This window comes from Schistocerca americana, chromosome 2, assembly GCF_021461395.2.
Source record: "Schistocerca americana isolate TAMUIC-IGC-003095 chromosome 2, iqSchAmer2.1, whole genome shotgun sequence".
NCBI classification, from domain to species: domain Eukaryota; kingdom Metazoa; phylum Arthropoda; class Insecta; order Orthoptera; family Acrididae; genus Schistocerca; species Schistocerca americana.
In genome coordinates this window covers 1,004,232,073-1,004,348,673 of record NC_060120.1, presented here as the reverse complement: position 1 = coordinate 1,004,348,673, position 116,601 = coordinate 1,004,232,073, and the positions used below count along the sequence as shown (strand labels likewise).

Genomic DNA, 116,601 nt, shown 5'->3' with positions numbered 1-116,601 from the left:
CTGATCGGTTTGCATGTCTACTCCTCAAAGGTAAAGTAGTTGTTGGTAAGTATAAAGTTGATTAAGGTCACCAGAAAGGATGTCATGGGTGTGTAATCAAAAGGCACTGGTTAAAGTAATGTTCAGCAGCAGACAGATCATATACATGGGGGATGTTGATATAGAGGGAGGTGGCATCAGTGGTGGCAAGAAAGGTGTGTGATGGGAGTGGGATAGGCACAGGTTTCAGATGATCTAGGAAATAGTTGGTGTCTGTAACACAGAATGGCAGTCTTTGCATTATAGGTTGCAAGTGTTGATTAACTAAGGCAGATACATGTCGGTGTGTGCTTTGAACCCAGCACCTATGGGACAGCTGGGCTGATTGGGTTTGTGTGTATTTGGAAGAAGGTAAAAAGTGAGAGTTTGTGGTTTGGGTGGGGTAAGAAGTTGTATGGACTGAGGTATTAGTCCTTGTGAGTGGTCTGATGTTTTAAGGAGGGATTGTAGTTTGGTTTGCATCAAGGCACCTCCAACTTACTGGTCAGGGGGGCAACATGGCCACTGTAGACACAGACAGTGGTCGTGTGTGTGTGTGTGTGTGTGTGTGTGTGTGTGTGTGTGTGTGTGTGTGTGTGTGTGTTTGTAGTATTTCAGAAGGAGGTCTTTTGGCCAAAAGCTTAAATGTATAGCAGTCTCTTCGTGTACCTGCCTGTGACTCAACATCTCTTCTATAAGGTGAGTAGCAGTCTATCCTTTTCTAATATTGTCGTTATTCCATCCTGAACTTTCCATCGTTTTATTGGTTATGAGGATGGTAATAATGTACTGAGTTCTCCCTGGTTCCTGCTTCTCACTTACACACCATCCACTGTAAAATCAGTGATTGTTGATCAGTCCAGTATTTCCTGGAAAGGAGACAGTAGCCATAGGAGATGAGGATTTGAGGTAAGTTTAGAGTATCTGGCATGTGGATCTCAGTAGTTTACCCAAAATACATTTGCAGCAGCTTCTAATCATGTGACAGCAATCAGCATGATTTCTGTGTGTTTACAAAAAGTAGTAAACTCAACTTATGCCCAAGAACAGCACACACTTATGGGCTGCATTTTAGCTGGTGCTATTTATTTCTGAATAATAACAATCATATCATGGATATTAATTTTTGTTATTTATTTGATTGGAAATTTTGATTGTAAGGGTAGACTCATGTCCAAGAAATTACAGTTTTGAAAACTAAAATTAATACAGTAGTAACACTCTTGTATCAAAATATTGCATATCTTATATAATGAAAACACAAAATATTAAAGCAAGCAACATTTACCAAACTCACAACTACATATTAACACATTTATGTGACTGTTCACTTTCCTTATGTTGATAAACACACTGAGTTTGATTAGGTATTTGCTCATTAATGAGTTTCTGACTGAACAAACTGCCTTGGCAGACTAATAGTCAACGCTAGACACAGAAACATACAAAAAGCTGAGAAATGAAAGACTGTTGAACAGTATATTGTATACCAGTATTCTATGAACATTAATTTTAAAGATTGCTACTGTTAGTTGAAAACCTTGAGATCTTTACCTTCGTACAAACACTTAAATATTGGACAGTTGCATCTTTCTCTGAGTGCATACTCATAACTTGCAACATTTCATCTTTATCACTCCATTTCACAAGTATATTCTTCATACCATTTTGATTCAAACTACCTATTCTAAAAATACGTACGGCGTGTATGAGAAATGTATATGCCATAAGAATTAAATTTAAGGAGATACAAACCAGAAATTCGGCGTGTGTGTTCCCTACTTAATTGAATTTTTTTTTTCTTCCCCTTGATGGAGCAAACAGTACGTTTTGGCGGCAAATCAAGATGGAGATCTTATTATCAGCTCCACTTAATTTTACAAAATCACGAGACTCATGACTGACATTGAAAATTAGAAGAAAAGCGGAATGCTTAGTAGACAAAAATTTAAGAAAAAGGAAACGCGGAATGCTTAGTAGACAAAAATTTAAGAAAAAGTTTCAAGTTTCAATGCCACAATGCAATAAAATAGTCTATAAAATTGGGCCCACATATACTTCGTCCACAATATATATTATTCTTAAGGCAATTAATACTTCAATTTCAAACACACAAGACATGAAAGCAAATTACTTCTTCCAATTTACTCTGGAAAGGTGGAAAGCTGACCACGTACGCAAATGAGCTGTAAATGTCTCACCTACAATACCTAGGCCTTCTTGGTTACTTAGAAGGCACATTTAATAACAACATGTGAAAAAAAGTATTGAGAAAGTGATGGTTCCTTGACAGAACACAGATAACCATGAACAAAATTCTTGATGTGATTATTCTTCACATGGATGTCTCATCCTGAAAAATGCATACTCGTCGCTTTTTGGATCAAAATTATGTATCTTCTCGAAGTTGCAAAGCTGTGCTTTTTCTTCGAGTGTATCTGAATATTCTTTCAGGTGGTCCTTTGTCAGTGATAAAAGATACTTCCTGCTCTCAATTATTACTGTCGCATCCTTACTCGCTACAGATAGTATTTCTTTACTCAGCACATGTGTCATATTTTGTGATACAACGATAATGTCAAATAACCCCTTGAATTCGCGTTTTTGCAGACAATCTACTTTCTCTGGACTTGTCAAAAATATCACTGTACCATTTTCAACCGGTATTGTTTCATGCTCTTCCGCAGAAGCATTTGACACGGGTACCTTCGTGACTTTCATATCCTTGTCGTCCTCTGAGACCAATGGAGCACTTGTTATTTCTGTAATAACGACTCCACTGTTCGTTTCTCCTTTCACTGGCACATGGACGTACGGAGACTTATTCTGCAGTTCATGGAAATATTGCATCAGATTTCTTTCAGAGATATCAGTTGCTTTCTTCATATACACGCCGTTAGATTTACGATTCATATCTGTCTGGTCGGTTTCCATTCCAAATGCGTAAAATGGGCCACTGACAACATCGCCAATGTATCCGTGATGTCGGAGTTTTCCTTCCATTCTGATGACATAAGCGGCGAGTGTAGGATTGCTAATAGCGTACTCTGTTTCCAGCCACGTAAAGCCAACGCCATTGGTTCTGAATTGTTTGTATTCCTGGAAATTAATGTATTCACTGCCACGGTCTTTCAGAACCATATAATAGTCCCAATCAAATACCCCTTCTCTTGAGTCGTATCGTGAACCCAACATATTACGCAGCCTTTTATCCCAGAGATCGGTCATATCGAAACTACTATCAAGCGATCTCCAGAATTTGAAAATATCTTCCAAGCGATCGCGGTCTCGATATTTTAAGTGGCTGAAGTCGAATAATGGTAGAACTTTTTTCATATGTTCTTCATCAGTTATCATACGTATTAGATGATTACATTTTTTCGATAGGTATGAGGCCGTGCTTGCTCTGAGGAATGCATTTCCGTATAGCTCCATGAAGATCCTCGTCTTTTCTAAAAGACCCAGTTTCTCAGGAGGTTCAAGAGCCACGGATAGCAGCAACATCTGACGTGCAAGCACTTCAAGATGAAGTTCATAGACAAAAAATCTAACGTGTCTTTTACTATGCGTGTACGACTTTGCTAAGGTTTTTATTACGTGTCTAGCATCACTAGTTCCGATAAGCAAAATATTCAAAGGTGTTCTTTCTGGTAACTCATCTGGAATGAGATTGTCTCCAACACGTTTGGGCTGATTTGTATATAAAACGTGTTGTAAATCAAGAGCTCTTGTCACACCCCAGAACATCCTGGACGAAAGAGAACCTGCAAATAGTAAATATAGCAAGATTTTCTTGCCAAAATAATTTCATGGGAAGGTTTCGACAGAACAGAACAGTTGCTTGGAGTTTTGCTATTGCAATCATTAAAGATGATGTAAAAACTTACTGCGTTATGCCTTTGTTGTACTTAGAAGAAATGCAACCCACTGCGAGCGAAGCATAAGCTTGTTTAAAATTTGGTCTCCTAGACACACCCAGAGATTAAAGATCCAAGAAGCTGTTGACATAATATTGCCTAGATACCGTAGAAAGTTGCAACGAAATTGCTTCCTGTAGGTACTGTCACTGGAGAAAAATTTCACTGGATTATTTTCACGCTAACTGCAAACATTAGTTAGCAGATAACTTTTATTCAAAATAAACTCTGTATTAAACTTTTCTTAATATAGTGGCACGGAAAATAGAAATAAAATTGCCCATTGTAATAGCGAATTTTTCACAGGTTAAACGATTCCGTTTTAGAAATGTATAAGTAGACGTCTGATCCCCGAAACCAGTAGTTTGATTTCACTTGTGAGAAAAGTACTCAAGTTAATTTTAATAATTAATATTTGACATTCACAATGGGTCACCGAGTAGTAAATTCCCCGCAATCTTCAACAATAGTATTGCAAGTCAACGTTACGTCACAACAGTTATGGTTCTACACCACCCAATATACCCATTACGGTCTCATCTATTCTCATTTACAAAACTATGAGTGTAAATCATTTGTCGATTACTGGTAGCCATTTAAAAATGTTAATAGACAGGTAGCTTTCATGCAATACACCACAAAAAATTCGCAAAAAGACTGCAACGCACGGGGTCGGCGTCAAATATGTAAATTTTCCTTGTGCAGTGGTTGCACTGTGACCTACGGAGATTGGAGCAAGTAGGTAGTGCATACATAAACATCAACGAAGTTCAGTCCTGAAGTGCAAAAACCGGTTGTTAACAACGTGGAAATTGTTTTATTCATATAGGGCATACTCCAGTTTTTCCTTTTTTTTAGGGTATTCAAATGACGTAGTTTGACGGAAAATACATGATCAAATACAGATGATAATCATAAACGCCGTTTTCTGAAGAGTAGTTTACAAAACAAAATCGCAGTCGAGATCTGATGTAAAGCGCCGTCTCTGTTTTCACATGCGTGTGTGCTAAAATTAGGATCATTAATAGAGGTGGGCCAAACGGTTATTCTGGAGTAACCGTTATCACAGTTCCAGTTATTCTTTGATAACCGTTATCGTTAACGGTTATTAATAACTGCCAAGTTATTTTTCGCTAGCGAATACCGATAACTCCGACAGTTAAATAACGACATAGTTGGAATCCATCAGTTTAGTTATCAGTATAACTGCGAGTAGTGTGAAATAGCAGGAATGTCATATGAATCGTGTCATAACCTCAGCTTATTAACTCCGGGTACATTTTAGTTGATGTTAGAACGATTATTAGTGTTTCAGATTATATGTTTGTAGGTTATCGGTCGCTGTTAGAAATATTATCTTCGCAGCTGCGACAGAAAGTACGCGGAACTTCGCCAAAGCACTGTTTAAGTAAAATGTTAACAACGTGCGTTTTTAAGTATGAAGTAATATGTAAACTGAGTACTGTAGGTTAAATTCGAAGCTTAATTTCTTGTGCTGCTCACATAATAGAATAAAGTGTACAGCCTTGTAATACAACAAAAAATATACGTAATGTGACAGATTCGTTTACTCCTGTGCTGTAAAAGCTAGTCCTATTGGGGAAAGTGTGAGTACGCTAATCCAAGTTTTATGTCAGATTTGCAAACTGCTCGATTTCTCCAGCGACAGCATGTTTATAACATATGAAGACATGCAGATCGAAAAGGTTGACAGTGTTACATTTCTGGGACTACAACTCGATAATAAATTCAGTTGGGAAGGGCATACCACATTTTTTCATTCTATTATTTCATAAGGGAACATATTCTGTGGTAACTCATCAAACGTAGCAAAAGTTTTTCGCATGTAAAAGCGTGTAATAAAAATCGTTTGTGGTATCAATTCAAGAACATCATGTAGGAACCTGATCAAGGAACTTTGTATTCTAACCACTGCTTCCTAGTATATTTATTCCTTAATGAAATTTGTTACAAGTATTTCCAACCAATAGCTTAATACATAATATCAGTACTAGAAATGGGAACAGCAATCTACATAAAGACCTAAAATTACTTACCTTGGTCCAAAAGGAGTCCAATATTCAGGAACATGCATTTTCAATAAGCTGCCAGCAAGTCAGCAAACATTAAAAACTTGGTTTCAGATAAGGCACGGTTTACAGTGTGTTTGAATGACTATTTGATACATAAGTGTCTGATTCCACCCATCATCAATATGCCGGAAATGTCTATTTTAAGTGTGTCTATGACGTCACTACATACACATGGCAACAAACACGAAGATACATATAAATAATACAATAACATTTCCCACCAATGAGACAGCTGCGGGAAGTTGGGGGTTTTAATAAAAAAAAACACACCATGATCCCAAAACACAAAATGAAGAACAAAAAGAAAAAAAATACAGCATTCTGCTACACCAACAAAAATCTGCAGGAATCGGACACTTCCCTTGAACAATATAGGTCAACTATAGGTGACCATACCAAAACACCACTACCCACAACTAAAAGTACGAAAATTGGAATCAGACATTTCCCTTGACCTACATAGGTCAACCTCAGATGACGATACTAAAACATCAACACACACAATTATGAAAATGGGAATCGGTCATTATCCGGTGACCTATATAGGTCCACCACAGCTACTGATGCCAAAAAACCAACACCTACAACTGCGAAAAATAAAACCACAATCCCAAAAGGCCACAAATCAATCATCCCTACATAAATTAAATCACATTCAATACTTCATAAATACACAAAACATCACAGCTAGAAAAAAAAAAAAATTAATTACCACCAGCAAATTCCGGCACTGCAACCTAGATCGACAGCCCCCCCCCCCCCCCCCCCCCACACACAAAAACCAACTCATAAACACCGTGCCGTAGTGACATTCACACACCACAACACCTTTACGTCGAAGCAGACGGGTGGAATCAGACGCTTCCAGTGACCCCTCCTTCTACTCTGTAGATGAATATCGTAACAGAGACTGATAGACCAGCTTTGGTAAAAATTCTGCTATATTTCAGTTTTGACAGCACTTGGTTGCAACAGTCAAGATCGGGTATTCTGTGTACGATAAATTTATTAAAAGTACGTAACTGTGTTTTATTCTGTCAGTGTACCAATTCTGTAAATATTAGCAGTTACTGTGATATATTCACGTATTTTGACAATCTCCTGACAAATGATGAGGACAATAATTATTATATTCCACTGTATTATGTTATACTTTCTGACATGTTATTTGTCATTCGTGATGGCCAGCGGCTATTTCCGTAGCAGTACGAAAATATTTGTTCGCTCCAGTTACTATCCTCTCTGGAAATATCACCTGGAACTACGACCTTTAACTGGAGTCACCGAGTCAGGAACGTCTAGACACACAGTTATTCCGTTACCAGCTTCCAGGTTATCTGTGGTGGTAGCCCGATAACTACCAGAGAACTAGAACTACGAGCCAATAACGATAACTGCCAGAGGAGAATACCGGCTCTGACAGTTATTTCCATAGTCGCTCGAATTCCTTAGTAACTTTCCTTGGACTACCCGTCCAAGCTAAATTAACACGTAAGGCGGTGGCTTAAGGGAACGACCGTACTTGTTAATGCCTGTACTGCAGCTCCTATCAGCCACGGCTCGGACATTAACTTTATTTAATTGTTTGTGCTAAAAATAACGAAGGCCCACGAAATAGTACACAGTTCTTATCAACAGATGGCGCGCAGTCTCACAGTTATTCCCATGGTCTATAGAACGCCTCCAAATGCGCAGTACGATCTTCGGTCAACAGATGGGGCGAGGCACTGTTGACACTAAACAGTTATTGAAATAACTGCCAGAATCAGAGGAACGGTTATCGCAGTAACCGTTACTTCTCAGTAACCGGTTATTTCTATCAGTTACGTTATTTTTTGCCACCTCTAATCATTAAGAACTTTAGCTTGGCGACGGGACCATTCGGATCATGAGCCAGTAAGATAAAAGATTCATTTGTCTACGTGTGCTGTGATTAGTGTGTAAATGGCAGTATTCCTCTGAATATCCAAGAAAATGCACGTTTATTTACGTATTTGTGGCTGTAGTTCCATGTGCAGGTGTTGGCAACAGACGAACGAAAACACGCTTTGTGTGGGCGATATGGTTCCCGCACTCGCAGAGCTTGTTTGAAATGTTAGTAGAAACTAAGACTGATAACCTTAGTTATCTTGTAGTTTGACCTCTGCCTTTGACTGAATTTCGAAGCATGGAGCCTCACTTACGGTAAGAAAACGGAAAAGATAGAGTTTACTGGATTAAATTATTCATATAACTACATATAGTTGAACTATTGTGTGTAAAATTTTCATTGCTGTCTAACGTAATTATATATAAAATTGTCGAGGAGATCCCAAATCAGTTAGGGAAAACGACGCAGGAGCATGAGTTTTAGTGAGTCCGATAGATACATGTGGTGAATGTTTGTCTGTATGAACTGCAGTGCATCCTGTAGCGAAACTAGCGTCATTTCCTGGTGCACATTGACGTCATAGAAATACGATTTACATTTATATAAACGGCACCTGTAAATCTGGAGAAAAATTGTCCTTCTTGCAGCGACTACTGTCGCTGATCAAAACCTTTTTCTATGTTGGTAAATGTTTGCAGAATACGTACAAACGTTGCAGTATTACATGGTACAGAAATTTTCAGTATTTTGTGGAGATACGTCGCAGCAAAACATTGTTGCATTGTTTTGTTTATTTTGTATTTTACTTTTACGTCATACGTTCCACTGTAGGTGGACGTTGAACAACGCCATCTGTTACACAGAGGGAAGTTTATTTTAACATACCAGTATTCTATCGCTTCCTGTGCATTTGGCAATTTTTCTTTTACCCTTTCTTCCTTCCTTCATATATTATGTTCAGGTAAGTGGAAACGTTCTGCTCATATAATATTATTTATTCTAAACTGTGCATGTGGCAAAACATGAGGCCATGATTAAGACAGCCCTGATTCTATTCATCACAGTTGTTTTTCATTGATTTCATGTTAAATTCTTCATAAATATAGGTAGGTCTAACTTTTGTTCTGGAACAGCAAATGCCATCATTTCTCACAAATGAATCTGTGTGATTGCTCTGCATTTATATACCAGGACAAATATTCAGTCTCCCCATGTGAACAGGATGTCAAACAACAGACAAAAGGGACACAATAACTTCATTTCTCAAGGGATAATTTCTTTGAACTTATGAGAACAGCAGCATCCAATGTGTTTGAAACATGATTTTAAACAGGCTACTTGTACTCTTCTGCTTTGGAAATTGAAATTGGAAGTCTGCCTGTGGGATGCTTAATGCTTTAAAAGATTGAGAAAATTTCAGGTGTTCATAAAAGAAAAATGTCCAAATTGTAGTACGAGAAGAGAGAGGGGGGAAAAAAAGGCTTGAGTGTGATAGTATACCTCTCCCTGAAATTTTGACTGTGTTGAAAGGCTGATCTGTAGCCTATCCCGTTATTCTAGGCTTGGTTGAAAGTGATAATTTGGTTTTGAGTTGATGAAACCAACAGATATGATTGTGAAATAAAGATTGTGGTAACATATCTGTAGTGTAACCTGATGTCTGCGTTCTTGCCATATTTAACACATTTTACCATATTCAAGACACTTTATACTAACAACTAAAACTGCAAGGGCAATTCAGAGAACTTCCATTATGTAAAGGATGAGTCTCAGAGTATATTGGTGCATATTATGTATGTATGTTGTGCAAACTACAAAAAATGCAAGGGGGTCCACTTTGTAACTTTCACCAAAGTAGACACCCGGTAAAGATCTTCTTCCTTGTCCTTTGTCTGTTATCTACATGGGGTTTGCATGTTAAACAGGATTTGATATGTTAGTGGTTTGGGTGGTCAGTTGTCCTTCCAGGCACCACACACCCCCTCCCACCCTGCAACCCCGCCCCACTCTGGTATAAAAATTGTGTACCCCATTGTTTGTGTTCCATCTTTGCCATGCTAAAATGTGTGATGTGAGACATGGGTACCAGTCCATTCTCCACCTAGTTGGATGTGGGAGACTGTCTAAAAACCACATCCATGCTGGCTGGCACATTGGTCCTCGCTGTTCATTCAGGGGATGGTTTTAATGTGGGGCCAGTGCTCATGGTGATGTGTGTAGCTTTTTGGGTAAGCCACAATTGGCAAAGATCTAATGATTATTCTTTGAATGAAAGCTTAGAACAAAGGTATGTTTCTTAGCAGAGCAAAAATGAATCGTGTATGCAGACCATGCTGGTTATGTGCAAAGAGAGGAAAATAAAACTAATATACTGTAAGTCACAGTGCATAAAAGTCCAATTTATTTTCAGTATTTGTCTTGGATCATTTTAAAAACAAGATACAAAATATTTTTTGTAGAATGGTTATGTATCTACAGTCCTAACTGCAGTAACTGACAGATATTAAGTCTAACAACATTATGAGAAGGATAGTTGCTACTCACCATGTAGTGGAGATGCTGAGTCACAGAGAGGTACAACAAAAAGACTGTCACACAAGAAGCTTTCGCCCAACAAGGCCTTTCTCAGAAACAGACCACACACACACACACACACACACACACACACACACACACACACACATGACCACAGTCTCTGATAACTAAAGCCAGACTACAAACAGCAGCGCATGATGGGAGAGGCAACCAGATGGGGGTAAGGAAGAGGCTGGGGCAGGGATGGTGAGCAGTGTGCAGGGATGACGTGGAAAGAGGGTAGAGCAGCTAGGTGCATTTGGGAGATTAGACAGAGGGTGGGGAGAGAGGGAAGGTAGCGGAGAAGGAGAGAAGCTTGTAGATCACCTACAAATAAATCTGCGTTACAGCTATGGGTACCCACATGGGACCATCCTATGCCAACCTATTCATGAGCCACCTAGAGGAATCCTTCCTAAACACCCAGAATCATAAACTTCTCTGCTGGTTTAGATTCACTGATAACATCTTCATGATCTGGATTGAGTGTGAAGACACAATATCCACATTCCTCCAGATCTTCAACACTTTCTCCCCCATTTACATCACCTGGTCTTACACATCCCAACAAGCCACCTTCCTCGATAATGACCTCCACCTCAGAAATGGCTACATCATTACCTCTGTCCATATCAAACCTATCAAACACCAGCGATACCTCCACTTTGACAGCTACCACCCATTCCATACCAAGAAGTCCTTTGCATACAACCCAGCCATCCGTGGCTGTCACATCTGTTCTGAAGAGTGATTCCTCTCAAAATACACTGAGGGTCTCACCGAGGCCTTTACAGACGCCATCCCCCTCAACCTTCTACAAAAGTAAATCTCTTGTGTCTTATCTTTCCAGCCACCCTCCACCTCGGAAAGTCACACAATCCGGCCACACAGGAGCATTCCCCTCGTGGTTCAGTACCACCCAAGACTGTAGCAACTGAATTACACTCTCCACCAGGGTTTCAACTGTCTCTTATCATGCCCTGAAATAAGAAATGTCCTATCCACTATTCTTCCCACCTCCATCCCCCACAATGGTATTCCTCCCATACATCCTCCCACCTCCATCTACTCTAGTCTGGTCACAAACATTATCTGTCCCGTCAAAGGCAGGGCTACCTGTGAAAGCAGTCATGTGATCTACAAGCTAAGCTGCAACCACCGCGTTTCATTCTACATGGGCATGACAACCAACAAGCTGTCTGTCCGCCTGAATGGCAACTGACAAAGTGTAGCCAAAACCAACTGTACCACCCTGTTGCCGAGAACGCCACCCAACATTACATTCTTCATATAAATGACTGCTTCACAACCTGTGCCACCTGGATTCTTCCTACCAACACCAGCGTTTCTACAGTGCGCAGGTGGGAATTCTCCGTGCAATATATAACATACGTTCTCATAACCCTAGTGGCCTAAACGTTTGTTAGTCATAGTCCTTACCCATATAGCCCATTCCCTGTTCCCATTCCAGCACTACACAGTCCTGTATTCCACAATCCATCCAGTCTTTTTACTTACCTCCGTCCTGTTGCCTGCTGTTTGTAGACCGTCTTCAGCTGCCAGAGACTGTGGTCGTGTGTGTGTGTGTGGGGGGGGGGGGTTAGATAAAGGCCTTGTTGGCCTTAAGCATATTGTGTGGCAGTCCTTTTGTTGTGCCTATCTGCAACTCAGCATTTCCGCTATATAGTGAGTAGCAACTATCCTTTTTATAATATTGTTACATTCCATCCTGGATTTACCATTTTAGATATTAATTCTATAAACTTAGTTGAGCTGAAGAACATAATACCTTGGGTTTGAGTTTGACTGCTTTATTGAAGTGTTTCCCAGGAAATAGCCAACTTAATCAAGAAGATTGTTGCTAAGATTTATTTTTGAGTCTTCAGCAAGTTAAGAAACCAAGGAGCTCACAATCTAAAAACGGTTTAACATACTGATTCTCCCAGACAGTTAAATCTGCCTTGGTGTTTACCCTTAAGAAATCTGAACCAAACCCTATCCTACCTCATATCAGAGCTCCCAATTCTGTTCCCATACTCTTCTATGCTTACTTCCTCATAATCATGATCCAGCCTCCAGCCCAGCTACATCTATTCCAAATTCAATATTTTGCTATTACCCATACTCATTTTCAAATATCAAAGCATTCAAAATCTCTTCCAAATTATTCCCTCCTGGCGCAGCTTCTTCTTCTTTTTTTACTTGCTTCATCATTTTTGCCATACTTCTTTCAAGTTATTTACTTTTCTTTTATCTTTTACAAATCACCGTTCTGTAATCAGTATTGTAATAATTTAAAAACCAAGTAAATATTTTCCCTTTTTTAAATTTTAAAACTATTTTTACTAGCATAAATTCGTGTGCCTGAAGAGTGGCATATTAAACCACTGCCAGCTGACTCTGCTTGCAAGTAACAAGTGAATGAAAGATCAATAAAGGAAAAGAAACAACCACACATTTAAAAAAAAATAATGGCAAGCCTGAAATTTAAAAAGTGCCAGTGCCATTCTTTGTGGGGATTTCTGAACTGCTATTAATATATTTTGGAAGAACAATGCTCATGCATATTTTCAATTGCTGTCTACATATCATCCATTTGAGCATTGCAATAGTTTTTTCTTACTTTTGGTATATAATAAAGAGCTTCTTTAGATCATCTACCACCCGTTGACCAGGCTACATGTCTGGTTCACCTTTTTTTCTTTGTAATCATTATACATCTTTCACTGATGACTGTTCACCAAGTGGAAGTAGCTCGCTGGAATTTAATTCATTGACAAAATAAAATTATCCATTGAAGTGGAGATGCTGAGTCGCAGATAGGTACAACAAAAAGACTCTCACAATTAAAGCTTTCGGTCATTAAGGCCTTTGTCAACAGTAGACATACACATGCACCCGCTAGCGTGTGCACGCACGCACGCACACACACACACACACACACACACAAAAATGGTTCAAAGGGCTCTGAGCACTATGGGACGTAACTGCTGAGGTCATCAGTCCCCTAGAACTTAGAACTACTTAAACCTAACTAACCTAGGAACATCACACACATCCATGCCCGAGGCAGGATTCGAACCTGCAACCGCAGCGGTCGCGCGGTTCTAGACTGTATCGCCCAGAACCACTCAGTCACTTCAGCCGGCCCCACACAAACATACACACACGTGTGTGTGTGTGTGTGTGTGTGTGTGTGTGTGTGTGTGTGTGTGTGTGTGTGTGTGTGTACGTGTACATGTACGTGTGTATGGGCGCGCGCATGCGTGCGCGTGTGAATGGGCACACGCGTGCGCATGCGAAAGTGTGTGTCTGGTGTTGACGAAAGCCTTAATGGCAGAAAGCTTTAATTGTGATTCTTTTGGTTCTGCCTATATGCAAATCAGCAGCTCTGTTCTATGGTGTATTCTCCTAATATTGTTACGTTCCATCCTGGATTTTCCACTGTATCCAGTGAAGGCATTCCAGTTGTTTAGCTTCATCACCTGTTTGAAGGTACTGCACTTGTTGATAATGATAAAGAACTAGTTCATATATTGTTTGACACATTTTTAGACGTGGATCACCCATAGGTGTTGAAACTCTTTGCAGATTTTCATAGGCATACAGTTGTTGAGTATTTCATCCATAATTTGTACAGCTGTGTCAGAACAAATGTGTGTCCTGGTAACTGCACCAGTCTTATGAAGTTTGTATTTTTATACCTCACAAGTAATGAGATAACTTCCACTATGCAACCTGTAAATAGATAATACATGACTTGAGGAAAAACGTTACACACCAGCCCACAGTAAGACCATTACACAACCCGAGAGGCATACTGTTAGAAGAGATTAAGGGTTATGAGTTTCCTGCAAACACAGTTCTGCTTCATTTCAAGTAACAGGTGCATCACAGTGTATGAGTGAAATGGCATAGCAACTGGAAATGCACTCCAAAATTGAAGTATGTGGGACAGTGCGATTCTTTCAAGCAAAACATCTAAATAGCATACACATTCACTGTGAAATTCTGGTTGTATGTGGATCAAATGTAATTTCATATTCAGCTGTAATGAAGCGATGCCAACAATTTATCAAGGCCACACAAACATTTGTAATGTTGATTGTGAAGAAAGGCGAACGACATCGTCCACAGATGACAATGTGCAGGCAATCAGAGAAACGATTCATAGCAATCCCAGGTGTCTGTCGCAGACATTGCTCAACAGATGTACGTCTCTATGGGCAGTGTCATTCCGTTGTCCAAGATTGTCTGTAGCATCAAAAGTTGTGTTCACGCTGAGTTCTGTGATCAGTGTCACCTACATGAAAAGGGGCAAGGTTTATGATGTCTCTGGACTTCCTTGAATGTTATTTGTGGGAAGCAATACTTTCTTAAGCTGCATCATTACGGGTGATGAGACATAGGTCCATCATTTCACACCTGACCCAAAAATAGACACATCCTCTCACCTCTGTGGAAGAAATGCAAAGTTTCGCCATCGGGAGTGAAGGTTGTGACTATTGTTTTCTTAGGAGTGTGTGTGCAGGGTTTACATCAAAGTGCACAACCATTATGCAACACTGAAATCTCTGCACACAATCCCCTAAATAACAAGTGGTATGGAAAATTAAGCAAATAGGTTGTTCTCCTACACGAGAAACCATCGCCATACACAATGCGTCCAATGCAGGCTTTGCTTTAAAATTTTCGATGGTGGTTTTTGAAGCATCCATGATACAGTCCAGATATTGCACAACGCACTTTCATCTTTCTGGTACGCTGAAAGAACATCTGGGACAAAAGAGACGTTTCATTAATGAGGATATTTACACAGCGATTCTCAAATGGTTTTGTGACCAAGGAGCAGGTTTCTATCCTCGAGAAATTTAACTATTAAATTGTTTACAGAGAAATGGTGACTCTGTGGAAAAATAGTGTCCTGTATCGGTGTCACATTAAAATGTAGTATGGGATTCAATAAAAGTTACTTGGCCTCCCATATTACTGTGTAACTTAAATTTTGAATTAAAAAACAAACCATATATTTAAAGTATCTGCATGACCACAGTTAGCTGGAAGATGTTGTTTCATTTGATTCAGATATCAGAATTGCGATCACTTGTCATTTGACCTCAACACTTCATCCTCAGCCAGCCGCATCCCTGTTCTGTTGACAATTGGACACAATGTTTATACGAGTCTATTGTTTAAATTTCGATACAGCCACATTCTAAGGGCATGAATGGAGAAGACAGAGTGAGGGACGAAGAGGTATTGAGAAGAGTTGCAGAGAACAGAAACCTCTTAGATACCACAAGAACAAAAAAGAAAAATTGACTGGGCCACATTTTGAGATGGCATTGCTTACTCCAGCAAGGAACTGAAAGGGTGTGTAATGGAAAGACGGGGGAGAAAGAAAGAGATTTCAGCTAAAGGACAGTGTTAGTGAGGAAAGCAATAATTACATGGAGCTAAAAAAGAAAGTGCAAGACAGGTAGAGGTGGCAGAGACCATGCCCAAACTTGCTGCAAGACAGAACAAGTATTGATGATGACATTGTGAGATATAGACATTACATTGCAAAGCAGAGGGAATTCTACAATTCAGAAATGCATAAGCAGTTGACATATTGAAGATACCTTAGAAATATAAAGGGGAAAAAAGACATGCTGTATGTGAATCTTCCTATTGCACCAAATTGTTTTGCCACCCATCGTGGTAACCTTGCAGGGGGTAGTAATTTTGATTTTTAGAGCTCATTTTACAGTTTCATTAACAGAATGAATATGAGCAAGGTATTTCATAATCAGAGTCCATCTTAAAAAAACATTTTTATCAGGTGTGTGACCACGTCACTTAAAACTGCCAATGTTTCATATATTGTAACAGACAGTCGTAAGTGGTCACATGCCCAAAAGAATTTTATTGAAAATACCAGTTTCATTCAGGAAATGTAGACAGCATTGCCAAACATGTGGAATTCTAAAGACAACTGGAAGGATATGTAATGAATTAGGGCTTTGAAATACTATATAAGATTGCCCAGAAATATGTACTTTGCATCAACAGCTAACAAAAGCTGTCATCGAAGGTTTATGTATTGCATTAGTTTGAATGTAAATTACGTTTCCTTTGCACCCTTTACCATTATTACATGAGTATGGAAGAGATCTGTAGATCAGCTATAGATTCGGTCATTTTGTAAGCTCAGTAGCGTCAGCGTGCCTTCATTGTGTCCTGAAGCTACCCAGGTTCTTCTGCCTCTTTCACATATTTCTGCCACTATCACACGTTTGTGTCTCTATCACATTCCTGCATTACTTTAGGCATTCTGAGTCTTCACATAAAAAATAATATGTCAGAACAAGAGAGATTCTGTCGTGTCCCACGTTTTAGTCACTCCATTCTATTGCATGTTATTGCAATAAAGTCTGATGAGATCCCTCGTGGTGTCAATTTGTAGCGAGTTCTCGCTTTGAAATGCACACTCCCCCTTCCGTCTTCTAACCAAATCATCATATTAGTCATTTTTCATTTTAAAAAAAGCTGTTTTGCATGTCAAATTCAATGGGCCAAATTTGCATACCTCGTCAACCTATTCCAAGTGACAAGCACCATTTTAAATGTATAAAGACATACATTGATAAAAGTGTGTTTTCAGAGGAGAGTATTTCACAATGCTTGGGAGTGGAATGATGGTGAGACTTAGTGCATGGCAACAAAAGTTCCTGATGAACATATTGAACAAGTTGTTACAGTATACGGAAAATAAATAAGCATTTGAATGAATAATGCAGGAAAATTAATGGACATGTAAAATGCATGTACAGCTTTTTTCTTTAAAAAATCACTGCATTAGGGGATTTATTAATAGTGATAAATAATAGGTATTGTATTCTTCAACACTTCTTACCAGAGGTCGTGCTTGCACATCCAGAGTTGGAAACCTTGTAAGAGACTTGCTGTCATATATAGAAGGCATCATGGAGATTATGGTAACAGTTCATGAATGTCCTGTCTATGCATATAAGGTGACATAAGAAATTAAACATCATTGCATAAGTGTGTAGAATCTTCTTAGTGTATAGAATGTAGAATCAGCTTGTTAATATGGATTGGGCAACATTAGTGGTAGAGGGTGGTTAGGTTTCTTTCCTGTCACGCACGCACTCCCTCCCTCCCTCCCTTTCTTCCTGGGACAGAATTTGTGTATCCTACCTTTCTGTGTCCCACATGAAAGTCAGAGAACGTTTCCAAATGTTTGTGAATCATGTAACTGAGGGAAGAGGTAGGTACCAGCCCATTATTCACTTAGTCAGATATAATCTGCCTAAAAATCACATCCAGGCTGGCGGGCACACTAGCGCTTGTCATAAATGCACTGGTTGGATTTGATCCAGGGCCGGTGTATGTCCACAAATCCTGGAAGCAGCATGCTGATGCGTGCAGCTGTTCAACTGGGTCCATACGTATATCGAATAATCTAGTAAAACACTGTAAAAAAAAAACTGCCCTCATGCCATACATATTATCCTTTAATACTTTATCAAATTTATTCAAAACTGTAAAAACTGAAAAAAAAAAATAGTTCTTGTGTTCAGGTTAATGTCTAGGCTTTCCTGTAAATGATTCTGGGATCATACCTAGGTATGATACCTTTGGATAGGACATATGCCATTTTATTATCCATCCTCATCCACATAAGCTAGTACACAGTTTATAAAAACTTCAGTGTTGATGATACATTAAGTGCCTAATCTACCTTCTTCTAAGGTATGTGTTAGTCTGTTATTGATACAGTTGTATTCTGGCTTCTCTGTAACTTTTGCTGCATGCTCAAGATTTTGTGTGTGTATGTTGCCTGTGCACATATCTGTAACTGTTGTGCATTTTGTGGTGATCACATGTTTTACTATGTAGCACGTCACTCATAGATTGGTCTTGTGTTCAAAGCTTTTTAGTCACTTCATAGCTAATAACTGTAAGAGAGAGAATGGTTTATTCCATTGGTAACATTGTGTTACAGCAGATACCTGTAAATAGGCAATGTTCGATTTTCAGGGATTGAGTTAAGTAGCACACAAGGTGTGAAAGCTATCATATTTCAACTGTTACAATATGTTGTTGAAAAGGGTGTATTTTTTACTGCTAGTTAGTTCTAACAAGAGAGATTTTTGTAAAATTAACATTAATGGATATTTATTCTTCTTTCATTAGCACTTATTGTGTGAAAGTGTCTTCAGTTTTTTTATTTCAGAACTTATTTGCAAAACTCCTCTGAAATAGTACATTTTATAATTGTTTCAGTTATCAGCAGTCTCCACATCAAAATCATGTTGTCTGACGCCAATCAGTTTAATGCTGTAGTAATCAAGTTGCACTTTTTTGTAGGATACAGTCACTGAATACACACGAAGTCAACAGTTGATAATAATACTTGTTTCTTAACTCCACAGCAAAGGTCTTATCCTGGGGATGGGAAATCCCTTGCTGGACATATCAGCCAAAGTACAAGAATCATTTCTGAAAAAATATGATATGAAACCTAACAATCAAATACTGGCAGAGGAAAAGCACAAACCATTGTATGAAGAGTTAGTGGAAAATTATAAAGTTGAATATACTGTTGGGGGCTCTACACAAAATGCACTCAGAGTTGCACAGGTAAATTGAAAATATAAATGTGAAACACATTTTGTCCCAATATATGTGTGAAATGATTGTAGTGTTAAAATGTTTATCAGTTGCTGTGTTGCCATTTATGAATTGTTGTTGCAATTTTAATGTCTTCCAATAAACTTGTGTAGAAATATTGTTTGTAATATGACTGTTGAGTGGTGTGTGAGTGTGTGTGTGTGTGTGTGTGTGTGTGTGTGTGTGTGTGTGACATATATGTTGAATAATAATAATAAGTCTAATTCAGCCTGTTCCCTTGGTAGTTTCAAATGAGATGTCGTGTATTTGCAAGGTCACATAGTTTTAATCCTTTCAAAGATATATGAGCAGCATTGTGTTATGGATGGGGAAAGGGTTACAAGAGAGAGTTAGTAGCAGACAGAAATACAGCCACAACAGAGCCAACAGAAAAATCAAGAAAAATTTAATAAGATCAGTGGAAACAAGAAAACTGAGTCCTGTAGAATTAAATGATGATTAATTTTATTCTTTTATCTTCTTAACCTTTGACTAAAATTTTCATTTTGTTACCATCTCTCCCTGCTTCTGAAATGGGTAATGTAGTTACTAGATACATTTCAAATGTCTAATCAAAGCAGGAAATCCTGCTGAATGAAATTTTAGTTACACTCCAGCAGCAACATGGAGATGTCACAGCTATTGGAGATCGATCTTTGCCTCCAGCCTTCACAACTGGTGGTGCCGCAGTCTATAAGCTGTCTTCACAAGAAGCACTCTAGGAAGAGGCTATCGCCTCGGAGCTCCTGTTTTGTCACCTAGTTGGACCTCACGACCTCCAGTTGACTATAACCACACACCTACCACATAGAGGACTCACTCTCTTGTGTACTCACATGATGGAATGTTCATTGTACCAGCTACTATCTGTCGTTAACTTTTGCACTGATCTAGGACCGTGTGAGGCTGGCTATCTTCTATTTGTGCAACATCAAACTTATACATTATTGTGTTTCTGCTGTGTCAGTTTAGTAAGTCCAATATACTTGATGAAAAAAATTTCCAACTTTTGCTGCAATTGGTCACTGAAATAACTCAGTGATGACAGATGACAATTTGTTCTGAATTGGGATTCAAACCTGGATTTCCCACTTTACGCAGAGCAGTCGCCTTAACCGCTTTAGCTATCTGAGCACGTCTCCTGCCCAACCTAAATCTCTCTATGCTGCACATTACTGAGTAGTGCCCCATATCCATTATTCTTCACACACAGCTGTACTGTATTCCCTCGAGAGATCAAACATTATTGTGCATCTGCACTGAAAGATAAATATGCCGTCAGATGCTTATTTGGGTATGGTGCTTGTTCTTTCATATGTGTATGACTGAACAACATACCATACCTATACAATGAGGTAACAAAAGTCATGGTATAGCGGTATGCACATATGTGGAGCTTGTTTCCAAAAGGTACCAAATCCAAATGGGCAAATTGTTGAGTTGTTGCTTTGTTGTGCTTCATGACTTTCCCTGTTTTTAGAAGACCAAATTGATGGTGCAGTGTTTATCTTTAGCATACTAGTGTAGAAGGGGATACAAAATCAACTAAGTGCGAAGTCTATGCATTTCACTCATTTATTTGTGTACATAGAATGAACCAGCCAGAATGCAACCTCAATATGAGTTCTATTTTTGGATGTAGGTTGAGTTAGTTGCTTTTTCTAAGGAGATGGAAATTGCCCTGACTGCTGTGAAGTGATTCGAAGCAGCTACAAGTGTGTGTGTGTGTGTGTGTGTGTGTGTGTGTGTGTGTGTGTGTGTGTGTGTGTGTGTGTGTGTGCGTGCGCGCGTGCGTGCGCGCTCGCGCGTCAGGCTCCTGATAGACAGGTACCAGAGATATCAGACTTAAAGTACTATCCTCAGGAATATAGGACAGGTCATCTCTTGTCAACTCAACTGAGAGTCAGGGAGAATTGAAACTTAGCAAGTGCAACACAACTTTACCTGGGAACCAGGTGGGAAATTTTAGGTGTCTGTCATCAACAGTTGAAACGTTTGGTGAAGAGCGGTACGCTGTTGGGAAATAAGAACCACCATGTGCACTCAGTTTTAATAACTGGAGAGGGCCACATTCAACATGTTGTGGAGGCTGTTCTGGCAGCCATTGAGGGTAAAGTGTGCAACCAGTTGCAGACTACACTAGAAAAGACAATGCCTGTCATCTGGGCTCCAGCAGCCATACTTAATAATTTCAGCAACTGCTGAGGGAGGTTGACAAGATTAGCATTGCCCACAGAATTTTATTGAAGTTCATAATATGTAGCTTTGTCTTCAGAACTGAGTCCCCCTGGTTCAGGGTTAGCTGGAAGGCATGAACCAGAGACTTCATAGGTTCTGTGTCAAGCTATAGTCTGCTCAAATTTACCTTAGGATTGACAGCTACAATGGAAGTGGTGGTTTGATGCCCATGCAGAAAGCACAGCAAACATTAGGTCAATCTGACAAAACTTGTAGCCACAGCAACCACCCCCAGCTGACAAACATTCACCCCCAGTACTTCCCACATACACTGTGCTTGAGTTTCAGGCCGCTTGCTGTCCTGTATGATCATTCATTGCATCTTGTGCTTTTGTTTTGTTTTTCAAACAATGGAAAATCCAGTATGGAATGTAACAATACCAGAGAAGGAAAGTTGCTACTCACCATATAGCGGAGATGCTGAGTCGCAATAGGCACAATAAAAAGATTCACACAATCATAGCTTTCAGCCATTAAGGCCTTTGTCAGCAGTAGACACACACACACACACACACACACACACACACACACACACACACACACACATAAATGCAACTTGCACACACGTCTGCAGTCTCAGAGAGCTGAAACTACCAGCTGCTTGAGTGTATGTGTGTGAGTGTGTGTGTGTGTGTGTGTGTGTGTGTGTGTGTGTGTGTGTCTGCTGCTGACAAAGACCTTAATGGCCGAAAGCAATGATTGTGTGAATCTTTTTATTGTGCCTATCGCGACACAGCATCTCCGCTATATGGTGAGTAGCAAATTTCCTTCTCTAGTATTCTTTTGTTTTTCGTGTGTACAGGAATTATTTGATTTGTTGTGACTGTTACTTGTGTGATAATGAACACTGTTAAAGCAGGTTCATCAAAAGTTACGAGAATGAATGAGTACATTGTCATTCTCTTCGCTGGGGTGTACCCATACAAGCTCATTAAACCCCCCAGGGGGTCCACAACTCTTTTGTGGATACGTGCGTAGCGAGCACGGGATCCTAAGCTAATGTGGCCCTCCTTCCTTTCCGGGCTGCATACCTTCCTTTTCCGCATCCTTCCACCCCCATCATCGCCCCCCCCCCCCTCCCCCCCGCAACCTCTGCCTCTTTCCTTCCCTTTCTCCCCCTCTGAGAGTATGTTTTGTGCCTACATCCGGAGACGAACGCTCGAAAATGTAACACATTCTTTGCTTTCTCTGCTTGCAAGTCTTGGTCCTTCCTTTGTCCTTCTCTTTTCCTTACCTCTTCTCTTTACCCTTTTCTCCGCTGTGGCGTTTGAGACCTCTCTTCTTTCCTTTCCCTTTCTTTGTTTTTCCTCGCTGTGTGTGTCTGAAGGCCAACTCACGCATTTCCATGCGTAGCCGGTGACGGGGTAACGCGTAATTCCCCGCCCCGTGTAGACAGGTAGGACACGTACGTACCCCCTGGTAACGGCCGGGCCCAGGGAGGGGTGATTACCCGAGCTGATACCTTCCGAAAGTGCCGATTGGTCCCTCCGTCCATTTTTCAGGAGGTGTGACCTGAGGTGTGAACAATCACCTAAAGCGGGAGTGCCCTCAGAGAGGCCCCCCACAAGGGAGGAGCGCACCATCGGAGATGCCGGTAACCATGGGGGATACTTCCGCAATGGTTTCCTCATCTTCTACTATGTCTGCTCACAAGCATAAGTTCAATGAGTCTCAGCCACAGACAGTTCTTCCATCGTTGCCACAGTTCCTTGTTGTTTCTCGGTCTGACGAAGGTCACGACTTCTCCACAGTCAACCCTTTCATTATTCAGAAAGGTGTCGACACAATTGCAGGTCCTGTAAAGACTTGTTCCAGATTACAAAATGGCACCTTGTTGTTAGAAACAGTCAGTGCCCTCCAGGCACAAAAATTGCTGCATACTTCACTGCTACACACCTTCTCTGTCCGGGTGGAAGCGCACCACACTTTAAATTCCTCACATGGGGTCGTTTATACATGCTCCCTCGACGGATTGTCCAACGAGGAAATTCAACACTACCTCTCTGACCAGGGCATAACCGCTGTTCAATGAGTCTTGAAAAGGGTTGACACGAACATCGTTCCAACCCGTACTGTCTTCTTGACATTTGACAGAGTTCAACTCCCATCGAACATAAAAGCAGGCTATGAGATAATTTCCATTCGCCCTTACATCCCAAACCCTACACATTGCTATCAGTGTCAGTGGTTCAATCATATCAGCCAGTCCTGTTCCAATCCGGCCAAATGTGTTACGTGTGGTAAGGATGCCCATGAGGGTGCTTGTCCATCTCCATCCCCTCGTTGCATCAACTGTATGGGTGACCACGCTGCTTCCTCTAGAGATTTCCCCATTTTTAAAGACAAAAAAACTCTTTTAGGAAATCAGAGTGAAGGAAAAGGTGTCGAACTTTGCTGCTCGAAAATTATTCGCCAGTCGAAAGCCGACTGTGCCTCAGACAGGTAAATACAGCACTGTCCTTGCCTCTCCTCGGCCAACAAAGGAGGTGGCCACGCAGACTTGTGATCTCACCTTTAGTGCCACGGTCGTCAGATCGGCCAGTGCAAAGATCGCCCATTCCACCTCCCCACTTTCGCCTGCTCGCTGTATGGCTCACCCTTCATCGGGTTCTGCTAAATCTCGAGCCCAAAAGTCAGGCACCCGGATTTCCAAAAAAGAGCCTACTCGTGAAGATTTTTTACGTACCCCAACTTCACAACCATCGGTTCCTCCTTCATCTAGATATCCTGTTTCCAAGAAGGCTAATAAGAAACCCAGTTCCTCTCCTTCTCCGCCACGGCGTGTCTCATCTACTGCACCACCTTGCGGTAGCCGCTCTCGGCCATCTTCTGTGTCGCCGAGGCGCACTGCTGGCGGCCGATCAACCGCCCGATCCCTAGTGGCAGGAGCTGCTCCTGAACAACCTATGGATCAGGATCTTCTGCCTTCGGCTGAATGCCGTTCCACGCTGTCGGTCGCAAGCTCTGAGCAGCCATTGAGTTGAGGGCAACCTTGGTCACATTCTTCCATTTTCTGTCGTCCCTATGTCCATTATCCATATGAATATCCGCGGCATTCGAGCCAATCGGGATGAAGTCTCGATCCTCTTACGATCCTACTTGCCGGTCATCTTCTGTCTTCAGGAAACAAAGCTGCGTCCCCACGACCGCTTTGTTTTCCCACATTTTCAGTCAGTCCGATTTGATCTCCCCTCTGTTGAAGGCACTCCACTACATGGAGGACTCATGATTCTTCTCCATGATACTCTCCATTATCACCCAATCCCCTTAAACACTTCCTTCCAAGCTGTCGCTGTCCGTCTTTCCCTTTCTGGATACACCTTCTCTCTTTGTACTGTTTACATTCCATCGTCCACACCAATGGCACGAGCTGATCTCCTTCATCTTCTTGGTCAGCTTCCACCCCCCTATTTGCTGGTTGGGGACTTCAATGCCCACCACCCGCTTTGGGGATCTCCACATCCTTGTCCGTGTGGCTCACTATTGATAGACGTCTTCCTCCAACCGGATCTTGTATGCCTCAACACTGGGGACCCAACATTTTTGTCTGTCTCCATGACATATTTCTCTCATTTGGACCTTTCGGTCGATATTGTTCTGCTAGCTCGGCGCTTCGAATGGTTCGCCCTTGCTGATACACACTAGAGTGACCACTTTCCATGTGTCCTTCGATTGCAGCCACAACTGCCATATATGCGCCCGCGACACTGGAAGTTTGCCCAAGCCGATTGGACACTTTTTTCGATGACCGTCACTTTCCTAGCGTCGACGATGAGGTCACTCATATTACAGACGTTATTCTTACAGCTGCGGAACGTTCAATACAAGGTTTTGCTTTACTCCTGGAGCAGGAGCAGGGTGGTTGTGGTTGGGGCCTCTCTTCATGTTTTCTCAGTCTGAGACCCAGTGACCACTCCCTGGTGGAAAATTCTTTTTTCCAATTTTTAGATTTGGTCTCACCTTTTATGCCATTTACTCTGTGCTTTAACTTCCTTGTTTTATAGTTTGACTCCCCTTACTGGATCCATCCACTTTTAGCAGACCCTCTTTCTTCTGTGAGTAACTTTGGAATCACAGGGCTGATGACTATGCTGTTTGGTCCCATAAACCCCCTCAATTAACCAATCAATTTCAAAATGTGTCAGGGAAAAATTCTATAACTTGTCTGGAAATCAGGGAATTTCACTTGGAAAAACTTGTGGCAACCATGTATACAGATATTAATATTGGTGCCATGAAAGAGTTGAGACTGCTAAAATTGAACAAGATCCCAGGGCTTGATGGAATACTTATCAGATTCTACAGGGAATTTGCATCGGAGTTAACCCCTCTTTTAGCCATAATATACTGCAAATCATTCATACTTTGTGAAGTCGCTAAAAGAAAGCACACATCACACCCTTTAGAAGAACGTCGGAAGTGATCCACAAAACTACTGTCCAACAAAAATGAAATCCGCCTGTTGTAGATTCTTAGAACATCATCTGCACATAAAAAGGTAACTTTAAAAATTTAAAAAAAGGCAAGGATTCTTGAATAGCCAGTCATTTGAATCCAACTCTTTACTTTTTCTCACATCATTGTGAAAGCCATTGGCCAAGTACCCACTACCACACCAGCAGATATTAACAAAAATACAATCATATTGGATAACAAACAAAATTTGTTACTGGATTTATCATTTTTTGTAGGGAGGACACAGCATGCTATTTTACATGAAGTCTTCAACAGATTTGGAAGTAGCTGCAGGTGTGCCCCAGAGAAATGTTTTGGGATCCTTGCTATTTGCATAGTATAAGAATGACCTAAGACTTTTTACAAATGATGTGTTCTGTGTTATAAAGTAGTGCCTGAAAGAATCTGCAGAAATATACAGTCAGTGCTTTTAAGAGGTGCAAAGATCTTGCTTTAAATTTTCAGAAATGTAAAATTGAGCACTTCTCAAAATGCATAAAACTGTTATCCTATCACAGCAGTAGCAGTGAGTCACAATTGGAATAACTCAACTTAAACAAATATCTAAGTGTAACAGTGTGTGGGCATATGAACTGGAATGATCACATTGAATCAGTCATAGGTGAAGCAGGTTCATTGGTAGGGTACAAACTCTCACGCAGATCATCCTAGAACCTTGTTGAAATATGTGCAACCCACACAAAATACTGTAGGTTTGTCGGGAGATACTGATCATATGCAAAGAAATGCAACATGAATAGTCACAGGTTTGTTTTACCTATGGCAGAGCATCACAGAAGTTGCCAAAAAACCTGGACCTGCAAAAACCTGTGTATTTAGTTTGAAGGACCAGTGTGAAGTGTGAAATTGCAATGAATTACAAACATCAGCTGTGTACAGGACATCGATAGAAATCAACGGGGAGAGTTGACTGGAATTCGAACCTGGGATATCCTGCTTACTATGCAGGCACTCTAACCCCTAAGCTACTGAGGTCACAGGAATTAGCTCGGCTGCGTGGGCTTATCCCAAGCCCCTCCCCCCCTCCCCCCCCCCCCCCCCCCCCATCCCCAGGCAGACCCACATTCTAAACTTACTCCAGAAACTATGAAAGTAGTTCTCCCTGCCCATTAATCTCAATGCTCATGGCAAGGCGTATTCCTGCAAGAGTTCAAGCATATGTGTGCATTCGTATAGAAATGATCCTTGGCTTGTGATCTCCGTAATTATATGTGTATGTTGTCTGTTCTTTTGGACATGTCCGAAAGAATTGACACAATGGTGGATCATGACAGCCATGAAGAATGAAATTTCAATGAATTGCAAACATCAGCTGTGCACGGAACATTGATGGAAATCAATGGTAGGAGCACCTGCCTGGTAAGCAGGAGATCCCGGGTTCGAATCCCAGTGTGGCACATTTTCAACTCTCCCCGTTGATTTCTATCATCGTCCCATACACAGCTGATGTTTGTAATTCAATGAGATTTCATTCTTTACAGCTGTCATGATCTACCGTGGTGTCTGTTCTTTTGGACATGTCCGAAAGAACAGAAACCATACATATACCAGTATGAAGTGATGAATCTAGAAATAATTACAACTCTTTAATAATCAACTGCAAAGGGATTGCAAAGATAAGATTAGACAAAGTACTGTGTGCACAGAGACATTTAATCAATCATTCTTGGAAAATATGGAATGGGAAAATACTTTATTTTGCTGTGCACTTCACAGTGGTTCGCAGAGTATTGATGTAGATGTTGATAAATTTGTTGAAAGCAGGAGCACCAGAATGCAGAGCCCCACCGTGAACCATAGAAAAGAATAAGGACTCCACATGAAAACAGATGTTATGTTTTGTTATTGCAGTAGTGTAAACACAGATCATCGTAAATTGATTTCTGTTGTTGACAATAAATGATATAGAGGACATGTGTACTGGGAAGTGACTGCAACATGTCTTTGATTACAATTCTTTTCAATTTTTCATTATTATTTTAAGAAGAGGAGTGTTTCCATTTGGTCTGCAGTATGTTATCTGTACTTACTTTAATATTCTTCGAGCCAAGGTGGAAAGAATAATTTCATGTGCAGGAACAGACATGCAAAAACAAACTGTGAGAAATGCTTGCTTTCAGAATTTGAAGTTCCTGTCTGCACTAGAATGGATGGAAGAATGGAGGAAACATGATTGTTAAAGGATAAAGTAAGAGTACCCCCGGGAAATGCTATAGGGCAGGAAGAGAGGGAAATTGGCAGTTGATTGTGTCAAGTTTTGTTGAAATGTCTGTAGCGTGTCATTTGATAAGCATTAGATTTGGCTTTTCTTTTTCTTTTATTTTGCCGTTACTTTTACATATGTTGCATCATTTATCCCCATCTTAAAAGCACCCTAGGAAAAATTATTATAGAAGTATAACTAACAGTTAACACCTGACCTAATTCATTCTTTTCTTTTCACTTCTAGTGGATTCTTTGTGAACCTAATGTTACAGTTTTCATGGGTTGTGTTGGCAAAGACAAATTCAGCACGATTATGGAAACAAAGGCCCGAGCAGAGGGAGTAGATGTGAAATACCAGTATACAGATAAAGAACCTACAGGTTTGTGCTCATTAATTTAGGTCTAATATACAGCTTTAATTGCTCCTCTCATGTAAATATTTATGCTTTTCTTTTTCTCTCAGCTCTCTACTCATGAATGGACATCCATTTTAAGATTTGCATTAAAAAATGTGCTTTCATCAGCTCTTGCCTACATTTGCAGTTAAACAGTACAGTTGTATCCAAGGAATACAGAACAAATGTCCTTTCCTCTGTTACATTTGTTGTGAAATGTAAAGAAAATTATTTGTGAAAATAAGTGATGGGGGAGTTCCTAGTTCATTGCAGCCATCATATTGAATCCTAGTACATAAAATATCTTCGAACTACAATTGCATATGCCACTGAGCTACTGGTTTTATTCCTCTCGTTGGCAGCACCATACAAGTGAAATACAGATTACTCGTTCTACACCCCATGGTACACTCTCCTCGCACCCTGGCTGATCTTTCCATACCTCACCTAACATAAAAATCTTTTGACTTCTTCACCTTGAGCTAACAGAGCATTTAAATCTCACATTTGACAGCTTACCGTAATAAATCTTCGTATTAAAACATGATATGATCAGCACTTCACTATGTTTTAGGACATATGCCCATCATATTAGTTAGTTATGAACTTATGAAACCAATAAGCAATTGCTTACTTTTTAGCATTATGGTATGTTAAAGTAAAATTGGTTGGAGAAAAACCTATATTAATATCAATAGCTCAGATGGAAAACCAGTCCTAAGCAAAGAAGGAAAAGCAGAAAGGTTGAGAGGAGTATATAGAGAGTCTATACAAGGGAGATGTACTTGAAGACAATATTATGGAAATGCAAGAGGATCTAGATGAAGATGTGAAGGGAGATATAATATTGTGTGAAGAATTTGATAAAGCACTGAAAGACTTAAGCTGAAACAAAGGCCCCGGGAGTAGATAACATTCCATTAGAACTACTGATAGCCTTGGGAGAGCCAGCCATGACAAAACTCTTCCATCTGGTGAGCAAGATCTATGACACAGGAGAACTACCTCCAGATTTTAAAAAGGATATAATAGTTCCAATTTCAAAGAAAGCGGTTGGTGACGGGTGTGAAAATTATAGAATTATGAGTTTAGTAAGTCACAGTTGCAAATTACTAACACAAATCCTTTACAAAACAATGGAAAAACTGGTAGAAGCTGACCCCGAGGAAGATAAGTTTGGATTCTGGAGAAATGTAGAAACATGTGAGGCAATACTGACCCTACGACTTCTCATAGAAGACAGGCTAGGGAAAGGAAGACCTACATTTATAACATTTTTAGATTTGGTGAAACCTTTTGACTATGTTTGACTGGAGTAGTCTCTTTCCAATTCTAAGTATGGCAGGGGTAAAATAAAGGAAGTGAAAAGCTATTTACAATTTACACAGGAACCAGATGGCAGTTATGAGAGTCGAGGGGCGTGAAAGGGAAGCAGTGGTTGAGAAGCGAATGAGCAAGGGTTCTAGCCGATCCTCGATGTTATTCAATCTGCGTATTGAGCAAACATAAATGGAAACAAAGAAAAGTTTCGAGTTGGAATTAAAGTCCAGGGTGGAGAAATAAAAACTTTTAGGTTTGCTAATGATATTGTAATTCTGGCAGAGACAGCAAAGGACTTGGAAGAGCAGTTGAATGGAATGGACCGTGTCTTGAAAGGAAGATATAATATGAACATCAACAAAAGCAAAACAAGGATAATGGAATGTAGTCAAATTAAATCAGGTGATGCTGAAGGAATCAGATTAGGAAATGAGACTCTTAAAGTGGTAAAGGAGTTTTGCTATTTGGGGAGCAAAATAACTGATGATGGTCGAAGTAGAGAGGATATAAAATGTAGACTGGCAATGGCAAGAAAATCATTTCTGAAGAAGAGAAATTTGTTGACAGTGAGTACAGATTTAAGTGTCATGAAGTCCTTTCTGGAAGTATTTGTATGGAGTGTAGCCCTGTATGGATGTGAAACATGGATGATAGATAGTTTAGTCAAGAAGACAGTAGAGGCTCTTGAAATGTGGTGCTACAGAAGAATGCTGAAGATTAGATGGATAGATCGTGTAACTAATGAGGAAGTACTGAATAGAATTGGGGAGAGGAGGAATTTGTGGTACAGCCTGACCAGAAGAGAAATTTGTGGTACAACCTGACCGGAAGAAGGTATTGGTTGGTAGGACACATTCTGAGACATCAAGGAACCATCAGTTTAGTACTGTAGGGAAGTGTGGAAGGTAAAAATCATAGGCGGAGACCAAGAGATGAGTACACGAAGCGGATTGAGAAGGATGTATGTTACAGTAGATACTCAGAGATGAAGAGGCTTGCACAGGATAGAATAGGATGGAGAGCTGCATCAAACCAGTCTTTGGACTGAAGACCACAACAACAAAGTGAAACTGCTTTCCATTTATATGCCAGTTTGCAGGTCACAAAATTGCAAACAGTAACAAGGATTTTGAGTTCAGGAAATGGAAATGAGATGGCTGTAGTGAAAGTTGATGCTGTGTCCTGCAATAACAAGTGTCATTTCAGTAAAGGAAAAGTCAACCCACCCTCAACAGAAATAACATGGGAACGTGTTAAGTAGACGGCGTGAGTGCTGTTATTCAGCCACCATTTCAAAAGAGCAGATAAAATTTGTTTCCGTTATTTGAGAATTTGTAGCCCTGTTAAATTTGTAAATGTTTCTTATAAATGTTATGGCTGCACTAGAATGTTATATATTTCACTGCACATCTGACTCCAATGATTATTTCTGTTTTTGTTTAAGGTACCTGTGCCGTTCTCATTACATCAAATGGTGCTGAACGCTCTTTATGTGCCAATCTGGCTGCTGCAAATTGTTTCACAATTGATCATATCAGACATCCAGAGAACAGGAAACTCATAGATAATGCATTGTACTACTATGTATCGGTGCGTAATGTTTTATCGGATATTTTGCCACCATTATTTTTAAATACCTCTAACGTAATATTGAAGCACATACTTTTATATCAATTCATAATCATAGTGATTTCATCTGCACTCATAGTGCAAGTATTTTTTATGGACTCCATATAATGCTGTTAGTTCTGGTTTTGCCAAATATTTGTTTCTTTTGTCTAGTTATACCTTTCCAGGTCACATTATTAACAGAAGGTGCTTCCAGTACAAAAATATGGGTGGCATAATTTTGTTTATGAACTACTGATTGGTGTAATATGCTTGGTTGGAGCAAAATTTAATTTTTACATGTTTAATATAAGAAGTGCTGCAACTGAGTAAAAATTAAAACTATTTTTCGCCAATGAGGAAGAGTATTTGAAGGGGAAGTGACAACCCTTGACTACAGGATTTACAGGCACAATTATTTTTAGCATTGTTCGTCCTGACAGAACTGAAATGTCTTGTTTTTTTGGCAGTGATTTTTTTCTATTGTGTCAATAAAATTATGTAGCAGAAATTCCATTGTGGGATCTGTAACTAATACCACAATTCGTAATTTTGTTTGACTAGTTGATGGCAACAAATACTAAAGCCCCTTTTACACGATCAATTTTCTTGTGTGAGCTGACTATTTGAGACAAGTGAGTCTACTGCAGTGCCTGTGGCGTTTTATTCCTGTAGTGAGTCTTGTCTCTTTCAAGTGGTCATTTTTCATTTACACATTGATGCCAGAATTGAGTGTGTGGTATGAGCTGTCCGCTGTGCAGTTTGTCATCTGAATAGTGAAAGTGAAGTTATGAGAGATTATCCTTCTCATGAAAAAATCGAAATACTGTAACAAAATGTAGCAACAATCAGAATTGTATGAAGTAGCAAGACTTTTACACAGCCAAGATATAATCATTTGTAGTATATTTTATTTGCAAAGCTCTCACTGAATATTCTTATAGCTTCATGAGAGGTGAATGTTAGGCCAGAAATATAATGAAATTGGAGCTTGACTCATTGTCTTCATGGTATCACAGGGCTGGGGACAACTGGAAATTTTGGGAAAAACCTGGGAATTTTTAATCTGGGAGAAAGCCATGAAAATCCTGGGAATCTTTTAGAACTCTGGGAATTTTTCATTGTTTTAGTCTTGAGTTAAATTTTTGTAATTTTGACTGGTAAAAACTGATACTCTAACAAAGAATACTGCTGTATTCCGCTACTGCAGAATAATACTATGGCAGTAAGATATAAACAAGAGGAAAATACCAGTATGAAACTTAAGATACAAAGAAAATTTGCCATTTACAACAATAAAACATAGTTCGCACACAAGCGTCCACCGACAGCAAAATTTGTCAATCGCTGTAGGACAAAGAGTATACAATACTTCGTAACAACAAACTTCTTTCAATGAGTGTGGTGTCACAACTGCTTAAATTAGGTTTGTTTGAGCAGTTGGCAGTGGTCGCATGCAGAGAGCTGAGCAGGACCTTCTCCTGCTTCTCACTGTTTTGAAATGTGGCTCTTGGGTGTATAAGCTGTAGCTGTAAGCAGCAAGATACTACCCAGAAAAATTGTTCTGGCATACCCAAGCTGCCATATGTGCGGTTGCACAGAGCAGTCGAAGTTGTAGTGGCGAGTAGTCTCCATGTGACCCGCATTTACGTTTTCCGCTTTTGCTGTTCTCTCTTCATTTATGGCTCTCACATTAGATGAAAACAAAACTGATTTGTTTGGCTGGGAGTTATCAAATGAATTAAAATACAGTCTCGTAGTTATGGAAGGCTAAAATATGTTATTAGTTTCAGTTTTCTGATTGTATTTTATTTCCATGTTATTGGCAATCAAGTATTAATCACTTTGCAGAACAATCATGTTATTTTTGTTGGTTTGCTAAATAAAAGTGGCTTTTCTTAATCTTTCCTGCAGAGACAGTAAATTTATTTGAAATGAAGTGTTTCATTGCACACCGTTAGCTAATTTCAACTGCTCACTGCATTTCAAGTGCCGTTTTCATTTCTGCCATATGTGGTATTATGGCATAATAAAGAACCAAGCATGAGATAATACAGTGGTGGTACTCCAAGAACATTGGCTTTCCAAAAAACACGCTGTAAAGCTTTAACAGAATTTTACATATCTGCCTTCCGTGAGACATTGTGTTTTTCGATCACAGGACATGTTTCAACACTTGTATGGTACCTCTTCAAGGCCTGACTTTATTTCTTAATTTATGTTGTTTATGTCTTAAATTTACAGAACATCATTCTTCAGTAAATTGGAGACTGGTAGCACACCATGTTTTATCAATGTAGCTCCCCACAAGGCTTTATATTTACTCCTAGAGTAGATTATAAACTGCCAATTGCAAAGTTTCTTGGCTTCACACATAACCTTGTTAATTTTATACACTTTGAAACAGTCACAAAAGCTTATTATTCTTAGTTCTGGTGTGTAAAAACAACAGTTTTTTATTTTCTCAAGAAATTGGTATTTGTTCTTACTAGCTTTTTGCAGTGCAAAGTATATGTAAACTTGATTGGAAATGCTACATAACAGTATTTCAGAGTAAAAAAAAAAGTATCTGTGATAAAGCCACCTCATAGCAAAATATTAGGGTATGTTAAGGTGTAATGTCTTATTTTTGCCGGCCGGAGTGGCCGAGCGGTTCTAGTCGCTACAGTCTGGAACCGCGTGACTGTTACGGTCGCAGGTTCGAATCCTGCCTCGGGCATGGATGTTGTGTTGTCCTTAGGTTAGTTAGGTTTAAGTAGTTGTGTAAGTTCTAGGGGACTGATGACCTCAGCAGTTATGTCCCGATGTGCTCAGAGCCATTTGAACCATTTGAAATTTGTATAATTTTTAAAAAAATATTGTGCCAAGGACTGCTTTCTAATTTTGCATATCTTGGATAGGATATGATAAAACAATTGTCGTAAGTACAAGAACTCCATATGTCCCATCTGAACAATGTGCCGCACTGCTGCGCATGGTCTTGTGATGCTCCACTGCGCATGAAATCCCAAACAGAAATTGTAGTGATTCGAGAATTTCTGTGTAAATTCTAGAACCACTCAGCCTTCTACCACCTCGAACACATGATATTCTGGATATGAGTGTGGGATGGTAGAATCCTACCTACTGGGCATCACATGTTTCAGTCGCGGGAAGAAAGTAGATGCGACGGACGAAAGGCACCGACAAGTACCTGTCAGGCAATCCATAGATGGATTAGTGAGTGTGTAAGGAAGAACCATGGAGTTTATTTGCAGCTCAGTGCTTATTGTGTCATTGACTATTGTTATTAAAACAAGGACAGTTGAAAAAAACTCTTGACATAGCCTTGCTATAGGCAAGACATTTTTTCTGATTCATGTTCAGAGAAGTTATGGTATCTAAGCTAACTTTCTTTTAACTGTAACCCAATTTGTTTCCGATGTTCGGCGGTATGAGAGACTTACAGGAAGTTACATATTTATGTGGAAAGTGAGAGTTTTATTGTGTATGGAGGTTAAATACATTGTTAATTGACGAAAAGTAAAGTTTGTGTGTCTGCTTATTTCATAAGTAGAAAGAGTCAAAAAATTCCTGTACCTAGCGTTTTTCTACAGAGAAGAAGTCAAGAGGGTTTCAAGCAGCTGGTAGCCAGTGGAGAAGAGTGGCTGCAAGTTCCAAATAAGTCACCTCATAAAGAAGTGGAAGGTGGTTTGGGGGAATAAACTGATCCACACTTACACTTTAAGTCATTAGAACATTAGAAAATGCAGTGAAAGGTGTATGAGCAGAGTAAACGCCAAGCAAGGGCTCCCTGTGTCGTCATAGTTGCGCATGTGCAGTGACACCTTACTTCTGGCACTCTCTGGCAACTGCTCAGACAAACCTATTTGTAACAGGTTGGGGGGAAATGTTGCGAATGGTAGTCTGAGAAGCATTACTTTCAAAGTAAATTTTGTTCTAAGCAAGATGAATTGTGTTACATGTGAGAATGTGTACTGAATTTCTTAAATCACAGATCATTTGACTGTCGTCCAAAACGTAACACTTTATGGGCCAGCCACTTAGAATAGTTTTGGGCCGTAAGACCAGGCATTTACATCATCATTTAAAATTTTACTGGCACATTTGTATTTGATATATCTTAAAGGATAACACACTGTAGCTGAAATATGCCTATTTGTGCTGCTATTCGAGAAGTGCATCATGTGTCATATGCTCTGAATATCTGTTGTCATTTGCTTGCGAGATAATAAGACATGAGCTATGACTGGCTTAAAAAAGCACATCACAATAACGATTCCAGTGATTTGGAAACCAACATGCTGTTCGGTGGAATTCATAGGTATACTTTCATAATAAAAAAATGTGCGGTGTGTATGTTGCTGCAGGTCAAAGATCTTTCCAAAACACATTTTTTTCTTCTGGATTTCATTTCCTAAAGTTCTGGGAAGCTCTACGCTGGTGTATGAAACCTTTACCTTTCCAAAACACATTTTTTTCTTCTGGATTTCATTTACTTAAGTTCTGGGAAGCTCTACGCTGGTGTATGAAACCTTTACCTTTCAAAATATTGTTAAATTTTACAGTTCCGACAGAAAGTGTACTATCACTTACCACAGAGAAAGAGTATGTTCACCCAGGAAAAAATTTATTTATAACTGGGAAATCCATGAAAATCTGGAAATTTTTTCTTTCCTTGTCCACTTGTATGATCTGTGTTACCAGCAGTTCTATGGAGACTGTATATAATGTATAATTTGTAGAAATAATAAATTTGTATATAATGTATAATTTGTAGAAATAAAATCCAAAATCTTTGCAAGATTAACAGTAATTGAGGAATTTTGTGGAATGACGACTTAAGTAAAATATATTGAAATCAAGATACGGAACATCAAACATTTTAAATTTTTTTGTGTATTCATTTCAGTCTCTTGCATATGGACTTAATTTTCATTCAAATATAAATGAAATATTGCGGTTTCAAAATATATCATGTAGTAGTATAATATATAAGACCTACTGATTAATTTTAAGACATAATACAGTACCAGACTCATCTTTCTCCATAGATCACTGTATAACACAAAAAATGCAGCGAGAGACAGTGGTCATATTGTGGGAGCTACATTTGTGTTTATGTATGTATGTTGTCTAATTCAGGAGAAGGCCTTTCAGGCGAAAGCTTATTTGTTTAGCAGTCTTTTTGTTGTGCCTGTCTGTGACTCATTACCTCCATTATGTGGTGACCAGCAATCTATTCTTTTCATAGTAATGTCAAAGCAAAATTTCCCATATTTTACCATGACATAATTGTTAAAATCAAAAGTAGTGTTCCCACACATTAAAGTAACAAAGACTATGTTTTTACTAACACATTGCATATCGGCTGCTGCACCATGCTTATTGTTGCAGTTCCTGGTGATTTTCGTAAGACACGCACGAAATGAGCACACCTTTCTTATTTGAAAGTAGCTATATAATTTGGTTTCTGTGCGATTTCCCCTTGTCATGTCCGCCCCCCTCCCTCCCCTCTGTTGTAATCATGGGCTCATCATGAATTATTGTTATCATTCACACCTCCCTTTTATCTTTCCAAATATACAGCAAAATGTCACCTTGTCTTTGAAATGTAGTGTCACCTATCTATAGATATTTGGCTTCTGTTTGTAGATACTTAAGGAGACCTCTGTTGATTTGCATTGTACCACAATTTCTTGTTTCCATTTCTAGAAGTGTTTTGGTAATAGCTGTACTGTTGTAATAATTGTTGTAATAAACATGGCACCACATGCCAAGGTGAGATGAAAGTACAGAGAGTATAGCGTCTTGAGGCTTTTTTCCTTCCTCACTATATATATCCAGGTTGGAGAACCATTTACACTTTCACGAACGATATTTCATAAGTTTCCCAGGATTATACATCTGGAAACAAAGCCGCTCTCTCCGTGGTATCAGTGCTTCATCAAGAAAAAGCTCCTGTTCAGGTTTAAATATGGTCAGAAATTTATCTAGTAGTTAGTTTAGCACAGATTTGGATTTGTAAAGTTTGTTTTCCTGACCACACTGTCATTGAAATGCTACTATTTCCTTGTCTACTCAGATCAATTTCTGCTCATTAGCTTCCAGAAAATCTGTGTGTGTATTACAAGATCTGTTGATCAATAGTCCTTCAAATAATCTTTTTTTATTTGCCCCGTCAAGATAATCATGCCCAGAAGTTTTTTTTCATTTCAATAGCAGTGATATTTGTAAATTTGGGATACTTTGGAGATTTTTTATAATGGTTTTCATTTTGTTCATAATACAAGTTTGATTGTGTCCACATCTCATCAAACAGTTCATTCCCTAGAAATAATTCCACCATGCTTATAACGCCATTGATCTTACTGGAATTTCCCTAAATGTTTCTAAAATAATGATCTTGTCCTTTTTCAACCAACTTCCACTGATAGAAGCTTCGTCATCTAAATCGTTCACAATTGTCTCACTTTGGTTGATTATAGCCATGTTTTTTTCTTCTTCACTTCCACTACCACTATCAGTAAAATCATTTGAATCGCTTGGAATGTCAGAACAATTGTCTGCAAACAGTTCAACGAGAATCTCACTTTCCGTCAAATGTTTTCGCATCGTATAGCTCAAGGCAACAACTGCAGTATTGACTGTTATGTTGTACTGATTGTTGGGAGTAAAACAAAAGATAAAAATAAGTTCATGCTGTTGTTCACTGCACTGAACCCTCTAATTCATGGATAACCTTTTGTTAAATTGGAATAGTTACTGGCATGAGTAACAGGTCTCAGAAAACGTGCAGAGCAAAAAACCTAAATTTACGTGATCCATCCACACCAGTTGGACGTGGCAACATGTAAAACTATGAGAGCTGTACGCAATGTGTTAAACAGACATACACAGTCCAATCATTGCTTATGTTTTACGTCAGTATGCAGTAACCACTCACAGACACAGGTGGTAGCACTACCAGTGGAGGATATATAAAGCGTGTGGGAGAATGCAAATAACACTGCAGTCACTGTCGTAATGTAGAAACAGAGCAATTTGTCTGATGTCCAAAAGGGCATGATCGTTGGCTAACTTTTTTAAACTGTTCGCTTGCCGCCATGGTCAAAGTATACCCTGCGTGGCAAAATGGTGCTATCCACAACCGGCGCCAAGGCAACTGTGGTGCACTGTGGACTATAGATGATGGGTGAATGACAGCTGTGGAAACGTGTACAGGCGAGTAAACATGCAACTGTTTAGCAACTGACCACCTGGATGAACCAAGGGGCTTCCAACAGTGTCTCCTCAATGACTGCTCAGTGAACATTTCTGCGTATGGGCCTCCACAACAGGCATCTGGTTCATGCACCCATCTTGACTGCTATTCATTGGTTACGAAGGGTGGAATTTGCATGCTAATACTGCAAGTGTACTTCCACTGAGTGCCCCTGTGGTCTTTTCAGATGAATCATGTTTTATACTCCATCAGACAGACAGCCATTGGTGTGAAACATCTGATAGTAAATACCCTGCAACCAGGAGGGAGTATTACGGTCTGGGGAATGGTTTCATAGCATTCCCTGGGTGATCTCGTCATTCTGAAGACACAGTGAATCAACACAAGTATGTTTCTATCCCTGGGGACCACATCCATTCCTGCATGCAGTTTGTTCTTCATCAGCATGATGGTATCTATAAGTAGGACAGTAAAATGTGTTCCACAGCTCACAGTATGTGTGGTTCAGAGAGCACCAGGATAAGTTTTCATACTCCCCTATCCACCAAACTTCCAGATTTAAACCCAATTAAGAATCTGTGGTACCATCTCAATCAGGCTGTTTGCACCATGGATCCTCAACTGGTACTCTCCAGAAACTCATTGACTCTCTTCCTGCATGTCTTGCAGCAGTCCATGCTGTAAAAGATGATTGTTCAGGCTTTTGACAAGTGGTCACATCAGTATGACTGTACAGTGTATTTACAAAAGTAATAATATATTTAAAAACAAAGATGATGTTACTTACCATATGAAAGCGCTGGCAGGTCGATAGAAACACAAACAGACACATACATACACACAAAATTCAAGCTTTCGCAACAAACTGTTGCCTCATCAGGAAAGAGGGAAGGAGAGGGAAAGACGAAAGGAAGTGGGTTTTAAGGGAGAGGGTAAGGAGTCATTCCAATCCCGGGAGCGGAAAGACTTACCTTAGGGGGAAAAAAGGACGGGTATACACTCGCGCGCGCACACACACACACACACACACACACACATATACAGACATATTTAAAGACCAAATATGTCTGCTTGTGTCTGTATATGTGTGGATGGATATGTGTGTGTGAGGTGCAAGTGTATACCCGTCCTTTTTTCCCCCTAAGGTAAGTCTTTCCGCTCCCGGGATTGGAATGACTCCTTACCCTCTCCCTTAAAACCCACTTCCTTTCGTCTTTCCCTCTCCTTCCCTCTTTCCTGATGAGGCAACAGTTTGTTGCGAAAGCTTGAATTTTGTGTGTATGTATGTGTCTGTTTGTGTTTCTATCGAACTGCCAGCGCTTTCATATGGTAAGTCACATCATCTTTGTTTTTAAATATATTTTTCCCACGTGGAATGTTTCCCTCTATTATACAAAAGTAATAACATATGTTAAAGTTGTTAATTAAGTATTTTTTATAGTAACAAACAAAATGTACGATATTTCTCTTTAAAAAGCTATTAGTAACAATATCATTCACAGTGTGATGTAAATGCATTTTTCCAATTAAGTAAGCAAATAATCATCATCATTATCTTGAACATTTTCCATCCCCAGGCTGGCTCTGTTAGGAATGTAAGCCTCCATCAAGTCCTTTTTTCCCCAGCGCCTTTCTCTATTCATTTTGGTCCAGTCCTTGCCTCTTTTTTCAACACACACCTCCACACTTTTGAGCCACCTGTCCCTTAGTGTTACTATTGGTCATTTCCTTCGCATCTCCATTTCTTCTTTTTCGTATGCGCCCATACCGTCTTAGCCGTGATATTTCTGTCCTGCTCTGCAAGTGTTCCTCTTTCACCATTTCCCTTACTCTGCCATTCCTCATCCTCTTCTTGTTAGTCCCATCCTATTTCTGAGGAACTTCATTTCACATGGCTATAATCTGCTTACTGCTCTTTCCTTCATTACCCATCTTTCATATGCATAGGTCAGTATTGGGGCATAGTAACTTATATATATATATTACTTTTTTTCCACTTTGTGGGACATCTTTGTTCCAAACCATGCTCCTAACGCTTCACAGGAATGCTTCTGCCTGTCTGGCACATTCACTGATCTCCTTATCATTTCTTCTATTTTCGTCTATCATACTTCCCAAGTATTTGACACTTTCCACCTTCATCAGTTGTTCACCTCCGATCCGTATTCAGCTAGTTGGTGTATCTTTCTTTCTAGTTGTAACCAGGATCTCACATTTGTTGTCATTAAATTTCATTCCAGACTGTCTCACAATTTTGTTCCCAAGCATCCAGCTGTTCCTGAATCTCCTCCACTGTGTTTCCCCGGATCATCAAGTCACCTTCGAACACCATTGCTTTTGTCTTGTCTTCCAGTTTTTTCTGCCACATTAGTCATTCTCATCAAAGACTACAATAAAGAGGAGAGGTGACAATGCAGTGCGCTGTTTCACACCGGGCATTTGCTGGAACCAATCCGTCGTTTCATTTCCCACTTTCACGCAAATTTCCTCAGTACACAGGATAAATAAACAAATAAATAGCACAAAATGGCTTCCTCTCAAATGATCTTCATGCAAGGTTATCATCAATCATTTTCTGTTTCACATTCTGAGTATTCATTTTCTTTCACAGGCGCATAGTCTTCTACAGTAGTCTTTAGCATTTCTTGTTCAAAAATATCTTCCTTTTTTTGCGTTAGTAATCCCAGCATGTGGTGTATTCACATCACCATTTCAGTCTTCAGCATTGGCCATGTACATTCTCCTTTTCTTAAAAGGAATAAATGTTTCAGTATAAGAAGATGAGACTGAAAGTGAGTTTCTGCTGCAATATAAAATAACATATTTTTATGTTGCAAATTGTCTTTCCTTTGGTTTTCTTGGTGTAGTGTGGTGATGAAGCTGATGCCCAGTCCTCAATAATGTCCACTCTTTCTATCACTTCAAAGAATGCTGAATTCTTTCTGCAGCTCTGAAGCACTGTAATATATGGGTGCACATTCTCATTGTTTTCAAAATATCTTAGAATCTTTCTCTGTAGGCCCAATTAAAGTTACACTGAAACGCAGGCAGTGTAGTGCAGCAATGTGAGAAAGTGGCAATCAGTGACGTGATGAAGTCACAATATTGCAAATATCACACACAATACTGTGCAATAATACAACTACACAGCAGATTGCATGTGGTGGTGTTGCTACCTTATTCAGAGGAGTTATAGCACAGTTACTTTGTTTGCGTACAGTATACCGAATAAATTTGGTTGACTTTTACAGCACTGTATTAATTCTTTTTGTTCATAAACTAAGTTAACACTGTACATATAAAATTGGTGTTATATTGTACAGTACAATGTCAAGCAGTCGAAAACATAGCTCCTATACATTAAAAGAAAAACTGGAAGTGCTAAAGCTGCTTGACAACAGGGAAAGTGCAACAAAATTGCCTATTGAATCTGGTGTAGGAAAAGCCACTGTCAGTAGGAAAAAATGGGAGAAAATTGAAAGCTTCTGCAACACATTTGATGATAAAACTTTGGAACAATGCCACAACTCCATAGTGTTGTTGTACGATAAAATTGTTGAAGCTACTTTCTTGTGGTTCACTCAGGAAAGACAAAAAGGTGTTCCTATTAGTGCTACATAGCATCAAGAAAAGACATTACAGCTGAACAAACTCGTGAATGGTGAATCACTGCCAGATATGGTTGGTTAGAGGCTGTTGGAAGAAGAGACACAAGGTATGACAATAATAAATGGAGAAAAGTTGTCAGCTGATGTTGTCATTGCAGATGCATTGTTAGATGAGTTGACACAATTGATATCATCAGAAAATTACTCACCACAGCTAGTTTACAACGCTGATGTAACTAGACTGAGTGTCAAAGCATTCCCTACAAAAATCTTGCTTCGAAAGAGCATCATCTGCACCAGATTGTGAAATGAATAAATAACAACGTACTGTAGTAGCCCGTAGCAATGACATGTCAAACAAACAAATTGTCACTCATGGTAATTGGAAAGTCTGCAAAACCGTGAGCCCTAAAAGACGCGAATATGAATGCTCTCCTTGTGTACTACAAAACTCAAAAGCTTGGATAATCGGTGTTCAGTTTAGTGAGTGGTTCAAAAAACAATTTGTTCCCACTGTCAGAAGATTCAGTACAGAAAATGGACCGCCACCTCGAGCTGTACTTTTGATTGGCACTGCTCCATCTCATCCTTCAAAAATGCAGCTGATCAACATCAAAGCATCTTTTTGCAGCCACATATAATCTCTTTATCTTGAAATCAATGGATAAAGGTGCGTTAGAAAACCTATAGCTGAATAACAGGAAAAAGCTTCCGTGATTTGTAACTGAAAGAGAGGACTGTTCTGTCTTAGAAGAAATGAGAAACATAACAATTAAAGACAGCATCTGCTGGCTAGACGAGGCATGGGACACTTCGAACAAACATCTAATACACGTCATGGAAGAAACTGTGGCCAAATCCCGTGTTGGAAGAAACCCCATCCACTCCCGCATCAGACAACAGTTATATTCTGTAACTTGTTCAAGAAAACCAGGAAGCAAAGATGCATGTGAAAATTACTTTCGAGAATCAGTAATGGATCCATTGTCTCTGTAGACCAAAATTGGCATGACAGCAACTACGAAGGTCATGAAGGAGAAAACTGCAGTTGCCATTAAGCTATGTAGAACCGCACATTGTTGCCATACCAACTGACATGATGTTCTTGAGACACTAGCTCAGTATCGCGTCATAAAGCACATTCAGTTCGTTATGGCAAAAGGAGAATACTTACTTTCCTTTCTTTACACTAAAAATGAGCCTTTTATTTATTTTTTCCTCCATCCCAGATTTTGATCGGATTATCCGAACTTTCAAATCTGTAGGTTTTGTATTATCAAGGTTCCACAGTACTCGTATCTTTAATTTGCCCTCTGTATGAATTCCATAGCAGTATAATGGTTTTAATGTTGTTTAGATCCTGAAGTTTACTCTTTATGACATCACATGGAAAGGAACAAACAGAAGTTCAATCTTCTTTGCTACATCTTCTACAAAATAATAAAATTTATTTGACTGGTCATTGTGACAGTGAACATTAAATACGTAGAACGACAGTGCCCTTTTGTAGAATTCACTAATTCTCAGTTTAAGAAGAGGCATTTTACGTCCGTAACCAAATGCGAGCACTAAGGTATCTGTGTTTTCCAAGTTTGGCTGACCTCAAATACATTTCCTTTACTTTATTGTACTGTACAACTCATATTTTGTTCTCCTAATATACTTCTTTTTCTGAATATCATTTGCTTTGACACGCAGTACAGCTTCGCATTCCCAGCAGATATCATAGGGATCCGTTCTGGTTTTCAAAATAAATACTGGCTATTCTCTCTGAAGAACTTATGAAAAGTTTTATTCTTCACCTGGAGTAACATATTAGGTTAGTGGCGAAAATAATTTTGGAAAAAATTGAATAATTTTGCAGTGCTAAGCTCAAGGTGTCAAAATATTTCCTTTGAGATTTGCCTTGCCAATAATGGAATGAAACAGGTCCCAATTAGATCAGACCATTCCCCATATTTCTGTTGCTACTTTATACAGTCTGTTGCTGTGTTCCCCACTATTATCTTCTGCTGTAAGAGCACTAACATTCAAAATATTTAAAATTGCTTTTAAATTACTGTTCTTAACTTGCCAAATTCTCTGCAATAGAGATTTACACCCTATAGTACAATTCTTGTAGCAGTTTAGGTGATAAATGTATGAAGAGCTACAGTTTCGACTAGACTTAGTTTCATTAGATGTTCTATCATTTCTTCGTTTAGATTCGAACTTAAAATCAATGTTTCTTGCGTGCTCTTTTTTCCTGTAGCCCAAAACCTTTCATGGATCTCTTGTTGACCTTTTGGGATTATTTTTGTAAAACATTCCTTTGCACGGCGTTCCTTACAGACTTAAGATTTCGTAGAACTTACTTGCATTACAGTTTTTGGCGAAACATAACGTTGTCCAGAATTTCTCTTCTTCTTTGCAACCTCTTTCTTCCACTTCCTTTCCTGAATTTTACATTTCCTTGCAATAGTGTGGTTCTCATATTCACTCTCAATATTGGATGTGTTATCATAGTCACTTCCCATATGTTTTTTACAGTTTCTAAGTTAATCTTCCAGTGTGATATTATCAAACGTCAATTCCATGTTAAACATACCCCATCACTACTAAATAAGTTTCAGCATGGTGCATACGGAACTTATGTTTGTGTGGCATGGAAGTTGTTTGTGTACTATCAGCCTGCTTAGCTGAGTGGTAACGTGCTTGCCTCTCATACAGCTGGCCCAGGTTCGATACACGACCGGGTTGGAGATTTTCTCCGCACATGGACTGGTTGTTGTGTTCTCTTCATCATCATTTCATCCTCATCACCAGCACGCGAGTCGCCTGCCCAATTTGGTGTCGAATGAAATAAGACTTGTGCTCGCCGGCCATACTTGGATACATACGGATGGGGCCTCCGGGCCAACAATGCCATTCGATCATTTCTTTCTTTCTTTCTTTCTTTCTTCTTCTTCTTCTTCTTCTTCTTCTTCTTCCCCCCCTACTGCCTGCAGAGACCCTTATAACAACAACTTGGCACAGCACAGCTGTCAAATGTTTGTAGTAACCATTGTGTCTGACAAGAGTAATAATATTTTCTCAACAAGAACTTGTTAGTACAGATTCAATATTTGCAGGAAATGGAGAAATGACTCAATGGACTTAAAGTTGTTATTCCAAGAAACGCCTCGATTTATTTTGCCCCAGTCAGCTTATGGGGAAACCACAGCCAAATGAGTTTTTCTGTGTATTAAAAAAAGTACTCATCCCATTTAATCAAATCATTAATTTTTACTTATTGTAATTGATTTGAAATATTTGTGCTAAACTCAAAATAATTTCTGCTTGCATGGAAAATATTTTATTTGAAAAATGTTAAAAATGCAATCATAACAATGGTAAAGGCACCAAAGGTCAGACCTGAAGATTAGATTAGATTTACTTTCATTCCAATTGATCCGTAGTGAGGAGGTCCTCCAGGATGTGGAACATGTCAGAAAAACAACAATACATGACAAATATTTACAACTAAAACAAATAAGCTTATGTACCATTCCACAGGTCCCAAGTTGAATGATCGTCATTTTTTAATGAAAACTATATGAAAGAGTCATTTTACAAATACTAATGCACTGGATTTAAAATTAAAAAGATTTTTTTATTTATTTATATGGTAGTGAATATGTAATATGTAATACAACTACTATAATACTTATTTACAATGAACACATTACTGCACTGAAATTGTGCAGAAGTTATATTGTACTTTTACACACACACACACACACACACACACACACACACACACACACACACACACAGTGCTGGCAGGTCGATAGACACACAAACAAACACAAACACACACACAAAATTCAAGCTTTCGCAACCAACGGTTGCTTCATCAGGAAAGAGGGAAAGACGAAAGGATGTGGGTTTTAAGGGAGAGGGTAAGGAGTCATTCCAATCCCGGGAGCGGAAAGACTTACCTTAGGGGATTGGAATGACTCCTTACCCTCTCCCTTAAAACCCACATCCCTTCGTCTTTCCCTCTCCTTGAATTTTGTGTGTTTGTTTGTGTGTCTGTCAACATGCCAACGCTTTTGTTTGGTAAGTTACATCATCTTTGTATATGAAACGTTCCACGTGGGAAAAATTTATCAAAAAACAAAGATGATGTGACTTACCAAACGAAAGCGCTGGCAGGTCGAAAGACACACAAACATACACACAAAATTCAAGCTTTCGCAACAAACTGTTGCCTCATCAGGAAAGAGGGAAGGAGAGGGAAAGACGAAAGGATGTGGGTTTTAAGGGAGAGGGTAAGGAGTCATTCCAATCCCGGGAGCGGAAAGACTTACCTTAGGGGGAAAAAAGGACGGGTATACACTCGCACACACACACATATCCATCCACACATATACATACACAAGCAGACATATTTAAAGGCCAAATATGTCTGCTTGTGTCTGTATATGTGTGGATGGATATGTGTGTGTGTGCGCGAGTGTATACCCGTCCTTTTTTCCCCCTAAGGTAAGTCTTTCCGCTCCCGGGATTGGAATGACTCCTTACCCTCTCCCTTAAAACCCACATCCTTTCGTCTTTACCTCTCCTTCCCTCTTTCCTGATGAGGCAACCGTTTGTTGCGAAAGCTTGAATTTTGTGTGTATGTTTGTATTTGTTTGTGTGTCTTTCGACCTGCCAGCGCTTTCGTTTGGGGTAAGTCACATCATCTTTGTTTTTTGATATATATTATATATACACATATATAATAGAGGGACACATTCCACGTGGGAAAAATATATCTAAAAACAAAGATGATGAGACTTACCAAACAAAAGCGCTGGCAGGTCGATAGACACACAAACTTTAGCTTGGCGTGATGAATTACCCCAAAAAATAATCCCATATGACATTATGGAATGAAAGTAAGCATAGTAAGCCAGCTTTTTCATTTTTATATCCCCTATGTCTGACAAAATTCACATTGCAAACAGAGATTTGTTAAGACGCTTCAGCAGTTCTGTGGTGTGCTCCTCCCAGTTGAATTCATTATCAAGCTGTAATCCCAAGAATTTAACACTGTCCATTTCTTCTATCTTCTTGTCATCGTATGTTAGACATATACTTGTGGGGCACCCCTTACAAGTTCTGAACTGCATGTAGTGTGTTTTTTCAAAGTTTAGTGCCAAGGAATTGGCTATGAACCAGTGATTAATGTCCACAAATATTTTATTTGCTGATCTTTCTAAGACTACACTTGATTTGCTATTTATTGCAATGTTTGTATCATCGGCAAACAAAACGAACTTGGCATCTGGTAATGTTACTGATGAAAGGTCATTGATATACACAAGAAAAAGTAAGGGCCCCAAAATGGAACCTTGTGGGACCCCACATGTAATTAGTTCCCAGTTGGATGATGCCTGATAGCTTGATACATGTCTCTTTCCTAATAACACCCTTTGTTTCCTGCCAGAGATATAAGATTTGAACCATTTTGCAGCATTTCCTGTTACACTATAATATTCTGATTTACTTGAAAGGATATTGTGATTTACACAGTCAAATGCCTTTGACAGATCACAAAATATACCAGTTGTCTGCAATTTTTTGTCTAATGAATTAAGCACATTTTCACTGTAAGTGTAGATAGCCTTCTCAATATCAGAACCTTTTAGAAATCCAACCTGTGACTTTGACAGTATGTTACTTGAGATAAGATGGTTATAAAGCCGACTGTGCATTACTTTTTCTAAAATTTTTGAGAATGCTGGCAACAGTGAAATTGGACGGAAATTTGATGCTATTTCTTTATCTCCCTTCTTAAACAGTGGCTTAACTTCAGCATATTTCAGCCATTCAGGAAATGTTCCACTGATAAACGACTGGTTACACAGATAGCTTAATATGTTACTTAGCCCAGAATCACATTCTTTAATTGACTTTGTTGATATTTCATCATACCCTCAAGATGTTTTTGATTTTAAAGATTTTATGATGGACATTATTTCTGTTGCGGTAGTGAGGGTCAAATTCATATTATGGAAGTTACTTGAAATGTCTGGTCTGAAGTATTCCATAGCCGCATCTACCGAACCTGACAACCCCATCTTTTCAGTAACAGTTATAAAATATTTGTTAAAAAGTTCTGCAACACTATACACATCTGTCATCAATGTATCATTTACTCTTAATGCTATTTGCTCCTCTTCATATCTGGTTCTACCGGTCTCCTCCTTCACTATATCCCATATTGTCTTTATTTTGTTATCTGATATGACTATCTTTTCCTTGTGATATATTTGCTTTGATGTCCGTATTACAGTCTTTAATATTTTGCAGTATTTCTTGTAATGTGCTATAGCATCAACATTGGAACTGTTTCGGATTGACAGATACAGTTTTCTTTTTGTTTTACAAGATGCCCCTATTCCTTGAGTAATCCACGGCTTCTTTGTAGACTTTGCTCTAACCTTGGTTACTTTTGGGGGAAAACAGTGTTCGAATAAGGTAAGCACTTTATTAGCAAAAGTGTTATATTTTTCATTCATGCTATGAGTGCTGTAAACACCAATCCAGTGAATGTCTCTGAGGAGTGTCCTAAAATAATCAATTACCCTCTTGAGCTCAGATTTAACAGATTCTATATCCTGTTCAGTATTAACATTTAACAGAAGGATCTGCATGTCATGGTCTGAGAGGCCATTGACTATTGGTTTTATAATATAATTTTGTTCATTGGACTTTTCTATAAAGATATTATCAATGGCTGTTTGTGAGCAATTGGCTACCCTAGTGGGGAACTTTACAGTGGGAATTAAGTTGAATGATAGTTTTACTAACTCAAATAAGTTCTTATTGGGAGAGTCTTTAAGGAAATCTACATTGAAATCACCAGCAACCACTATTTCTTTGTTTTTGGTTGTTAAATGGGCCAGTACAGCTTCAAGGTGGTTTACAAACAGATTAAAGTTACCTGCAGGTGCTTGATATACACTTAATATTATGAAGGATTTTTTGTGAAATTCTACTTCTGTTGCACATGCTTCCATATGCTGTTCTAGGCAAAATTTATGAATGTCTATGTTCTTAAATTTATGACAGTTCCTGATGAATGTGGCAACTCCTCCTTTCTCCATTTCTGATCTACAAAAGTGAGATGCTAACCTAAACCCTGTAACACTTAAAAGTTCTATACACGTGGTCACATGATGTTCAGAGAGGCAGATTATGTCAGCTGGGTTTGAAGACTCTAATTCATTTATGCACATAGTTAATTCATTAATTTTATTTCTCAGTCCTCGAATATTTTGATGCAATAAAGATAGCTGACATTTCACATTAACTGAGTTAAAATTGGGTAGAGTTAAAATATCTGCTGGCTGTTGAAAATTCTTAACCAATAGCTGTTTATGCTGATGTAATAAGCTGGAATTATGTTTGTTGATTTCTTTCTCAAACTGAAGGTTTGTCTTAGTTCTAACCTTTCTTAAAGTTTGCTTTCTTTCTATCCTCCCTACCCTAAAAAAGGGTCTTTTCTGAACCCTATAACGACTGGTATTTTACCACTCATGACAGTGCCTCCCCCCTTTAACTTTCCTGCTATTTCCCCAGCCAATTTACCCTGCCCCTTCCCGTTGAGGTGAAGGCCATGCCTGGTATAATCCCACCTACTGAGAGAATCAGCAGGAACCACACCAATATGTGACCCTGCACCCGACATAAGCAGCCATTCCAGCTCCAAATTAATTCTCTTGACAGAAGAGTTCAAATGAGGTCGGTCATGGCACCCAAGAACAGATACAAACTCAACACTAGTATGCTTCAATGCTGATGCTATCTTTGCCGGGTCACACTCTATACTGTACCCAGGATCTCTGTCAATACTGTTACCTGCCCCACCTACTATAACCATGGTGTCTTCCTTGGTGAAATCTTTGCAAAGTGATCCTACATCCTCTGTCACCTGCTCCAGACCAGCACTAGGTTTAAAAAAATTGGTGACCTGGTATTCTGATCCTAGTTCATCCTGCAAAAGTTGGCCAACACCTCTTCCATGGGAACTACCTAACAACAACACTTTCTTTCTCTTTACTGATTTCCCTACATTCTTACTTCCCTACATTCAATTTGCTGCTGCAAGTTTGTTGTGCTCTGTCTACACCTGCAACTGCTTGAGGTTCACCAGCTTCTAACTGAAGCAACAGGTCAAATCTATTTTCCATATTCACCATGAAGCTGTCAGACAAACTTCTAGGCCTGTTCCTCCTGTTGCCTGTTGCCACTTCCCACCTCTCTTTACCCTTCTCCCTCCTTAACCTGTCAAGATCTCCCCTGGCCTCGTCTAACTCAGCCTGAAGGGCGGCAATTTTCCCCTCCTGTTCTAGTATCTTCCTATCTCTACTACAAATCCTACAAAACCACTGATGAATCTCATTTACTTCCCCTATTCCCACGCCACTACAGTCACCCACATGGAAAAAAACTACAGCACCCATCACACCAAAGCCCCGACCTAACAATTCTACGGCAAGTCAAGCACTTTTCACTCATGATAAACGTAATAGTTTATTAAGAATAAGTCAGTTAAATTACAGATAAACACGAAAATATGGTTCCGTTCCACAAATTTGGTCTATACGCAACTATGTGTAAACAAAAACAACAGTGCAAAGTTTCTGAAACAACAGCTTAAACTTTAAGCTACTTTCCGGAAATGCTAGTTAAATAATGAATAGGTATGCTAAGTTAAACTGCTGGAGAGAGCAAAGAACAACTAAACGAAATTCTATAGACTTGATGCAGCAAAACGTAAACAGAAAATACGACTGTACGATCTTTTCGCGTTTTCTGCTATATTACGCAAAGAAAAATGAAACCTTTAATGGTACACTTAAAAGGCACACTAATATACCTATTTACCATGTAATCAGTACTAAACTATATGTTTTATAATCTAAAATGACTTATCTTTACGAGAACACCAAAACTCGTGCTAGTCGCCTGGCTGCAGGATGAAAGAATATTTCATTTTCCGGGAATGGAATAGACTGTTCTGTAAGGAACTTCTCTTAGATCAAACACAAAAAAATGCCCCTTTCACATTTCATCTAGCAAATATACTAAAATATTACGATGAAAATAATCAGTTTTTGACAATATAATGTAACCAGATAGTTAAAAAAATGCACTCACCAAGCGGTGGCAGGACGACACATACATGAATAAGGGTTTTACTTATGCAAGCTTTCAGAGCCAGTGGCTCCTTCTTCCAACAGAGGGGTTTGGGGAGAAGGAAGAGGGGTGAAGGAAAAGTACTGGATAGGATAGGTAAAGGGGTAGACCTCAGAGCAGTCACCCAGAACCGCAGCTCGGGGGATCCTTTCCGTCCTGTAAGGATCACAGGTTTATGTGGCGCAGGCAGATGTGCAAAATTAAATTCTGAAGTACATGGGGAGGGTGATGGAAGTGGGGTCAACAGGAATAAATATAATTACCGGAGGACAGAATTTGGGGCATCAGATGCTGCAACAATCCACACAGCCATGAAGCTGATGTGGTGTGGAAGGCAGTGAATAAATACAGTAAAGAAGAGATAGAACATAAACTGAGAAAAGTAATGCTATAGAGAATAGCAACAAGTAAAACAGAGGATTGTATGGTGGAAGAAAAGCTGTTCGGCAAAATCAGACAATGGCAATGCCAGGTTGGAATGTCAACAAAGTTAGTAAAAGATAGATTACTACTTGCTGTAAAGGTGTCACATTAAGTTGCAGACAAGTACAATGAAGACACTTACCCATTAGCTATCAGTCTTGTGTAAGTGTCTTTTAATTGTGCCTCTGTGCTACATAATGTATCATCTTGACAGTAAGAAGCAGTGTATCTTTTCCTTACAGAGTTAGTTGTATAATTTGTAATTGTTTCCTAACATACCAGTTTATAAGCAACAGAATGAAAAAAAGTTAATAACAAACTGTTAATGGGAGGCACTGAGTAAGGGATGCACAAGAACTGCAGTGTGTGGGCATTCTGTTTTCTACAGGATGACACACGGGAGACGGACGGTTTTGAACTGCGTAGTACTGAGGGCTCAGTGGTGGGAGGTGGTCGTGGTGGGGATACTTCTTATCCACACAACACGCCATTTCATTTACTCAGTCACTATGGAGCAGTGGGACTTGCAACCTCGAGTGTTTGTCTGTGACAGTTTCGTGAAAAGTGGTGAGTCTATTATTGCTACACAGCGATTGTTTCGTGTGCAGTTTAATGTCGGTCGACATGGATCTGTTCCAAGCCGTAACACAATCCTGAGATGGGACAGAAAACTTCAGATCAACTGGAAACGTACTGGATAAGAAGCATCCTGGCTCGAGACGAAGAGTAACGACACCAGAAAATGTTGAAAGGGGAAGGCAAGCGGCAGTCAGAACCCCAGGATGGTCAGCTATACATCATGCTAGTGAGTTACGAATCAATCGTGAATCGGTTAGACAAATTTTGCATAAAGAATAAAAATTCCATCCCTAGAAAATGCTCATTGTCCAACAACTTAAGGAAACTGATTTTGCTATATGAGAAGACTTCCCTTACAGAATGCAAGTGATTTTGGGATCGAATGAAAATAAAATTTTATTGATGAGCCATGAAGCTCATTTTCATTTAAAAGGGACTGTGAATAAGCAAAACCTATGTTACGGGGCTCCAGAACATCCACACCTTATCCACCAGTATCCTCTGCACTCAGAAAAAGTAACAGTCTGATGTGCTCTGTTGGCATTATTGGACCTCATTTTTTGAAGAGAACAGGGCCATAGTTACTGTTAATTCGGTTCGTTACATTCGTATTCTTGAAACCAGAACTAAGAAGACGACGAATCCCTTTAAAACACGTTTGGTTCCAGCAGGATGGGGCAACATCGCACACCGCAAACACTTCAATGACAGTTCTTAGATGCATGTTTCCTGGCCGAATTATCTCATGTTTTGGCAATGTTCCTTAGTCTCCCAGGTCTCCCGACTTGTCAGTATGTGACTTTTTTCTGTGGGGGTACCTTAAGAACTGTGTCTATGACCACAAACTGTGAAATTTGGATGAGTTGAAGAATGCAAACATTCAAGAAATTGCTGCCATCCCTGCAGAGATTTTAGTCTGTGTGATGGAGGATTTTGAGAAGAGTCCTGCATTCGAAATGGTGGACATCACCTTGACGACATTATTTTTCACAAATAACCTTGTTAACTAAAATGGCAAATAATGAGCTTTGATTTTGTGTAAATAAACATGCATTAATTTTAAAGTTGGCTGAGTATTATTTCATTAACAACTGTCCGTCTCTCGTGTGTCACTCTATATGTTCCTCTCAGCATCTCAGTTTCTTAGTGTCAGTTTTGAAGTCAACACGTGATTTTGTGGAACTGATTTTGTGCCAAGAACTGTTTGAAAATTTTATAGATGTACAAATTGATTTCACGAGTTTTTGGGACCTATAAGAAAACTCTGCTAAACATTGAAGCATTCTTAATTTTTCACATATACCTTATTTTAAAAGGAAAAATAAAGAAAAAATGTGTATACAGTGTTCACATGATTTCACCATTTATTTTTTTCCTCAGGGTTTCTTCCTCACTGTGAGCCCAGAATCCATCCTTGAAGTTGCTGATTGTGCACTTAAGAAAGATTCTTTGTTTATGATGAATCTCAGTGCTCCCTTTCTGTCACAATATTACAGTAAGCCAATGATGGAAGCCATGCCCTATGTTGATATTCTGTTTGGAAATGAATTAGTAAGTTTCTTCCTATGAACATTAATTTTTACTATCTTTTTTTCACATATGAATTTCAGAATTTTTTAAATTTATTTTTTTAATTATTGAATTCATTAAATTAATTAGACATAATTTTGTAATTTTAAGAATTATGTTTTACATAGCTAATGCCAATCAGAGTTCTTATTCATACAGAACTTATTGAATGTTTTTTTTTCTGGGAATCCATCCTGTTTGTGTTCTGCACACTCCTCCCTTCTCTCCTAAACTTCTCAGTGTACCTTTTTGGCATAATACTCCTTGAAACTAACTATAATGTTTTAAAATAATAACTGAGTGCCTTTAATCACAGTTTGAATCAAAATTATAATGCTTTGATGTCAACAAAACGTTGCCAATTTTTGAAAATATAATGTATTTGGATAGATTATAAAACCAAGCAGCGGCAGGAGAACACACATACAAAGATATTGAAATTTGCAAGCTTCTGGAGTCAGTGGCCCCTTCTTCTGGCAGAAGTGTTGAAGGGGAAGGAAGAGGGGTAAAGGAAAAGGATTCATGAGGTGTAGAAAATGGGGAGAGTTTGGAAAAGTCACCCAGAACCCCGGATCAGGGGAGGCTAATCAGATGGGATGAGAAGGAAAGACTGATTGTTGGGGACTTTCCTCCGATGAAGTGGTCCTAGTTTGGCATGTTTTGTCAGGTGAGGAGAATAAGGACACACCATCTGATGAAGAGATGGATTCAATGTAGGCAGCCTCATGTACCTGTGATTAAACTCAGGAAGATGTGCAAATGAAAGACAGTCCTCAGCAATCAGTCTTTGCTTCTCATCCTGTCCGGTAAGTCTCCCCTGACCTGAGGTTCTAGGCAACTTTCTCAAACTCTCCCCATTTCCTACACCTCACAAGTCGCTTTTCCTTCACCCCTCTTCCTTCCCCTTCAACCCTTCTGCCAGGTGGAGGAGCCATTTTCAATATCTGTATACATATGTTCTGCTACCAGTGCTTGCTGAGTATATTTTATCTATCCAGTTGCATTATATTTTCAGTAACAAATTGTGTCAGTCTTGATAAATAGACCTTTTTTATTCTGTGCAGCTTCACAATTTAATTAGAAAAATATGGGCAAATGAGAGTGCAGTAGAGCTGTAACCAAGTCCATATCTGGAAAGTGTGAGACTGAGGCTGCCAAGGATTATGTGAGCTAGTGTAAACAATCTAGTAACGTTCAATGTGAAATCCAAATACACGAGCAGAGTCGTTATCAACAGACTGTTATTTTGTGAACTATTAAGTTTCAGAAACAGCAGTGTCGGATGCAACTGACACAGTTGGGTATTTTGCAGAACTGGCTGCACCCATTCCACATGCCTGTTGTGGTCCTGTTGACAAACTTTCAATATGTATACCAGCCGACAGGTCCATATCAATGTCATGGTTGACACGAAAACTAGATCCCTCCCCATTTAACTGACACATGGAGTTGGTAATATCCGTATGTCATCTAGATAATCAGTGTGGCGAAAGGAGAGGTACCCGTATCCCTGTCAAGAGATCAGGCAGATGGGCTGCTTGATTGAGTGAATGGTATTAGGCATGGTGTACTTTACATCCAGCCTTGTCAATGGTATCTGCATGGTTGCCTCTGTTAAGGTGAACTGTGGCCTGAGGACAGCAGTCAATTTCTGTATGGCTCCAAACAGGCTGTTAGAGGTCTCAACTTGGCACCATACTGGAGGACAGTAATGTGGGCGTAGGTTGTATAGACGTTGGACAGGAGACAGGAGTGAAGGTGATGGCCTTTGCTAATTGGTATGCTTGGTATTGGGAAGGCAGCTGGGTGGACAGTGTGCCATAGTTGTCAGGGGGGTGTGCTCTGTGCAATGGTGTGGCCAGACCTGATTCCGGTGGCATGTTGGGTGGTCCTGACCAGCTGTGATTTTGATCATTTGGTTCCCCCTTCTCAAAGACGACATCTGGAGCCCATGCAGAAGTATACCTAAATGTGTGGGATAGATGTTGGAGCTGATATAGTAGTAGTAAGGGCTGCTGCTTGGTTCTGGGGGCTCATTGGGCTGGCTGCAGGCATAAAGCAGCATGTATAGCCTGTCTGGCTGCAGCTCTTGACCAGGATGGAACAGCAGGTGTGAGAAAGCTTGTCAGGCCATCATTGCTCACAGCATATCTGCATCTTGAATGTCCTGACCAACTGCTGTACCTCAGAATTGGGCATTGGGAAGGATGATATGGTAGTTGGGTACTGATTTTGAAGGTTGATTCTGTTGAAGGTCCAGATGGCTTGTTAATGTTGAGCCAACAAATTAATGCAGAATATTTTCCAGTGCAGTTAGGGGTGTAACTGAAGAATTTGAGGCCAAAGTGTACACAGAATAATGATCTGACATCCTGCTGCTTCTGTAGTCAAATGTATTGCCACCCTCTTGCATTCAAACAATGACGCAAGGAAAAATCAGACAAGCCAGTGTCCATGGTTTTAGACAAGTGCTTCGGTTACCCTTATTGTGTCAACAACTGTACCTGGTAAAGCAGCAGATCTTGTCATGGTACTTGGGCTCCGTAATGAAATGTAATCCGGAATTTGTCCAACATGTGCCACGTAATCTCTAATCTGAAACCATACGGATTCCATCTAATCAATGTTGGTGTCTATTTTGGTGTCTGTTTTGCATAACAGATTTTGCATGTCAACTTGCTACATGTCAGTTGTAATTAAGACTTTTGCATGTGTAATCATTGCTAGGCAAGGCACAGCTGCATAAAGGCTTCCTGGGGGGCTTCGAACCATTGAAAACTGATATCTTATTTATGAAAGTGATCCAAGAAGTAGGCAATGGGACCACTTTAGTAATTAATTTTCCATAATACTGGACTTTACTCGCAAATGAGATAAGTTCATTCAAATTTTTGTGGGCAAGAAATCTGTCTGTGGCATCTACTTTTTCTGTTGTTGTGGTCAGCCCTGATTCACTTAATAACTGCCCCAATTAATTACTCCTAGGTTGAAAGAAACTGCATTTAAGGAAAAGGCAGTAGAAACTATTTTATTGAAGCTGATGAAAAATAACTAACTAGATTTTGCAAATGTTGCTTTGATATAGTCCCTGTCACTGTATCATCTAAGAAATTCACACACTGTGGTTCCTCTTCCATGAGTTGCACATGAGTGTGGGATGTCCGGGGATAGTTACATGATCATGCTGAATTTTACAGTGTACGACCAGTGACCAGATATCAAATCGGACACAAGCTGGTACTGGAGGTGTCCACATTGTCGTTTTCCAACTCCCAATCTGGGTCTAGTGCACAGCTAGTGGAAATAGGTTGCAGGCGGTCTCCCCCCCCCCCCCCCCCCCCCCCCCATGAAAATATCCATGTTTAAATGTTGAAAACAGTCAGATGGAAGTTAGAATCAAACTGTAGCTTGAGGGATAATCAAGGCAACATTTAAGTGAAGTGTAGCATTAGTTTTGCAGATAATTCTGCATGTTACCTGACAACATTTCTGAGACACCAAACTCCTGCATCACTTCCTTTATAGTCCAACTTTAAGGTGATAATGTGTTTTGTAATATTGGGCTTCAACAGGAGACAGACTAAACTCATGGTGGGGCTAATGACAGGTCACGGGAACTTTAAAAAGTGCACATATAGTTGGTATAGAAAAAGAAGTCCCATAGCTGTGTGGTGGTGAGACTGATGAAAATGCATCACACCTTATCTTCCAGTGCAAAGTGTTGAAGATAAAAACACAAAATAGTAGGGTCATCTGTTGTCAAGAAATTGTATCTAAAATTAGCAGTAAAGGGCTTTTTAATGCTCTTTAAAGATACTTATTAGCTTTACTAAAATCAAAGGGAGTGAAATAACACAGTAAACCTTGTTTTGGTACAGGTAATAGTGGGCAACGACTGCTGTTATTTTTATCTCCCTGTTCAAATCAACTTGAGATGATAACATCAAAATCTGCTATTTTTCTGACTGCTTTGACAACTGAAACTTTTCTTTCAGTTCTTTAATTGGCAGTCTATGGTCTAAGCATTCAGGACATTCTCTACCTGTACTAGACGTATGAAAATCATTTAGCTCAAAGCCCCCAGCAGCAGCAATCTTACGTGAAGTTGCTTCTTGACTTTCACTTATCTTTCTTTTTGCATAACATCTGACATCCATTGAAATTTCAGGTGAGTTATTGCAGTAGGGTCAATCCATATGAAGTGATCCAGTTATGGTTGCTTGACTATTTTTAAATGTTTAATCAACATGTAATTATCCATAATTGAGAAGTTCAAAACAGTTTTTAAATAAATTTTTACCTTGCACCACTACTGAATGGTGGCCATTTTTATTTGTAAACGCACAGCGGTTTTTCAGTTTGGAGACATTAGCATTAATTTGAATGTCTGTGTGCTGGGTTAAGCTTCAGCACTGCAGTTGACATGATTGGTTTTAGAAAAGTCATTTCTACAACATTGCTTATTACCCAAAATTCAAAAATAAGCAGTTGAAATGCCCTCAAAAGTTTAGTATTCAAAATTTAGAAAATCCACTTTTTAGACCCAAAAATAAGAACAAGGGGTGATTTATTAGTGTATTTTTTATCTAGTTAGTTATCATAAACTTCTGGCCGTATATAGAGCAAGAACACCGACAAATGTTTCCTTCATTTTTTGTAAATTTTTGGAATGTGAAAATCTTTATTTTTTAAAAAAAGTTTGGGGCTAGTTATGTCTGGTGGGAGTGAATATAAAAATTCGATTTTTGCACATTCTGTGCACTAATGTAATAGCAAAGTACTGTAAAACTTTCAACATTGATATGTGAATGTGAACAAAGATATGAATTTTTGGAAGTGATGAAATATTGACATTATTCTACAATTGATCTTATGGCTGTTGCTTCTTTGAATGGCCTGTTGTTTGATTGTAATATAATTTAGTTAACACTGTCATCCCATATTTAGTTAGTATTATTTATTTTGTTAAATGGTAGGAGCTTTTGGTTTGGTTCTGTGTTGAAAGAAAAGTTGCCCATTTATACCTAGGTTTATTCTCAATTAAGTAGCACATTATTACAAGTTCAAAATGATACAAGTAAAATAATAAACGTTTAGGATTTCTCTATTATTGAGAAGGCTACAGTTTTGTGCATAAGTTGAATCCTCAAGACAAGTGTGTACAGAAGCTCAGTGGACAGAGTTACAAGTCTGCAGAGGAGCCCAGTAGTCAGTGATAAATCTTTACGTGAACTGTGCACACCCCCACTACATTTGCTGGGTGTCTCATTGTTGTAGTCAGTCTGTTTAGAAACATTTGTAAGAGTGGGTGTGCATACTTCACTGAGAGTGTAGAATATTTTATGTGCTTTTGTCGTGAATGCATTTTTAACTAACTAAAATAATTTTAACATTAAATAATAAATAAATTTGAAAGGCTAGTCAGAATGCAATAAAATGGATCAACAGTACTCTGTTGGACACATAGTAAGTGAAGTGTGTCACGAAACAGGTTATGGTTCAGTTTCAAAAAACCTTCCAAAATGTTAATGACTTTGATTGAGACAGACAGACTTTGTTTAAATAACGAGCAGGTTCTTTTGTATCACCAGTTTGTGAATATCATGTGGAAAAATATAATGTGAAATACAATCACATTTTTGGGAAAAAATGCTCTTCTCCACTCAAAGTTCATAAAAAGCCAGTTGTTAGAGGTTTGGGGGAAATAAAGATTGAACATTTATCCTTGTTAAGTGCGAGTAAAACAGCTTCTTGAGTGAAACTTAATGTGATTCCTGGAAATTCCATGAGCACAACTGTTATTCAAATATATTTATTGTGAATCCAAGACCAGATTCATGTAACCTTGTTACTGACTTTTATTCCCAGTGAGGAAGCTATTAGCAAACTGGATTTTGCTTGTTCTAGAAAGAGGTACCTTCTGCATTGAAAATAAGAAAATTGAGTAGCAGAAAAAGAAAAGCAGCTATTGGAAGCAAGGTACAACAAATTTCAGACAAAATTAGAAAAGACTTAGACTCATGCTTTAATAATGCAGATACCAGCAGTAGTTCTTAAAAAGAAGAAAACCTACCTCCAGAATCATCCGACACTGAATATTTGAGCTTAATTGAAAAATTAAAAAGTAAGTGTTTCGTGATACCTAAAAAGGAAAAAATTAAATTTTTAAGATTGACTCATGCTCAAGAGAAAAAATAGTTCACGAGTTTAATGTTTCTGACTATTTGATTAAACATACCCAGAAATTTAGTGAAAGAGCAAGGCATTCTTCCAGTTTTAGAAAGGAGTAGATAGATGTGAGTGAAGAAACAATTGAAAAGATCCAGCAGTTTTTTGAAGACGATGAAAACAGTGTAATGTGCCCAGGTAGCAAAGATAGCAAAAGAGTCATTATAAATGGAGTTAAAGTAACAAATCAGAAATGACTAATGGTGTCAAATTTAAATTAACTTTATGTAGCTTTCAAAAATGCTAATCCTGAAAGCAAAATTGGAAGGCCAAAATTTTGTAACTTTTGCCCCAAGTTGTGTATTTTGGCCAGCCCCTCAGGAACACACACCATTTGCATTTGTTTATTTCAGAAAATGTCAAACTGGTGGCTGTGGGTGCAAAACTCAGTGATGCTAACTACAAAGAGTTACTAAATTTAATGGTATGTGACACTAACAATTAAGAGTGTATGATGAGTTTGTATGATAATTGCCATGGTAAAGATACTGCTCTTAAATTGTTTAATGAATCTGAGAGATGAAATGCCTAACAATGTTACCTTCAAACTGTGGGTTACAACTGACAGGACTGAAATGATAACAGTGGTTAAATCTCAGGAAGAGTACTTTGAATCTTAAATTGATAACTTAGAAACTCTCAAAAGTCACCACTATGTTTCTAAAATTCAAAGTAAATTTTTGAAGGACAAAAAAACACAACTTTATGAAACTGAATGCATAGTCCTTGCTGATTTTGCAGAAAACTTTACATTTGTGGTTCAGGATGAAATGCAAGTATTTTGGGTCAATTACCAGGCAATAGTGCATCCATTTATTCTGTACTTCAAAAATGATAAAGACGAAGTTTGCAGTTCTTCAACTTGCATTCTAAGTGACCACTTGGAGCACAACACTTCGGCTGTCCATGTGGTTCAAAAGTATGCGACAAATTACAGAAAAGAAAAGTTGCCCAAGGTTGAAAAGCTCATATACTTTTGAAATGGAAGTGGTAGTCAATACAAGAGCAAAAGAGTTTTTCAGATTTTTGCAACCGCAATGTAGATTTTGGGTTGGAGGCCGAATGGCACTTCTTTGTCTCTTATCACGGTAAACATGCATGCAGTGGAGTAGGAGGTACAACAAAACATGAAGTGAGTAAAGCCAGCTTACAAAGAAAGATCACAGACCATCAAATTCTTACAAATAGACGACATGTGTGCCTTTTGCAAGGATAATTTGAAGGCATCACCTATTTTCTCATCAAGAAAGATGAAGTAGTTCTTCATATCAAAACAATGCTTCAAACCAGATTTGAACACTGTATGACAATAAAAGGAACAAAGTAATTCCTTGGCAGTGCAGAAAATTTAGTTTCATGCCATGTAACATCAGAAACTGACATTTATGAGGATCATTGTGTCAATAAAATTACATCTCTGTCTTTGACATTTAATGACATAGTGGCATGTGCAGGGTGTATACGACCCGGGACAACCAGCAGATCCAGGAAAAACTTGGGAATTTTTTCATCCGGGAGGAAACTGGGAAAAACCCGGGAATTTTTTAGAATTTCGGGAATTTTTCGTTGTTTTACTTTTCAGTTAAATTTTTGCAATTTTGACTGGTAAGAATCGGTACTCTAACAAAGGATATTATTGTACCACGCTACTGCAGAATAATACTGCAACAATGAAATGTGAACGAGAAAAAATATGAAAATAAAACATAAATTTCAAAGGAAATGTGCCATATACAACAACAAAACACAGCGCTCACACAAGCATTTGCCACCAGTAAAATGTGTCAAAGGCTTTACCTCCAATGAGCGTGACGTTACAATTGTTTATATTAGATTCGTTTTAGCAGTTACGAGCGGGCTCATGCGCATGCGCAGTTGAGTGGTGAATGAGTTGTATCTTCACCCTCTTCTGGCTGCAGAAATGTGGCTGTTGGCTGTGTAAGCAGTCGCAGCAAGCAGCTAGATGCAACCGGGAAGAAATTTACTGCTGTACCCAAGCTGCCAGATTCACGCATGCGCAGCAGGCCCGGATCTATGGGGGAAGGGGGGGGGGGGGTCAAACCTAGGTATCTGACCCAGGCGACAATTGTGAGGGGGGGGGGGGGGGGTTGCCAAATTCATATTCTTGAGGAGAAAAAAACCTTGTTTCACAAAGCGACTAGCGTCCAGCACACGTTGGTCCATCGATTATTCATATGATTTTGAAACGCATCCTTATTTGTTTTTGAACATACTCTGTAAGTTGATTTCTGAATGAATCATAAGTTGATTTTTCAACACGTGCATAGTGTATGTGATGTCTATCAGGGTAATCCTAGTCGCATCTAGAAATAGACTGTCCTGCAGGCAAAAGGGGACTGAGCTATACAAGCTGAGCGGAGTAAAGCCAAACGAGTGAACGCCAATCACTGTCTGATTATGTTGTTGATTGGGTTTGCGAATGATCAGCGTTGTTATAATTACTAGGGAAATCCATAGATTCAGACTACTAGAGTGGAAATAAACGACTAACAGGAATAACAGGTAAGGAAGATTACACATTATCTTCTCGGTGTAACCCAAGAAAATGAAATTTTGTCAGAAAATCTTTGGCCAGATCCCTACACTAGTAAGGGCCAGTTGTACGGTCCCCGTCTAGCAGCCGCTTATGTTCTGTTCTGGAAGTAGTGCGGAAAATGGTTTGTACGAACATATAACAACGTCTAACCGGAGAATAATCAGGGATAAGTAAACCAGTGATTCTGGCAGTTAACTGGCAATAAGTTTTGACAAAGGCAGGATTACTTCCAGAATTAGTCATGACATGATTTTTTGTTAGAACGAGGAAGGAGAAGAAACATTGACATCACAGAAATTAGGGAAGAATATGAGGATTCCAAATATATATATAAAAATCTCGTACTACTACTTTTTGATCTCGTGCTCGAGAAACGAGCGTATGAATGAAATGTGAAACTATTTTCTAACATAAAGCTTTTTGCTTGTAGTAGGCCTAATAGGCATTTTATGTCGGTCTTCGTGAATTATATTCTGTCGTGTTATAAAAATGACCATTTGTGTCAAAACAGCCTCGTTTATTTGGTGTGTGTTACAATTTCGGCAGTGTTAGAAAGACCTATTTTGTTTTATCTAGCAGACAGTGACAAAATAGATGTAATCAGATTGAGAAACCATACCAGTCTTGGGTACTATTTGTATTAACAGCTCACACAGTATTAGACAACCATATTTCAATTTTTCATGTAGCATAACGTTTGACAAACTTTGAGGTAACAGATTCTTTCGCAGAAAGGAAAGCACGCCATGTACAGTTGTAGCAAGATTAGAGAGAATATAATGCTAGGAGCTAAGTATTGAAGAAATGTGTACTGTCTTGCTTGTCTCTTGTGTTTACTGGTTTTATGTATCCTATATTTTATTTTATGTCACCAAAAACAGAAATTAATTAGCTAACAGGCAATAAAGAGTGCAGATTTTCTGAAGAGTTCTTCTTCTCCAGATTACAAAATGCGAGTCTTTTTATATAAAAAAAAAGGCAGGATGTTAAACCGAGTGACTGGGAGCAGGAGAGGCACCACAGGACATTTTAATTTCCACTGTCCTGAATATAGTTGATGGCATCCAGTACAAAATATACACGTTTCAATTCCACGGAGCGAAATGCAGTGACGTGCAGTAGAAGAATGCTGTGTGAAGAGGGGTGGCACTGCACTGTGGCACACTTAAGACCAAATAACATGTCTTGCATTTCCTCGAAAATGTATGTTTTATGTATCAGACTCTCCAGAAAGATGTGCTCTACAAAAGGAGCATATTATTGAAAACTTATATATATATATATATATATATATATATATATATATATATATATATATATATATATATATATATATATAAAAACAAAGATGAGGTGACTTACCGAACAAAAGCGCTGGCAGGTCGATAGACACACAAACAAACACAAACACACACACAAAATTCAAGCTTTCGCAACAAACTGTTGCCTCATCAGGAAAGAGGGAAGGAGAGGGGAAGACGAAAGGAAGTGGGTTTTAAGGGAGAGGGTAAGGAGTCATTCCAATCCCGGGAGCGGAAAGACTTACCTTAAGGGGAAAAAAGGACAGGTATACACTCGCACACACGCACATATCCATCCACACATACAGACACAAGCAGACATATTTAAAGACAAAGAGTTTGGGCAGAGATGTCAGTCGAGGCAGAAGTGTGGAGGCAAAGAAGTTGTTGAAAGACAGGTGAGGTATGAGTGGCGGCAACTTGAAATTAGCGGAGATTGAGGCCTGGCGGATGACGAGAAGAGAGGATATACTGAAGGGCAAGTTCCCATCTCCGGAGTTGCCCTTCAGTATATCCTCTCTTCTCGTCATCCGCCAGGCCTCAATCTCCGCTAATTTCAAGTTGCCGCCACTCATACCTCACCTGTCTTTCAACAACTTCTTTGCCTCCACACTTCTGCCTCGACTGACATCTCTGCCCAAACTCTTTGTCTTTAAATATGTCTGCTTGTGTCTGTATGTGTGGATGGATATGTGCGTGTGTGCGAGTGTATACCTGTCCTTTTTTCCCCCTAAGGTAAGTCTTTCCGCTCCCGGGATTGGAATGACTCCTTACCCTCTCCCTTAAAACCCACTTCCTTTCGTCTTCCCCTCTCCTTCCCTCTTTCCTGATGAGGCAACAGTTTGTTGCGAAAGCTTGAATTTTGTGTGTGTGTTTGTGTTTGTTTGTGTGTCTATCGACCTGCCAGCGCTTTTGTTCGGTAAGTCACCTCATCTTTGTTTTTATATATAATTTTTCCCACGTGGAATGTTTCCCTCCATTATATATATATATATATATATATATACACACACACATACACGCTTGAGGGATGGGGCCGGGGGGCCACTATCTTAGTATTGCCTGCCCCGGTTTGGAAATATCGTAGATCCGGGGCTGATGCACAGAGCAGTCTGAGTTATAGTGGGGAAGTGCGTAGTCTCCACGTGACCCGTTTTTACATTTAGTGATTTTGCTGTTTCCTCTTCGTTTACTGCTCTCACTTCAAATGAAAACAAAACGGATTTCTGTGGCTGGGAACTATCAAGTGAATTAAAATACATTCACATAATTACGGAAGACTAATATATGTTATTAGTTTTAGATTTTATTTTATTCCCACTTTTCTGACAGTCATGCATTAATAGTCTTGTAGAACAATGAAGTTATTTTTGTTGGTTTGCTAAAGATATTCGGTTTTTACTAACCTTTTTGCGCTGAGGCAGTCAATATGTTTGAAACGAAGGTTTTAGTTCCACACTGTCGGCTAATTTCAACTGCTCGCTGCAATTTAAGTACACATTTTCCTCTTCTAGCACTTATGCCATAATAAAGAATCAAAAATGAGTTAATACAGTACTGGTACTCCAAGAAAATTTACATCCTGAAACCCACACTGAAAAGCTTAATATCAGATCAAGGCCTACTTAATTGAGAATCTGAATATACTAATGTGCTTTTTAAGTATGCACTTCAAATGTGCCATTTTAGTGTCGTTCATGAAATTCCGATGCTCTTGGAGTATCCTCTGATGTGTTGTTTCTTTTATTACATGATGCAACATCTTTTAATGTTTTACACGTACAAACATATGGGCTTCCTGCGTCATAGCAGCTGCCAAAGCGTGGTGGCGCCTGTTATCGGGCTCTCTCTGACGACTACTGAAACGAACCTATTTCTAACAGGTCGCGAGAAAATATTGCGAATGGTGGTTTGAAAAGCGTTACTTTCAAAGTAAATTTCCTTTTTCGCAGGCTGAACTATGTGCTAGAATGTACGATGAATTTCTTAAATCACAGAGCGTTTGATGACGAGCCATTTCGAACCCAGAAGATCAGACATTCATGTCGTTATTATGAGCAAATTGATGTAGTGCTACGGGAAGCTCTCTCTCCTCTGCAGTAGCTAATTTATTTGTGGAAAACTTTGAGGACAAATCATTGGACTCTGCTAAAAAATTTACTGGCACATTTATGTGATATATGTTAAAGTGTAACATGCACAATGAAGATCAACAATATATGTGAAAGCTTAGCTTCTCTTGCAGCTTATTAACCTAAGAGACCAATATTATATGTGAAAGCTTTGCTTTTCTTGTAGCAACACTGTGTATATTAATTTAAAACATTAACTTTTCCTGTTTGTGTATATGCGCTACCTAACAGTGATGTTGCTATTAGCTGACTACATCATGTGCCCTGTGGTATGAATAACCACTGTCGTCGACTGGCGGGATCACGTGACATGAGCTATGAGTGGCTAACAAAGCGCATCTCAATCTCGATTACAATGGTTCGGAAAGTAACATGCGGCACTTGGTGGAATTCGAATTTATACTTTCGTAGTATGAAGATATGCAGCGTACATGTTGCTGCACATCAAAAATCCTTCCAAAAGGGGTTTTCTTCCCTGAGTTTCGTTTTCTAAAGTGCTGGGAAATTCTACGCTCGTGTATAAAAACATAACGATTCAAAGGATTGATAAGTTTTACAGTTCCGAGGGAAAATATACTGTCACTTAATAACACGGAAAAAGTGTGTTTTTCATCCAGGAGAAAGTGTATTATTTTATTTTATTTTATTTTGTCCACGTGTGCATGCATGTATGATGGATAATGGTGGCTTGCACAAGTTGAAGAAATAAGTTTGTAAATCAATGATGTTTTTGTGCATTTTTATCGCCCTGCTGACCCAAGAACAAGAAATCTACTAGTGACAAAGTTTGAATACCAATGAAAAACATATTAAGGAAGCTTTCAGTGCTTGAACTTAACCACAGCAACTGGAAGGTCGTGTTCTTTATCACTAAAGCTGTCTGAAGAAATAAGCGTTCTTAACAATCACTACTAGGGTTAGGCAGCACCACATCTCAGAAGTATGTTAATTGAAAATATTTATCTTAAACTTGTCAATATAAATGTGTAGTCAGTAATTTTTCAAGTTTTTGCATGTAATTTAGTACCTTAACTTCAATAATAATTGATTACATGTAGTCAATATCAGAAATGAAGTAGGCAACAGCCATAAGATCAATTGTAGTGTAATGTGAATTATTTCCCCATTTTCAAAAATTCATGTCTTTGTTGACAGTAAAATAGCAATGTTGAAATTTTTACAGTACTTTGCTATCATATAGGTGTACAAAATGTGTAAAAATCAAATTTTTATATTCTGTCTCACCAGAGATAACTGGCCTCAAACTTAACAAAAAATAAGGATTTTCAAATTTCAAAGATTTATAAAAAATCAGGGAAACATTTGTCAGTGTTATCGCTGTATATAAGGCTAGTAGTTTATGATATCTAACTATAGAAAAGAATACACTCTGAAAAATCACTCCTTGATTCTTATTTTTTGGTTAAAAAGCTGATTTTCTAGATTTTCAATACCAAACTTTGTAAGTCATTTTTATGGGTTATTTTTGAATTTAGGGTATTTTGTATAATGAACAATGTTGTAGAGTAGATTTTTATAAAAACAGTTATGTCAACTGCACTGTTTAAACATAACCCATTGCAGAGATTTCAAATTAACCCTGATGTTTCCAAATTGAAAAATCATCGTGCACTTACAAATAAAAATGGCTACCATTCAGTAACAGTGCAAGGTAATTTTTTTTAACTGTTTTGAACTTCTCAATAATAGGGTAATCACATATTTAAAAAAAAAAAAAAAAACTATATTTAAAAATGGTCAAGCAACCAACTTAATTTTTATTTTCTGTTGAGTGATTCCAAAGGATGTTCTTCCTTGTATTTATCATTTGATTGTGATGAATCTTACTTCTGTTGCAATTGTATTTTGAGGCAAAGTAATTTCAACACGTTGGGCACATTTTCTGATTGGATTTAACAATAGTTTAAGTGTTTGCAAAGTAACAACACAAAAGGTCTTATTTACATAATGGTTCTTTGAACCGAAAGGGTTGCAACAGAATTGAATTTCTGTGAAGTCCATTCTTATCCAAAAGCAACGCTTTATGATGAAAGCATATTTGGACATTTTCAACAAGACATAATTCATTTCTGTGATTGAGCACTTGTTACTATTGTTGTTTTGAAAATTCTTTTCTTTCTTTGAAATCTTTATGCAAATGTTGTCAGGTGACATGTAGAATTATCTGCAAAACCAGTGCTACAGTGCATCAAAATGTTGCCTGTAACGTGCATCAAGCTACAGTTTGAGTCTTTCACTTGACTTTGTTTTCAACTGTTAAAAGTGAAAATGCTGGATATATTCGCCTGAAAAAACTTCACATTCATAGGTAGTGATGTCTTGTTGTGAATTCCAAAATAGTGAGAAAAAACCTAAATGAAGAGAGAAACATTTCTAAAAGTCAAAGGCTGAGCAAATTACTTTTTATTTTAAGAAAATCGAAGGCAACTAATAACAGCTTAAACAGATTTTACATAGTTTTCAAACACACATATTAAAAAAATCTATATGTTCTTCACTTGTAATAGCAATCAACACGTTTTTGAACTTGTTTTTCTATCTCTGAAATGGTTTGTCTCAAAAATGGAAAAAAAATTTCCTGGTAAAATAAAATGAGCTCTTTTCAATGATGCAAAGTAAAATTAGTTGTAGGGGGACCCTTTTGAGGTACAGCCTTTCGAAAATCAGACAAAATTAACGATTTTTTCTCCGACTTTAATCCTTTAGGGTTTTTTTCCATGTATTATGTCTCAAGTTAATTAAGTAAATGAAACGCTATGTAAGAACAATTATCAAATTTTTAATTTTCAAAATGAATGCAGTTGCCATATGTCAGTGCTAGGTGCTTACAGGAGCTAATATTCCACATTTACATAAGCACTCAATATAGGTAGGGCACAAGGGTGCAAGTACCCAGGGGCAAGAGGGACTGCGACCCTTCCCCCCACCTCCTAGCTGCTCTCTGGGAAAGGAAAAAAATGTAGTACAGTTAGATTTTTTTTTTCAAGAAAGTGATTTAAAAATTGGTGTTACACAGATCGGAACTGGAACATATTTATGGCTACCTAAAAGTCGACATTCATGTTTCAAAATATTAAAAATACTACGTACCCCAGGTCTAGCCGCCTCTCCCCCTTTCATACTGATGCCCTTGGTAGTCATTACCGTATTTGCATAGATAACTAATCCTTTAGAGTGCAACACTCAGAAAAATATAGATATAACGGCAATATTTATTATATAGGACCAAACTGTTCCACAGAGCTACATCAAGTATCCATGTTAACAGGGGCCAATACCACTTCCTGCCGTATATTCCAGTTTGGCAGCATCCCAGATTTTGGTCCATTTGGTCTGTTACTCCTGAGTACATATACTTTGCAATTACTTGAGGCCTGTGGATTGCCACATGCCTTGTTGTTTCCTGAGAAAACCATAACCAATAAGTTAGCTGCCACATGAGGGATTAATGTGACTACACGATTGTCCATCCAGCAGACATACAGCAGTCGATGGTTTCTATCAATTACTGACATGCTGACTGACTCCAAATGAGGAAAAAATCAACATTAGAAAGTCATTCTGTTGTAAGATCAAGGTGCCGAAAAATGAACTACATTTTTCGTGGCAAGTTTTATGAGGTACTTTGACAGCAAATTGGCATAAATCTACTGTACCCCCAGCACATGTTCAGCAACTAGGCTGTTGTACCTAAAAATCTAAGCAGAGTCATCTAGTTTCAGCATGGAAGTCCCCTTAGGTCATGAGTAACAGTAAATCAAACTTGGTGATGTATTTGTGTCTTGTCATGACATGAAAAACTGTCCTTTACCAAAGCATTGCTAGTGGCCTGCCATACTACTTGCTGAGATGTAATAATCTTCATCAAAATTGCAGACATTCGAGAGGCCACTTGACATGAAGTGACCCATATTCTTGCGCATGGAGAAAGGAACTGGGTGTACACCACAGAAACAAGGCTGACCTGAATGTTTGAAAGACACGTGAGCGTAAAAATTGTTTACACAGTCCAACCCAACTATGAACAACTGCCCTTAGGTATAACTGACTACATGATGGAAGTAAAGATCACACTAAGAGGTAGTGTCAGTAACATTAATAATCTAACAGCAAAGAAGTAATTAGCTTATATATGTATCCCAAGCCTTCTTAGATGCGCCAAAACTGTAGAACCCTGTTGGTGGAGGGGATAATGCTGAATAATTTAGTTGCAATACGGGTAGAGGTTGCTGCTGGAGCAGCATTTGTTGCTGTTGGTTCTGATGGTGCAGTAACAGCTACTGCTGTTCTTCTTGCATGTCTAATTGATGCTGCCAGAAGTCAAGGCATTGTTTGTTCAGGAAGCACGTGGAGTACAATCCTCACAGCCTAACTCTGGCCCTGCAGATACACCAAGCCACTGTATGTAGTGGACAGCTTGTGAGGGTACAACACAGTTGTCATGTAAGTTCAGATCTAGAATTTTCAAAGAATGAGAATGCAAAGATTATCATGATCTAGTGGAACCATTCTAACAACACCCAATGCAAAATACAAATACACAAACAGGATTGTTTTCAGCAGACAGTTATGGTGTGAAATATTAAATTTCATCTGCTCTGATCAGCACGATGCTTAGAACTAGTTCGATCCATTTCATATGCTTGTCCCAGATTTGGTTGTTGGAAAGGGGAATGGGTACACAAAAGTCAACTACCTTACAATATCTGTACTGGACACAGAGTCCATATTGAAATCACTTTCCAGTGGGAATATGAGTTCTGTCATGCCTTTAAAATGTACATAAAAATCTTTCTTGCTATGAAATTAGATAATGCAGTTCCATACGACACACAGAGATTATTGAAACACCATAGCAAGTAGGTTGCTGTAGCAGCTGTTAAGTGAAGAGCATGCAGTAAAAGTCCTGCCTAATATGCAGTACACGCTCAGTAGTTTCTTTGTAATGTTTCCATGCCCATCCTTTCTCTGTCCAAGCTTGTGTTCTGTCTCTAATGACCTCATAACCAACTGGATGTTAATTAAACCCTACTCTTACTTCTTTAAAATTAAATTTTGGGTAAAAAAATTTAATGGTGCTTGTATCTCCAAAAGTGACATTTACTTGCAACATGTAAGGTTACAAGTTTTTTGTTTGAGATTACCTTTGTTTCTTTGAACTGCAGCACACACAAATAATCATGTTTGCTTTTTCAGGAGGCAGCAGCATTTGCAAAATCACAAAAATTTGGAACTGAAGACCTGAGGGAAGTTGCTCTGAAAATTACTCAGCTTCCTAAGCTTAATAAAAAGCGGCCCAGAATAGCAATCATTACACAAGGGGAAAATCCTGTATTGTTAGCAAAAGGTAAGTTTTATTTGACACACTCTGTGTTTCATCAAATTTGAATGTCATAGGTGGCAGAACATACCATCATGGGTACCACATTTGAGGAAATAAGGCGATGGACCAAAAAAAAAAAAAAAAGAATGCCTAATACAGTGTAGGAAAACCTTTGGCATTCAAAACAGCTTCCTTTCATCTCCAAATAGATAAATACAGGCCATGTATGGTTTTCAAGGTAATCTTATACCATTCTTCCTGCAAAATAGTGGATAGTGGCAAGTTCAGGTAATGATGATGGATGTGGATAGTGATTACACGCCCTCCTCTCCAAAGTAAACCACAAACGCTCAAAAATATTAAGACCTGATTGTCTCATGTGACACTTCATCACTGTGCTCACATAACCAGTCCTGGATGTTGTGAGCTATGTGAATAGGAGTCCTGTCATCTTGAAACACAGTATCGCCATTGGGGAAACAAACATTGTACCATGGGATGGACCTAATCAGCCAAAATGGTCACAGAATCCTTGGCAGTAATGTGATCAGGCAGAGTAACTATGGAACCCATAGAATGCCATGATCTGTCTGCCCAAATCATCATTTGAACTGCTGCCGTGTTTCACTCTTAGGACATAAACTGAGCCAGAAGTTGGAAACAGTGTGCAACAAGATTCATGTGATCAAATTACATTCTTCCATTGCTCCACAGTACACGTATTTTTATGGCTTCAGCATCATATTTTCCTGTTATGGTCATCTGTGTCACTGATTAATTGTTTCGGAATTCCATCTGACCCTATAATTCCCTGCTTATGGAGTTTCATTCAAGTTGTCTTCATGCGGACAGGGTTTGTGAGTGTTACATTCAGTTCTGCACTGACTGTTGCAGTTTGTCGTACTTTATTTTTAATCACAATCCTCGTCAAAGCCCCCTGCCCGGGAGGGGGGAGAGGAGGGTCACAACACTTCTGTGAGTACATGCTTGGCTACTATGGGGCCCCAGCCTTTGCAGCACTCCTTCCTTTTCTGTGCTGCAGCCTGTGTTTCCGTTATTTGTTACCCCCCTCAGCCTTTCCATCTGATGGTCTGGAACCTGGTACATGATGTAGGACCCTAGTTCTCCACTTCACTTTTCGTTAATAAATATGTAGTCCCCATGGTTAGGTTTGATCTGTCATCACTTTTCCAAATTTTTCAGAAGTTTAAATCATGCCGTGAAGATTGCCCAGTGTGATGTCTGTTCCACCTTTGTGCCTTTCCACCTTAGCACCCTTCCTTTGCAATAAGGTAGTACACCCAAGCACCAGCATGGTAGCTGTTGTCCCATTTTGTGTGTGTGGGGGGGGGGGGGGCAGAGAGGGGGGAGGGGTCATCAAGTATCACACTATTGATGCCTGAGCTGATACCTTCCCATGTAAGCCAAGAAGTGTGTGCCTGTCATGACTGGAGCACAATGACTCCGAGCAATGAATTCCAGGCCAGGTAGCTGTTGCTGTGGCTGGATGGCACCCATGGGAGAGCTTCCATTCAGAGTAGGTGGCACCATGGCATTTACGAAGCTTTCTTCTGCTGGTTGTCACATGGCCCCAGCGGTCTCTTCAGAAGGAAAGCACTCATTCAATGCAGAGAGACAGGAGCCCAAAATTTTCTTCCTTGGCTACACCATGGGAGGAACATCGGGCTGAGCAACAAGTAGAGAAATAATCTCCGCAATACCTAGTTTATACAAGGACAGGTGGGGAATCTTTTTTGGTCACAAAGTCATTAATTTTTGTAGAGAATATAGAGGACAAATTTGTGGAAGTTGGAGAAACCTCCAAAGGAAGAGTGGGTCAGTTTTGATTAAAACAGCATCCCCTGGCCAGTCAGGGGCTTTGTATGCTAGTGACAATCTGGATGACATTCTGGTGAGTATCACTCCCCATAACAGCCTAAACATGGCTCAAGACCTCATTTTTCATTTTGACCTTCTCTTGCAGTCTGATGATGAGCTACATGCCAACTAGTAGCAATTGTTTGTACCCTTTGTCCGTCTTGTCCATAGGGGTCAAAGGACAATAGAGATACCACCGGGGCCTTCATCTTGGTCTTTGAGGATTATTCATTGCCTGAAAAGGTCAAGGTGACGGTATACAAATGTGATGTAGAACCATACGTGTGTGTGTGTGTGTGTGTGTGTGTGTGTGTGTGTCCGTCCCAATGCCCCCATATGGTGCTTTAAATGTATGAAATTCGGGCACATGTCTTCACATTGCAATGCCAGCTCAGTCTATAGGGATTGCAGAGACTGTTGCATGGGAACATTTCTTGTCTTCTTCAGCTCCCCCCACCCCCCACCCCCTCCCACCCCACCCCCAGCTGCGTCAGCTGTGGATAGCATAATTCCCCCTGCTCACCAGAGTGAACTGTCTTTCACAGAGAGAAAAAAATACAAGAATATAAGACTCTGGACAGACACATCCCAAGAGCCCAAGAAAAAGTATGAGCATCTACGTCCCGCATACATGACAGTGTCATAGGCTAAAGCTATGATAGCGCCACCCTCCCGTTGGTACTCTCCTCCATTAAGCAATTGGTACTCTCCTCCATTAAGCAACCTGTAGCGAGCCCTCAGGGGTACTCAGTGGTGCCTGCCCCCCTGATAGTTGGAGGCTCTCCTCCTGCTGCTACCACCACACTCACTTGGGGCAATGCTGATCCCCATCCCCCAGCTGAAGACTCATCACCCTCGTCCAACTTCTCACTCCAGTAAGAGGCCTATAGGGACACTCTCCTCCGAGGTTTCTGCCAGTCTGTAACCAGATATCAGCCAGTGGCTGAAGGAGCCACAGACTGCTGGTCATAGGGCTTCATGTTCTTCTTCAGTCCCTGAAACTGATTCATCCAAACCTCATAAAAGAAAAGAGTCTTCGAAGATGGAGGAAATCCCGGTGGCAACATGCCACCAAATCCCACATGTTCTGCTTCTGTGGCCACAAAAATGATCCCAGTGGTCCCTGAGCTCCAGATTGCTCCACAAAATGTATGTCAGAACCCTGTTTCCTTGGGCCCTTCAGGCCCTTACAGTACACTGACAGCCTGGTTCTTCAATGGAATTACAGTGGTTTTTTCCACCGCCTGGCTGACCTACAACATCTCTTAGACTCTTCCCCCACTTTCTGCATTGCCCTTTAGGAAACTTGGTTTCCAGCAAAATGGACCCTGGCCCTTTGTGGCTACCAGAGATATTTTAAGAATTGTGCCGATTATGATAGGGTGTCAGGTGGAGTTAACACTTGTGTTGTGAACTCTGTATATAGCAGGCATGTGCCTCTTGATACAACTTTGGAGGCTGTGGCTGTTCAGATAAGGGCATTTCAGGATTTCACCATCTGTAATGTTTATCTCCCTCCCTATGGTGGATTGTCTCAGAATGTATTGTCTGCATTGGTTTCTTGGCTCCCCAACCTTTCCTGATTTGGTTGACTTCAGTGCCCATAACCCCTTTTGGGATGGAGCCATGATCACTGGCCATGGTAAAGACATTGAAAACTTACTGGCAGATTTGGACCTCTGTCTCTTGAATTCTGGTGCCTCTGCATATTTCAGTATGGCACATAGAACTTACTCAGCCATTGATCTTTCTATTTATAGCCCTTGTCTTCTTTATCCATCCACTGGAGAGTCCACAATGACTTGTGTTGTAGCAACCACTTTCCAGTCCTCCTGTCCCTCCCTCAGCATCACTCCCCTGGGTGGCCATCGAGAGAGGCTCTCCACAATGCCGACTGGGACGCTTTCACCTCCACTGTCACTCTGAGCTCCCCACTAAATGAAAACATTGACGAGGTGGTCCTGAATGCAACAGCAGCCAGTCTATCAGCAGCTGACTTAGCAATCTCTTGTTCTTCAAAAGGTAGTACTTTGGTGGACCTCGGAAATCACTTAGGTCCAACACTATAAGCGGCATCCATCAGTTGAGCATATCATTGCCTTTAAACAGCTCCATGCCGAGGTCCACCACCTAATAAAATGATGGAATCCAGAATGCTGTGAATGATATGTTTCAACCATTGGACCACATACATCTCCTTCGCAGGTTTGGATGGGGATCGAATGCCTCTATGGGTACCAGGCCCCTGCAGGTTTTTCTGGTATTTCCTTTAAGGGCACTGTCTGCACTGCTCCAGATGCTGTTGCCGAACATTTTGCTCTGCATTATGCTCAAGCCTCTGCATTTGAGAACTATAAAGCTGCCTTTTGTGTCCTTAAACAGCAGATTGAACGACTGCACGTATCTTTCACTACACACCACTTGGAAGCCTATAATGCTCCAAGCAGTGAATGGGAATTCTTCAGTGCCTTGGCCCTTTGCCCTGATACAGCCACAGGACCAGACCACATTCACAGCCAAATGCTCAAACACCTATCAGTGGATTGTCAGCATTATGTTCTTACCATCTTCAACTGTATCTGAAGTGAGGGTGAGCTTCCATCTCAAGGACGGGAGAGCATCATCATCTTGGTACTGAAACCAGGTAAGTTTCCCCTAGAGAAGGAAAGCTATTACCCAATTAGTTTCACCAATGTTCTCTCTGAGTTAATCAAATGCATGGTAAGCTGGCGGCTGAGTTGGCTCCTTGAGTCTCGGAGCATTCTGGCTCTGTCCCAGAGTGATTATTGCCAAGGCTCTTCCACTGCTGATAATTTGGTTTGCCTATAGTCTGTCATCTAGACAACAGTTTATTGCTCTCTTCTTCGATCTACAAAAGGCTTTGGACATCACATGGCAACACCACATCCTTGCTACCTGACGTGACTGACCTCCGATTTTTGTCTAGAACTTTTTGTTGCACCATACTTTCCAGGTTCGAGTTGGTACTTCCCACAGTACCCCCGATACCTAAGGAATGGTGTCCCACAGGGGATTAGTGGCCATTAACAGTCTAGCATCACCTGTGGGGTCATCAGTATTACCCTCCTTGTATGTCAGCGATCTTTGCTTGTACTATTGCTCCTCGAGTGTGAGTGTTGCTGAACGTCAAGTGCAGGATGCCGTCCAAAAGGCACAGTTATGAGCCATCACCCACGGCTTTCAGTTTTCCACTGCCAAGATTCACATCACGCATTTCTGTCGTCGTCATCGTGTACTGTTCATCCACAGTCAGAACTTTACCTCGATGACCAATTACTCAATGTGGTGGTGATTTATTGCACTTTGGGGCTGGTCGTTGATGCTCATCTGATGTGACTTCCCCATCTTCACCACCTTAAGCAAAGGTTGACCCAAAGCCACATTCTCTTGACGTGAGGACTCACCATACTGCCGATGTGATGCCTGCCAGTCAGTGGCCCGCATCCTGCTAGACTGCCCAAATTTGACTGCTTTGTGCCAATATCTTAAAACGTCCTGACACGCTACCTCTGGTGTTAGTGAACGACGTCAGATTGGTTTACCTGGTTTTAGGTTTCAACCCCGAACGTGGTTCCTAGTCATCTCTGTGAAGTGGGGCATTTTAGCCTCATTAATCTCCTGAGAAGTTGGAGGGGCACGTCTCGCCTGCTCTGGCCCAGGCTCAGGCCATTGCTCAGTGGTCTGGCCTGGCCCGGCCCCTACTCTTCCCGACTTCATATTCTCCTTGTTCTTATATGTTTGCCGTTTTTAATGTTTCATCTTTCCTAAAGTTTTATCATCTTGTATCTGTTGCTCATTCCTTTGGGTAATGGATGGTGAGGTGGTGCTGATGGGAGTGCAGAGGGTGCATCACCCACCGCATACCATGCTCCAGGGACCACTAACTGCATTCTGAGCAGAGCGGCTCTCTCACCTGATTTGATTTCATCTCCGTCGTATTGTATCTTGCCTAAATTTGGGCTTCCCAGGATTAGGCTGTTGTATCCTTCTTCTGAGTGTTATTCCTGTTTCTATACGTATCAGATGAAGGGACTGATGACCTTACAGTTTGGTCCCTGTAACTCCAACAACCAACAAATCAACCTCTTCAATGACTGTCCACCAGGATCACTCAACACGCACTTTTTCGAAACACCCAACAGTTCCACTACATTGATTATGGAAGCACCCACTATGTGAGTACCAACAATTTGCCCATGTTCGAATGTGGAAGAGCTCTGACATAATGCACTCACAACTACACAGAACACTGTTGTGACCATGAATGACACTTGGAATTATTGAGGACAGATGCTGTTAGTGGCCAGATACAACAGTGCTATCTGCAGGCTGGGCTAGCATCTGCATTTATGTTCAGGCATGTATTTCTTGAGGTGTTTCCATATTTTTGTCCACCCACAGCATGCAATCTCTTAACGCCACACTTCCTGACATGCTATCATAATACATTATAATCCAAAGTGTGCCTTTTTGAAAATACATTGGAAATATCACACCCAGAAACTCTTAGTATTACATGCTGGAATACAAAAAGAAAAAGTGTGTTAAATACAGCAATATTGGTTAAATCCAATTCGTCAGACTTGTACAATTCTGCAGTCAGCTAGTTGAAATGAAGGAAAGTCACATGCTGTGAGTGCGTAGCCTCTAGCAGCCAAAATATGACCCATGCACATGATTTATAAAAAATAAAAACACACTAAAATTGCAATTTTTATTACATTTCTCAGTACAAATGAACGTCATTATGTAGTGTCTCTCTATTAGTAAATTACACTAATAACTGAATATGGATAGTCATTTCAGCAGACTACAGTATACCGTATACACTTTAGCATAACTGCACTGTAATACAATAAGATACAGTGCACATTCATTGCTTCATCGTCAGCATCAAAACTCGACACTTAACACTTAACTGTGACCACTGCTTCAATAGCCTTTGATATTAGAGGAACTAGCAAAGGTTCTGGCTCATCCTAAGCTTCATTTTCTTCTTGTTTCTCTGCCATCTGGTCCTGCAACACTTAATAAGTTGTCATAGACTGGCAGACAGCAACACCTTCATCACATTCAACATGTGCATTGAAGCTACGGAAGTCAATGTTTTCTTCTTGCCCCATTTTTTGCTGCCACTTTTCAACTGCAATCCTTTCATTTCCTGTTGTGATGTTTTTTGTTAGTATCTGATGAAAGCCAGCTTTCTTGAAATACAGGGTGGTTCAAAAAGAATACCACAACTTTAAAAATGTGTATTTAATGAGAGAAACATAATATAACCTTCTGTTATACATCATTACAAAGAGTATTTAAAAAGGGTTTTTTTTTCACTCAAAAACAAGTTCAGAGATGTTCAATATGGCCCCCTCCAGACACTCGAGCAATATCAACCTGATACTCCAACTCGTTCCACACTCTCTGTAGCATATCAGGCATAACAGTTTGGATAGCTGCTGTTATTTCTCGTTTCAGATCATCAATGGTGGCTGGGAGAGGTGGCCGAAACACCATATCCTTAACATACACCCATAAGAAAAAATCGCAGGGGGTAAGATCAGGGCTTCTTGGAGGCCAGTGATGACGTGCTCTGTCACGGGCTGCCTGGCGGCCGATCCATCGCCTCGGGTAGTTGACGTTCAGGTGGTTACGGACAGATAAGTGCCAATGTGGTGGCGCTCCATCCTGCTGAAATATGAATTGTTGTGCTTCTTGTTCGAGCTGAGGGAACAGCCAATTCTCTAACATCTCCAGATACTGTAGTCCAGTTACAGTAGCACCTTCGAAGGTAAAGAAAAAGGGGCCAAAAACTTTATTGGCTGAAATGGCACAGAAAACGTTCACCTTAGGCGAGTCACGTTCGTACTGAGTTGTTTCCCGCGGATTCTCAGTGCCCCATATACAGACATTGTGACGGTTGACTTTCCCGTTAGTGTGGAAAGTTGCTTCATCACTAAACACAATCTTTGAAACGAAAGATTCATCTGTTTCCATTTGAGCAAGGATAAAATCTTATCAGCTGCAGACAGTGCTTGAACCAGACGATAAGGTTTCATAACTAACCTTTTTCGTAGGACTCTCCATACAGTTGATTGTGGAATTTGCAGCTCTCTGCTAGCTCTGCGAGTCGATTTTCCTGGGCTGCGAACAAATGCTTGCTGGATGCGTGCTACATTTTCATCACTCGTTCTCGGCCGTCCAGAACTTTTCCCTTTGCAGAAACACCCATTCTCTGTAAACTGTTTATACCAACGTTTAATACACTACCTATCAGGAGGTTTAACACCATACTTCGTTCGAAATGCACGCTGAACAACTGTCGTCGATTCACTTCTGCCGTACTCAATAACACAAAAAGCTTTCTGTTGAGCGGTCGCCATCTTAGCATCAACTGACGCTGACGCCTAGTCAACAGCGCCTCAAGCGAACAAATGTACAACTAAATGAAACTTTATAGCTCCCTTAATTCGCCGACAGATAGTGCTTAGCTCTGCCTTTTGTCGTTGCAGAGTTTTAAATTTCTAAAGTTGTGGTATTCTTTTTGAATCACCCTGTATTTTGGGATTGTGCCTCCTTGCATGAAGCCCCAGACACTTCTTACAAAATGCATAGCATCCAAGCACATTTAGCAAGAATTCAATTCCGGTTGCGCAACGGCGCTGACAACTGCCGCGCCGAGTGCTTATCAGTAGCAGCATCCGGTACTGAGGCAGCTGCATGCTCATTCGACTCGAGGCAGCCACACGCTACGCATCGCCATGCCGTATAGGAGGAGAATGTATAGAAGAAGGACTTGCATTACCTTTCTCATTGTAGGGCAGACCACCTTCTTCTATACAGTTGTTTGTGGCATTGTGCAATGTCTTGCTTGAATGGCATGAGGTGACTTGCATAGTTGGTAGGAAAAAACACTACATGTATATAAAACAGTGGAAACTTCAGTTAGGGAGAAGGATAGTTTGCTAATCACCATGGAGTTTGCAGAGAGGCAATGAAAAGACTGTTACACATTTAGCTTTTCTCCAAAACGTTCTTTGGAAAAGGAAAGACACCACACATTCATTCACACTAGCAAGCACAACTCACACACACACACACACACACACACACACACACACACACACACACCACCACCATCTCCAGCAGCTTGAGCCGGAACGCAACTGTCATGTGAACGGAAGCAGCTATCTGGAGGGGACGAAGAAGAGGAAGGGATAGCAAGGTATGGGTGGAGGGAGAGAAGAGCACTGTCTGTTGGAGTGTGCAGTGACTAGATGGAGGCATGACAAGACTGCCACAAGGCACAGTGTCAAGAGGATATGAGGTGAGGGGGAGTGGAAAAGGAGAGAAGCAGGATAGGGGAAAGACAGGCAGATGTATTGGCAGAGTGCTGCTCACAATGAGGGTGAGGATACATGAATAGGGGGAGGTGATACGTTGGGCAGAGGGGGCAGTAACTGTTGGGTGGAGGGGTGGAGATAGCTGGTTACTGTACTTTGAGGCCAAGATAATTCCGGGAGCAGAGAATGTGTTGTAAGGATAACACTTGTGTGTGCAGTTCAAAAAAGCTAGTGCTGGATGGGCTCATCCAAAAGGCCCAGATTCTGAAGCAGCCTTTGAAATAAAGCATGATGTGTTCAGCTGAATGCTGTACCACGGGGTGGTTCACTTTGCTCTTGGCCACAGTTTGGTGGTGGCTGTCCATCCTGGTAAACAGCTGGTTGGTGGTCATACCAGTAAAAAAGGATGTGCAGTGATTGCAGCGAGCTGATGTATGGGATGGCTGCTTTCACAGGTAGCCCAACATCTGATCAGGTAGGATAAGACTGGAATAGAAAGAGCTGAGTAGGTAGATCGGGCAGGTCTTGCGTGTGGGTCTTCCACAGAAATATGATCCCTGTGGCAAGGGCTTGGGATTGGGAGTGGCGTAGGGATGGAGCAGAATATTGTGAAGATTGGGTGGACGATGGGCCACTTTAAGAGGCGTGGAAAGGATCTAAGGTAGGATCTCCCTCGTTTCAGGGGATGCTGATAGGTAATTTAAGTCCTGACAAAGGCTGTGACTCAGTTGTTTCATTCTGGGGTGGTGTTAGGGGATGAAGGTGGCACTCCTTCGCAGCTAATTCTTGAGTAGTGATAGGATTTTGGGTGTGTTTGAAAATGGCACAGGAGATCTGTTTGCGTACTAGGTCTGGGGGCAGTGCCTGTCTGTGAAGGCCTTGGTGAGATGCTCAGCATACTAGGCAGGGGAGTTATTGTCATTGCAGATATGACATGCCTGGGTGGTCAGGCAGTATGGGAGGGACTTTTTTTTGTGTGAAAGGGATTACAGCTGTTGAAATGCTGTTACTATTGGTGGTTGGTGGGTTTAATGTGGACAGAGGTGTGGAGAGAGGATAGAGCCATTGGAAAGGAGGAGGGCAATGTCCAGGGTGGTGACACACTGGTTTGAGGAGGACCAGCTGAAGCAGGTGGGAGGGTAGGCATTGAAGTTTTGAAGGAATGAGGAGAGGGTGTCTTGGCCCTGAGTGCAGATTATGAAAATGCCATCAGTGAACCTGAACCAGACTAGGGGATTGGTGTTTTAGGAGGCTACAAAAGTCTCCTCTAGATGACCCCTAAACAGATAGGCATAGGAGGTTGCCATGTGGGCGCCAATGGCTGTTCCACAAATTGATTTGTATACTTTCTCTTCAAAGGAGAAGTAATTGCAAGATAGGATAAAGTTAGTAAGGTGTATGAGGTGTATGGTTCAGACTCTGAAAGATGTTTTGAAAGGTAGTGTTCAGTAGCAGCAAGACTATGGGTATGAGGGATATTGGTGTATAGGGAAGTGGTTTCAATAGTGATGAGTAGGAATCCAGGAAGTAAAGTGGTAGGAATGTTAGAGAGTCGGCGAAGGAAGTGGTTGGTATCTTTGATGTGGGAGGCTATATTACGAGCAATTGGTTGGAGGTGTTGGTCTGTGAGAGCCAAAATTCTTTCAATGAGGCACAATAACCAGTTACAATGGGTCGCACAGGATTGTTGGTTATGGGGATTATGTGGAGCATGTGAAAGGTGAGTGTGTGGGGTGTCATAGGGGTGAGAAGGGAAATGGACTGAGGGTAGAAGTTCTGGGAAGAGCTTAAGGCTTCAAGCAGGTATAGATTATGTTGGACTTCTGCGGTGGGATCACTCTGGCAGAGTGTATAGGTGGAGCAGTCAGGTAATTGACAGAGGCCTTTGGCCAAGTAGTCACGGTGATTCATAACAATAGTGGCGGAAACCTTGTCTACAGATTGGATGATTAGGTCAGGATTAGATTTGAGGTTTTATGTGGATGTCCTTCCTTCTGCTGAAAAGTTGGTGTTCTTAGGAAGGGACATGGGGGAAGATGGTGTGAGGCAAAGTAGAAGGTAAGGAATTCCTGGAAGGTGACCAAGGGGTGGTTAAGTGGGAGGGGAGAATCATAGTTGGCTGGTGATATGAACTGGGAGAGGCAGGACTCAATTTTGTGATTAGGTTGTCTGTGGTTGGAGGGATCAGTGCAAAGAAGTGTTTCCATTACTGGGATCAGGAGAAGAAGAGTAGGTCTTTGACAAGTCCAACACAGTTAAATTCGGGTGTAGGGCTAAAGGCACGGATTTGGATAGGAGTGGAATTCTGTGGGGCTGAGGATTTTCGTGGACTGTTGGTAGAGAGTTTTGGGGAATGCGGCAAGTTGAAAAGGTCAGCTAGGCAGGGTCTGCATGCTTCAAGAGATTTTTCAAGGAGGGACACTGGACAGGATAGGGGTTGGCTAGTGGTAGCTCGAGGCAGTTGTAGGATGTCAGCAGGTTGATTAAATTATGGAATAGACCATTGGGGGGGGGGGGGGGGGGCGGGATTCCACAGTTTAGGCAGCATTTAAGGACCACAATGTGGGACTGGGTTTTAGCCAGGAAAGGAATATCTTTCTGAACTGTGCAGAAACATGGAGCGGGGATCCATTTTGGTAGGGATGGTGTATGGTAAATGGAAATGAGCAAATGAAGGTGTTCGATGGTTGTGAGGGGAGCTGGATTACAGAAAAGATGCATAGAAATACCTAAAGACATGCAAAAGCATGCACAGATATTTAAAAATATGCACAAATGCTTGAAATATGTCGGAATACACACAAATACATTAAAAACATGGGCAAAAGGGAGCAGATGAGGTATAGGAATGTGCGTGTGTTGGGATAAGTGAAGAGAGGGTCAAGGGAGATTGGTTAGTAGGAATAATTATAATTATCAGTGGATAAAATCAGAGGCATCAAATGCTGCATCAGCAATCCGCATGGTCACTTAGCCGTGTGTTGTGTGTGGATGAGATTGGCCTTTCTGTTCACGTCTCCTCACTCTCATTGCATGCCACCATTTTCCATGCCACCCACTTGTCCTTCCCTTTCCCTGCTCCTCCTTTTGCACCTTTCACTGCTCCTTCTTTTGCACTCCTCACCCCCCTCCCCTTCCACACCCCACACTGGCCTGCCCGACAGACTCTCAACACTGCACTTGGTGGCAATCTTGTTGTTACCCACACTTTTGCATTAGTCGTATATTTATGTGGAAATGATTACATATTTTTAAAGTGCCATGGAATCTTCACCTTTCCAGTTATTTGTGGCACCAAATTTCCTGTTTCACTTTCATTACAGTATAATAAGGCAGTTAGCCCCTCTTCACACTAAATTTTCTGCTGTGACATTTCCCTCTCCTCAGCTCAAAAATTTTTGTCAGGCAGAAGGTGAAAAACAAAGAGCCTGTTTCATGTACATTAAAAACATCATTAGGTCTATACCTTTCTACAATTGACGAAAAAGTATTGTTTCATGACTGAACAGTGTCAACACTTCCAGTCTCACCTCAAGCATATTTATATACTAAATTATTTCTGTCCTTGAATCTTTCCGTCCAACCATTGGGTGCTTTGAAATCTATGAGTCACAATTTTTGTGCCAAATACGTTGCTTTAGCATAACCCATGGTACCATTAGTTGGAATATTCAATATGGTATTATTTATTTAGTAGCACACTTTGCATTTATGGAAACTGACCATCGCACACTTGTTTTAGTTTGCTGTTTCCTCATTCCAGACCTGCTACTTCATTGAATTTTCATTTGCCCACTGTTATAAGGAATGTTAATAGAGGAATGTTCAGTTCTTGTGCAGTATCAACATGCTTCTTGTGTGAATTTTGTCCACTTTCTGAACAATGTTCCATGTTTCTTTGTTAACTGTCTTTTTGTCCATGACATATCATTACACAGTTTGATAGGAGAAGAAGGAAACAAAAAATGGAAGCCATTGGCACTTTTGCCAACCTGTATGAACTACTTCTACACATCATTTTTTACCACAGTAAATAATCTGTATGATGCACATAGTTGCCAGCATTGAACGGCACTGTCTCCCCACACGTTTCCACACCCAACATCCTCAAACATACTACTCCAACACTCCCAGAACTCATGGAATCAGAAGTGTCAGTGTCCAAGCAGAACCAATACCGCCAAATTTGAGTGCATAAAACAGTGAGGGAGAATGTATAAACGAGTAGTAGTTTTAACATGTGTTTAATACAACCGGGACTGGGACTTTCAAAATGGTCATACTATGCTGGAAATGGCAGTAGGAGGGACGTACTAACGAGATTTCACTGTATATTTATATCAGCATATTATAGGAGAATATTGTCTTCTACTAGTACTGTAATGAGGAACTACTAAGTCTGCATTGTTTCAAGTTTTGCCATTAATTTAATTCTTTAATGATTTGAATTTTTAAAATATACTTGTATTTCTCATTTTCAGATGGTATTGTCAATGAATTTTCAGTCACTCACTTACCTCCAGAAAAAGTGATTGATACAAATGGTGCAGGAGATGCATTTGTTGGAGGTAAGAGACAATGTCATAATTTTCCTTAATATGCAACATATATTACTTCAACTGACAAAGTGTCAAATCTGTTTGCATTCACCATCAAAAACTGTAGGCACCCAGCAGGAATAAAGAAAACAGAATCAAACTGCAGGTATTGCAAAGCTCTGTACCCGCATCAGTTTGAAATAACAATACACACAATAACGACAGTTTCAGCAATATGCTATACCTCCTCAGGTTATGATACATGAACCACTTTATGAATATTGTATGTCCCCACTCCCCAACTCAAGTTTCCCAGTAGCTGATGAAATCTTCTCATGTTATCAGCCAGGTTGTGGTGACAACATGATGCCATGTTTGTGCTGATAAACTTAGACAATTTCATCAATGAAATTTGCTGAGAAAGCCAGCATTCCCATATTGCCAGTAGTTATTTTAATTGACTTTCTGTACTCTGTATATGAAAATTGTATTTTGTATTTGGCATCCAAACTGAACACTAATTTGTTTCGATATATAATGCTTCCCACAAGACCACCTCAGTGTGATACAGGCAGTCCATCTGGAATGTACTCCATGTGAATAAGTAATCTATACTAATATATAAAGGGGAAATGTTACTAGCAAAAATCTTGAAAACTTCTTGACTGATTTACTTCAGATTTTTACATGATACTATAATAAATGTTCAGATGGGCATAGGTTCCACACAAGGTGTTTATAAATTAGTTATACAAAAGTAACCTTTAATTGTGAAAAAGATAAAGAAATGTTTGACACAGCAGTCATTCCAGTATATCTTCAAATTTTATTTACAAATGTTTGTAACATGACAGATGTCCCTTTTGTAATCATTTTCTTGCCAAATCCTGAGAAGCAAGTCTTGATGTATGGTGGCAATTGCTTGTGTTATCCGTTGTTGCAGCTCGTCCACATTTCTCGGAAGCAGAACAACAAACTCTGTCTTCAGTGTAACCCCATACACAGAATTGCATTGTGGTTAAATCAGGTGAACATAAGAGGCCAGGATTTGTTCCACCACATCCAATTCAAGTTGGCACATTTCTACAGAGATATGCGACGTTGTCATGATGATAATGTGGACACGCGCCATATTTCTGGAAAATAATTCTGTGCCTACATCCTATTGTAACTGAGGGATTAGATAATGTTCAAGCAAGTCCAGTTATGATATTCCAGTTGCAGTTAACTTGGCAAAAAAGAAAGGAACGTAAATCTTGTTACAGCTTACGGCACAAAAAACATTTACCTTTGACCAGGCGCGGCTCGTGGTTTCTATACTGGGGAAGGCTGCGGCATTTATCAATCGGAGCCAATATAGACCTCTGGTTACGTTACAGATTAGTCTGACATAAACAACTAAGAATTCAGGGGAAGGGGGGTGGGCAGATCACTCTCTACCCATAATTTTACGTACTGTGTCTTCTATAATCAGGTGTTTATTAAATATCATTAGAGGCTAACTTCGAGTTAAAATCTTTGGTTAGTGTTTTTCTACGTCATCATTACATTTTCTGACACTTTGCAGCAAATCATATGAAAAGACGCGTTTCGGAGAGATCTTTAATGCGATGAATGTTAACTTTGCGGCTGCTTAATATTTTTGGTGTTTTCAGTTCTAAATTTAAGGCGTTTATTGTAGTTTACCTCCAAAGCTCGAAGTTAAATGTTTTTCGCTGGAATTATGTTTTTTCACCTTTACGTGAAAATTCTTTAAGTCAGTGATACCAGTTTCAGTCCAGGCACTGTCAGTACTATTTGTACGAAGACAGGTGAAACAGAAAAATGCATTTTTCACTTCACAACCACACAACCACTCGGCTGCATTGTACATTGCTCTATTAAAACTGCGGTTGTATCCTTGCCTAGATTTGCACTGTTTCTGTTCTTGATTGATCGTTAGATCGGGTCTGGGTGCACAAAGTTCTTTCACTTGCATCCTATGGCCGTGTTCCAAGTTTTTACCTATTGAATTGCACACTGAATTCATATTGCGCTGGTTTCACAAGCAAGTAAAACTCACTAACATCTTGCAAAATACACTCCGAAAAAGAAACTTGCTAATATCACACGATATCAACAAAAGCAGTCAGCACCAGCAAGCAAGGAAAGTACAGTCACGGGACAAATTTCGCGCGCTTTGTCCTCTAATCGCTTACGAAACTCTCGCTAGATGGCAGTACTGTTGTTACGGTTAGAGAGCCTGTAGTTACGGTAGTCTAGTGCACTCTGGCGGGATATTTGCAAACTTATTCTAAATGTGGATAAAATAGCCAATGGTAGAAACAAAACAACAATGTAAAACATTATCAAAACAATAATACTAAACGTCGATTAATGACGCATCGAAGCGTAGCAGAGATGTGCAGAGACAGAGATTGGATAGCGAAGTTTCGGCCACTCTGCATTCCTTTATTACATAGATAGTGGAACGTGAAAAACGTGTGGTGGTTGGTATGACACCCTTAGGCTGCAAGCTCTGAGCCTTCGGGTCGCCCATAAAGAGCGGTACTATGTAGAAGCCACGCCCCCAAACCGCTACTACATGCAGCTTACGGACGTTCCAAGGCGCAGCCTAAACACTACTAACCGTTCCGAAAACATCTATCGATACAAACAGTTCCAAAAACGTTGACCGTCGTTATTTTAATCGGAATGGGAAATGTGCGAAATTCTTCCTAATAATTTAAATTTTGTAATATGCTCTTGCGAAATTTACTTTAACATATATTTTGGGGCGGCTCCGCCTCAGAGCCTTTAATTACGAGCCGCGCCTGCCTTTGACAATTCCCTTACATGCTACACAACAGGAACGTATGAATTAACAGTGTTAGGTAGGAATGAACCTTGAAGATAAGCCACATTCAATACTGTATCAAACATTTCTGTAAATTATTTACCTTCTTTACAATTAAAGGATACTTTTGTATAATTAACTTACAAACACTGTGTATTTGTTTTTAAACAGCAGTGTACAGGTTTTCTCTTAAAACTGACTGTGAGGAAGAAAACGCGGTGCTGTGAAAATGGCCAGTTTCATTTCCTTTCTTGCAGTTGGTTTTAACTATGATAGCTTAAATTGAATGAGTAAGCCAGTTGGGATCATTGGTGTATGGGGTATGACAGGAACTTCTCCAGCTGCTGGATCTGTGAGGATAGCAGCTTCAGCAACATTATTTCACATAGTTTTCATGTGTGAACTGGTAGCATTACAAAAATTTTCGGAAAATTCAAATTCGAATCATAAGCCGATAAGCCACATATACAATTTGCTTAATATATAGGTTTTCTGTGAAAACCAGCTGCAAGGAAGAAAAAAAACAGCACACTGTCGTATATACCATTTTTGATTGAAATAAAATACATGGAGGAATAATATATATGAGAGAAAATGTTTGTGTAGTAGTTTAAATGCTTTACTATCTTAATTAAAACCGACTGCAAGAAAGAAAATGAAATGACACATTTTCACAGCACAGCACTGCATTTTCTTTCTCACTGTCAGTTTTAACGTAAAACTTGTACATTGTTGATTAAAAAAATATACAGCCTATGTCTGTTTGAATGTTTATTAGAGTATCTTGTAAAATATATGAAATAAATCGGCCAAGAACTTTTGGAGATCTTAGTCATTCATATTCTATATTTTTTGCTATAATTTTGAATTCCGTGCCTTCAAAGCAGGCAAAGTCGCCACGAGAAGTAAAATTTGCTTCCTGACATGATTCCCAAGAATACCCCAAACTAGCACATACATCCAATCCTCATACATATTTAGCGGTTGTGAACCATTGCAGGTTCGCTAGTGTTTTATTAGAAGACAAGCAGGATGCTACCTCATTAAAAACATGAGATATATTCAAATGGTTGGAATTGGGAGCCCCTGTTGACATTTATTTCCGTGTTTGCTAATTAGCTTTTGGTTTTTAAAAAACCTTGTGCAAAACAGAAATTTTTCCCACCGAAACAACCCCACCCCTTCTCTTTTCACCCAGATGTGCTATGGCAGGTATTTGTCATCTTCTGTGAGTCTGTGTTTATTTCTGTAAGATATTATACGAAGTTTATGGTTGTTTTTCTATTTTAAATCTGAAAACTGGGGCATGCATTTTTATTTTGGTTCCTCACCTGCAAATACTATTATCCACTCTTGAACAGCGTGCGAAAAAAGAAAAAACACCACTCATATCTTTCCGTGCAAGCTCTGATTTCCCTCATTTTATTATGATGATCGTTTCTCCCTATGTAGGCCAGCATCAACGAAGTATTTTCGCATTCGGAGGAGAAAGCTGGTGATTGAAATAGCATGAATACGTCCTGCCGCATTGAAAAACTCCTCTGTTTTGTTATCATGTCCGTTACACTATGTCATCTATTTCTTGACAATACAAAATGTGCTGCTCTTCTTTGAATTTTTGAATGTGCTACATTAATCCATCTCGTAAGATCCTACACCACACAGCAGTACTCCAAAAGACGGACAGGCATAGTGTAGGCTGTCTCTTTAGTAGATCTGTTGCATCTTCTAAGTGTTGTGCCAATAGAAGGCAATCTTTGGTTCACCTTCCATATAACATTTTCTGTTTGTTCTTTCCAATTTAAGTTTTCGTAATTGTAATTCCTAGGTATTTAGTTGAACTTTATGGCCTTTAGATTTGATTGATTAATTGTGTAACCAAAGTTTAACGGAGTCCTTTTACCACTCATGTGGATGACCTCACATTTTTCATTATTTATGGTCAATTCCCAATTTTTGCACCACACAGATATATTGTCTAAATTGTTTTGCAGTTGGTTTAGATCTTCTGATGACTTGATGATAAACAACAGCATCATCTGCAAACATCCTAAGATGGCTGCTCAGATTGTCTTCTAAATCTTTTATAAAGATAAGGAAAGAATGTTTTCTATGCTGCTGTGATTTGTTGTTAGATTGTAATTATATACACTTTTTCACACCCTTTACATTCCCCACACACTTTGTAGAAAACATTTTCATATGTGGAGTAAACTTGTGGTGCCATACTCACCAAGAGATGCAGCATCATTGGTGCCATTCTCGTGTTTCATGTTTTCTTTTTGTCCACTGTAGTGTACATTTTGAATGTTTGATGCAATTGTTGTGTATTCATTCCAAGCTTGCTTCCTCATATTATTGCTTGCTATATGTGGCAGTCCTCCTCTGCTGTAATCTTTTTTAGACTATTGCTTTCTCTGAGGACCTTGAGATCAATTTCAGTATTATTTCGATGCCAGTTTTCCTCTATGAGATGATCTGAAAATATATAGTTTGTATTTTCTTCTTCCCAGAATACCTAGGTTTAAAGTTCCTGCCCTTGTTTGGCATGTGTAGACAGATTTTCATGAACTACGTATTAACTGATAAGAGTTAAGCTTTTTGTAATTTGTCTGTAGAAGTGTTGTTGGTGTTGAGATTTTTCTATACAAAGTTGTTATGTGGTATTTATGTTTGTTGTCCCCCTGCCCTCTCCCCATGGATATGTTTGTTGCTGTATGTTCGTATCTGCAACAGTGTTCCTTGTAAGGTGAACACTTTTCAAGGAGCACTGCATGCCACCTACATAAAAAAAAACATAGGATGGGGAACATATTGCTTACGTGTGTCCATCATGTGTTGATATTCCTGGGTCTTTTGTTGTAGTTTGTTGTTTAGTTTGTTTATCATTTGTGTATCGTACATTCTCTCTGGATACTTGGTGCATTGTGCTTAGAAGCTGTGTGTAGTTCAGTTTATCCACAGTGGTCCTGTGAAGACTGTAACATGTATCTGGAACTTAAATGTCTGTGTGTCATTAGGTGATTGGATTGATAGTGTGTGGTTGTACTCATAGTTGTGAGTTTCCCGTGTGTTTCAGAGTTATGTTTTTTGTTGATTCTATGTATGGTGATATGTAGGAAATTTAGTTTCATGTGTGCTACTATCTGTGTGGTGAATTTAAGAGCTAGCTTTGTTTTTGTCACTGTGCAGCTGATTTATCCGAGTGTCTGTTTCATCTAACAAACAACTGAGGTTATCTACATAGTAGTGTGACTATATAAAGTTGTATTGTTCTGGATGTTTAAATTTGCTGAATATTTTGTGTCAATTGCGATTCAGAAATATATTGACAAGCGAGCCACTGACAGGTGAACCCATTGAGGGGCCTTATTTTTTCTGGCAATTCATTGCTTTTTTGAAGGTTCCTGTTGTGGAAGTGTACAGTTTGTGTAGTAATGTATGAGTGTGGCATACTAGTGATAAGATGTTGCAAGTTTGAAGTTGGCTACTGTTCTAATTGGAACATTTTGTTTATGTATTTTGCTGTTTTGCTATTCACCACATAGAGTAGGCACTGATTCCCAGACAGGTACAATGAGAATGAATGCTGGAATTATTTCAGCTTTCAGGAAGCCCTTCTCCTGAAATAAAAAATAACACCACATTCATGCCTCAGCACATAGAGACTGGCCATGTATGTGCGAGTTGTGCTTGTGTGAATGTGATGTGTTTCCTACTTCTGAAGAAAGACTTTGCCTGAAAGCAGAAATATTTCTAGCATTCTTTTTCATTGTGCCTGTCTGCGACTCAACACCTTCTCTGTGTCTTGAGTAAGTGTCTGCCCTTTCCGTATTGTTGTTATTCCATCCTGGACTTTGTTTATTTTTGCTATGAACATAGTTTATTGTGTTATTATCCAAAGAGTACAGCGAAAAGATACAAGTTTTTAAATGGAACAATAGTTGTTTCTATTGTGCGCTGGAATCAGTAACACCAGCTGTGTATACATCAATTTAAATTACATTCCTATCACTTTTAGTTTGGGAGCTACAACCCTTCAGAGTTTCAGGGGCAGATACCACACGTTGCACCTTCTAAAGGATCTGCTGACGAGATGTAACATAGCCGATGCCACAGAGCAACATGCGTCCTTGATGTGCCGTTTTAAATCATCGGGGGATGTGGGCTCAGTGACATAAACACAATCCTTTAGGTATCCCCACAGAAAGAAATCTAATAGTGTTAAATCGGGCAACCTTGTGGGCCATGAATGAGGACCATGGTGTCCCAACCACCTTCCTTCAAACCTGTTGTTTAGTTCTTCCAGAACAGCACGTGCAGAATGGGGTGGGTGACCATCGTGGTGCATCGACATATGGACTCTTGTGTGTAGACACACATGTTCAAGGAGACCACCCAAAGTGTCGACTATAAACGCGTGATATAACTCGCCTGTCAGTGTACTGGGAATTAGTGTGGACCGATGATTTCATCCCCAAGGATTCCACACCATACGTTAATAGACCACCTACATTGACGGTTGACAGGTCGTACCTGCGGAGGATTGTCTGCAGCCCAGTAGTGCACATTCACTGCACCATAATTTGTGAACGTGGACTCATCAGAGAACATAACACCTTGTAAAGACCCCAGCATAAAATTACGCATGGCCCATTCACAGAATACAACTCTCACACACAAATCATTCCCATGCAGCTCCTGGGTCAGTGACAGGCGGTACGGGTGAAACCTGTGGCCGTGTACTATAGGCCACACAGATGTGAGATTGACACCAGCGACTGCAGCAATGGCTTGTAAGCTGACATGAGGATCGTGGTGTATTGCAGCTAAAACAAACACCTCTGTTTCCTCACTTCTTACAGTTCTTTGTCTGTTACTGCGGCGCTTTACCAAGCTGCCTTTTTTCTGAAATCGTTTTTCAATACGTTGGAATGTAATGGCTGCCGGAGCTCTTCGCCTAGGATATCTCACAGCCTATGCCGTGGCTGCTTCAGTGGCATCGTGTCAGCACTCGTCAAGCATCAGCAACATGTTACCGTACTCGTTGTTCGTGTATGCCATCGTCATCCGATGTCATTAACTGTGGTATATTGTGCCCCGGTTGTTTGTGTGGCTCGAGCTGTCTGGTATGCAGCCATGTGCGGTGCCAGTCGGCAGTCCAACAATGCACCGAGGAAGCTTCTTGGAGCATGACACCAGCAACGTTACAATTCGGCCGCACCACATTTAGAAGGCGCATTGCGTTATGCACAGTTTGTGTGGTATCTGCCCCTGAAACTTTGAAGGGTTGTAGCTCCCAAACTAAAAGTGATAGAAATGTAATTTAAATTTGTGTATACACAGCTGGTGTTAGTGATTCCAGTTCATGATAGAAACAACTATTGTTCCATTTAAAAAATTGTATCTTTTTGCTGTAACTCCTTGGATAATAACACAATAAACAATGTTCATAGCTCTGCAGACTGTGTAATGCATCTTGTGGTGACCTACTGCAATAAATATTTCCATCACCTGTTACTTCGTAACTTACAGAGGAAAACACATTTAGTGAAACACCCTGTATATATTGAGAAGCCAATGTCAAAATACCCAGACTCGTGAACAGCGATCGGCAAGAGGTTCATGAACTTACACCACTTATTGCCTGAACTGCCCATTTCTTAGCCAAAAATATCCTTTTAGAATGTGAAGAGTTACCCCAAAATATAATACCATACAACATAACCGAATAAAAGTACGCAAAGTATACTAATTTTTGTGTTGAACGATCGGTCACTTCAAACACCATTTGAGTAGTAAAAATGGCAGCATTAAGTCTTTGAACAAGATCCTGAACATGGGCTTTCCATGACGTTTAACTATCTGAAAACCTAAAAATTTGAACTGTTCAGTTTCACTAATCATATGCCTATTCTGTTAAAATTAAAACATCACGTTTTGTTGAATCGTGTGTTACAAACTATGAAAACTCAGTCTTACTGTGATTTAGTGTTAGTTTATTTTCTTCAAGCCATGAACTTATGTCATGAACTGCACCATTTGAAACAGAGCCAGTGTTGCACACAACATCTTTACTTCCAAGCTAGTGTCATCAGCAAACAGAAATATTTTAGAAAAGGAAAGTTGCTACTCACCGTATAGCAGAGATGCTGAGTCACGAAAGGCACAATAAAAAGATTCACACAATTAAAGCTAAGGCCATTAAGGCCTTTGTCAGCAGTAGACACACACACACACACACACACACACACACAAACGCAACTTGCACACACGCCTGCAGTCTCAGAGAGCTGAGACCACACCGCGAACAGCAGCACCAGTGCATGATGCCAGTGGCGACTGGGTGCGGGAACGGAGGAGGCTGGGGCGATGAGGGGTAGTATGGTGGGAGTGGCGGACAGTCAGATGTTGCAGTTTAGACGGAGGGCAGGAGTGAAGGTGTGGAGGGCGAGAGGGTAAGAAGCGGAAAGGAGAGAAATAAAAGAAATTAAAAGGCTGAGTGTGGTGGTGAAATGACGGCTATGTAGTGCTGGAATGGGTACAGGGAGGGGGCTGGATGGGTGAGGACAGTGACTAATGAAGGTTGAGGCCAGGAGTATTACGGGAACGTAGGATGTACTGCAGGGAAAGTTCCCACCTGCGCAATTCAGAAAAGCTAGTGTTGGTGGGAAGGATTCATATGGCACAGGCTGTGAAGCAGTCATTAAGATACCATGTTTGGCAGCATGTTCAGCAACAGGGTGGTCCACTTGTTTCTTGGCCACAGTTTGTCGGTGGCCGTTCATGCGGACAGACAGCTTGTTGGTTGTCATGCCTACATAGAATGCAGCACAGAGGTTGCAGCTTAGCTTGTAAATCACATGACTGGTTTCACAGGTAGCCCTGCCTTTGATGGGATAGGTGATGTTAGTGACCGGACTGGAGTAGGTGGTGGTAGGAGGATGTATGGGACAGGTCTTGCATCTAGGTCTATTACAGGGATATGGGCTATGAGGTATGGGATTTGGAGCAAGGGTTGTGTAAGGATGGACGAGTATATTGTGCAGGTTCGGTGGGCAGCGGAATACCACGGTAGGAGGGGTGGGAAGGATAGTGGGCAGGACGTTTCTCATTTCAGGGCACGACGAGAGGTAATCAAAACCCTGGCGGAGAATGTAATTCAGTTGTTCCAGTCCGGATGGTACTGAGTTACAAGGGGAATGATCCTCTGTGGCTGGACTGTGGGACTTTGGGAGGTGGTGGGAGACTGGAAAGATAAGGCAGAGGAGATCTGTTTTTGTACAAGGATGGGAGGATAATTACGGTCAGCGAGGCTTCAGTGAGACCCTCGATATATTTTGCGAGGGACTGCTCATCACTGCAGATGCAACGACCACGGGTGGCTAGGCTGTACGGAAGGGACTTCTTGATATGGAATGGGTGGCAGTTGTCGAAGTGGAGGTATTGCTGGTGGTTAGTATGTTTGATATGGACGGTGGTACTGATGTAACCATCTCTGAGGTGAAGGTCAACATCTAGGAAGGTGGCTTGTTGGGTTGAGTAGGACCAGGTGAAGCAAATGGGTGAGAAGTTGTTGAGGTTCTGGAGGAATGTGAATAAGGTGTCCTTAACTTTGATCCAGATAGCAAAGATGTCATCAACGTATCTGAACCAGGTGAGGGGTTTAGGATTCTGGGTTTTTAGGAAGGATTCCTCTAGATGGCCCATGAATAGGTTAGCATAGGATGGTGCCATGCGAGTGCTCATAGCCGTACCGCGGATTTGCTTGTAGGTAATGCCTTCAAAGGAGAAGTAATTGTGGGTGAGGATATAGTTAGTCAAGGAGACTAGGAAGGAGGTGGCGGGTTTGGAATCCATAGGGCATCTGGAAAGGTAGTGTTCAACAGCAGTAAGGCCATGGGCATTAGGAATGTTAGTGTACAGGGAGGTGGCATCAGTAGGGAACCATGTGGTAAAGGGACACTACCTTTCCAGACGCCCTATGGATTCGTAACCAACAACCTCCTTCCTAGTCTCTATGACCAATTATATCCTCACCCACAATTACTTCTCGTTTGTAGGCATTACCCACAAACAAATCCGCGGTACGGCTATGGGCACCATCCTACGCTAACCTATTCATGGGCCATCTAGAGGAATCCTTCCTAGAAACCCAGAATCCTAAACCCCTCACCTGGTTCAGGTTCATTGGTGACATCTTTGCTATCTGGATTGAAGGTGAGGATATCTTATTCACATTCCTCCAAAACCTCAACAACTTCTCACCCATTTGCTTCACCTGGTCCTACTCAACCCAACAAGCCACCTTCCTAGATGTTGACCTTCACCTCAGAGATGGCTACATCAGTACCTCTGTCCATATCAAATCTACTAACCACCAACAATACCTCCACTCTGACAGCTGCCACCCATTCCATACCAAGAAGTCCCTTCCGTACAGCCTAGCCACCCGTAGTCGTCTCATCTGCAGCGGCGAGCAGTCCCTTGCAAGATATACTGAGGGTCTCACTGAAGCCTCACTGACCATAATTATCTTCCCATCCTTGTACAAAAACAAATCTCCCATGCCTTATTTTTCCAGTCTCCCACCACCATCCAAGGTCCCACAGTCCGGTCACAGAGGATCATTCCCCTTGTAACTCAGTACCATCCGGACTGGAGCAACTGAATTACATTCTCTGCCAGGGTTTCGATTACCTCTCGTCATGCCCTGAAATGAGAAATGTCCTGCCCACTATCCTTCCCACCCCTCCTAGCGTGGTATTTCGCCGTCCACCGAACCTATACAATATACTCGTCCATCCTTACACAACCCTTGTTCCCAATCCCAAACGTCATGGCTCATACCCCTGTAATAGACCTAGATGCAAGACCTGTCCCATACATCCTCCTACCACCACCTACTCCAGCCCGGTCACTAACATCACCTATCCCATCAAAGGCAGGGCTACCTGTGAAACTAGTCAAGTGATTTACAAGCTAAGCTGCAACCTCTGTGCTGCATTCTATGTAGGCATGACAACCAACAAGCTGTCTGTCCGCATGAACGGCCACCGACAAACTGTGGCCAAGAAACAAGTGGACCACCCTGTTGCTGAACATGCTGCCAAACATGATATCTTAATGACTGCTTCACAGCCTGTGCCATATGGATCCTTCCCACCAACACCAGCTTTTCTGAATTTCACAGGTGGGAACTTTCCCTGCAATACGTCCTACGTTCCCGTAATACTCCTGGCCTCAACCTTCATTAGTCACTGTCCTCACCCATCCAGCCCCCTCCCTGCACCCATTCCAGCACTACACAGCTGTCATTTCACTGCCACTCAGTCTTTTAATTTCTTTTATTTCTCTCCTTTCCGCTTCTTACCCCCTCCCCCTCCACACCTTCACTCCTGCCCTCCGTCTAAACTGCAACACCTGACTGTCCGCCACTCCCACCATACTACCCGTCACCGCCCCAGCCTCCTCCGTTCCCCCACCCAGTCGCCACTGGCATCATGCACTGGTGCTGCTTTTCACAGTGTGGTCTCAGCTCTCTGAGACTGCAGGCGTGTGTGCAAGTTGCGTTTGTGTGTGTGTGTGTGTGTGTGTGTGTGTGTGTGTGTGTGTGCGTGTGTGTATGTGTGTCTACTGCTGACAAAGGCCTTAATGGCCGAAAGCTTTAATTGTGTGAATCTTTATTGTGCCTATCGCGACTCAGCATCTCCGATATATGGTGAGCAGCAACTTTCCTTCTCTGGTATTGTTACATTCCATAGTGGCCTCAACAGTGATCCCTGGGGCACCCCCTACTTGACCGTACCCCACTCAGACTCCAAATCACAGCCATTCTCAACACTTGAATAATAGCCTTTTGCGGCCTGTTGCTATTGTAAGAGGTGAACCAGTTGTGAGCTACCCCCCGTGTTCCGTAGTGGTCCAACTTCTGGAGCAATATTTTGTGGTCAACACAATCAAACACCTTAGTTAAATAAAAAAATATGCCTAGTGTTTGAAACCGTTTGTTTGACCCATCTAGTACCTCACAGAGAAAAGAGAATATAGCATTTTCAGTTGTTAAACAACTCCTGAAGCGGAACTGTACATTTGATAGCAAATCGTGTTATATAAAATGATCAGTTAACCTTACGTGGACAGCCTTTTCAATAACTTTAGCAAACACTGTGGCATAGAAATAGGTCTAAGATTGATTAGGAAAAAGTAGCAGATGAGTGTTGCTATTTAGGGAACAAAATAACTGATGATGGTCGAAGTAGAGAGGGTATAAAATACAGACTGGCAATGGCAAGAAAAGCGTTTCTGAAGAAGAGGAATGTATTAACATTGAGTATAGATTTATGTGTCAGGAAGTCTTTTCTAAAACTATTTACCATGTATGGATGTGAAACATGGGAATAGTTTAGACAAAAAGAGAATAGAAGCTTTCAAAATGTGGTGCTACAGAAGAATGCTGAAGGTTACATGGGTAGATCATGTAACTAATGAGGTGGTACTGAATAGAATTGGGCACAACTTGAGCAGAAGAAGGGATCGATTGGTAGGACACGTTCTGAGGCATCAAGGGATCGCCAATTTAGTACTGGAGGGAAGTGTGGAGGGTAAAAATTGTAGAGGGAAACCAATAGATGAATACACTAAGCTTATTCAGAAGGATGTACAATGCAGTAGTTACTTGGAGATGAAGAAGCTTGCGCAGGATAGAGCAGCATGGAGAGCTGCATCAAACCAATTTGTGGACTGAAGACCGCAACAACAACAACAAATTGGGGCTCCATTGGGTTATGTATTGGGGGTGAAATTTTGTGATGGTAATTTTGAGAGTTTTTAATAGTCTCTGTATGTTTCTTTTGTTCCTCATGGTTGGATTACTGACTAATTTTATGATAGTGTTCTCATGTAGGAATTCTTGTGTTTTGCTGATTTATTCTGTTTGTCTCATAGCTACTAGTGTGTTTCCATGGGCAGCATGCACTACACTTTTGCAGATCACCTCATTTATGAAAATCATCACCCAAATAAGTCATCACTTCAGGAAAGCAGTAGTCTCTACCAGAACTTTACAACAAGATAGTACTACCACACAGAAAAAGCAGTAATACAAGGGAGGAAACTTTTGAGTGAATACGCCTGACACTTATACAGTAAAATTACAGTAAAATACTATCTCTCTCTCTCTCTCTCTCTCTCTCTCTCTCTCTCTCTCTCTCACACACACACACACACACACACACACACACACACGAGCACTTGCACAAAACATGGCAAATCAAGTTTACTCCCATATCTTGTTCTGTGTATGAAAAGTATGATACTAGTTGAGAGTGAGGTGTAAAATGTATGAAAAAAGTGTGTGTAGTTATAATCGAACAATAAATCGCGCCAATTATGTACAACAGGATGGAAAACGCAAATACAGCCCACACACCGCTAGTACTGTCAGAAAAATGTTTCATAATTAATAACTCTACAGCCAAATTGTTCAGACTAATTTGCAGGTGACGTGCTGTAAAACTATAAATAGGCATAAATGCAACCCAACCTATACAAATCAGCAATTGATGTATCCTGGGATTTTGTAAAAGTTAGTTTAAACAGCAAGACACTTGGAATGCAAACAGCTAAACGAAATCTTAAGTTATGTGGCCAAAGCAAAAGGTTTGCTCCTTGTGTGCTTAAAAAAACAGGTGCTCAATTTTCAGCAAAATAAAACATACCCTGAATTAACAATAACAAAAAAACGTGAGGCCATTTCAGTGCATTACACAGGGAATAAAGTCATACACACGAAACGCTAATGAAAATGAGGAAAGAAACACAAAACGGAAAATGCAACCACATTGTGAATCCACAACGCAAATTAGTAAAGAAGTCTGGATGGGTGCCCAACACTATGTAACTGACATAAAATTAGCAATTGACATAAAACTAACAAAACAGTGTAAAAACTTATATTACATAACATTGGGACTAGACTACAACACTACCTCACTCTGTTCTCAACCACTGCTTCCTTTCCACTTCCGCAGACTATTTATAACTACAGTGTAATTTTGATACAAGTTGTAGATAACCTTTTGCTCCCTGTACAGGGTGTTTGCAAATTAAGTATGCTATAGTAACCTTTAATTTTGAAAAAGGCAAATAACTTACAGAAATGTTTTATACAGAACTGCCATACGCAAATGATTTATTCCAACAGTCATCCTGGCGTCGCATAACAAAGCAGAGAATGCACGTTGTTGTATATGGTTTCATTAATCACGTTCCACTTCTACAGTTTAGAGACAATTCAGGACAAAATATTGCAAGCTACCAAGTGAAAGACAAACTGTTGTTAATTAATACAATCATTTCACCGAAACTGGCTGTGTATCACATGGGACGCCAAGTCATGGTCATTCAGAAGTCTCTAACACAGCAATTGCACATGTTTGGCAGTCTTTCTTTCTACACTCACACTAGGCACATTCAATTCCAAAATGGCACATCTTGTTGATTTACCTGGACTATGAATGTAAGACTGCCGAACTTGTCTTAGAGAATCAAAGCTTTTAACAAAATACTTTATTTATGATCACTTGATAAAGATTGTGAATCTGACAGTGTTCTTTTCAATATTTTTGTGCAGAAACTAAAATTTTTACCAAGTACTAACTTCAGCAGCACATATGCTTATTTGCTGCATAAAACTATTTTTTATGGTGGTGCAACAAGTACACAGAAATCACTGTGTATTTGGCATCCTTCCCATTCCGATTCACCTCATGCCCTTCTGGCTAGCACCACATGTGAGGACGTTAAACCTACAACACACATCTGCTCCAGACGGAAGTGACTCAATGCAGCATGCATTTTTATTTTGACGTATTTAGGTGTTTTGTATTATAACTTGGAGTATGCCATTTCAAAATGACGGCACATTGAAAATTAACATTTCACTCTTTTCATTATATGTCATTGACGAATCATCAATGAAGTAAGCCTTCAAGTGAGTGGGACTTCGTTGTGAATGTAGTACAAGTATGTTCTGCAATATTCAATATTGTTTACATTTCTGTCTGATCAAAAAATGAAGAATGAAATAAATATTTGGTTGCTTATTTCCAAATATGTGGCAATTTCAGAGTATGTTCTTAGTCAGGAATCTTGGAGGACAACTTAAATACATAATTTCTTGCTTGTCACAAATATTTGGTTATTCATTTCCGAATATGTCACTATGTTCGAGGGTGTGGTTAAGTAGGAACTTTCTGAGAACAGCTTAAATTGCTGCAAGTGAAACGAGCAGCAATGACATTAATGTTCCTTGTTGCCAAACATATTTAACCGTTTAGGAAAAGTGGAGGACAGGGGTTGTCCAGGATAAGAAAAGAGCTGTACAGACCTCCTTGCTGACCATGCGGAATGCCATGAGCTGTTGGCGAATCCACTTCTCGTAAGCAACCCAGTCTTCCGCTTCAGGGGGGAGGGGGCTTACAGTGGGAGCAGAGGCTGGTTCCGCATAACCTATAACCATTCCAATATGGCTGCAGTACACTGCTGTTGTTGGGTGATTGGCTAAAGTAGAGCTGACAACTAAAAGTAGATCTGAATTGCAGTGAATCCTCAGGATCCAGAACATCCTACCCTCACTAATTAACTGTATTGGGTCGTGGAGTGAAAACAAGACTACACAGAGAGTAATAACATGACTGGAATACATTTGACAACTGAGAGCTCGGAGGCCTGAGTCTATACATGTAAAGGTACAATTTCTGGCAGGTGTCACTGCTGTCACACTGCGCACGTGTGTCAGGCTTGATGACAAGGGGTTACTACACCCACCCCACCCCACCCCAGCAAGGACCATGGTTCATAGTCCTTTCCATTCTTGGGAATTGGAATTACTGCATTCTTTGTGAATTTTTTAAATATTTTGCAAGTCTAAGAGCAGCCCTTTCTCTTTTACTAATAAAATTAGTGTTAAAAATTGCAATCAGTCAGGGTCAGAGAAATGTGCAACCTACTAGAAATTTGGCTTCGTGACATGTTAAAGGGGTGACCACATGTCACTTCATTTACCACACTTAAGCCAGCTTGGTTGTAGAATTGTTGTTTCCTCGCAGTTGATGAGAATTGCAAATTACGAGAACATTTGCAAATAAAATTAATAAAATAGAAAAGTTAGGTAATTGAAGGCAACAAGTATTTATGATTGATATTGAATAACATTTTTTTTAATTCAATAAAACCAATTAACATAAAAATAAAAGTGACCAGTTATTTGTAACAGTCTTTTGATGATGTTTCACATAACACCTATGAATTTACAATACTTGACCGTACTAACATGGCAAATGACTTTATTAATATCTGATTTAAAAATATTTAATTAACCTACTAAAAACATTGAATATTGTAAAGTAACTAAGGCAGAAAACATGTAATGGATGTACCTATGCTGTGTTCACTGCGTAATATATGTTACTGTTTGAATTATATATTCTGGCTTAATTTGTTTGACTGCAGTTTTGTTTGTTGCTTGTAACACTATAACTATTTAGTACATTAAAGCATGGTATTCGGAGGCTTTACTGTAAAGAAATGTGTTTCATTTGCCACCTCATTTGCATTTGTAACACCTCAGGTTCTCATATATTAATTTGTTAAGGAAATTAGTTTAAATGACTGTAAGTAATAGTGCTATGACTTGTGTAGCTTTTTTGCATATAAAGACATCTTAAGAGGCAATGGACACTTGTCTTTGGAACACTCAATTTGCTAGATTTGGAATTAATGTTGCACTACTAGGTCATGTGACTCTAAATATCCAAGATATTTACATAGACATATTTATTTCAGTGAGAATACTCAGCATGACACCCTTTCTATTCTATGCTTGTGGATGTGTTATATGTTGATGGCAGTGAGATCCACTGTGTGTTTACATGTCTGTCTTGCCTTGTCTTTACCAGACAGCCTGTAGCAATCACTCTGCCCTTTGGGCAAGACTGTCACCAACTTGCTGTTAGGTGCACTTGTGTAAAAATGAGCATTCCTGTGTATGCCCTCATTGCCATTACCTTACGTGTCTCATATATTTTGCATACAAGGTGGAATAGTTTTGTTGTTGTATGTTCTCCCAAAAATATATGTAATTTGGAGGAAATGTCACCTACTTCAGGTGCCTTGTTTCGACTCAGGTCCTTCGGCACTTTGCGAAATGTCTCTCACAGTTCTATATTTCCCATCTCCTCTTCACCTAATTCCTCTTCCCTCCCAATGATAATGTCTTCAAGGCCAACGCCCTTGTCGAAGAGGGTGAAGGACCAGACAGAGGTTCAGGGCATTACCTTGCCCGTGAGATGGGAAACTGCTCCCAAAAGGTGGAAGAATCAGCAGTTATCAACAGCGTGAGGATGCAGAAGAAAATGGAAACCACTGCATTAAAAGACATGTAATGTGTATTCTCACGGCATGTGGCCTGTAATAAGAAAAGTGTCATGATGATCTCTCCATTGGCAAAAAATTCTGAATTAGTCCCCCTTTTGGATCTCCAGGAGGGTACTGCCAAGAGGGAAGTGACCATGAGAAAAAGATTGAATAACCTACGGAAAGGTAACTTTCTATGAATAGGGGATTGCAATATCAGAAGTTTGAATATGGTAGGGAAGCTAGAAAATGTGAAAAGGGAAATGTTTAAGGCATAATCTAGATACAGTAGTGGCCAGTGAAGTGAAATGGAAAGAAGACAAGTATTTCTGGTCAGATAAGTATAGGGTAATATCAACAGCAGAATGAAATGGTACAACAGGAGTAGGATTTATTATGAATAGGAAGTTGGGGCAGAGAAGAGATACTGTGAATAGTTCAGTGATAGGGTTTTTCTCATCAGAATTGACAGCAACCCAACACCAACAACATTAGTTCAGGTTTACATGACGACGGCAGAAGCAGGAGATGAAGACACAGAGAATGTATATGAAGATATTGAACAGATAATGGAGTACACAAAGGGAGATGAAAATCTAATAGTCATGGGAAATTGAAATGTGAGTGTAAGGGAAGGAGTAAGAGAAAGGCTTACGGGAGAATATGAACTGTAGGTCATAGGAACGAGAGAGAAGAAAGACTAATTGACTTCTGCAATAAATTGCAGCTAATAAAGTGAATACACAGTTCAAAAATCACAACAGGAGGAAGTGCACGTGGAAAAGGCACGGAGATAAGGGAAGATTTCACTTAGATTACATCATGGTCAGCCAGAGATTCTGAAATCAGATATTGCCTTGTAAGATGTACCCAGGAGCAGATACAGACTCAGATCACAATTTAGTAATGAGAAGATTAGGCTAAAGTTTAAGAGACTAGTCAGGTAGAATCAGAGCGCAAAGAAGTGGGAATGGAAGGTCGTAGAAATGAAGAGACGTGCTTGGAAGTTATCTGAGGCAGAAGACACAGAGATAATGAATAGCTCAGTAAGCAGTTCAGTTGAAGGGGAATGGACATCTCTAAAAAGGGCACTCACAGAAGTTGGAAAGAAAAACATAGGTACAAGGAAGCTAACAGCAAAGAGAGAACAGTCTACACCTACATCTACGTGATTACTCTGCTATTCACAATAAAGTGCCTGGCAGAGGATTCAATGAACCACCTTTAGGTTGTCTCTCTACCGTTCCACTCTTGAATGGCACGCAGGAAAAACAAGCACTTAAATTTTTCTGTGCGAGCCCTGATTGCTCTTATTTTATCATGATGATCGTTTCTCCCAATGTAGGTGGGTGCCAACAGAATGTTTTTGTTTTAATGATTGCCACTCCAATTCACGTATCATGTCTTGTGACACCATCACCCGTATTTTGCGATAATACGAAATGAGCTGCCCGTCTTTGTACTTTTTTGATGTCACCCGTCAGTCCCACCTGATGCGGATCCCACACCGCACAGCAATACTCCAGAATAGGGTGGACAAGCGTGGTGTAAGCAGTCTCTTTAGTAGACCTGTTGCACCTTCTAACTGTTCTGCCAATGAATCACAGTCTTTGACTGGCTCTACCCACGACAGTATTTATGTGATTGTTCCAATTTAGAGTATTTGTAATTGTAATCCCTAAGTATTTAGTTGAATTTACAGCCTTCAGATTTGTATGACTTATCGCGTAATCAAAATTTAGCAGATTTCTTTTAGTACTCATGTGAATAACTTCTCTCTTTCCTTTATTCAGGGTCAGTTACCACTTTTCACACCATACAGATATCTTATCTAAATCATTTTGCAATTTGTTTTGATCATCTGATGACTTTAAAAGACAGTAAATAACAGCATCCTTTGAAAACAATCTGAGTTGGCTATTGAGATCAGGAATAATAGAGGGCCTGTAGCACTTCCTTGGGGAACGCCGGATATTATTTCTGTTTTACTCGATGACTTTCTGTGTATTACTACAAACCTTGACCTTTCTGACAGGAAATCACAAATTCAGTTTCACAACTGAGGTGATATTCCAAGGGCATGCAGTTTGGTTAGAAGACGCTTGTGAGGAACGGTGTTGAGAGCCTTCTGGAAATCTAAAAAGTGTGCAATCAATTTGACATCCCTTGTCGATAGCACTCATTACTTCATGAGTTTAAAGAGCTTGCTATGTTTCGCAAGAACGATATTTTCTGAATCCATGCTTACTACGTGTCAATAAATCGTTTTCTTCGAGGTACTCCATAATGTGCAAACACAGCATATGTTCCAAAACCCTACTGCAAATCGATGTTAGTGATATGGGCCTGTAATTCAACGGATTACTGCTACTTCCATTTTTGGGTATTGGTGTGACTGCAGCAACTTTCCAGTCTTTAGGTACGGATCTTTCTGTGAGCGAGCAGTTGTATGTAATTGGTAAATACAGAGCTATTATATCGGCATACTCTGAGGGTAACCTGACTGGTATACAGTGTGGACCATAAGCCTTGCTTTTATTAAGTGATTTAAGCTGCTTTGCTACACTAAGGATATCTACTTCTGTGTTCTCATCTTGACAGTTGTTTTTGATTGGAATTCAGAAATATTTACTTCATCTTCTTTGGTGAAGGAGTTTTGGAAAATCGTGTTTAATAACTCTGCTTTAGTGGTGCTGTCATCAGTGACTTCACCATTGTTATCGCGAAGTGAAAGTATTGATTGCCTCCTGCCACTGGTGTGCTGTAAGTATGACCAGAATCTCTTTGGGTTTTCTGCCAGATTTCGAGCAGAGTTTCGAACTTCTGCAAAACTTTTCCAGTCTTGGGGATTTTGAATTCTTTTAAATTTTGCATGCTTTTTTGGCTGCTTCTTCAACAGCGATATGACCCGTTTTGTGTACCATGGGGGATCAGTACCATCACTTATTAATTTATGTGGTGTTTATCTCTCAATTGCTGTCGATACTATCTCTTTGAAATCATTCCACAACTTTTCTACACTTACATGATCAGATTAGAAGGAGTGCAGACTGTATCTTAAAAAGGCGTTAAGAACATTTTTATCAGCTTTTTTAACAGATGTGCTTTGCATTTCTTTTTGATGGTTGTTGGAGTTATGGTATTCAGCCTAGCAGCTACTGCCTTGTGGTTGCTAATCCCTGTATTCATCACGATACTCACTATTTGTCGAGGATTATTTGATGCTACGAGGTCAAGTATGCTTTCGCAACCATTTACGCTTCGAGTGGGCTAATGAACTAATTGATCAAAATAATTTTCTGAGAAAGCATTCAGTACAATTTCAGATGACGTTTTACGCTTGCCGCCGGCTGTAAACGTATAATTTTTCCAGCATATCGAGGGTAGATTAAAGTCGCCACCGACTATGAGTGGGGTACCTATTTGAAATGAGACTCAAGTTTTTATTGAACTGTTCAGCAACTATATCTTCTGAGTCAGAGGGTCAGTAAAATGAACCAATTAATAGTTTAGTCCGATTGTCAAGTATAACCTTTACCCATACTATTTCGCAGGAACTATCTACTTCAATTTCACTACAAGGCAAACTACTTCTGACAGCAATAAATACTCCACCTCCAATTGTATTTAATTGATCCTTTCTGAACACTGTTAGAGCATTAGAAAAAAATTCTGATGCGCTTATTTCCCCAGCTTTCTGTACCTATAACTATTTGAGCTTCAGTGCTTTCTATTAGGCCTTGGAGTTCTGGTTCTTTCCCAACACAGCTACGACATTTACAACTACAATACCGATCGTTTCTACAACTAACTTAGTGTGATTTACCTGCCCCCTTCTAGACGGACACCCTTTCTGTGGTTCCCTGATGCCCTCTTGACAGGAGGGCGCCAGAGAAGAACTGCTGTTGTTCTCTATATTCATAAATGATTTGGCGGACAGGGCAGGCAGCAATCTGTGATTGTTTGCTGATGATGCTGTGGTGTACAGTAAGGGGTCGAAGTTGAGAGGCTGTAGGAAGACACAAGATGACTTGAACAAAATTTTTAGTTGGGGTGATGAATGTCAGCTAGCTCTAAATGTGGGAAAACATGAGTTAATGTGGATGAGTAGGAAAAACAAACCTGTGATGTTCGGATAAAGCATTAGTAGTGTACTGCTTGACACAGTCATGTCCTTTAAATATCTGGGCATAACGTTGCAAAGCATATTTTAGGAAAGAGTGGTTCACCTGTAAAGGAAATCGCATATAGGACACTTGTGTGACCTATTCTTCTGAACTACTGATTGCGTGTTTGGTATCCGTACCAGGTCGGATTGAAGGAGGACATTGAAGCAATTCAGAGGCTGGTTGCTACATTTGTTACCAGTAGGTTTAAATGTTGCGGAGACACTTTGAGAACTCAAATGGGAGTCCCTGAAGAGAAGGCGACATTCTTTTCGAAGAATGCTACTGAGAAAATTTAGAGAACCATCGTTTGAAGCTGACTGCCAAATGGTTCTACTGCTGCCAACATACATTGCACGTAAGGACCACAAAGATCAGATTCGAGAAACTAGGGCTCATACAGAGACATATAGAGTCCTTTTTCCCTTGCGAGTGGAACAGGAAAGAAAATGGCTAGTAGTGGTACAGGACATCTTATGCCACCCATTGTATGGTGGCTTTCAGATTATCTGTGTAGCTGTAAATGTAAACTGTGGGTAACAGAAGAAATACTTCAGTTGATTGGTGAAAGAAGGAACTACAGAAATGTTCATGGAAATTTAGAAATGTAGAAATACAATTCACTTAGGAATAAAATCAGTAGGAAGTACAGGGAAGCTAAGGTGAAATGGCTACATGAAAAAATGGGGAGAAATCAAAAAAGAAATTTTTATCAGAAAGACAGAACCAGCATATATGAAAGTCAAAACATCATTTGGGGAAATTGAAAACAGTGACTGTAACATTTAGAGTTCAGTGGGAATTCCACTGTTAAATGCAGAGGGGAGAGCAGATAGGTGGAAAGAGTACACTGAAGGCCTCTATGAGGGGGGAGGATTTGTCTGATGATGTGAGAGAAGAAGAAACAGGAGTTGATGGGGAAGAGATGGAGGATCAAGTACTAGTCAGAATTTAAAACAGCTTTGGATGACTTAAGATCAAATGAGGCAGGAGGGATAGACAACATTCTATCAGAATTTTTAAAATCGTTAACAGGAATGGCAACAAAACCACTATTAATGTTGGTTTGGAGAATATGTGTGACTGTCAATATACCATCAGACTTTCAGGGAAACATCACCTGTACAATTCCGAAGACAGCAAGAACTGACAATTGCGAGAATTAATGCACATTCAGCTTAGAAAAGAAAATTCAGGAGCTGTTAGATGATGATCAGTTTGGCTTTAGGAAAGGTAAAGGCACCAGAGAGGCAGTTCTGACATTGTGGTTGATAGTGGAAGCAAGACTGATGAAAAATCGACATGTTCATAGGATTAGTCTCTCTGGAAAAATCATTCGGCAATTTAAAATGGTGCAAGATGTTCAAAACTGAGAAAAATAGGGATATGCTGTTAGGGAAAATGGGTAACGTACAGTAAATATACAGCACGTAGATGAACCATGAGGTATCAATTAAGGCTGGAAGACCAAGAATGAAGTGCTCAGATTAAAAAGGGTATAAGTCTGAGATGTAGTCTTTTGCCCCTACTCTTCAAGCTGTACATCAAAGAAGCAATGGCAGAAATTAAAGAAAGGTTCAAGAGTGGGATTAAAAATCAAGATGAAAAGATATCAGTAATAAGATTCGCTGATGATATTGCTGACCTCAGTGAAAGTGAGGAAGAAAAAGATCTGTTGAATAGAATGGTCTAATGAGTACAAAATATGGAATAAGAGTTAATTTAAGAAAGAAAAAAGTAGTGAGAAGTGGCAGAAATGAGAACAGCAAAAAATTTGACCTCTGAGTTTGGATCACAAAGTTGAAATTCTGCTACCTAGGAAGTAAAATAACCCATGATAGACAGAGCGAGGAGGACATAAAAAGCAGACGAGCCCTGGCAAAAATAGTATTCCTGACCAAGAGAAGCCTGCTAATATCAAACAAAAGTCTTAATGTGAGGAAGAAATTTCCGAGAATGTGTGTTTGGAACACATCACGACATTGGCTGGTAGCGAAACATGGACTGTGAGAAAACCAGAACAGGAAAGACTCGAAGCATTAGAGATGTGGTGCTACAGAAGAATGTTGAAAATTAGGTAGACTGATAAAAGTTCAGAACTGATTGAGACTCTCCACAGAAATGGTGAGGAAAGTGATGGATGGAAAACACTGACAAGAAGGGACAAGTTTATACGACACCTGTTAAGACATCAGGGAATAACTTCCATGCTACTAGAGGGGGCTGTAAGGGAAGACATAGACTGGAATACATCCAGCAGATAATTGAGGATGTAGGTTGCAGTTGCTACTCTGAGATGAAAAGGTTGGCACAGGAGAGGAACTCGTTGCAGATCATATCAGACCAATCACAAGGCTGATGATATAAAAAGGCAAGACGAAGTCTTCTCTTGTGTACAGTCCAATAATACACATCTAGTTTTCTCAGATAGAACATTTGGTCTGGGTGTTCAGCACAGTGTTTAGATTGAAGTCCACAGCCACAACACTTGAATTGTGATATGCTAGCATTTGTACGAGAGTGTAACATTCAGACTTTAATCCATATATCTTGTCAATTATTTCTGTCTACGACTCAAGATTTGCTGCCTTGTGTGATCAAAATCACCATCTGTCAGCTTGTTATGTGGCCAGTGGTTGCCACATTTTTCCTGTTGCGCAATATCAACAGTGTTTTTAATGAATATTAGTTCATCCACTAAGCATCTTTTGGATATTATTTGCAATAAATTGGCATGGTGTGAGCTTTGCGTGTACCTTACACCACCTTGTACCTTGATTCAGTGGTCCACATCAACTATCTTAAATTTCATATGTAACTTTATTCTGTTAAAGAGCCGATAGCAAAGATTGCTCTGCTTACGTGTGTCCAATTAAGTTTTCCTCTCAACCTCTTTTTGTTTCGTCAAATTTTTCACCCATTTCTTTTCATCTCATTCTCTCCCATTTCACAGCAGTTGTAAAACAGGAAATATGTATGAGATAATGTCTAAATAATTAGCAATTGTTGGCTTTACATTTAGAGATAGTAATGAAAATTCGAGTGATTTAACTCTGCTGGATAAATAAAGATTACTGTATGTTGTTCTATTACATTTTTACTGTATTTTTGGTATTGTAACCACAATGAAAAACACATTTATCATTAGAGCTGGTTATCTAAGTAAAGGTTGAAGGCTGACATTAGTTTCGTACATTCTGAAGATCTGGTAGTGTGACAGTGAGCTTCCAGCAGAATTAGAATCTGTAAACAACAATGTTTTTTTTTTTAAATAAAATTGAGAGTGCCACCTATTTATGCTTCTCCCTGTTGAGTTACAAAAACAAAACACTTCCGCTAAATGGTTGTCCATTTCTTTTACAAGCTGTGAGTGACTGCCCTGATAAAAGGAGACATTTTTGTAAGAATCGATCAAAAGCTTTTGCTCCCAGCATCCTCCACAAAAGGGCCATCTTACAGTTTGTGATTACTACACTTAGAAGTTACATCTAGATCACTATTGTTTTTCCATCTAATATTCTGCTCCTTGTTGCAGGTTTCCTGTCTCAACTAGTTTTAGGAAAACCAGTTGAGACATGCATCCGCTGTGGCGTTTATGCTGCAACTGAGATTATTCAGCGTTATGGCTGTACTTATGAAGGGGTAGCAAATTTTGTGGAATGAGTCAAGTATATTTTTAAGCTGAATATTTTGTTACAGCACACTGCAGACATTGTTTTTTATAGTATTACCTCAGATCTGCTCCCTCTTTCTACACCCTTCATTTAAATATTAATTTAACATATACAAATTTATTGAACAAAAGGGAAGTATGTACAGGAAATGTATTTTATATGATGTGTTCCTTAATATTTAAGGAGACAGATTAAGAAAACTGTTTTTAAATAATTGGGCAGTATGTCATGGGTCAGGAAATTTTCTTAGGATAAAAGTATCCTGTGTACGTTAATTTAAGTATCTAGTCCATGTAGGCAGCACCTTTTTTTATGATAATTGCTGGTCACAGGAGTGTTCCTTAATTGTATTACATTACTAAATAACAAGAAGAGCTTTTAGTACATCATCCATTGATAAGTGAGAAATTAACTGTGTGTGCCATCGAATAAACAACCAAGTAAAATCCTGGGTCATGTTACAGTCTAAATTTATGAAGGGAACCAAATGAAAACATTTTTCCCCATTATTGCATAATTTAACAAAATTGATACAGTAGCCCATAATTTTTCTACATAATTTCCAATGTGTTCGGTACACATCATTTTCCTAAAAGTTTCGAAGTGCATAGATAGTTTGTAAACAATTCTTCTGACAGAGCATAACATAGCATGCCGAACTTCATGTGATCTGTATGTATTTCCTCATGACGCTTCTCAGAGCTGTCCAGTGTTTTGAAAAGCCACTGAACATAAGGTCTGGTAAGTTAAATGTACATTTCAGACATTTAAAATATGCATATTTGCTGGATATAATATTTGTGTGTATACAGACTGAGGAAGGCAGTACTGCACTTGAGACAGTTGACTTATATTTGTTAAGAGCACAGTTAAAATTGCGTATTGCTGTCCTCAGTCAGTTTTTCCATATTTTCTTCTTAAATAGCTCCATGCAAATGCCTGGAAGGGTCATGCAAAAACAGCTGTAGCCAAATTCTTATCTGGCTCCTCCCAAAAGTTGTCTGCCACTCTTGGGTCCTACCTGTTTCTGTCATTAGTCAGCACATGTGTGTTCTTTGCTTTATATCTATCGTTCCCTGCTCTGAAAGTGAGTATCGATGTCCGTTCTGACCTTATTCTCGCATCAGTTATGCGTATGAGTGTGGCAGCCATTTTGATTCAACTATTCTGTTGGTGCTGTGTTCTAGTTATAGATGATAGGTAGTGAATCACTTACAAAACAGATGAAACACTGTTTCCAGCTTAAAAGCAAAAAGCAAAACTGTGCTTCTGTCTTGAAACTGCCTTGTAAAAAATTGTCATTTGATTCTTTCTGATACATGACTTGCAAGCTATGTCATGACTGCTGTGTCCCAAAATTGTTGAGGACAGTCAGATATTTCCTAAGGCAGAGCAGAATACATTTTGGTAATTGACTTTATTTCTTGAGAATAACCAGTAACAATACTTAAATTTTTCTAATTAATACCTAAAGATATCATTGCCATCCGCCCTGCCAAGGACCGTATATCATGATGTTTTAAAATTTATCTCAGTACTTCATGGTTGATATCAGGTTTACAGATAAATACCTACATTTGATGAAGTTGTATTTATAAAAGTAATTATCTGCAGTGCTGTGGAATATATCTGAGAAGAAATGATGAAAATTAGATGAATTGTGGAGAAATGTCAAATATTATAAATGCATGGAGTCTAGCCTTCTTTGTATGTGCTACTACAGTGAAAGCTAGTGAGGTACTTTTTATTGTTACTATTACTTTATAAACAAATCTAGAGAAACTGAAAATAATCATGAAGTATTTAAAAGTTTTAGAAAGTGCACACACACTGTGTAAAGAGGTGGAAGAACAAAGGTACACTGAAATGTATCACAAAGGTTGTTCTATACCATTGTGAAGTCTACTGTTTACTTGTTTATCAATATGTTGTTTTGTGAGAAGATATTTTGTACAAAATAAGTACTTAATTCGTAGTTTTAGTTTACCTTACAAATCATACCTGTGTGACTGTTTCCTATTTTATTTATGTTTGGGGCTTGCTTTTGCCATGATCCTCTTATACAAAAATAATTTATATTAATAATTGATATTTGTCAGTTCCCTATGAATTGAAGTGCTTCTCGTGATATCCAAACTCAATTGTAGTTTTATTTCAGTTGTGTATTTTAAACTTGAATTTTCATTATTAAGATTGGTTTGGTCTTAAAGTCTCCCACAAAACAAAATATATCCTGGGTAATAGGAAGAGCAGTTCCATGCAATTTAGCAAAGATATTTATTAGGCAATATTTATAGTTACATTATTCAAACACAAACCTTTCATATTCAGGAATGTCTCTTTATTTACCAGTTTCACATTTTAAAGAACTGAAGGTAAAACTTTAAAACATAATTTCTGCTGTTCTCCCATACATGAAGATTGAGGGTATTATTCCACAGCTCGTCTTCTAGTGCTAAGTGTTGCACCCTCTATATCAAGGGGATCTCGTGTTCAGTTCCCAGCCATGTTGGAGATTTTCTTTGGCCAAGAACTGGGTGTTTGTGTTGTCCTCACCATTACATCTCATCTTCAAAATGGAAGTCACCGAAGTGGTATCAACTAGAAACATTTGTCCTGTGTGGACGAACATCTCTAGACAGGGTCTCCCAACTAATAATGCCATATGATCACATCATTTTGTTCCTTACGTTTGGCAATCATTCAGTACAAAATTTACAAAAGCAAAACAGTTTCCTTGCACCCTTCATTTTTACTACACAGCAGTATACAGTGTCTTCCCCCAGACTCCCCCCTCCCATAAAAAAATGTACTCTTGGTAACAGGCAGAGCAGTTCCATGCAATTTAGCAAAGCTGTTAAAACAAATGACCCTACTGTAATGCCATTCCTGAAAAATAATTTACATTTCAGTTACTGTTTTCGTTTTCACATGTGTCTACAACAATGTTGAAAAAGAAACTTTGATGTTAAACAGGTGGATGATGGAACAGATTCAGCAAGACCCGTTATATATTTTGTTGCCGTTAGGATCATAATGAGTTTAATAAAGCCAATCATTCAGTGATTTAATTGAGATTGCAATTAAATTAATGAATTCACGTAGTACAGGAGAGTGTTCATGGGATTACATTTTAATAACTAAAAAATCTATTCTGTCTAATAAGTATTTAACAAACTTGATGCTGAGACATTTGTGAAAGGCTGTAATAATTCTCAGTCATTATATAGGGGCTCATTTCGAGAATACTGAGGCCTCAGGCTTGTACTTCAATTTGCGTGTCATAGTAACTGTCCTTGAAACAGTTGTCTATAAATTTTCTGTGATATTACACAAAAATAAAGAACATTTTAGGAATAATACAATGTTCTGTGATAGTGGATTATTGAATGTCATATAGTTCCAGGCAATGTGTTAAATGTGGTGAAGTGTGATTGCAGGTCATTTAATCTCATAACTTTTAGCTTACTTGTTAAACTGCCTTAATTTACTGATAACAGTAAGATTAATAACCTCTTTATTTAGGTTTCAGTACAGTATGAAGTCTGAGAATACGTTTTAGACCAATTACTACTTTAAATCAAAAGTTGTACAATTTAGTAATTAACTATAGTTTTCAATGTTCTTCAATGGAGTAATAGTACCAGATGTGATTAATTTATATGGAGTATTTCAGGTATTAATGAAAATTTATGAGCATGTAATTTAGTTACAAAATAGTGGCAGTGCTGCATAATATTGTTGACACTTGTGGAGCCATGCGACACTTCTGTATTCTTACTTCATAACTGGTTTTGCTGTAGCTTTTCCAAAGTTGGTTACTTCTCCACAGTTTGTGACATCGCCCCAAGAATGGTTATTGGTAATAACTTGTACACTGGACAGACAAGGCCAGAGAGCTTTTGAGGTGAAAATATCACCTCCAAGAAAATAAAATGGGCAAAGGTCCTCTCTTTTTTTTATTCAGATTCATAACTGACTTCATTTTTCACTATACAGTGTTTTAATAATGTTGTTGCACATTCTGAAAGAGTCAGTTGAATCTTAAAACCTAGTATCCACAGTCAAGTCTTTATAATCATCATAATATGTCATTTCATTTTTTTTCTCCTTTGTTATCAACACTGCAGCCTATTGAACAATATCATGTTTAAACATTCCAAAATTGTGCTTTTAGTTGACCAAATATCATATTTGGACTTGTTGCTCAAAATAATTGCACAAATGTTGCAGTGATGATTTACTGAGGAAAATTTCTCATGAGTAAGATGAAACGTGAAATGAATCTCATTTTAGCATTAAATGCCTACATGTATTGTACTGCCTACTAGAGCAGAACAATAAAATTCTAGTTTGTATTTACATTTCCTTGTTTCCACCCAAATTTTCCAAGTATCACACATAGAGTATTTGAAAAGTATATTGTACCCTTTACAAGCTTTTTGGAAGAGATTATTTTTATTCCAAGATTTCCTGTAATTGTAGCATCCTGTGAAGATCATTGTTTACACAGATTATTTAAAGTATGAATTGTGTTCTGATGGATATCTGTGCCTTTAATTGTATAAAATTGTGATTTTTATACATTCTGTAAAATGCTAATGTTTCTATTGTCACACAGCACTGCCTTCATGTGAAATATGTCTGTAACTGTGAAAAACTGTTTTCATTTTTGAAAACATTTGTTGACTTTCATATTTTTTGTGTATAACTACTTGCTGACAAATCGGGATTCATAAATAAAATATGCTATGGTTGGCATAACACTTTAGTGTACTCCTCTCTTTATTTTGTTTTCACTTCGTAAATTGCTGAGCTCCATAGGTACCTTTAAAATTATAGTACACAGATGAAGTGGGAAGAAAACAGTCAATCAGAACACAACCACTGTCCAAATTGACCACAGATATTATTGATCATTTCAATTCTGCTGTTATGTACATACAACATTTGCAAATGCACTATATTTTATTTGTAACATATTTGTTAAGTGGAATTATGAAATGGAAACATCTAGTAATTTAAGAATGACTGCAGGAGACACAACTCTTTGTTTTAGCCTGTATAAGTCTATTGGCAATAATTGAGTTCATGCAAATAGTGAAAGAGGCTCGATTTGGTTGGAGAAACATTCTTAATGTTAATGGATAAGGAGACTAGATGAG

The 116,601-nt window shown here is 39.6% G+C and overlaps 2 protein-coding genes across 5 annotated transcripts; one reads left to right on the top strand and one right to left on the bottom strand.

Annotated features, from left to right (window-relative positions):
- Positions 1-1,205: 1,205 nt before the first annotated feature.
- LOC124595820 (dynein axonemal assembly factor 3) lies at positions 1,206-3,987 on the bottom strand. The gene is made up of 2 exons (XM_047134715.1): positions 3,906-3,987; positions 1,206-3,782 (listed from the first exon to the last, which is right to left on the bottom strand). The coding sequence occupies exon 2, from the start codon at positions 3,763-3,765 to the stop codon at positions 2,347-2,349; it is 1,419 nt and encodes a 472-aa protein (XP_046990671.1). The 5' UTR covers positions 3,766-3,782; positions 3,906-3,987; the 3' UTR covers positions 1,206-2,346.
- A 3,888-nt stretch (positions 3,988-7,875) lies between these two features.
- On the top strand, positions 7,876-116,202 carry LOC124596327 (adenosine kinase). 4 transcript variants are annotated; one of them, XM_047135426.1, is made up of 9 exons: positions 7,876-7,924; positions 8,035-8,212; positions 18,914-19,121; positions 28,315-28,450; positions 31,230-31,375; positions 53,819-53,989; positions 71,443-71,593; positions 85,287-85,373; positions 111,298-116,202. In XM_047135426.1, the coding sequence occupies exons 2-9, from the start codon at positions 8,196-8,198 to the stop codon at positions 111,423-111,425; spliced, it is 1,044 nt and encodes a 347-aa protein (XP_046991382.1). In that variant the 5' UTR covers positions 7,876-7,924; positions 8,035-8,195; the 3' UTR covers positions 111,426-116,202. The 4 variants fall into 4 exon arrangements, with proteins under 4 accessions (XP_046991382.1, XP_046991385.1, XP_046991386.1 ...); XM_047135429.1 differs by lacking the exon at positions 8,035-8,212 and having other exon boundaries at positions 7,880-7,924; XM_047135430.1 differs by lacking the exons at positions 7,876-7,924; positions 8,035-8,212 and adding an exon at positions 8,377-8,582.
- The last annotated feature ends 399 nt before the right edge of the window (positions 116,203-116,601 follow it).

What these genes read in the sequence shown, in the direction of transcription:
- LOC124595820 (XM_047134715.1), bottom strand. Translation starts at nt 3,765, where the DNA reads ATGTTCTGGGGTGTGACAAGAGCTCTTGATTTACAACACGTTTTATAT.
- LOC124596327 (XM_047135426.1), top strand. An exon ending in TTCTGTTTGGAAATGAATTA is followed by an intron (nt 53,990 to 71,442) that starts GTAAGTTTCTTC and finishes TTGCTTTTTCAG; the next exon opens with GAGGCAGCAGCATTTGCAAA. An exon ending in AGGAGATGCATTTGTTGGAG is followed by an intron (nt 85,374 to 111,297) that starts GTAAGAGACAAT and finishes TCCTTGTTGCAG; the next exon opens with GTTTCCTGTCTCAACTAGTT.